This window comes from Chamaea fasciata, unplaced genomic scaffold (genome assembly GCF_029207755.1).
Source record: "Chamaea fasciata isolate MVZ Bird 193981 ecotype frontalis unplaced genomic scaffold, bChaFas1.0.hap1 SCAF_15, whole genome shotgun sequence".
In the NCBI taxonomy this organism is placed as follows: domain Eukaryota; kingdom Metazoa; phylum Chordata; class Aves; order Passeriformes; family Sylviidae; genus Chamaea; species Chamaea fasciata.
This window is the reverse complement of record NW_027094100.1, coordinates 7,521,722-7,652,144: the sequence shown is the minus strand read 5'-3', so window position 1 is coordinate 7,652,144 and position 130,423 is coordinate 7,521,722. Positions and strand designations below refer to the sequence as shown.

At 44.3% G+C, this 130,423-nt stretch overlaps 3 protein-coding genes and 1 long non-coding RNA gene across 12 annotated transcripts; 1 reads left to right on the top strand and 3 right to left on the bottom strand.

Moving 5' to 3' along the window:
- Positions 1 to 3,694: 3,694 nt before the first annotated feature.
- Positions 3,695 to 8,187, bottom strand: LOC136297282 (uncharacterized). Its single transcript, XR_010723123.1, has 4 exons — positions 8,060 to 8,187; positions 5,121 to 7,127; positions 4,417 to 4,612; positions 3,695 to 3,885 (listed from the first exon to the last, which is right to left on the bottom strand). It is a non-coding gene; the product is annotated as an uncharacterized lncRNA (long non-coding RNA).
- A 14,985-nt stretch (positions 8,188 to 23,172) lies between these two features.
- Positions 23,173 to 27,120, top strand: SMIM32 (small integral membrane protein 32). Its single transcript, XM_066197355.1, is given in 5 exon segments — positions 23,173 to 23,303; positions 24,098 to 24,215; positions 24,368 to 24,868; positions 25,040 to 25,061; positions 25,063 to 27,120. Coding segments are annotated over 3 exon segments (438 nt in total). The 5' UTR covers positions 23,173 to 23,303; positions 24,098 to 24,215; positions 24,368 to 24,809; the 3' UTR covers positions 25,420 to 27,120.
- A 1,846-nt stretch (positions 27,121 to 28,966) lies between these two features.
- SMAD5 (SMAD family member 5) lies at positions 28,967 to 86,928 on the bottom strand. 9 transcript variants are annotated; one of them, XM_066197346.1, is made up of 8 exons: positions 59,026 to 59,163; positions 48,133 to 48,228; positions 40,494 to 41,103; positions 39,037 to 39,288; positions 38,074 to 38,193; positions 37,244 to 37,465; positions 34,714 to 34,970; positions 28,967 to 33,799 (listed from the first exon to the last, which is right to left on the bottom strand). In XM_066197346.1, the coding sequence occupies exons 3-8, from the start codon at positions 40,894 to 40,896 to the stop codon at positions 33,656 to 33,658; spliced, it is 1,398 nt and encodes a 465-aa protein (XP_066053443.1). In that variant the 5' UTR covers positions 40,897 to 41,103; positions 48,133 to 48,228; positions 59,026 to 59,163; the 3' UTR covers positions 28,967 to 33,655. The 9 variants fall into 9 exon arrangements, with proteins under 9 accessions (XP_066053443.1, XP_066053442.1, XP_066053450.1 ...); XM_066197345.1 differs by lacking the exon at positions 59,026 to 59,163 and adding an exon at positions 50,637 to 50,816; XM_066197353.1 differs by lacking the exon at positions 59,026 to 59,163 and adding an exon at positions 50,637 to 50,816 and having other exon boundaries at positions 40,494 to 41,021.
- Positions 86,929 to 103,877: 16,949 nt separating this feature from the next.
- On the bottom strand, positions 103,878 to 125,804 carry TGFBI (transforming growth factor beta induced). The gene is made up of 17 exons (XM_066197179.1): positions 125,635 to 125,804; positions 121,331 to 121,429; positions 114,750 to 114,814; positions 113,607 to 113,764; positions 112,507 to 112,671; positions 111,679 to 111,825; positions 110,841 to 110,982; positions 110,074 to 110,286; positions 109,809 to 109,946; positions 109,423 to 109,568; positions 109,120 to 109,256; positions 108,473 to 108,603; positions 106,454 to 106,578; positions 105,458 to 105,560; positions 105,180 to 105,259; positions 104,784 to 104,808; positions 103,878 to 104,611 (listed from the first exon to the last, which is right to left on the bottom strand). The coding sequence occupies exons 1-17, from the start codon at positions 125,742 to 125,744 to the stop codon at positions 104,556 to 104,558; spliced, it is 2,040 nt and encodes a 679-aa protein (XP_066053276.1). The 5' UTR covers positions 125,745 to 125,804; the 3' UTR covers positions 103,878 to 104,555.
- Positions 125,805 to 130,423: the final 4,619 nt, after the last annotated feature.

The window sequence follows — 130,423 nt, the reverse complement described above, 5'->3', positions numbered from 1 at the left end:
GGAGGTGCTGGGGGAACGCTGGTAATGGGGCCAAGCCCTGGGGAAGCGGGGACAGCGCTGTTCCTACAGGGATGGCTGGGACGAGCCCAGGAGACGAGCCGGGTTGCGTCACTAATCCCGTCCCTTGTCACTAAACCTGCCCCGTGTCACTAATCCCGCCCCGTGTCACTAAACCTGCCCCGTGCCACCCCGGTGTCATCCAGGCTGAAACACCTCCCAGTGACACCCCTCCAAACTGTTTTTCCAGACAGTGTTTGCAACACAGCCACCCGTAAAACAGGCGATGCTGCTTTTGGCAGGACTGCTGCAAGCTCACAGCATGCTGCAGCAAACCTGCTCCCAGGCAGAAAAGTTTCTAACTTGTCTAAAAAGTGTTGAAGACAGACTTAAACAAATATCCTTCCCCTATGCCAGGTTTGTTTAAATTACACACTTTCTACATCGAGGTTTAATGTTAATGTTTCTTGCCTTTTAAGACAAGAAGCCTGGATCTGAGACATCAGCCAGCCTTCCGCTGGCTGACACATCCCTACTGAGGCTACAAAAGAACAAAGGTCTTTTGTAGAAAAATTATTTTAAAATGTAAGCAGGTTTTTCACAATGAACTGTTCTCAAAATCAAGTGCCAAATTTCTATTAAAAATTAAACTTTTAAAACCGAACACCAGCCACTTGCTGGGGAAACTATCACTCTCAAGAATGAACAGAGAAAAGTCTGCAGCCACCCTGCCACACGGCCCCAGGGAAGGAGGAGGATTTCCAAGGCTGTGTTTGCAGCTTGCCTTTCCCCCAGCCAGGCACCAGGTAACATTTGGGAGACAGCTGCTGCCAGGCTGAGACCTCTGCTGCTGCCAGGCTGCTGGGAAAAGGTCAGTGCCTTGTTCATGAAGCCATTCCCAGCTCCAGCACCGAGAGAACACAAGGGACAGACAGACAGTGCTGGGGAGCAGCAGCCACTGCTCTGCCCGTGCCACTGCATCTGTCAGCAGCAGCCCTGGATTTTAATTTCCTCCATGCCCCAGTGAAGAGAATCAGAATAAATCAGGGAGTCAGGATGGGAAGTCATCTGTCCATGTTTCTTCTGTTCCACGTCAAACCAGAACCGTATGTGAGGCTCTCTAGGGAAAGGTTCAGACAGAGATCACAGTCTGAAGCCACTGAGCTTCCACCCTGCCCTGGAAAGTGGGACACACACGAGGCTCTGCCTTCCCCTCCCCACACTGGTGTCCCTGATGTCAGATTTCAGTCCTTTCTTGTCCATGGCTTGTCAGGAAGAAAGCATCTCCTCATTTCTTGTGAGCCAGAGGAAATCCTCTTAGCAGCAAATGCTGTGATGACACATTCCTGAAGATGGCACACACTGTCCCACAGGGATAGTGCCACATGCCACCTTGCAGCAGGTACAGCTGTGATGGCTGTTCATGGCTCTGATGGACCTTAGCTGGATCGAGCCTCACACCATGAATTATCTCTCCCCTGATAAACATATCTATGTACACAAATATGTATGTGTGTATATATATAAATACATATATACATAGATTCATGCATTATACAAAAATACAGACATATTGTAAAAACTAACTGATGGCATTGGACATGAGGATGGGTTACTGAATACCTGGAATAATCAAAGAAGGCAACAATTATTTTTTTCCCCTACAGGAGAAGGGTATTTAACAAAATTACAATTGAAACATTATTTATAGGGTAACCTTATCACCAAAGCCTCTTGCAGTGGAAATAAATTAGGGCTCATCCATCAAGAGCAAATGCTGCTGTTCCAGTCTGCTCTGGTGCAGTTTGAAACCAGATTAAGCAATTTCCCAGCATTTCACCCAGCACCTGGAGCTGATCCCATCTCGGCTGCCTTGGGCCATGCTCCTGCTGCCTGGTTAATCACCCTTTCTGCACCAGCACTGCAGATGAAGTCAGCACCACATTAAGGTAATCTGGAGCTGCCTGATTCAGATAATCAAAGTCACATCCCTAGGGCTTGCCTCCACCAAGAAACCAATATGAAACAGCCAGGATGTGAATTATCAGTGCCACAAGTGTTTGCCTTAAGTCCTTTTTCTCCCCACCAAAATTAATATCTCCCTGTTCAGCCTAACCCAGGTACCACAGCGAACTGGACTCAGTGACCCAAAGGTAATTTCAGAGTGGAGGGAAGGTGTGGTGATGGAAATTAGTGTAAAAAAGCTGCAACTTGGCAGCATCAGCTCTGCTGCTCCTTCAGACATTCCAGGTGGGTCTTTGAACATCTTTCCTTTGGAGGTAGCAGAGTCATCTTCTTCATTTCCTGCCCTTACTCTTATTTTAGTAAGGAATCATGTTCTACTTTTCCCTCTTTTCAAGTCCTTCAAAGTTCCAGACTTCTGCAATATCAGCAGCAAATAACCTCTGCTGCTATGAAATGTTATTTTGTCATTGTTAAGTGTCATTTGTCATAGATGAATGACACTTCTGATTTCTTAAAATGTTCCACATGTGAGAGACCTTGGTTTCCCCCTAATTAGCAATTTCTTTTCTGATATTTAGAAATAAAGGACATACTACACTCTGAAATTTCAGGATTAGCTGGAGGTCACATCCAGCATGACTGTAAACCTCCTGAATCATGGAAGAGGTGAGAAAACCGTGGACAGTGTTGAATCATTTTTGTCAGAGAAAGATGATTTTATAGACTTTTATAATAGAACACAAGACCTTGGAAATTATTTCTGTTTGAGAAAATGACAGGGAAAAACAAAGCAGCAAACCAAAGTGCCCCAGAGCTGATGGCTCATCCCCAGAGCAGCATGTACGATGTCCTTCAGCTGACAGCAGTTTCATTATCAGCCAGGCACGCTGCATTTGCTCCAAGGTGCCTAAAACACACCAGACTGACAGCCCTTCACTTGCTTTATTGGGCCTGTTAGCGAGAGGAGCAGGGAATCAATTAGCACACAGGCTAATTAAGTTGTGTGCAACAGTGTGGACAAACATCCCAAAGCGACTCTCAGCCCGCTGTGGATGCTGGACCAGCAGCCCATCACCCCGAGGCTGCAGGAGCTTTAAGGGAGAAGTCAGAGACAAACAAGGACAAATTTGGGCAAATTGTGTGAGATGCTGCTCCGTGGTGCAGATAGATCCATTAAATCCAGCCTATCCCATAGAGGAGGGATTTGCTGTGGGGCAGCTCTACCCATGGCCAGCTGCCAGGACTCATATTCCCTCCCCAACCCATCTTCATGTTTTTTGTGAATCTCTTCTCATCCTCACATTCTTTAAGGGTCTTCCCTGGTGTGAAAAACCTATTTGGACTTGGGGGAGAGAGTTTTCTAGTTGAATCTTATCAGTAAACCTCCTTTTACAGGCAGCAAATTACCGTCCAGCATAAAAAATATGGAAACCCAGGAGGAAACAGAAGGTAGAAAATCCTGGAAAATAACCACCCACTTGGCCAGACTGAAAACAGCAGATTGCTTTGTAAGCTTATCCAGACCATGTGCAAGTATCCAAGATTTTTCCCTTTTAACTACAAAGTAATCAATACCTACCCACTTGTGAACTTTAGTGAAAATAATGAACTGGCACATATTTATAGCAAAAGTCACGGCACATTAGGTATTCCAAAGGACTTATGTAAGCGTCACTTTCTTTAATACAGCTTTAGAGAAAATGCTCTAAGAAGCTTTATCAGCATAAAACATATTTTGAATTTAATGGAAATTAGTAATTGGCATGGCAAAGTCAAAGCCATCTGAGTGGGATGACTTAACCCTGTTGGACAGTATTTTTCACTAACTATAATGGTTAATCTGCCAGTTGAGAGAGGAAAAGTCTCTTCTATTGTCAAATGCAGTGAAACAAAGGAGGAAATTTCTGCAGCTGATGGGGACTTCTGGAAATAAATGGAGTATGGTAAGTTCCATGGAATAAGGTGCATTCTTCAAAATAAATCCAATTAACCTTAAATTGAGGAAACTGAGTCATAGCAATGTCCCTGTGACTAAAGGAAGAACTGGGGTTTAGTTTGGCCTCAGCCTCTGTCTCCAGGGCAGGTATTTAATTCTGACCAGGCTGGAGGATGTTGTGTGAATTTCCCATTGAATTTCCCATGAGAAATATTTCTCTGCTCTGAAATATTTGCACCTTTTTCACACCCATTCAATGGTCTACTCAAAAATACATTTTATATGCAAATGGAAGAGCCTAAGGCTTGGATTTTCTTTCAGGAGTTGATAGCAGAGTCCAAGGTAGTCCTGTGTTGTTACACATTTCTGAATTTGATCAATTAAATGTATGAATTAAACATATATTTACATAGGGAGAAACCTGACAAGGCTTCGTAGAGTTTAACTTATCCCCTGAAATTTGTTGAGCTTTGTCTCTTACCCTGCCATTCTTGCAAAGAACACCCAACCCCACTTACCACAGTAGATGAATTTAGAAGAAAGCCCCTCTCTCTCGGGTCTCAGGATAATTTTGTCATTTGGGGTAGTTAAGGACACCTCAGACTTGGGATGCATCCTTCTGTAGCTATAAGCCATCTGCTGGCAATCATTCCTCCACAAATTCACTTCCCTGCTATCATCAAATATATCCTTATTAACTGGAAATGATGCTCCCTGCAAAACAAACAACCAAACAAAAAAAAACAACCAATTTTTTTTTTTCTTAAAACCAACAACATACCCTCAAACTCTCTCTTACAAAGACAAACCAGTCTTATCTATCCTGAATTCAGCCAACCTGCTGGGCTGGGCTGACTACAGCCTCCTCCTGCCCAATCCTTCTTGCTGACTCCTGTTGCTCCCTTAAACTGCAGTGGTGTTATAAAGCTTTCTTGGAGCTATTTAAAAAGATCATTTTGGATTACAAGACTTTGCCTGAATTCTTCTCTACTCTAGCACTTATCACTTGCTGAATTTTTGGATTCTTCATTAGAAGCAGCAGCCATATCAAAGCAAGAGTGGTTACCAAGGATGGTCGGGTTCCAAATGAAAGCCCAAATCCCACAGGAGTTAGAACAGTGAAGATATGTAGCCTAGTAAAATCTAAGATCTAATGAAATCTCCAGCATCCCTATGCCACTAAAATGAATCACTTCCCTTCAACAAAATGAAACTGCCATACCTCCAAGGTTTTCTTGTAGTGCACTCAGCCAACTGTAATTTCTATTTTACATATATATAATTTGCTTTTGTTACAAAACCCTGAGCAACATATTGTCCACCTGTCACTGTCTTCCAGAACCTCCAGCACTGAACTGATCATGCAACTATTTCATGGAAATAGTCCTTCTACTCCACCATGAACTCCTTGGGGCAAGAAGTGATTTTTTCCCTCTTTTTGTGTGTTGTGCCTGACACAGCAGGGGCCAGATTCACATTAAGCAGCACATAATAGGATCTAAAGTGTAATGAGTGATAACAAGCAGAGTGGTAAATGATGTCATTTAGTAGATACTATCCCCCTGGTTCCCTGTTGGCAGTTTTTTTATTGAACAGGCTTTTCTTCACAGTTTCTTACTGATCTAAAAGTCTGTCTCTATCACTGTGCTTGTCTGGGTCTCTGTTTATTGCTTTCCTGCTGCAGCTCCTCTTTTCCTGTCCCTCGTTCTCAGCCTGCTTCAGGGAACTGGAGACTCTTTTCCTGTGTATCTTTTCCTTTTCCTTTCTTCTCTTTCTTTTCCTTTCTTTTCCAGTTTCACTTCCCAGCTGGTTAAGCAATATGGACAGTGAAGTGCTTCTGAAGACCACGGTGGGACTGCTACCGCAGAGAAGCAGATTTGCCCCTAAACCAGAGAAGATCTTCACAATCAAACACTTCAGAACATGCAGCAGGAGCTAATACAAGGCTGCTCAGTAAATTTCTATTAATCATCTTGCTCTCATCCCATCTGCCACCTCTCTGCTTTGGTCTGGCTCACCCAGCTCCCAGTTTTGTGCAGAAGAGCAAATTGAAACCAATCTCTCGGCACAACCTGTAGCATCTGCTGTTCCACATTGGGATCCCAGCACAGGCTGCTCAGTCCCAGCCTCACCTCTCTTGTTTGTATCACAGCTCCCATTAGACCAAATGAAGAACATGTTAATTAATGTGTACCTGAACTTGGGAGTTTCACATGCATTGTTAGAAATAATCAAAATAGCTCTCCTCTGCGTGGAAACACCTTTTGACTATGTCTTCTCATTGTTTGCAGGGCAGCAAAGCCAGGAGCCCCAGCTCACCCTGGGAACTCATCTTTGCAGGTCAGAAGCACGTGAGAGATGCAGGTGAAGAAATGGAGGGGTGGGAAAGCAAAACAGGGAAAGACGGGCAAAATTCCATGGCTTATACCATGTGTTCCTTTGAATAACACTTATAGGAGTATGGATTTCATTAATAACACTTTTTAAAAGCTAGTGAAATTTAAACAGAAGTAAATAATCCAAGCAGTGTGTTTACCTCCATCAATCTTTCCTGGTTTTTTATAACAGAATTTCTCAACAGTTCATAAGCTTCAAAGAAGATGCTTTTTAAATCATAACCATGATGATTCATGTATCACAGGTACTGAGGCCGAGGTGTTTCCTGCCACAGCAGCCAGTGCAGGAGGCCAGGGCAGGAGGAGGCAGCACTGCAGCCAGGCAGTTCCAATCACAGTCTGATGAAAAGGGTGAAGTCCCAACAGCCCCAAGCTGCCCTTTGATACCTCAGCCAGCTGTTTCCTGAGTTTTGCCCATGTGTTTCCCCCTGAGGAATACCTTGTCCTGCATGGCCTCTCTCTGCATTGGCCATTCATGGATTTCAGCAGGCAGTGGTGCACAGCAGATCTCTAAACAAGACAAGATTGTCCTTCTTGTACCAAAATCAACTCAGTGAAATGATGAGCCCGGGTAAACTAATGGAAAACCTATTATCCACCAGCCCACTTCTGCTTTCTTTTGGAGGATGGTACCTCAGGCACTCACTGATTTGACATTCATTACTTTCTGTGGAGCCCAGCTGCGTTGGCTCTACCCTTCATTTCTTTTCTTCACAGCGCAAATCATCCTGATGCCCGCACAGGTCTGATACAAAGCAGCCATTTCTTCCTGCTCTGCTCAGCCTGGTGCTTCTGCTGAAGATAATTCATGTGCCTACTGTTCTCATCCATGCCTGCAAAGGGGGAAGGCTGGGCTGTGTTTAATAAAAAATGTCTTACAGTGTTTACTGACCAAAGAGTTGTTCGACAGATGCTCCATTCTTAGCCACGCTTAAATTATTCCCTAAGCAAACAATACAAACTGCACACTTCATCTTACCCGACACAAAAGTAAACAGAACACGCAAAATATACGGTTCTGGTTTAAGTTCCCATATAAAGAACACTGATTTCTACTTTGCTTAAATATTTTCTGCATAATGTTTGCTCGGTAGTTTTTTTCTTTTACTGGCTACAACAAATTAAATGTCAAAACCTGTTTATTTTATGAATTTTTAAGACTAATAGTGAGTCTCTTATTTCAGCTTAAATAATGTTGTTGATGAGATACCTCTTGATGGATTGTATAAATAAAGCCAGATACAGAGATTAAAAAAACAAGAGCTATTTTTTTCCCCCCATATTTCTTAGTTTACCAAAGAGGCAAGTGAATAAAGAGAACAGCTCCATTTCCCCTAGAACTTCACAGGTGTTTGGGTCTCCTGTAGAGGTAAGAAAAGACACTACCTGCAAGATCACTGCAGGTGTGCTTTGGGGCCCTTCCCACCACATCCCACTCAGAGGGGATGGAGTGGGATGGGGTGAGGCTGGAGCTGGGATGTCCCAGGGCGCTGGGATGTCCCAGGGCGCTGGGACCAGCCTCCTCCATCTCCCAGTATGGCCCAGGCTCTGAGGGCCCCTGGGAAACCAGGCTGGGAGCCACTGAGGCCAGTCCAGAGCACAGAGCTCCTGCTCCTTGCAGCCTGGGCCATCCCCTGGTGGGCTCTGCCCATGCTCAGACAGTCCAGCCCTCAGCCCAGCCCCACAGGTCATTCCTGCACACACTGCCATGAAGACGGATAAAAATCACCCTGACCTTTGGAATATGGAGCTATTTCAGACGTACCAGACACCACATCTCATCTGGAGTGAAAATGTCCAAGGAAGGATCTGACCCATCATGGCTCTTTATGCTGGGCTCCCTCTGGACTCTCCAGGGCTGCCACATAGCTTGGAATAAGATCCTGGCTGAAGTTTTCAGATGCACTTAGTATAAATATTTCCCACTAATTAAACAATTTGCTCACGAGCTGTAAATGGATTAAGCCTTGCAAAGACCTATTGTATCTCTAAAGCCACCTTATGTTAATTCACAAACTAATTATACCAATTTATTTCACACAAGAAGGCAGAGGGAGTAAGAATCAATTTAGAAACACCCTGGCACTGTCAGCAGCTTGCTATAATTTTCACTGCAAAGGCAGATGTTGGGCTGTTCTTGGCTTTCTTGCAGCTAAAAACCAAAGCAATGTGTAACACAGGTTTCCAAAGCCCCAGAGCTGCCATCCACCTGCTGCCAGCAGCTCCTGCCAATTGCCATGTGCTTGGGGCCCACCTGGGATGAATTTTTGTATTAAGACTTTTGTAACAGGGTCAGAGACCAGCTCCTGCCTTGCTTTCACCACTGATAGACTCAAAAATGTCAGCAGCAAGGAGTGGAGGGGTTGACAGGGCCCAGTGTGTGTGAAAGTCACACTGCAGCAGGGCTTCCCCTGGGGACGTGTCAACACTGACTTTTTGGATCTGTCTCACCATGTCACTTCCCACCAAATACATATAAAGAGAAGTCAAACAAAAGCATACAACATCAGGGAACTAATGGGTCTGATTCATGGGGATGTTTCTCCAGATTCCAGTAATTCTACCCAAAACTCTGCTTCAGAAATGCAGAAAAACTGAACACAGAGAGCAACAGTAGGAGCAGAGCAATTTCTGTGAGTAGAGATGCAGGAGCAGTGATGCAGCCCTTGAGGGAAATGAAGGATGCAGGTGGAAAGACAAGAAAGGAGATTGCCTCAGTTTATCAGTTAGTAATGCAATGAACAGATTAACAAAACGGGGAGGGCCTGGGGGTAAAGAAATGATGTCCTGGCTGCTGCTGAGCTCTGCTGCTCCTGCTGGGATCAAGTGGCAGCCACAGTGGGTCGTGCAGGGGTGCTGGGTGATCAGCAAGGTCACAGCTGGGTGATGGGAGAAGGGACGTTCTCAAGGAGGGATCAAATGTGCAGCTCTTCAGATAACTGGGGTGTTCCTCTGGCTCTTGGTGAGGGCGGACCAGTGACAGACCCTTTTGTTTATGCTTTCAGTCTGAGGATGGAAGAGCGTTTTTGGACACTGAAGGGGCAGGAGGGGTGGCACTGACAGCTTCCCAAGGAAGACAGACACAACACAAAACAACTGTTTCTCACATCAAAGAATTGTTAGACTCCACCATCTTATTGTACCAGTGTGTATTCCCAAAGCAGGTGGAGAAATATTGGTCTGATTTCTCTCCATAGCCGGGGGAGTGCTTGTCCAGCCTTGGCAGCAGGGATGAGCCAGCTGGGCACTGAGGAGTTCCTTCTGTTTGCCCAAGGCTGCTTGGCAAATGCCACCTCTGCAAAGCTTGCAGGGCTGGATCCTGACACTCCCAGGAACAGCCTGCCCAAGTGGCCATCTCCAAATGAGATGTAGGTCAGAGGAGTGTTAAAGAACACAGAAGTGTAGAACGGTTTAGGTTGGAAGGGATCTTATAGATCATCCTGTTCCAAACCCCTGCCATGGGCAGGGACACCTCCCACCAGACCGATTTGAGCAAAAATGGTAACAAAGCTGATGGGATCACTGTAAAATGGCTTCTTCATTTCATCAACTCTTACCAAAGTTTATTACTTATGCAGCAGCAATGCTGAGAGGGAGAGAACATCTCCTGGAGCTTCCTTTCACTAAGAAATTCCAAACTCAAGAGAAAAGACCTGTAACTGAGACAAAGATGTTTTACTTCAGTTCTTTCTGTATGCATGTAGGTTACTGAGTTTTTTTCTCAGTGAAATACAATAGATCACTCAGCTCAGGATCTCTTTACAGTCTTCTGGAATTAGTTGCGATAACAAGTGATGGAAATATTCCATTCAGGCAAAGGATTAGGAGGAGATACACACACTTGGTGTGAAAATTAGCAGCTTATAAGAACAAAATTATTATTTCCTCTCCACCCTGCCACCAAATCTGCAGCCAGTAGTGGGTTCAGCCAGCTGAAATTAAGGGCTGTTCCATGTTTTATCGGAGCTGAAGGAGTCACCCACTGTGCCCATTATCTGTTGGGGGGACAGATCGGGTGCTGAGAATACCTCAAGGCACGTGTAGGAGCTGGGATCCCAGCAGGAGGTGGGTACAGCCCTTGGGAAGGAGCTGAGGTCCATCATCCCCTGTCAGAGCACAGCTCTGCTGTGCCTGCCCCAGCCCCACACACAGCTCATGGTGTGAGGAAAGAGTGGGACCCCACAGCAATGGCTCTGTGCTATTCTCTGTGCTGTGAGCGGGAAGTTGAGCACTCTTCTCTCATTCCTGTGCACTGGTCATGTCATGAAGCACTGCCATGGATCTGCTCTCCACTGAGGGACCGAGCTGTGTGAGTGCAGGGCCAAACTCTGCCTGAGGGTTCAGAGCCATCATCGAGGGAAGCTGCACATTCAGGGCTGGTTCACTGGGACTCAGAGCTGGAAAATGCTTTCAGAATGCACTGAATAGAAATATAGATCAGCAGAAGAAATACATCATAAATTGACTCTTCAAACACCACTGTGAATGGACCCGGTATCACAAATACTTTTATGGCATGTTTGCTTGAGAGAGAGACTGTGAAAGGCATTATTCTGTGAATATTGGTATATTTTCTTCTCCAGGATGATACAGAACAGACCTATCAATGCAGGCCCCAAGGCTGGAGGCAACCCAGATTACCTTGAATATCAAAATGTACAATCATGCATCGCCTGCAGAGGCAAAAAGATCACTTGGCATTGAATAACTACAGCCTCATTATCATTGTAACTTAATTATTATTTTTACTGCAAAGCTTTTCCCAGTTTCAGACCCACAATCATCTCTAAGTAAGAGGCTTATATTCCTCTTCCTGTAAATCAAACTTGGAACAAATAAAATCTTGTGTAATTTGCTGACCTCCTGCTGTTGCCTTCACATTCGCCTGCCCCAGCAAAATCCCTGCGTGTCCTCTCGGACAAACAGTTCAACTCCTTCCACCAAAATTACACACTAAACTTGCAGACCCCTTGTTTTCCACCATCCCATTAGAGAGTAGAAGCAGCATCAGACTTACATAGAAAGTGACCCCAAAACATGAGAAACTTGCAACTCCTGCACAGATCATCTCTGAGCTGGAGAAAGGGCTCAGTTAGTTGGCTAACAGAAATATTTACCCAGCTAGAGGGAAAATACTCAGCCACAGATTTTTATCTAACACTGTCTCTAGTGACAGCTTAACATGGAATTTGTACTCAGAGGGGTAATTTAACTTCAACAAGCTTTTCCTACCGAGAACACTGAAAATTGCACTTTCTCTGGTCGATAGATGCTTTCATTGTTTCTGGTATAATGTTCTCTCAGTGTATAGAAGATTACTCATGTTTTGTTACTCATATTATTTACAGACAGAGGTCTCAACACATACACAGGTATTGTGTGTACCACTGAGGTGTTGGAAAGAAAAAACTGCTGAGATTTCCACCTCTCCGAGAGAGAGAGTCTTGAACCAGTTCCCAGATGTCACATGACAGTTAAAATAGAACTATACTCATGTTTTTATTCAAATAACTACTCTAAAATTACAAAAGATAAGTACTACCTTTCAGCATGAATAAACTTGAATACATGCTAAAAATAATCCTACATTAACTCCTGAAGTCTCTGCCTTCTGGAAGGTGCAAATGGAGAGTTTGCTATTAGATGTTTTATATAACTCTATGTCAAAAAATCCAATAGAATGAAAATTGCATATCTGAAAAGTGAATCTGCAGCATTTTGAGAGGTAGTGTCACTCACTTTTTTTAAACAGCAACTAAAATCTTTTATCTAAGATGAAGATTTTTGATGCAAATTATTTTTTTACTCCGGAGGCATAAAAAATTTAGGCGATGGACAAAGAGGTCTGAAAAAGTCTATCAGTTATGGTACAATTGTCTCACCCTCACTTAGAAGTGTTTGTACTTAAGAATGTGAGTAGCCCTGATGAAATCAATGAACTCTACTGCAGAGAAAGGGACAACTCAAAATGAGGAGGGTAAGCAGTGTCTGGGCCACTTCTAATAAATGTCCTCCAGTGGCAGACTGTGGTTTCAGCTGTAAACCAGAATCCTCTCCCTGTTTTATTTTTGCATATCACTGCAGATTTTTACTTCAGCTAACTGGTAAGAACAGCACAGGACATCACCTTTTGGCTCTGCGGCCATGGAAGATCCTGAGGCTCCTGCAAGCTCAGAGAGTATTTTTTTACTAATTGTCATTGATTTCTAATAAAGTTCTCTCAACACAGTGTGTGGCACTGGGTAGAGGGACAGCAGCTGTCTGGGAGTTTCTTGAGGAAAATTCTGGGCTCTGCGTGTTTCTCATAACTCAGAGGGCAATTCTCATCCTCGATTCAGGCATTGCTTTCAGAAAGTAAGGCTGCTGAGCTCCACCAGGAGAATGTCTGGAACTGTGAATAATAAAAGATGCATTAACCTAAGTACACAAATTACAAGATAAAGCACAAACAGCTTTTTCTGTATGGAAGGGAGAGTTCTGTAAGTCCAAGTAAAGCAATACTATAAGTAAGCAAAATACAATACAGAATAAATTTGTAAGTACTAAGCAAAGGGTTTGAGAACTACTGCAAATGGCACCTTCTGAGCATTTAATGCTTGGAAGATTATGCTTTACTGGAACAGAATTCTTTAAGACTCATCATTTGGGCTGTAGTTTCAAACACAGGATCTCTAAATGCCTTGGACTTCACTCTGCCACTCCTGTACGCATCTTAATTACAAAGGCACGCGTTTTCAAAAATTATGGTATATATTATTATAAAACAGTTCTGCTTCCCAGCAGTGTAGTGGTTTCCAAATTTCAAGCTGATAAATGTGCTGTAAGACTCTCTAATGTTACTCAAAGTTCCAGTATTTGGGAGGAAATGACATACTGGACCAGTCCCCAGAGAGAGTTTGTAAATTCATTTGGGGTCCCTAAACACTGTGCATGTGAGCTGCTTTTCCAATATGTTACCAGGCGCAACAACATTGAATAATTTTGGGGAAAGAAATTGCCTGTAGAAATCCCAGGAGTGGATAGCCTTTCCAACACAGAATTTTCCAACTTTCCCTGTGGTGTCCAACTCAACATCCATAGTTGGTAGGACAGACTGACTTAATTTTTCGTCACTGAGATCTATTCAGCACATAACTTCCCAGTTCTCCCTGCTCCAAATTGGTTCTGCTCTGATGACTTCACCCTCTGGAAGTATAAATGCCTGCCTCATTTGGACATCAAATACCACGCACTGGGGGTGGGAGGGTTTTAAAAGTCCACAGCTCACCCTTCTGTCTTCTGACACACATCAGAAATTTTCCCTGCTCCAACTGGAGCAGAGAAATCCCAGAACAGGCTTTATTTCACAGCCAGTTGCTGCAGTCATACATTTGTAAATCACTCTCAGCTGTGGCTATTTATGATTCAAACATCTCTTCTTTTATCAATAAACATCCTTCAAAAGTCAAGCCTTTGCTCTGCAGCAAACTTGAATTAAACAAGCAAATTTTAGGCATTTATTAAAAGATCCAAACAATATGAATGTACAGTTAAGAATCTTTGTCTTTGCAATCAGTCATTTGCCATCCTTTTCCTTCCCTCTGCTTTCAAGTTTTAGCAGAACTGCGTGATATTATGTCTTACATAATACAGACTGGCTAATTACCAAATGTCCCATATGTTGTAGGTCCTTCCCACAGCTGTTGATGCTTAAACTCTTGCCTCCTGTTTCTCCATGAGCAGGCATCCTACCAAGTTTTGAATGAGCACAATAGACTGGGTAGAGAAAAAGGATTCCTCTCCATTAACAAAAAAGGAAAAGGAAAAGAAAAAAAAAAGAAAAAATTTCGAACTACCAGAGCAAAACATTTTAATTAGGCTGATAAATAAATCAGTCCAAAAAAGTATCAGAATCTTTCATGAGATGGCAAAATTTCCCCTGCTGTGAATTTGAGGATTGGATGCTGAGGGCAGCCTGGAATCTGGAGCAGGGACAGGAAATGATACAAACAGCTGCAGGAGGAGAGGGGTTATTTCCATGAGCCACAATAAGCAGCACAGCCCCTGACACAGGGATTCCCGAGGAAGTCTACATTGCAGGACTGTCAGTGACTGACACTTCTGATCTCAAGGTTCAGAATTCCTGAGGCTCCCACAGCCTCGTGTTTGGGGGAAGGTAATGAGAGCATTTTGTGAGCAAAGTAGGTCATGGCTCAGCAGGAGAGGCACGTTGTTACGTCAAACTATGAAGATGCACAGCTTCTTTTCTCCTGCAGTTGTTTTGTTTAGCCAAGTAAAGTCTGTATTTTAAGGCAAACAAGATGGTGGTGACTTATGGGTCACCTCATTCTCTTGCAAGGGCTTTGTGAAAGGGGAGAGTGATTGCGCTGCCTCACCAGAAACGATGGTGATTTCAGTAAGTAAGCTCAATTGTCTGAACAATATTCTGCAAACGAGTGAAAAAATTTGTATCAGAGAACAAAGGATGAGTCACACTGAATTACTCAATAAGAAACAGCAAGTCAACTTCCATAAGATTTGGGTGATGTGGATATCTCCTGAAATTATGCTTCACTGCAGCATCAGTCATGATGGAAACAAGACACACAGAGCAGTGAAAATACCGTGTTGTTCCATAAGTGGAAAATTTCAGGTGACAAAAACCAAAGCAAAACTCAGTCACACTGCATTTCGGAGAGCTCATGTGAACTCTGCAAAGTGAGACCAGAAATCTCCCAAAGAAGTCTCAGGAGCAGTGATGTTTTACCCTCTACCCCATCAGGAGCAAGAGACTGATGACAGGAATGATTGAGGCTGGATTTTGACACTTGAGCATACATAGAGTAGGTGTAGAGAAGATTACAGTTATGCACACAGATGGAAGAAGTAGATCACTGGAGAACAGAAGTGTGACAGTATTAAGACAGATAAAGTAATTTATTTTATAGGAAACGATTATACAGTTGAGAATCGTGGGGTGCTTTCTTTTCCATCAGAGTGAAAAGGAAAGAATATCTGATTTTATTCCACATGATCCACAAGAGGTGTCATGTGCTTCTGATGGAGTCGGAGACATAAAATGCTTTAGAGAGTGGGTGAACATTTGGATTTCTACCTGATTGACAATGTGCAAGTCAGGGAATTGGCCCAGCATCAATGAATATCTCATTAATTTTGGCATTAAATACTGTCAACACTGAGGGAAGAGATTAATGTAATAGGTTCAGAATCAAGACATTGCCCTATAATTGAGGAATCAGCATTGAAATTAATATAATTTTACTAATTTCCTGTCCCAGGCTTTGCCCTGTGGAAGCTGGAACAATTCTTGCGTTTAGGAGTGGGGATTTTTTAACCAGTGTTTCTCAGTGTCCATTTAATCTAGTGACCAAACATAAACCCCAAAATTCTGGTGGCAGTCACCCACTGGGAGTTACCTTGATGTCGGCAAGAACTTCCACCCAAAGCTGGCAAAATATGGTCTTCTGCTCGGAATTACAGGATTTTTGTATTTTGCAGCAGTGACACCGTGCACAGATCAGAAAATATTCTGCATCCAGGTGCTAATGCTTCTGTCTTCTCTCCCAGGTAAGGTGTGCACAAAGCAGGGCTGATTCCTACCAGCAGAGTGGTTTGTTTTCTTTGTGTTCTGGCATGATGAAGCCAAATTCTCTCTTCTAGACAACCCAGGAGTTCTACAGAAATTAAAATATGAAATCTGAAATTCTGCTGGAACAGGATGGATGAAAATGAGTGTTTAAGGAAGAGAAGCAATTTGAGGTAGCTTAAAATTATTTCAGAAATTAATTGACTTTGAAATAATTGGCAATACTATCTAGGCACCAAGTAGGCAATTATTTATTTTATAAAGGAAGAGTTCTAAGGGATGTTGAAAATGGAGAGCAGAATACTTGTATAAAATACATGGTTTTTCCTGCTCGTTTTCCATAATGTTATCTGTAAAATACATGCAGACAGTACAAAGGTGTCAAAGTCTTTCAAAGCCTTTTGTGTATTCTTTCTCTGCATATTAGAGGGGGAGATATTAGGAGCTGAGAAAATCACCAAAAGAAATGCATGTGCCTAAATTCTCTTTCAGTAGACTACATATTTTCTGAGGATCTTAGTCCAGAGACACCAGATGGTTGTTTTTCTCAGATATTTAGGCACCTACACATGCAAATAGGTGCCCAGCAGTATTTTCAACATGTCCAAACACTTCATTCTCTAAATAACCACTAAAAACGTTGATGCAACATTTTCATTCTATGATTTTTTTCTTTTCTAAAATATCAAAGGAAAAAATTACTTCTGTAGAAATTTGTAACTGAAGAGATATGGGCACTCCCAGGCTACAGAGTGGGGATCACACATATCTGGGATATTTCTGCCAAATGCAAACCTAGACAGTGGAAAGCAATGGCAGCAGCTCTAGGAACAACCTGGCACTGGAGGAGTTAAAAACTGCAGTCAAAGACAGATTCAAAACTACAGCCAAATTTAGTTGTGTTGTGACCATGTAGTTAAACACCTCTGTCCCCCTCTACCTTCCAGGACTCCCCAAAACTGAATGGGGACACAAAAATACACTTGGGAGGGGTGATTTAAAGAAGTTCTGCTGACATTTACCCGATAAAAATTCAGCAAAGAGTCCTGAACCCCAAAAAGAGAAGATGGAAGCAGCTCAGAGAGAAGATGAGGAGTATAAACACTAAACAAAAATACCAAACTGAGTCCTCCTTTTCTAGGAACATAGATCTTGTGTAGCTGAATGCCAGCAGAGCACTCTGAAAACCAAACAGCCTGTGCTGGGTTCTGCTGAAGAGGAATAGGGTGTTACTTCTGTTCTTAAGAAGAATATATGTTAAGAATAATAGATGATGATTTTTCCTAGAGATACTTTTTTTTAGATTCCTGACACTTCAGTAAATTGGTTTATAGTGAAATACAAAGGAAGATGATCTTGGGGAATAATTAGAGAGTTTTAAAAATGCAACAAAAAGTTACAGGGAAAAATCTCTTTGCTGTAATTGATAGCATTGTCTCAAAGGGAATGAATAAAATTTTATGACTTTGATCTTCTAAAGAATGAGGTTCTTGACTTCATTAGCCATTTTGCTTCAGTTGCAGTATGGATGCCACAGGAGAGAAACCCCCAGCCTTTTAAAAGGGGAATTCCTCCTACATTTGTCACAGCTGCCCTACTGAAGTTCTGTTCAAGAGATCAGTTAAAGAGATTTTGTGGCAGAAAATCCATTATAATTAATGAACATTCATAATTAATGGCTGGCCTGATGTAGCCTTTGAGAAGGATCACAGCTTTTCTCCTTATGATCTTGAAGCAACAATTTCACTTCATGATCACAACGTTTCTCCCAACTTAAGAACTTAGCAGTGGGTTAAATGATAGCAGGAGTTAGATAATTCCACTATTAACCAAAGTTAAAAGCTCTTTAGTTTGCTGTTCTCAGAGACTGTACTAACTGTTCTGATTATAAATCATGAATTTTAATAACAATACTGTACTGTACTCCTCACCTGCATAGGTTTAGAACTAATTAAAATACAACGGGAATGGATCTGCTTTTATCTAGGCAACATCTTTCATCAAAAGAACCATCCCTTGCTAACACTGCTTTCCTCTGCAAAGTCAAAAATCGGGTGAAGTTTTTACTTCACTGATGGGGGAAATTAGTAGCAAATATTTCTATTTGCTTTATATTCCATGCAGTTTTATGAGCACTGTTACAGATGGGAAAAAGAAAATATTGTTTTTCTAGCTGATAGTGGAGTTTGAGTTTCTCAAATTTATTTCCATGAAATTATGGCAATGAAATAAAACCAATTTTCTTGCTCTGTGAAAAAGCAGATGTTTTAGAAGCAGTAAGATTTTAGATAATTAAAACAACTCTTGTCACACCGTGGTAGGTTTTATTTCCAAGTGCCTTCCATAACTTGCAGACCAGCTTTGCTGAGGACATTTTCCAGCTTTCCTGGGATGGCCAGTGAGGACTGTGCTGGTGGCCTGGCCGTGGCCCTACCATGGAGCATTTCTCCAATGTTCCCAGAGCACAGGCTGCTCCAGCACGCCGCACTGCCATCCCCTGTGACAGCGTGGGCAGGCACCTTGCCTTGATTACTGATAATTACAGGCTCAAGCAACGAGAGCCAAAGGCACGGGGCTGTCACAGCTGGGGAGAGGACACAGAGGACTCCCAAGGAGAAGCTGTGCCAACCATGGGGATGAGGAAGGGTGGATTCCCTCCTGCAGGCATTGACAGCTGGGCTTCCCACTCACAGAGCTCCTTTTCCATTCCTCCTGGCAGCTGGGTTTTCTTTTCTTCTGCCTCTCCGCTAAGGTCTGCCCAGCAGCCTGTCACAGAGACAAGGAGAGGGTGCTCCAAGGTGTGTGGAGAGATTCAGGAATCTGGATCACCAGAAAAATTTCACCCGATTCGAGGCTGGGTCTGCTCAGGCAGGGGCAATGCATTGTCACTTCTATAATAAAATGTATCTGAAATAGAAAGCGCTGACAAATACGTATGAAATCCTTCTCTGGGATTCAGACTCCACCACAGAACAAGGAATAAACAGACAGAAACCTGATGTACGGGTCTAAGAGCCTTTTGTCTCCCTTTTTGGGTGAGTATCTTCAGTGAACAGCGCAAATCTTTCAGATCAGCTCTTCTGTAGGAATGGAAATGACAAATTTATTCGTTCCTTGTACATCTGCAGGTGTTTTTAGAAGGCAGAAAAATAGGGAAGAGGTTGCTTTTCTGAATTAAGGATTTAATAAAAAGAAATTGAAACAAAGTTTTAATTCTGCCATCCTACAGATCATTTACTTCAGTTTGGAACACAAAAAAGATTTCAGCCAATGGAATGATTGTCTCTGCTGAGGACAGGCCCTGTTTTCCGAGGTGTTCTGTCTGTTTTAGAGCAAGTTTCTATCGTAACACCAAAGAGACCCTGGAGTTAAAAACAAGCAATGTGATTTCTTGAGTCAGACTGTTCTGAATGACAAATTAGAAATCACAAAACTGTTTTTTCTTTATCAAGCAGCACACAAGGAATTAAGCTCCCCAATCCCTGGCCTGCTGGGGAACGCTGTGTTCAATATGTCTTTAATTTTTTCACAGTCATAGATGGAAATATGTCTTTTAGCAGTGGCCAGCCACACTGAGGGACTGGTACTTCAGTGGGATGACAGTTTAACTTTGCAGAGTGTGTCAATACCTTATTAAGATTTCAGCTTCATCACCCCAGGGTTTAGCTCCATCTTCCACCCTGTTTTAGATGGTTCTTTAGTCTTTTTTTTTAACTGTTTTAACCACATCAGAGCACCTTGTCACCTTTACTGATTAATCCCTGGATCCCTGCAGGGTAAGGAAGTATTACCAAGTCTGTTTTTCAAACTAAGGAGAGTTTGAAAACTAAAATACTGCAAAATAGGCATCTTGTTGCACAGAACATGACCAGAGACATCCAGGCTTGGCATCCATGCAGACAGGCAGGAACATCCCTGATCTGTAAAAAAAATTTCCACCTGTGTGTCTAAGGGATCACCCTGGTTTAATAACTCACCTTTATTACTAGGTGTTGACTCCCCTCAGAATCTACAATCAGTATCAACCCTAAGAAAAACAGAGTAAAAAATCAATAAGCAGAGAAGAAAGAAGAAGCCCATCTCCCCAGGCTGTCTCCTGCTGCCTGGCAGACACAGCCACAGCTGCCCACCACTGACAGACCCTGCCCAGGGGATGGAAAGAGAGGAGGAAACATTTCTGACACCAGACAGGTGAGCTGTACCAGCAAGAAGCCATAAATAAAGACAGATTCTGGTCATAAAAGAATGCTGTGATGATCCGTGAAGCTTCGCAAACAATCCTTGGCTCATCCCAAGTACCTGATACTGGCAAAATTAATGTAGGGAGAAGGAGGGTGATGCCAGAGGATTTCTATCTGCGAGTTCAACACTTTTCCGAGAGATGATTGGGACCCGCAGCCACTCCTGATCTGAATTCCCTACAATGAAGTTAACATTACAGTTAAACTGGAAGTTTTGCAGCATACCAGTGGAACAGGCAGGAGGAGGGCTATACACTCAGGTGGGATGCTCCCACCATTCCAATGACAGCCAGAGTCTTTCCCTATATCCGCTGGAGCAGTGGCAAAACTTACAGGGATGGCAGGAGGTGTGTGGTGCTTACTGCCCACCCAATGCCTGGATGAATCACAACACTCCTCCCAGCCTAGAGGAGAACAAAGGATCAGGGTGCAGCACTGACCAAATGCACACAGACTCCTTTTTATAGAATCACAGAATAGTTTGGGTTGGCAGGGACCTCAAGATCATCCAGTTCCAGCCCCACTGCCTCAGACTTCTCTTGAGACTTCGTAAATGCTCCTCCTTTAGCTGGTGCAAATGTCCTGAGAAACCTAATAGTAGAAGTTCATTTGAAATAACACACACAAGCTCTTCTGAAGCAAAGCATTTTCAAGACTTCTCTGCACTTGAGCCGATTTCTTCAGGGCATCCTGCCCCATATTTAAGAACCAAAGGCAAGAGATCCCTCATTAGGTGTCTAGTGTTAAGTTTTATGGCCCTTGAAAATATGTTCCTAAATATCTGAATGTCAGGCACCCGGAAATAAGTATTTGCCTTTGGAGTGAACAGAAAAGGAAATAATCCCTGTATATTATTTTTATTTTCTTTCCTTTATATGGTTTTAAGTTGCTTTTATGCGGCACTGGAAAGTTACAGCCCATGATTTGTTGCATTCTGGTCTGCTAATAGAAACATCCCCCTGACTGCTGCTCACTCTGCAGAGCAGAAGGATCATAACACAGATTGTAAATGGTTGCATTACGGAGAAAGATAATGTTTCTTTCCACTTTCATTTCCCTGGGCTGGTATTTATCGTGGTAGGGGTTGCGAACGAGAGAGAGATCATGCATTATTTACCAGGCTGGAACTGGGGAGAGGCTCCAGCCTTTCAGAGTGTGGATGAACGCCCAGCAATTCCCACCTGCTAAGATTTGTGCTGTCTTTGGTGGGAGTCGGGCTGAAGGGTTGTTAAAGCAAAAGGGATTGTCCTGCCAGCCTGGAGAGTGGCTGTGGATGGGGCTGAGGGTCACAGGCTCTGTCCTCTCCCCTTTCAGCACTGGACAGTTTATGTCATTATTTATTTCACACTTTGGACCAGAACTGCCACCGAGTCACCGCAACCACCAGCCAATTCCTTAAGGTCTGCTGGGGCTCCAACACAGCTGAACAAAATTTCTTGCTCTTGAATGTAGCTGAGGGCAGACAAATCCAGAGATGGGGGTGACACAGGAGGAGGCAGAACCCTTTCCATCCCCAGGATTGTCCCCATGATGCCACCAGGGCCATCGATGCTGATCCAGTTTCTAAATGGGACAGGAAGTTGCAACACTCTGAGGTTTGTTATCATTAAACTCTAGCCAGTGTCAGAGGCTCTGTGTTTGTGTTTGTCCTCGCAGTGCTACTGCCAGTGCACATAAAAACTAACAAAATAAGCCACTAAATGCTGGCAGCCTTGGGAAAGAATGAAAAAAATCTGAAAAACCAAGAAAAAAAACCAGCGAAACTACTAAATAAGGAATAAGTTAATGAGGAAAAATTACAAGAAACTGAAGGCTTTAAATGCTCTTCCAAATTAAGGAGTACAAAGGGAAAGGATCAGCTCTTATTTTTGCAATTAAGGTGTTACTTATAGCAATTTAGCTGTTTTAAGATTAAGCCTGGATACAGTGCCACAGGAAATATATCTGATTAATTGCAAGGCTTCTCATCAGTTTCTATATGAGCACCAGCCAAAAAGCAAGAGGAGTTCTGAACTCCCTGTGTGCTCACAAAGCGCCTGTAAAACGCCCCGAGGATTTATCCCCACGCTGGGCAGCTGCACTGTGACCATTGGGAACAAACCTCAGCCCACAGCGCTGGCACTGGAGCTGAGCTACAGCACCTCCAGGGCAGGGATCTTCCAAGAATGAGACAGAACATCCCGTAGGAGCAGAAGGGAAAAAATAAAGATTCTGGTTCTGTGTCTGCGTGCGAGCTGCATGTGAAGAGGGGTGGGAAGAAGATGCTCAGAGGGGATCCCTGTGTGTGCAGGGAAGGGATGCAGCCCCACAGGACCCTCTGGAGCCTCTCACCGGGCAGAGCAAACGGTGCCTTCTCTGTCCTGCCTGTCCCCTCTGCCCTGTCCGGGCAGCGAGGGAGCCATCCCATCACGGGACTGTGCCATCCACCTCCAGGGACACCTCCGCTGCCTCAGGGGAATGCTCCACACGGGCTCAGGGGAGGGAGGGAGGGATGGAGGCGAAAGAAGCCAAGGACAGTGTCCTTTCTTCTGCACCACACTTCTGTGGAGGGAGGAAACACAACAGTGACCATAACCTCCCTATGCGCCTTTGTGGTATTTCCCCCCATTACAGAGCTGGTAACATCTGCAGAGAACCTGTATGTTAAACATTAAGACTGTGCACACGATTTGTACGATTCGGCCTTCTTGTTTTTCCTATATATTAACAAAAACAATAAAGGAAATAAATAAAAAAGGATATAAAGCTTTGTCAAACTCAAAAACAGTTCAGAGAGGAGAGAGCAGAGGATGGGATGCTGCTGGGAGGGCATTGAGCCTGGCCGTGCTGCTGCTCACAGACTCCCCTCTTTGAAGGAGACATGAAAGGAGACATTGCAACACGACAGTTGCAAACTCTGTGGCTCTGTTGATTTTTCCAGCCCTCTGCCTCGGCGTCCTGTTCTTTGAACCCGCAGAGTAAACAGGTGTGACTCCTGTGACTCCGCGGGCAGGGATGTGTTCCCAGGGGGAGCACTGGGGGCAGGCTGGAAAAGGCCCCGCTACCATCCTGGAGAGCAGCATGAGGCAGTCAGAGCACTGGGGCAGAAAAGGGGGGGAAAGAGAGAGAGCAAGAGGAACAAAAATCAATCAAACCTTCCGTAGAGGAAGATCTCCTTGTAGCTGAAAGGGTTCCCAGGACTTGTAAGTAAGCACAGAGGTAATGGCTTTTCTGAGGATGGGTGCAGGAGGATGTGAACAGGAATGTGACAGAGTTGTGTCAGCTTTCTACCACCCCAGCAGAGCTGCTGGAGGCACAATGGGCTTAACCGGAGCACCTGGAGCTTGGCAGGAGATGAGGAACACGCTGACCAGGGCCTCAGAGAATGTTGATTTGATTTTATTCAAATCTAACTGACCAGAAGATTTCTCTTCACTCACTCTCTCTCGGCAGAAACATTTATTATGCTAAGTGAAATGTTTTACCACTGGCACTGTTGGCTGCAACAGCTCATCATAAGCAGCTTTAGCATTTGCTGGGATCAGCACCCTGGGGCTGGAGATGGTGTTTTCCTCTGCCCAGTTACTCTTCCTGGCTCCTCTCGCCTCCAGCTCTGTCCCCTGCCCGTTTTTCAAGTTGCAATGCGTTAAAATAAAAGTATTAACAGCGCTTATCTGATGCTTGGGTGATTGTGAGAGCAAGCTGGCAAGCAGCCAGGAGCTAATAGCAGCATAAAGCAATTTGCTGAAAAAAAAAAGAATTAACATGCTAATTGTCAGGCTGGAGAGGGTGCTGGGGATCACAGAGAAATAAAGAAAAAAAAAAAGGACATTGATTGCTCTAGATTTAAACAATAAAGGACTGAGGAAGAAAGGAAGGTTTTGAGGCAATTTTCTTCTTTTTTGTCCCATTCTCTGCTACCCTCCCCCTGCTCAAAACCTCCAGCCAGAACCTCAGGCACTCACGGGAATTTATCCGAAGATCTCTTCCTTTTTAGCATCGTGTCACTGCCAGCTGCACCACGGGCTGCGGAGCTGGTCGGCGGCACCACGCAGCTCTGCCCTTCCCACGGAGCGAGTGGCGCTGCCCTGGAGCTGCTGTCGGGGCAAAATCAGGTGCGACAGACCCCGCACAGCCCCAGCCCGCAGCTCGGAGGCTTCCCATTCCCAGGGAAGCTTTTTTGGTGTTTCTTTCTTGAACAAAAGGACATTGCTATTTTTTAATTTTTTTTTAATAATAATTTTTTTTTAATTTCTTTTTCTCAAAGCAATGAAAAGGGTGCCTGGAAACCTCAAGCAGAAAGCTCAGCGTCTTAGCACCGGCTCCGGAGAGCGCCGTTAACTGGGATTAAGAAAGTCAACTAATGCTTCACCAGGATTTCGGCAGCACGGAGCCTCCCGAGGCAGAGAACCGCGACGGCAAATCCGGCCGGATCTCAAGGCAGCAGCTGCCTCTCCATGCAGACGCCGTTTAACGCCGGATTTATGTGCATCCCGCTTCCGAAAACCGGCTGGGAACGCACCGTGCCTCCCCTCCACGGACAGTGAGCGCTGCCAGCCCAAGCCGTGGCTGCTCCCTGCCCGGGGCCGGGGCTGGAAGAGGCTCTCCCTGCCTCCCTCCCTCCCTCCCTCAGCCCATGCAGGTGCAGCGGTGGCACGGGGCTCCCAGCGCATCCCCGGAGCTCCCGGCACATCCCGGCTGAGCAGCAGATGAGCCAGCGCGTTTCCCCAAACGAGGCGTGCTGGGGGAACCAGGGCCAGGACACGAGGTACCTGTATCGCTTTTGATTAATATTTGTGGATAAATGCTGTAAATATGAGCCAAGAAGATTTGAAAGAAAGTCACTGAGCCATGCAAGTGAATTAATTTGCTTTAGACAACATGCGGCTGGGTTGCAGCCTTTTGCAAGCAGGAACATTTTTTCTTTCCTATGCCAAAGGCTGACTGCGTTTGCCCTCCTGTTTTTACTTCTGCTGCGGAGGAAATTTAAGCAAGAACATGTATAGTGAATTGCTCAATTCAACCAGTGCCACCGAAGCTCACCTAATGATTCAGACCAACACGCCCTACCTGAGCAGCACTCCGAGACCCGTGAGCTCCTCCGCTCTTTACATGTCGACAGCCAGGGTGTTAAAAGAAGGGGAAATTAACAAGCCAGACCTGGTGACTTACATCATTCTCTTTTTCTTTCTGTTCTTGACTGTGACATTCATTGTGTTCTTCATAAACTGCCAGCTGAAAAACTCTTTTTTTGCTACACTTCCTTACGACAGATCGCTCAGGGAGGCGAGGAACCCGTGGAGGACACAAGCTGTCTGACACTTCTCGTTCCAGCAGGAGCAGGCACCAGAAACCCTGTGCAATGAGGAGTTAGTGCCACGTATCCGGGCATGGATGGGACCCCCTTTAGAGTAATGGCCAGGAGGAGACTGCTGAAAATTATGCTGTATGCCATTCTGAGTAGCTGTAAATAAAAAGCTCTGTTATGAACTGAAGAGAACGCTTTAGCAAATTTATACAGGTTTTGGAAAAAATTGCCCCTGATTCCAGATGAAGCTCTGTGTGTATGCAAATGTTATCATCCACCCATTTAGTGTCCATACAAGGATAATTGTATTAACAACAATCTCTGATTTGGGCATCTGGTGGAGCTTGTTCTCCCATGCTTATAAAACCAAGCATTAGATGTAAAAAACCCCTAGCCGCTAGTGTATTTACCTAGCAGCTCCACACTGGGATGAGTTTACTTTCCAGACTCGTTTCTCCCAGCTGCTGCTGGAACTGCATGGTGATGCCGTGGGAGGCCTGCCAGGCGGGAGGAGAAAATGAAAAGTGTTTATTTAGGCTTTTGATTGTCATTCTGTTAAGGGTGTTTTTAATGTTTGAATGTGTCATGGATCAAGTCTTATGTTTCTACTTGTGTGAAACACTTATTACCAACGGAATTTATTTTCAACTTTCAGAGCTGCAAAGGAAATTATTTGCCACAGCATGAAACCAAAATGAGCAGGATGGGGAGAAGTGGGGACAGAAAATTAATATATTTAATATTATGCAAACTGATGAAAGGGGTGAGCAGAGTGCTACAAGTTTGCTCCACTAAGTGGGTAAGTTCTGAAAGCCATAAAACACAGCTTCATAAGAACAGTTGCTTTACTGAACAGTATCCTCACTCTTTGTTCTTCATCTAAACCTAGCCCATTTAGAAGCATGAATTATCAATATGGGACAGCTTGATTCAACACTGGTCACTGGCAACCCTCACCATTTCAAATTACTAAATTACTAATTACTTTTTGTTCTAAAATCAGAACATAAAAAACTTCTGCTTAACACTGGTAGTTGATAGGCTATTACGTAGATGCTGGTTTCTTGTAAACTTGCAGTTACAGGTGCATGAACCCAGGAAGAGTGTCCATAATTCCCACAAACAGTGGGCAAAGGGCTGCTTTTTTTTTTTTTTTTTAATCAAATGGCTCAACATTCAGAATCGCAGCTACCCAGAAACACACAGTCCTAAATCCTATTTTTGCTAGAGTTTTGGGTATTGGATCATCTGAAGTGGGGTTCAAAGTGGTGTCAGATGCTGCTCCTAACCCTGTTCCTGACCTGCAGAGTACACCGGAGGAGCTGTGTGTATGTTTGTGTACATAACTTATTTCATCCAAATGAGGAGATTTTACAATGCAATTACACACACAAACAGGCTTGCACTCGAGAACACAGACAAAATGTGTATATATGGAAGTCTTGTTTGCAAGCTTTCTTTTTTAATCCAAAAATTCCACAGTTGTTAGCGCTTCCATGTCATTGTCTTTATTACCATGTTTTATTTTGCTCAAATAAGCTAAACTACTACATAACAGATTTCAGTATTTTATTCCTTGATATGTGGCCAATATTTCCTATGAACCAAATTTAACTGGTGTAATTCCAAGTAGTTACTCTAATGCAGAAAGCAACAATAAATGCAAGTGTATTTCTCTCAGCCCTTTTTGAATAAATCAATGTTTTATCAAATCAGGCATTTCTTATTTATAAGTAATGACAGCTTGTTTTCAGCTACCAGCCATAATGAGTTTGGTTTAAGAACTTCTGCTGGCAAAAGCCTCAGAACCTGACAGAGCACACGTTGTTTTGCACTCTTTATTTAAACATTCAAGTATAGCTGCAGAATAATCCTATTTTTCTCCACAGCCTGGTTGGAGTAATACTACAGAAGAACCTGTCATGCTGAGAGTGTTAACTGATTTTCTGGGAATGCTTTTATCCATGCCCTGTGTTACTCTCATCAATATCCAGGGTCATTTCTATTGCAGAAGAAAGCTCTATTAATGATATTCAGAATTGTAGAATCCCAGAACAGTTTGGGTTGGAAAAGACTTTAAAGATCATCCAGTACCAACAACCCCCCTGCCATGGGCAAGGTCATTTTCCAGTGCCAGGTTGCTCCAAGCAGCTTCCAATCTGGCTTTGAGCACTTCCAGGGATGGGGCACCACCACAATTTTAGCTAATGTGGAAATGTACGTGTAGAAAACATTCTGTTTCACGAGGCTCAGAATTCAGGCTGACCAAAAAATTCACTTTCCAACCACAAGCACACCAGGCAGGGAGTGACAGGCTTTGTTTCACTACCTGGAACTGTTTTATTAGATGTACAACACGTGTGGGGTCCCACATGGATTCTCCATCCCTTTCCCTCACTCTCTGCCAGTCACAGTCCTGCTCCTGACACAAACACACCGTTCCCTGCATCTTTTACCAAATCCAATGTTCTCACTGTGCCTTTTAAAAGGCTCTGAACACAGCCCTGCAGCAGCCTCCCCCCTCCTGACGGCTTTTCCTCAAGGCAGACTGGAGGTCAATACACTGCAAACAAAGGATGGGTTAAACACCAGGGATCTGGGGCACGAGGCTGTGAGAAGCAGAGTGGTCCCCATTCAGAGAAGTTCTTAATTACTGGCTTTGCTTTCAAAGGATCAGCAGCTCCTGTAACACTTTGAGGACCATCTGTACACTTCACATCCATGGCTAAGTGCTCTGCTGAATCAGGAGCTGTGTGTTCCAGGTTCTAACTCTCCCTCTGGGTCAGGGAAACAAGTCCTCACTTCCACCTGGAAGCAGTGAGATCCTTTGGAGCTGATGCCACTCAGAGAGCATCCCATTACTGGGAGCTGGCTCATCCCAGTGCTCTGCCTGAACCCTGGCTTTGTTAACATTTTGGGGACCCAACAGGACCATCTTTCTTCTCGCAGTTGCTCATGTAGATGGGCTTCTCCATGAGCATTTGTCCTCTTTTTACTTCCCTTTCCCCTAACAAAAATCAGGAGCTGAGGGTTTTCTATACCCCACACGGCCACGACAGCTCCTGCCTGGAAAAAGCTCACCTGTAGGACTCACAAGTCAGTCAAACTGCACAGCAAAACAAAAGGCAAAGAAAAAATTTAAGAGCAAAATATTCCATGTCTGTGCAGGATGTCAGCCTGGTAACTAACCCAGTGCTGCATGGCAAGGCTGAGTTGCATGATCACACTCTCCAAACCTGTATCAAACCACTGGAGCCACTGCAATTTGTACCTCACTTGCTTTAAGGAGATTTCTTCTAGCAGGTTCAAGAGAAAAAAACCCCACTCTTTAAAATGAAGTAATGAAATAATTTAAGTCTCTGCTTCTGAGTGCACAGCAGCTTTTACCTTACCAAAAAGCTACAGGAAAGTATTTTTAAAATGACAGGATCACCCTTTAAGAGGAGGAACGTGTACATGAGAGAGGCATCAGCAGGAAGTTACACGTGATAATTTAACCCTTGTGTAAACAAATACTCGAGACACAGAGTTACAGATAAAGGAAATCAGAACAATCTGTGGGGTTTTTGTTTTGTTTATTGAAATATGAGCAGCAGTATGCAAAAAATATCTTTAAAAACATAACATAGCAAAACCTAGTAATCTTAAAATTACAAAATAAAAAGATGTTTAGAGTTAAATGAAAAAAACCTCATTGCTAGAACTGTGTTTCCTACAATGTAAACAAAAGCATAAAGGTTATGCTTGCAACAAACACAGAAGCAGGTTTATGGAGCAGCACAAGAAAGCAACATTATGTTGTAATCTGATGGTTTGGTCTATTGATTTGAATTCAGAATGGGAAACCCTCCTCAACAGAAACTTCCCATCTAAGGAAGAAAGTCACGTTTGTCATTTGAAGCAAAACATTTAGAAAATGGTTTGGTTTCGTTTTTGGTTTAGTTTGTTTGTTTGCTTTCCCAGAAACCATCACCAGCAACACTTTGAGCAGGTAAAACAATATCCTGAAAAAGTTATTATTTCAGACTAGTGAGGAAGCCTGACACATTTTAATGTCCTCTAGAGTTAGTTATACTGCAAGAATCCAAGTTAATCTTATATCCAAGAATCGACAATTTTCACACTGTAATACTGGGGGGGGGATCATTGCTTCAAGCAAAACTAAAAGAATTCCAACATTTTAAACAATTCTATCCTGAATCGTAACACCTGGGCTGCCTCATCATTCTTTTGCCTGTTGGGCTGTTCTGTCAGGTTTGTCTCTCACTGGTCAGTCATGCTAGGTGGTTTTATTTTGGTCCTGTACATTCTGTAACTGAGTGACAGCCCTTCATGGACAACTACTTCATGCCTGATGCAGTTAATGAGTGTGATACACAAGGCACTGCCTGGCTGCCAGCACGGCCCAGGTGTCCAAGGAGCAACAGCCAAGCTGCTGCCTTATCTCAGGGACTGTAAAAGTACTCCCAGGAAAGCCTCCAGGGTAAGTCTGCTCCAGGCTCTGCTGGTATTGCCAAAGCTGTCAGTCAGTGCTGGGGTTGGTGCAAAGCAGAAAGATGCCTAGAAAGAGGAAAACACACTACAAAAGCCAAATCAGTTTTTACTGAGGAGTAACATTCAGTCTAAGCTGGGCTACACTGGAAAGGCTCCATCTGCCACTACACCACTGGCTGAGCCAATTTCCCCCTCCATCTAGAGCAAGGGCTGATTTCTGCACACTGTGCTGTACCAGGAGCAGCACTCCCTGCTCTTGCTACACTTTACACACCGTTGACACCAAACAACTTTTCATCCAATCTATCCAGGCACCCATATATGAGTTTTGTATCAGCAGCACAGATGAACAAAACAGGATTAGCAACACCAGAACCAGTAGCACACAAAATCTGCTAAGCAGAAAGCTCCCAAAAAGCCCTGCTAGGAAGGAACAGAGAAGAATGCAGACAAATGTGACTGGGTTTGCTCCTGCAAGCCTGCCCTGCCAAAACCAGCAGTCACAAGGATGTCCCAGCACTGCAGCTAGTACAGTTCCAGAATAGGTACACAAGCAGAAAAACGCCAGAGCACTTCAGTACTTAATGACAGCATCAGAAGTGGGTTAACTGGATATTATTGCAGAAATTATGGTTCAGTGCATGGGTAGCCAATCTAACCACAATACTAGCACTAAGCACCAGCTCTGGCTCACAACGCCCGCTGCAGCACCCATTCGTGAGTCATTCAGTTGGCCACACATAAGCATACAAGTGAACAGAGATGAAGCCAGGTGACAAACATTTTGGATAAAGAAAGATCTTGTACCTACAACTGCAATCTTTCCTTAATTCAATGTGCCATACTGTTTATTACATAAGCTAGTCAAGAAATATAATATTCTGTAGTGTCAAATATACATATTCAGCAACTTGACAAACGTCAGGCCCCAAGAAGAAAATAGAAGCTGGATCCTGTGGCCAACTGACTTGGCATCTCATTCAATCACAAGAACTGTCTGTGGGTTGCAGCTCCAAGGAATGAAAGGGAAGAAACCAAAGCTAGAGTGGCAAATAATGTTACTCCCCTTCTCCTGAAGATGCACTCATCTGTTTTCAAACATACTTGAGAAACTGTTTAAAAAAACAAAACACAAAAAGCTAAAACAGTAATACAGAAATTCCTGTACAAGAGAACATTAGGGTACTGCAGAAGTGTTACAGTTTATTCCTTTAAGGCAATTCATATAAAACATTTTAATGACACGTAAACAATTTTAATCCTTTAAGATCATTTGTTACTTAGGTACCATAGGATGCATCATTTACACATTTGAGGAGAAACTGGCATTCAACAGAAGACACAAGAACTTGTTTAAAAAATCATTTTCTCAGGATTGCAGTAATTAACTGCAATACATCTTTTAATAAGTATTTGCATATTAGTTTCCAGCCTCTTCCCCAAACACTGAACCCTTTTTTGAAGAGGTGTTCAGGAGAGAAAAAGCAAGGTGAGGTTAAAAAATATAATAGGGTCTTTATGCATGCAAAATTTTGTATATAATTCACTTCTAAATATCTTAACATGTTTCTTTCAGCCTCTTTTTTATGATATAAAGGAGGGAAATATGCATATGTTCTGTGTAATTGATTTTAGTGTTCAGTACAGTGTTTAAATTCTCTACCAAAGTTTGTCAAATGCAAACAAACATCATTCAGTTCAACAGAGCCAAGTGCAAGGTCCTACAGCAGGGTCCCAGCAATCCGAGACACACCTCCAGGGTGGGCAGAGGAGTGACTGAGAGCAGCCCCACAAAGAAGGACTTGGGGGTGACAGCGAAAAGCTCACCATGGACTGGCACTGAGCACTCCCAGCCCAGAAAGCTGAGGGAATCCTGGGCTGCATCCCAAGGAAAGTGGGCAGCAGGGCCAGGGAGGGCACTGCCCCCCCTGCTCTGCTCCTGTGAGACCCCCCCTGCAGTGCTGAGCACAACTCTGGGGCCCCCAGCATCACAAGGACATGGAACTGCAGCAGCAAGTCCAGAGGTCACAATGCTGTAAGAGGACTGGAGCACCTCCCCTACCAAGAGAGGCTGAAAAAGTTGGGGCTGTTCAGCCTGGAGAAGGAAGGTTGAGTGGAGACCTCAAGGGAACCTTCTAGTATCTGAAGGGGTTACAGGGAAGCTGGAGAGGGACTCTTTGTCTGGAACTGTAGTGACAGGATAAGGAGTAACAAGTCCAAATTGAAAGAGGGCAAATTTAGCTTAGACACACAGAAGAAATTCTTTACTGTGAGGCTGGTAAGGCACTGGCACAGGTTGCCTGGAGAGGCTGCGGATGCCCCAACCCTGGTAGTGTTCAAAGCCAGGTTGGGGAAGACCTGGAGCAACATGGTCTGGTGGGAGGTGTCCCTGCCCATGGAAGAGGGGTTGGAACTGGGAGATCTTTAAAGTCCCTTCCAACCCTTAACATTCTGTGATTCTTTAGATGTCAGAGAGAAATTCCATCATCATAATAACACAGTCCTTCAATCCCATAAAGATGCCAACCACAGTTAGAAGTCTTCTGATTGAAGCCCTGCCATCAGGGACAGGATTAAGAGCACTGTTTCATGCAGGCTACAAAGAAGTGACTACTTTTGGTCATTACCAACAGGTCTCAATTAAATTACATGATCTGGAAGTAAAAGCTTCTGCATCCACTTACTCGTTTGCTAAGCCACTCACAGTCCTCAAAGAGACTCAAACTCATACTTGAAAGTGAATTAAATACAGTGTAATCACTAATACTGCATGATGTCTACTGAGAGACTAAAAAGGCCTAACACAGATCAATTCCAGACAGGTAAAATGAACAGCTAGAACACCAAAAAGAAAACAAAACACTTATTCCTTCCAAAAAGTAGTAAGCATTGCCATTTACAAATAGTAGTGTTTATGTTAAAATAGAGGAAGGTACCTAAAAAGAAATAGCCTTGGCAACCAAATCCAAACGGCATGAGTGTAAATCAAAGCAAAACAAGAATCACTACTCCAGAAACGTGCAGGATGTTTACCTTGTATCAATTACTATTTTAAATGGTGGTTAAAAGAGATATTACAAAACCAAAGTGGGAAAAGGCTAAGAACTGCTATTCTGCATTAGTATACAATGTGTTTATGACAGCATTTTCCAATAGAAAATACAAGTGTTTTTACACCACTCCAATGTTTGTAAAAAGTATATTTCATGTGTACACTTAAAAAAAAAATCACATTGTTCAATCTGAGGCAAATTAGCCATAATAAAGTCTAATTTTGCTTATGACAGATGTCAACCTTAAGATATTAAAACACTATGCTAAAAATACAGCTTGCAAGCTGGAGCTGCACATGTTCAAACAGTTTCATAAACATTAAAAAATCCCAAATTATGGTATGTATTTATTTTCTGAAGTCAGTCTTCATTAATTCTTGTCCCTACAGGACAAAAAGGTTTTCCAGTTAAGACATTTGTCTGGTAAAGTTTTAGGAAGGGAAGAAGGTGAAAAGTGTTCTGAATTTTTCAATAGACTATTTTTTCCCTTAGGGCTCAACTGTCACTTAAGCATCACAAGAACAATTTGAAATGTAAAACTGATTAGCTATACACAATGGAATTGGTCACAAAGGGATCTAAAAATAAAAAAAGTTAAATCATACGATCCATTCTCCATATAGCTCACAGTATCCACTGGAAGTTTCTCTAGAATTAGAATAAGTTCTCTAAAAATAAGGCTGAAGATGGAATTTCAGCACTATGAAACAGACGAGATGGGATTAAGAGGAGAACCCATTTGTGTAAGTACTTTATCCAGCCACTGGAGGGGCCCATGAAGATGAATTTCTATCCAGCACGGAGTGCTCGTGACATCCTGCCGGTGATATTCAGCTCCCCAGCCCTAGAAAATGAACAAAATGATACTGATCAGTTAGAGGACATGGCTTGTCTTTTAAAATAACTACAAGCAAGAGGCAGGAAATAATGATCTCAAGACACTTATCTGAAGGTAATACACAATCTAGTAACATTGATCTAAAGGAACAATCCCAAGGCTGGGAAGGAGCAGGAGGGAAGCTGCGTCTGGCAGCCAGAATCAATCCATGTGTGCTACAGCCCCCTGTGGAGCTCACTGCTGGCTTGGGGATGACTCCTGGCCATGGCCACAACTCTCTTCTCTTTCAACGTCCTGCTCCCTCCCCTCCACACTCTCAACTGAGCAGTATTTGTCATAACTGACAAAAACAATGAGATCCCTTTAAGATGCAAACAAAAGGCCTGGAAAAGCCCAAGCTCCACACTAAACGTGAGACAGACAATATCATGATTAAACAATGCTCAGGAAATGCTCCTGTCAGAAGAACAGCACAGCTTGACTTCAGAAACTCAATCATGTCTCTTTTTTTCCATAACCAGGAACTGTTTTAAACTAATAATCAGTTTGAAGAAGCTTCAAATAATAATGCTTCAATAATTATGCTCCTTTCTACTCATATTCTTTTAGTGGACTTGTTATTCACTACACTCCTTGAAATTCAGTGCATGAACTTAAATTCTCCTTTAACAAAATTACAGCAACCATAATGAATGGTTGTCCTGAATACTGAAGTAACTGAATACACAGCCAACATTCAATACAGCAATTTGTGCTTTTCCTTCCTTGCACTGATTTCCTTCTCCCCAATTAATCACTTTAAATATACTTATCATTGAAAGGAACCACATCAGGCCAGAACAGCTTTGCTACAGTGCTAATGGAATTACTGCTAAATACCCAAACCCACAATAAACTTAAATACCCTCAGAATAATTTACCTTTACAAAACTCATGCGAATGGTGCACATTTTGGTTAGCTCATATACTGCTTCAAATCCATGGTTGACAGACTGAGCTAAAAGCTGAGCAAACTCTTGATTGTTAAAAATTTTCAGACTGCATCCACTGGGAATCTTGCATACAGTTGTTGGATGAAAGCCATGGTGGTAGTTGCAGTTCCTGCTCTGTACAAATATGCTGCTATCACTTAAACACTCAGCATAGACTTCTCCACCAACATAGTAGAGATGAACTCCTTAAAAACAAAGATAAAAATATTTCAAATTACTTCGCTGTCTCCGATTTCGAGGTAGTTATCGCAAATTCTATTTTACTGGGAGAAAAAAAAAGTAAATTTCTGCCTGAGGAGGTTTTCAGAAAAGCTTTTGCTCACACTATGATGCACTGTCTCATTTCAACACAGCAGGCTCGTGATACACCAGCCACTAGATGTCCTTCTCTGATCAATTACAGAATAGAATGAAAAAATTACTGCCACATTTCAACTGTTATTTCAAGCTATTTTTCTAGAGAATTTATGTGGATTTTAAAACTCCAGTTCTAAACACCTGGCAGCTTCTGCCTATGCCAAGCAGAACAGAAATAGGTGTGTCCTGGGAAAATAATCAGTGATGGACATGAATGAGAAAGTACATCCACAGTCTGCTCTGATTTTCAGTACATTTTATCAAGTCAAAGGACAGGTAACTAGTTGCTCCACTTAATTACCATCAGGCTTTACAAACCTTAACATCAACAAAGCCCTTAGATTTATCACATCTGTCTGCCTTCAGCTACGCACGTTTTGAAGTCTATACAACATTATTACTGACTAATATATAAAGGGTGCCCATCCCTTCAGCATCCAAACTCAGGTGCTCACTGCTGCTTCACTGAGACACCTGCATTCCTTCCCCTATTCCAGTTTTTACAGGGTTGGGATATAGCTCGACTGAAGTCTTCCCTGCAGTACCCTGAGAATCCACTATGGACTATCCCGTGGCGTGCCAGAGGAGGCTGCAGCAAGTCAACAGATGCAGGTTAATCTTTCAGACAGCAGCAACTGTTGTGAACATTGCTAGATCCACTTGGGACTAAGGTAGGACGGAGGTTACAGAGGAACTGCTGGCTTCAACAACCACAAGCAGCTGCACAGAACCTGGGGTGGGCAAGAATGAATTTTCACAACACAACCCTATTTATTTAAAAAGACAGACCACCACCTGGCAGCTACAGTAAAAAACCCTAGCACATATGATTGGGTGGTTCTAAGGAGGCAAAACCTCAGGACCTTGCAATCAAAAGTCATAAACAAACAGTATTTTATCCCTAAACAACCTTAATTGTTGTCAGAACAGTTACAATAAAGTTTAAGTTCAATAATTACTATTAGAGAGGCAGACATTTTAAAGCTCATTACTATTCTACAACATGATGATGGGTCCTGGTTACACTTCTGACCTTAGGCAGATGCACAAGATTTCTCTGCCAATACCATCAAAAGGGGTGAGCCAAAACAAAAGAGTCTGACAAACCACCCACGCTCCACAAATCACTTGTTCCCCTTCGCAATATTATTTATAATTTTTTTTTGACAACTGCATTGCAGAGCCAGGTTTCCAACAGATACATATAGAACTTCTGGTCTCCAAATTATCTGCAAAATTTTGTCATATTTATAGTAGTTTCTAATTAAAAGACTGTTATGGGACAGGGTGAGTTTTCTTCAATCGAAACTCAAGCCCAACTTTACCAAATGCTCTCAGGTGGTAAAAAGGGTTCTAAACACATGCAAGAGAAACGGGGCTCTCTTCTCAGGACTGAGTTAATCACAAAAAAAATATACGTTCAGACAAAGTGTTCTACAAATTAAGATAATCCAGGCACATTCCATCAAAGATGAAAACTGTGCACCTCTATGTACTATCAGCCAAAACAGTACAGGAAAACTAGAAGATCTTGCAAAACCTGCTGTCTCCAGGAATCCCTCCCACACACATCCACGCCCCATGGATTCACTCAGACAAATGAGCCCTGGCAGTTTTGCATTAGCACTTCAAAGTCCCGCTGCCAACTCACCAAGATATTTGAACATACTGTAGACAGCAGGTAATACCTTACAACAACAAAACAAAAAACTCTGACATACTGTAAAGGTGTATGGAAAATTTGATTTAAGAAGTAGATATAATGTAGAATATCATGGCATATCCTGTAATGTTTCTTGGTGCTGAAACACAGACAACTACACATCATTTACCCTAACAAGCAAGCCCCAATGGCAATCTAGTTTGGTAAGGAAGGGGTAATATTTAGTCTTTTTAATTAGTGACAAAGAAAAATACACGCAATTCCTGACTAATTAGAATCAAACTATGGCTAAGTTGTCTTCTGGTACTGGAGAGACAGATAATGTGCATCTCAGATTACCTCTAGCATTTTCATCTGAGAATAACCATCAGTGCAGTAGAGAGAAGCTGAAATAAAACCAAGGACTTGGTTTGTCATTCCTGAGTAAGACAGTGTTACCTTTGCCAATGTGCCGTCGAGTGTTCTCGATGGTCGAGTTGCGATTAACGTTGGAGAGCAAACCTAAGCAGAACCTGTTCTTGTTATTGGAGGGATCTGTGAACCCATCGACCAAGACACTTGTGGAAGATGCATGGAAAGCCTCCCCAACACGGTTGTTTAACTCATAATACACAATGGAACACCAGTGTTTGGGTTCTTCATAGGCAACGGGCTGAACATCTGAAAAGCAAATGGAAGTCACAGTTTACGTAAGCTACAGCTGTCATGCAGACCTTCCAAAACACCAACAGCTATCTAAAATCTTAGTGAACAAATATGATGGGCAAGAAGTGTCCTGATTATAATCTTAATGATTTTGACCTTCATGCATTTTAGCTGGCGGCTGATTTCACGACTGTTTTCCAATTTTAAGCCCGATATTAAACAAAAAAAACCCTACACACACAAAAGACTATGTGATAGCAGGTAAAACATAACTCTTCTGCCCACTTTCAAAAAAATCTGTTACAACTGGGGATGCAATTTTCAGAGCCTTTGTGCAAATGTTATTCCAGCAACAGGCAAAGGCAGCAGAAAAGAAATGAAAGAAAGTTCAACTCACTGTAAGCCACATTATGCACCTGAGGCTTTAAAAGGAAAAGATGAAAATAAAAATAAGCAAGGCAAGTTTTATGCTCAATTATGTCCCTTTCAGCCTCAGTTTGTCTAGGAGGACTGCTTCTACCTACCAGCAAGATTTACTGGCCCATTTGAAGTTATTCATTCAGTTTGGTCATGAGTTGCAAGAAGCCAAACTATGTAATTTTACACCAGACTATACAACTTACCTCTGGTAGATATATTTGGCATGATTTGAGGGATCATTGTATTGCTTGTGTCCATAGACTGTGAATTATCCTGCCCCATTTGTTCATCAGGGGGCATATATGCAGGAGGTGGAGTATCAGCTACAAATATGAAAAAAATAAGAATAAACTTCAACAATTTAGAGTATTTATTTATACATTCTACAGCTGTAAACACAGAAAAATATTCCCCAACAAGATGTTAAAAAATCTGGCCTCATTTTCAAAGAAATCTGAACACAGCCAGCTGTCTTTACAGCAAACTCCTTAAGCAGCTGAAATTTTATCTATGGGACCAATAACAAGATTGGAAATTTGAAAAAAAAATAAGAGATGCACCTTTTTCTTTTGGCATTTTTTTTTTAATACCTGCACTCCTGCATCAGTGTGGCAACACTACACTATGGCCACAAATGCATCCACGCCAGTGATCCCAGTACTTGGCCAACACAGATACCCACTGACTGGAACACTTCTGGGGAACCAGACAGAATACAGATTAGGCCACTGAGCTAGTGGAAAAATAAAATCTTTACTCCATTAAATCTCTGACTTTATTTTCCAACTCAGTTAAACAGAATCAGTTTAATCCGATCTGTACCCAACAAAAATGTTACTTTTCTTCAGTTAAACACCATATTTTAAGGGTTTTTATTCAGTGAAAGACATCAGTAAACTTCCCGTTCAGCATCCTGCATTTGCTTTCTTTTCATTGCTAAATATTCTTCTAAAGTATGGATTAGTTATTCTATAGGGAAGCTGTGCAAAATAACTCACCATTATTACATCCATGACAAAAAAAAGTTGGAAAAATACAAGTGCAACAATTAACCCCAGTGACAAAACTAGGAAGAAAATCCCATAAAATGCAAAAGAAGAAGCCATTTATGGCAAATATCACGAATTCCTGAGGTCGCAACAACATGCCATTGAGGCAGTACTCACCTGGCAGCTGAAAGGGACTGGATGGCCCCGAGCTGGCTGGGGAGCTGGGGTAAGTGCTGCTGGCTGGAGAAGGGGGGTAGGGGCTGTTGGGGGAGATGGAGAACGGAGTGCTGTTGGGCTGCTGGAAGGAGTCTGGAAACGTCGCGTTGTGCGGCATGTGGGGCTCGTTGTGGCTCAGGTTCCTGAACTGAACTAGCAGGCTGTGCTGGGGGTTGAATTCACTATGTCTAGGCACTAACACTGGAGGTAGAACTGCAAAAAACAAACAGAACCCAGATACGTTTAGATTAAACCTAAGATATAAGAGATACAAATAATGAGCTGTTGTGCTCATCGTGATAATTTCAACTCTAGCTGGGGTGGAAAGAGGAGCAGGGGGTGAATCTGGCATGCCTTTACCCCCCATCCTCTCTCCTTTCTTTCTTTACATCATGCTTGAAGGAAGATTCAAACTTTACTCTTGCAAGAATCACAAAAACACACACATATTTCACACAACTCAAAGATGACCTTTTTGAAAAAATAATAAACCAAACCAGGCTACATGTGGCACATACCGAAATACTGATGCAGAAGTGCAAAACTCACTTCTGCATATGTCAGCAAATCAGAGAAAATGGAAGTACAGTCTCTATTGCTACAGTCAAATTAGATAGTTAGATATTGTCCTTTCCACTGAAGAGAAACAAAATCTGTACTGCCATACATCTGAACTTCAGGACTGTGGAGTCTGGAATTCCAGTGCTGCAGCAGTGCACTTGAACACTACGGTCAATCCAGTAGAGCTGCAACCACTTTGGGGAGCAAAGGAAGCAACTTCTCACCACACTGTCCAGAGCAACATTCTTCATCTCTCCCACAGCAATTCCAATCCCCCTCACCTTTCCCACAGCAGCACACTTTAACAGCAGGCTCTTACCTGACACACATCTGACACAGACCTTCCTCTAACTGATCATCTCTCTTGGTTCTATTCATCTCTGCTGTCTCCTAACTGGAAGTCATGCGGGGAACTCTACCACCCTAGAATTTTATTAATTTTATTTTTCGTCTCCTCAGTTTATGTCACACATTGATTAAACAGCAAGCCTCTGAAAGGCAGCCACCCATCTCCTTGCAAGGACTGAGATTTTGAAACAAGTTTCTCAAAGAAACTGAACCTGAAACAACACATCACTGCTTTCTATTTTATGATAAAGGAGAACTTTGCTACTATCTTAAAGGGCAGCAGGCTTAAGAGGTCTGTGGGAAAATGGCGATTTATCCCAAAGAAAACAGCCAGTACAAAACGGACCACACACCTCCCCAAAACCCCACCAGTAACCACTTTGAACATTCCTCTCCCAAACTGCCTCTTGTAATTGGCTGTACAGTACCGGAGGAGGAGGATGGAGTGAATAGTTCAGTGGTTACTGAAGATTCGGTTCAGTTTTTAGGACAGGAACTTCCCAACATACCTGGGCTCTCCACCCTCTTGTAGTGGTATGGATTGATGCAGACTTCCTTTTGCTTGGATCCAAAAGGAAATTCACAAATATCCAAAGGCTTCAGCTCGTGATGGCTCTGTAGGTCGGGCCAGCGCCACACACGGCAGTAAATGACGTGGGGAAGGCCCTTCCTGTGGGAAACCTGCAGCCGTCCATCCAGGGAGCGCGGGATTGTAACGCACTTGCTGGGCTGCCCTGGACTGCTCAAGGCTTTCTCCAGTTCTTCCATAGCACCCTTTTTCTTTTTCAGCTTTTTTACCAGAGCATCAACAGCTTTCTCTGCCCATTTTTCCTCTTCATCTCCTTGTTTCCAGCCCAACAGACGCTTTACAGCTGGGCTAGTAAAGGAGAACAAACTGGCCATTGACGTCATTTGACACAAGTCTTCAAAAAGTTTGTTGGGTTTTGTCTGTTGGGGTTTTTTTTATTTTTTTTATTTTTTTCCAAATAAATGTCAGTTCCAAAGCAGTTATTGCAACTGATGAGCGGTATTATTTCCTGGAAGATGACAAAGGAACATAGAGATGTCAGTGATGAAGTCTTCACATCAAAAACGATGCTCGAGTCCTCCAATTTAGTACTAATAAAAAGATAATTTAACAAGGAATTAGCAAACAAGTAAAGGTTGTGGCAAAACAAAAAGGCAGATATGAAAAGACTTCTTGTTTCAACCCCACCATTGCACCTGATTTTGTTTCAAAACAAATCCCAGTGTGATACTATGATCACACTCCAAAAAAGTTATCACTGCCCAAAGCTTGACTACTGATTAGTGGGACAAGGGACCATCAAGGGATGACAGGGACAGCACAGTTGCTGTTAATATTCTTTAAATGGATTACTTTCTCTCAGAAGACAGGCTTGAGGAATATCCTTTAAAACCAACAATATACCCCTGTCACAGTGCTGCATTAGAAGACTAAACTTGCTGTGAAGAAACGAGGAAGAGGCAGGGAGGAACCACCAGTCCCCAATGCTGCATGGAAATACTCAGCATCTCAAATGGATCTTTATTGCCAAAAAGGAAAAAAAAATCCTAAAGCATCTGCTTTTTCTAGAGCTCTAATTAGTTACCTTATGTTTCTGAGAGCATTAAAAGAAATTAGGAAGAAACAGTAGATGAAGAAAACAAAGCACAATTAAAAGAAAAACCCAATAAAAAACACAAGCCAAATCTTCTCCAGCCACCCAGAGAGGTGGTCAACCTTTTTTTAGCTGTAGCTAATTTTATGCTGCACTTCCTTATATCTTTTAAGGAGAGTATTTGAAGAGCTAGATATTTTTAGCCTTGGCAAAAAAAATTGTTTTCTTCTCCCCAGAAAAAAGAAGGGGGGAAAAGACATGGTGGAGTAAGCACTAGAAATGTGACCTTTACTACAAAGTGCCTCCGAAGGAGAGCAGCAGAACAACTGGCTCATGAATGGTGTTTTACCACTCACCAGCCCTAATGCAAATCCTCCCCCCAGCAATTTAAGGAGTACCGATGACAAGAGGAAATGATGTGCTGTGGCAACGAACTGATAAGAACTTGTAAAATCCCTTGTGAATACTAAATAAGCAAGTATAGACAATGAGCAGCTGGCAAAAAGCAAGAGCAGAGCTAAGAGAAAGGATGTCAATAACAAAAGATGCTTCCTCTCTTGCTACAGAGACTGCCAAACAACATTGTCTCTCCACTTTTGATAAACCACGGTGAATTAGAACACCTACCTAGCCCGAGACACCAAATCTACACATAAGAGAAAAGGGGGTGGGGGGGAGCAAAATGTTAAATACCTCTGTGCTGTTTCTTTTAGATTGCTACCTTTAATCAAGAAGATCTTTTTTCCTCCCATCTTTGATAAACCAGAAGTCATCTGATAAGGCTTTTTAAGTGTCTGGGCACATTTACAGGCTCACTCAGGCACTCCGACAGATACTTTCATATAACAGAACCGTGTACTAAGCACCATGAGCCAAAGCTACAGCAAACATCCCTAGGCAAGGCATTTATGTCCTGCATGTAACCATCCTGTATTTTTTATTACGGAGTTAGAGGGTGAGGAAAGCAGAGAACAAACCCAAGGACACTTGGTGTTCCTTTACAGGAAAAAAAATCCATTTATTTCATACAGTAGCTTAATCCCATTGGTGCTTTAATTATTCAGCTGTTTCAGTAATATGGAAAAAAAATGGAAGCAAAACAAACAGAAAACTGTTTGAAGGTCTTTCTTCCTAGAGCTCTCTTGAAAAAAACAAAATGGGAAAAAAAGAAACGAAGAGAATAGAAGTCTCCCACTGCTTCAGTAACTATCTAGAAGAAGGTATTGAGGAAAAAACTAAAGGAAAAAACTCAATAATTACCTATCACCTGTTTTCTTCAGAAATATCCCCATGTCTGCACTTTCAGAGTAATTTAGTTCCCTCGGATTGTTACACACGAGAACCTTTGCACCCTTCACAGTAACAGGAAATATATAAAGGGAGATGAACTTGGCCAGGAACTCAGACTGATTTTTTTCTTTTACTGAGGATAAAAGTTCACGGTTTCAAAACGTAAAAGCTGTTTATAGTTACAACTAACTTACTTTCAAGCCTTGCATACATTCAATAGCTGCAAGATCAGCAACTGCTCACACCCCTAGAAAAGGAAATGAACCCACCTAGAATCTCTGACCAGAAGACAATTAAAACGTTCTATTTTTGCTTTCAGCTGTGCTTTCAAAGAACCTTAAGCATCATCAAGGCAGAAGATGCACTGGAAATTCTTCTAGTTAAGTTGAGCTCAAAGGAGATCTTCAACATCCCCTGATCTATCCCATTACAGGATAATGGGATAAAAGAACTAGGATTCAATGCTATGATTATGTAAAATTTTGTTTTGTTTTACAGTATTTTGAACATAATGCATCAACCAGGAAAGATATTTTATTGGTTTTATATAATTTCAACATCACTTACCCACAAGTATGCTCATGGAATAAACAAGCTCACTAAAAGGAAACAAAGTTGGAGCAGTTCTACAGAGATGATATTTTGCAGTAACTAGTATTTGTAGGGCAAGTGTCAAGGGAATTATGATACATGACTGTCCTACAAACTATCATTTTAGAAATAATCTGCCTGCAGTAAGTAACACAATTAACTCTAAAAACTTGACATTTGTATGAGGGCCCATCAACAAAAGCAAAGCCTGATAAAACAAGTATTTCAGAGGCATCAGAACAGATTTTATCAAAATTGCTCCAACTTCTTCAAAAAAAGTTTCCACATACATGCTTGTAGCTCTAACCACTGAAAAATGAGATTGCTGAAGTTTAAAACCTTAATGCCATTCACTGTAACTCCATTCTGGCCACTTATGAGGCTTTCAAGACTTCAGCAGAAGTGTATTTGAACCTGTTCAAGAAAATCAAGGGCAAGAAAGAAAATGCAACAAAATACTAATAGGCTTTGAGAAGTACAAAATGACACTGAATTTATCCCAAAGCACACCTTCCAGAGGATCATTCTGGAAGGCAAAACACTGAAGGTTTACAGCTTTTGCCTTTTCTTAAGAAAACAAGGCAGAATTAAAAAGCCTCATGAATCATGAGCTGGCTTCATGAGCTATTTAAGGCCACAAAGCAGTAGGTTCAGGTATTTATGTAGAAACCAAACATTTCCATGTAGAAACTGCAATTCATGCAGGGTTTTTAGATTTCTGAATGTGTGGCATAAACTACATTTAGAACATTTACTTGCATTTGCTGTAATTTCAGCATCTAATTTGTGAAAGGTTTCTAAGCAATCCTGACATCTGCCAGGAACAGCTTTCCCCAGATCATCTGTACTTACAATCAATTTCTTCTGAGGCTTAAAAGCACAAGTTATGAGCTGCGACTGCTGCACCACAGAGCATCACTGAGCTTTGAACACACAAACAAATGCTTTAAAGAGTCACATTTTCATTCAGTGGTGCACAAATTACTCGTATTGCTGCACCTCTAGACACAGCTGGTAACAACTTTCATAGGGAAAAAAGCTTACTTAAATTTCCTTAAGAAGGAGAGGGTCTATTATGCATTACCTTCTTTTATTAAATAACTTTTCAGCTGAGCTACAAGAGAACATCAACTGAAAACCACACTATTACATTAAAAAAAGAACCCAGTTACAAACACTCTTTAAGGAGTGAGTGCAACGTATTACATGGAGTAGCATGGGGGACTTTTAAAGGGCAAGTATAAAAGGAAGTAATCGCTGTATCAAAATTAGACTTTAGGGCATGCATTATTTATACTTTTAAAGTTCTTGTTAATGACTACAGCAAATGGAAGGAAAGTAGTTGGGTGAACAGGTCCATTGTTTGAACCCCCTCCTTCCTACTTCATCCAGCCAGCCAGCTATAAACAAAGCTGGACAACAAAACTTACATTTCATTGATGCAGATGGGAGAACTCCACCGCCTTCCATCTGCCATCACAAATACTGAGCAACTTGACTTCCTTTTAGCAGTTCTTGCGAACTTTTCTTAGCCTACTACATTGGCAAGTTCAGTGGGTTCATCTGATGTCATACCAAGGAATCTCCTTCTGGCTAAAAGGACCTGAGCTAAAGTCACTGCAGAACAGAAAATCTGACAATACATATGGTGTACCTATTTCCATGAGATGCATTTTGTATGTAACGTGTTCCCTCATTGATCCCAAACTAATTTCCCACCTGCAAAATCTAGGTCTGAAGTACCATTAACCAAGCAAACCATCATCCCAAGCAGCAGGGCAGTGAATGATGCTTTCACAAGCACAAGAAGAAAATGGGTAAAACCATTTTAAAATGGGTAAAACCAATGACCCTCATCCCTTCCTACTGCCAGTACTAAGCCTGAGTTCAAATGTACAAGGACTATTCTCTTCCCCCTAATTTACTTGTTTGCAAATTCAGGGAGCCTCCTGCAGCATCATACCCTGTCTGAAACAAGGAACTTCACTGCTGATGATTAGAAGCTGTTTTGAGACTCAGCTCCATACAATAAACAAAGCACCACTTATAACCAGCAGCACAACTGGGAGTTCATTAGAGCTGCTGCAGATCTGCAGTTAAAGCTGTGCTGCACTCAGCTCTTGTGCTTAACTTTATTGCCCTTCAAACTCAGAAACGCTCAAGTGTTTTGACTCCATACACACATTAACATACAGTTTCACACAGAAAGCTCAGAACTGCAGTACATTACAGTGTGCTATGCTATATACACAGATCAATACTTTCTTTAAAACTACAACCTCACGCATCAGTTTCACCTGGTTTTATTAAAATCCTTCTTTCCTTAGAAATTTCCGGACAGGAACTGTGCAGGATTGTGCCGGGGTTTTATTCTCATTTTCCCAAGTCTACAGCTTACACTGCAGCCCAGCACACAGCCCCATGCAATGGCACATACTGAAGTCTTTTCTTGAGAACAAACACAGGAGTAATGTTTGCTCCACAGTTCTTCCATACACATCAAGCATAGAATAAATCTTAAGATGATACTGTGGTTAAAAAAACTTGTTCAATAAACCTGAAGGGCCTGCATCCTTCAAACCATTGCCAAAGCCTCTCCAGCAAAAAGATTTTTCTTACATTACCCTGTGCAACATCTCAGCCACAAAGAACACCACCAATGAAAAAACTTCTTTTCCCTCTTCTCCCCGTAAGATTAAGTAAAAGAGGAAAGAGATTTTATAAATTATAACAAAAAGGAACTTGTGGTATTTTCACCCCAACTGGGCTTGCAGTACAAATGTACATCCAGCTGACCAAAATCTATGGTAAGGGCTTTTACCCTAGCACTAGATATCTTGCTTCAAACATGCCTTGTAAGGCAATATAATCTAACTGATAATATTTGTAAACAAGAACAGAAAAGAACTGTCTGATGTCCTCAAAACTTTTACTAAGCGTGACTGCCCTCCAAACAGAAAAATCTACTGACAATTGCAGACAGGGCTTTCTCACACAATACTTTTGCTTTTAATTTCCACATCTGTACACCATCTAACATGGCTTAAAAAAAAAGCTGAAGCATTTAGCTCTGTCAGCTGAGTATTTAACCAGCACCCTCTTACAAGAAACCTAACGAACTCTGAGGCCAAGCACAAGCAGCAAGTAATACGATGTACATGGAAGATACAGCTCATCAGTGATGCTTCTGTTTCTTCTTAAAGTTTTCTCAAAAACTACTTTCCAAAAATAATATCAGTGATAATGATTTATACCACAAAAGAGGTCCAGGCAAAGAGATCACTAAGAGAGCACCACTGCACTTCCAAAGCACCCTCACTTCCTTCTGATATCAATAAAAGCTCAGAAAAATTATAATCATAGAACAGTTTTGAATTTGTTCTGCATCATGGCAAAACTTGAGTTTAACTCTCGTACAGGGGAAGGGAGAGGGAGGGAGAAAACACCAAAACATACCATGCCTAAAAAGTACTGTATTTCTTAAAGCATCCACATTTACAACAAAAAAATCCCATGGCCCTGGTCTCTGCAACTGCTCGAATTACTGAGCAAATAGCTTTTGTAGAAATTCTCAAAACTGTAAATTCCATCTTTGAACCAAGACCTGTCTCCCTTAAGTGTTTTGTCAGAATTGTACATTTTCTCACACTCCTGTTTCAGCTAACTGGCACTTCCCAGCAGAAGCTCTGTGCTGGAAAATGCCACCAACAACAGCACACAGCCCTGAAACTGCCTCCTGGTTTTAAGGTTATTTAAGATCTACTCTAACCAAAGCTGATAACTACAACTTAGAATCCATTTCTTAATTAAAATTCCAGAGAAAAGCACTGCTACATTTCACTAAACATGAAAACAAAGGCCTATGCCTCCATTGGTAGGTTGGTAGACATGGACAAGCAAATGGGTGATTAGGAATGACCTCAGTACTACACTTGGAGACAAAAATGGGAAAATAAAGGGCATCTTGTACTTTTCACAAACCCTAAAGCATGCTAAAAAATGAACAAGCTGGACAAAGCCTTCTAAAAAGTTAGATGTTCATGTGCAAGACCATTAAAGACGAAGTTTCTAAATACTTTGAGCTGGCAACAAAAAGTATAACCTGGAAAATGGGATACTCAAAAAGCTTTAAAAGAAGAAGAAAAATAAAGATGTATATGTGTGTGTGCGTACACACTTTCACTCCAACTAAATTGCATTAAGCCTGTGACAAGTTTACAAAAGCTACAGGATTGGAGGGAACACTGACAACAGTAATTCAGCAAGTTGTTTTTTTTTTTTTTTCCTCCCCTTGCACAGAATGAATGAATGGGGAAAGTATTCTAAATTTGTCAGTTTGTGACATGCACTGACCCAGAATTCAGAGACACTACTTCATAGCTGGTGTATCAGTGGCAGGGACTGTGACAAAGCTCCTCTGTCAGGGATGGCAGTGCTGGCAGGCTCAGCCTTGGTGTAGGTCAGTAGGGAGGCAGACTTGGCAGGCAGCGCCTGCCCCTTGCCAACCCAGGCTGGTCAAACACCCCAGTGCCAGCCCAGCTTCTCTACGTGCTCACAGGGCTAAAAAGGCTCCCAGAAAACACAGCAGGGACTTGCACTGTGACTAATGATAACGGCCAAAGTGTTAAATTACTGCTCAACTTGCTTTTAATGAGCTGCTTATCGTTAGCCATGAAGATATCTCAAGTGCACTCAGCTCACACGAGAACAAATCTTCTCATTCTGAACACCAGCTCCTTACCTGTTATTAAAAAAAAAAAAATCAGTAAAGATCTTTAAAGAAACATTAACAGATTAAAATAAAATTTGTTTCACCAAATCTAACGGAGGCATTTGAAGAAACTTGTGCTTTAATTAAAAAAAAAAAAACAAAAAACTCAAACATGAGTATAACAAACAAGGCCTTAACTGGAAGTATGGGAAGACACAGGGACCTGCACAGAATTGCCACAGGAGTATTTCTGCAGGTATGTAATTCCAATAAAAGACTTCCTAGCATTTTCCTTAGACATCTATAAAGAAAACAGAGAGGACAGTTTTCTGCAATTAGAAGTGTCCTCGAAACATTAAATATCACAACATAATTTGCAAAGAACATTCAAATAAACCCAAAAAGTTCTTTAATTGAGAATGAGCACTCCACCTTGGGTGACTTTTTTCCCCAGCTCAAATAATATTCTGTGATCATAAAAACTCTGCACAGATAACCCCCACTCCAGGTGCAAGATTAAAAATCTGACTTCCTAACGAGTACAAAATAGTCCAGGGTCAACAATTACAGTTCCATCAGAGGTTAAAACTACAAACCCCCAAAAAAAAAAAAACTAACAAAACCCACCCACCACAGCTGTACACAGTTGTGATCTTTCGTCATCAAGAGGAAGAAATGGAGAGGAAGCCTTTCTTCCTTCTTTTCCATTTCTCAGCCCCATCATGACTGTCCATCTGGGCTACCACTAGGAAAGCCCTCTTCAGAAAGAGAGAAAGTTCCTCTCTCAAATGTATGTCCTCCACACTTGAAAGGAAAAGAAAGGTTTGAAAAAGGTAGGTATCCCAATAAGCACATGGTTATTGGGGTTTTATTCTGCAGAAACAAGTGGCATTAGGCACTTAGCAGCAATTTCAAGGCCAAGTGAGCAAAATTTTAATATCAGAGGTAAGAGTAAACCACTATCAAACAGTAGGGATTAAGACATTAAATCCAACACAGACAGGGCACTCTCAAAAGTTACAACACACTAATTATGAAACGTCTTCAATTAAGTTATTTGCTGCTTCTATTAACTTCCACTACCACTAGCTGCCAACTTCATAAAGCATTACAGGTTTTGATGAGCACAGGCACATGACTGCAAGTGTCTGCACCTTTTTCTTTACTCCAGTCAAACTGTGACTCCTCAGAATACCAGGAGGATATTCTGTGCAGAATTTCTGTAACTGACACACACAATGAACTCTGCTCATTTCAGTTTTCAAGATTTTAAAGCCACCCATGGAAGGCTAATTATCTGAAATTAACGACGGAATGAAAACAAGCAAGAGATTTCATCTAAAACCATCATACACTGACAATCTAATTTCCCATGACAGACAAAACTTTGCTGATGCAAATTCTGACAGTTATTCCTTGGAGGTTTTGTTAAAGCAGCGAGACCAAGTGATTCACTGCATGGAATTTCCAAATCCCTACCTATTCTACCGAGACACTCAAGAACTACTCCTGAACCTACTGAATAAAACACTCAACACCACTGCTGAATCAGTTCTTCCCCTTCTCATTTTCCCGCGAAATATCACTCGATTACCTTAAGGTCACATAAGAAATCCCACAACTGGAACAGAGCACAGATCACTTGATTTCCAGTCTTGTGCTTTTAACCGCAAGAGCATATTTCCTCTATTAAACTCACAACCCGCAGAAGACAAAAACTGCCATTCTAAATCACCGAAGCTGTGCCAGGAGCTGTGCCATCTGTTGTCCAGCAGCTGTCAGGGCTGGGCGCAGGAGAGAAAGGCCAAGGTGGACAAGTGTGTGTTTCTGAGAGCTGTGTGTGTGAGAGAGCTGTGTGTGTATGAGAGAGCTGTGTGTGTGCGTGAGAGAGCTGTGTGTGTGAACTGCGTGTGTTCGTGTGAGTTTGTGTGTGTCTGTGAGAGTTGTGTGTGTCTGTGTGAGCTCACATCGCCTCCCGCCTCTCCACCAGCGCCTGCAAACGTGTTTGCTGCTCTTCCCTCGCTCGGGCCTGACTCCAGCTAAGAGACTCCTCGTCTCAAAAAAAAAAAGAAAAAACCCAACCAAAAAAACCCCACCTAAACAAAAAACCCGAAAAAACCCAAACAACAAAAAAACAAGAGACAACCCCCCCCAGTCTCTGGCGAGCACTGCGACGTTCGCCCCCGTGCCGGCACCACGCGTGTCCGGGCAGCCCCGCGGGCGGCCCCGCGCTCCCCTCTCCCGGCCGGGGCTGCTCCTTGCCCCGCAGGCCGCCCCCCATCCCCTCCCGCTCCGCCGGACCCCCCACGTCACCGCGGGCCCGCTCCAGGCCTCGGGCCCGTCTCCCCGACCGCCGCCCGGAACCCGACCCGCAGCGCCGCGACCCCGCGGCCCGCAACCCCCCGCCCGCACCATCCCGCCGGCCCGAGCAGACCCACCCGGCGCGGAGCAGGCGGCCTCCCCGGGGACGGGTGTGGGCGAGGCGCCGGCTGGGCCGCGGCCGCCGCTGCTGCTGCTGGCTGCGGCGAAACTTTGCCGGGGAGGCGGCGGGACGGGAGCGGCGGCGGCGGCGGCGGGGCCGGCGGGGCCAGCGCCGGGACCCGGATGTGCGCCAGGGGCGGGGCCGCGCGCGCGCCACGGCGGCGGCGGGAGGAAGCGGGAAAAGGGCCGAGCCCGGGCCGGGTGCCCTGTGGGAAGGGGCCCTGTGGGGAACTGGCCCCCGGTCGGCGAAAGGGAGAGAAAGAAACGCAAATGATAAATCAGGAAATAAAGTGTGCGCGGTTCGGCGCCCAGGAAGGGACGCAGCACGTACCGGAGGAATAGAAAAGGCCCCGGAGGTCCCGCTGCGGGGCCGAGGGCCGGCGCTCTCCCCCAGTACCGTGTGCTGCTGCCGGGCAGCGGCCGGCCCCGGCCCCGGGCACGGCGGCTGGTTGCACAGAGCCACAGCCTCACCTGGAGATCACTGAGCCCAGCCTAGAACCAACACCACCGCGTCAGCCAGACCACGGCACTGAGGGACACGTTCAGTCCTTCTTTAAACACTTTCAGGAACGGTGACTCCGCCGCTTCTCTGGGCAGCCCCTTCCAATGTCTGAGCACCGCGCCTGCGAAGAAATTCCTCCTGATGCCCGACCTGAACCTCGTGCAGCTTAAGAATGTGTCCTCTTCTCTTGCCACCTACTGCCCAGGAGCAGAGCCCTGGCTACAACCTCCTTTCAGAGAGCTGTAAGATTGGGATGGTTTCCCCTGAGCCTCATCTCTTGTGTTATCCACAATTTGTTGGGGCAGGTCTGAGTAAGTCACTAAAATACCCAGTAAAGCTTCAGGAAAACGTGTCAGCGTTGTTAGGAACGGCTCTAGAAAGGATTGCACAGATGAAGATTTGCCTACTGTGTATAAAGGCACTAAGGGACAGACTCTTACTTGTCCTCATCGTGTGACATGGAGGTGAGCACTGTTGCCTCAAAGCTGCTTTTGGACTGCACAGAAGAAAATTTCAGAGAGATACTGGGCCAAAAACACGCCCAGCGTGCCACAGCAATGTCTGACCTTGGTTAAGCACACTGCAGGCACAAGGGTTTCTTGTCATTTTTAACAGAGTGAATTATTAGATATGAGGGTACATTAAAGAAGAATTGGGTTCCATGCCATGACTTGATGTAAGAAGGTTTTCATTTTTTAAATTGCTCTCAATACACAACTGACTTGTGGAACTCCGAGCACCTCAATTTCCACTGAAGCTACAGAATGTGCTTTCTTCCACTGAAATCAGTTATAAAAATAAGTTGTCTCTGCAGAAGCCTCTCATGGCAGGGAAGGCCTGGCCAGGTCTTGTTTGCCTTACAAGAGATGGGGTGCTGTAAACCAATGCTTGCAAGGCTGACCCACACTCAGCGCTGCTCTTCAGGACCAGGTGGAACCACTCACCACAAACTATTGTTGAGGTCTGAACTGCGACGGCTTTGAAAAATTTAACTTTACATGGGCAACAGGAAGATCCACAATTAGAGGAAAGTATTTCACACTTCAGCTCACAAAGTGATTTTAAGAGGAAACTTTTCCTACAGGACAATTACTTCATAACCCAAAGGCTGCTTTCCTTAGAGGAGGCTGATCGTGGCCAGCTTCAGACACACTACTGAACTAAGCTAAATCCTAGTCTGATAACTACAGAAATTCCTACAGAAGAGTTTATTCCTCTGGTCAAAAAAAAATTGTGTAGGAACAGATCTATGGGGCAAACCCATCATTTGTACATAAATTTGTGTCTCTGTTGTAGAACATGTAACTACAGTTAAGAAATCTAGCATGTCAATTATATCTGGCACGCCAATTGTATCTGGCATGGCAACTGAATCTCACTATCGGATTCCTTTTGGAAAAAGCAAAGTATGTAAATGTAATGAAAAGTGATCCCATATACATATAAAAATACATATATAATGAAGCTAAAAATAAGCCACATGAAACTCTGTATTTTATTTGTGTAACTTATAGGCAAAACATCTACCAAACAGAAAAAAAATTCAAGAAAAAAAAAATGTAAAGTTGATAGAAATAGGGAAAAAATATCGAATGAGCAGAGCTGAAATTTCAATTTCAAGTATATTTGAGCTTTAAAGAAATTTTCTTCTGGTTCAAAACTACATGGCTCTTGATTATTTTGGATGTAAACAGAAGTTCTTAAGAAGTCAATTAATAGCCCAACAGGATATCTCTACTAAAGTTCATGGCAGCAGTGAAGGAGCAAGGCTTTGGTGTAATTTAGTCCCAGAACAGAGCTAACCTTTGGGGACTCCTCTGTATCTCTGCACCAGCAATTGTTCTGCTTTGGCCAGGCAGTCCAAAATACGGGACCGAAAAACAAAACCCAACAATAACTGTTGGCCTTTTTCCAAATCTTTTGTGTAACTTAATTAATAAACCGAGTGACAAACAACAAATTGGCAGCAGGCATTTTAGGTGTTGTTCATGTGCCAACCATCGTGTGTCTAGAAAACAAAATGTTCTCCTCTCCGGAGGAGTTACAAAACAGTTGTATACTGCTGGGTGAATCTACATCACAGAGCTCCCATGCGCTTCCTGCTGCGGAGGTTTCAGAGTTCCAGTGATGAGGAAAGCTGAAGGTGTGCATACAAGAGTATGGGAGGACAAGGGAAAACGCCAAGATTTCCAAAATTAGGTTCTCCTAAAAATTCTTGATTTAAAACTACAGGCAATTGAGACATGTCTGCTTGCGGCACACCCTTCTCAGAAAATAGGGATTTTTTAAGCACAGTGCAGAGGCTATTTTGGAGTGTGCCAGCAAGGAATATGATAATTGGTCTGAAAAGTAAGTTTCCTTTTTTTTCCCCCATGTTGGCATAGACTAATGTTGAATGGGCAAACCCCAAATGTCTGAAGTCAAATTATCTCTTTGCAGTCAATGGGACCGATGAAATACAAAATAAATGACATTGGCTATCTGATGATTCAGATGTGTGCCCCTAAGGCCACAGGAAAATTGACATCATTTTCACCACTGCCTTTTCATACATGGTCTCCATCATCTGGATCTCTAGTACCACATTCCAGTGAGTCCACTCTAATAACATGTCAAGTTCAATTAAAGGACAACATGGAGACTCAAAACACCCTGAACACATTTTCCAGAAATCATGTGATTTCACAAATTCCTGAATTTCACAACTCATGGAACCATCGATCCTATTTTGTCACTGTCAAGCCCAGATTTTCCAGCACACATACATGCAACTGTGTTCATCCAAGGAAAAACAACTGGCTACAACATTCCCCCTTGAATGTTTTGATTATTAAATTGTTAGATTCTGCAGAGACAACTTTGGGGTCTGCCTTGTAAAGTCAGCCGAAGTACTAGTACCTGTCTGATTCCTCTGTGCACGGGCTAATGGCAATGAGGGTGGAAAAACACCTTCCCATAAAGCTGAGTTACTGTAGGTGTTTATGTCAGAGTGAGAGATAACCTCAAAATCTGATCAAAGTACAAAACAGCCAACAGAAGAACTACCTACAGCTCTCAGGCCTTCCATGGCTGAGAAGTGTGAAGTTCAAGAACTATCTTTAATTCCATTGTTTTCATTTTACTCTCCAGATTTTGAATACAATTCCTATATTTCTTAATGAAGTTTTTATTTGGTTAGAAGTGAATTAGTATGAAAATCAAATAGATTGCTTGAATTATATATTTGTTTGAATTATATAAGGAAATAGTCTTGAAAAACAGTTGCTTTATTACAAAACTTTGGCCTTCCTGTAACTTCTTAAATGGCTGTATTGTTCAATTTCATTCTCTATCAACTTTCCAAATCGTTGGGGGAAGAAGGTGGAATGTTGTTTAAAGGAGAAAAATAAATATATGTAAACACTTGCCATGTCTCTACCCACATTAAGCATTTGCAACGCCACTTTATGTTAAATAAATCCTCTAGTGTGAAAGATATAGGGTTGGATATTTAAACCACATCTAGCTTAAAAACAGAATTGGGGGAAATGGATAGGATAGCTCAAGAAACTTCCACTCTCACAGCTGTCAGCTGAGAAGAAATGGGGGAAGGGGGAAATGCTGAGAAAGGAATTTATTTTTTTTTTTTTTTTGGCAGTGAAGAGAGGAACATGCCATCCCTGTTTGAAAAGTTTCAGGGTGGGAAAGGCTAAGGAGGGGCTAACATACTACACATACCTTTATGTATATTTTTGAGGCAGAAAACCAGTGTTGTGTTTAAGCAGAGTTCAGCAAGCAGAGAGGGAGGTGACATTCGCTTTGGCCATTTGGTTCTCTTAAATAAGCCCACAACTGACAGCAGGCTGAGAACAGCAGGCACAGGAGGTGCTAAGAGGCTGCCTCCCAAGAAGACAATACAAATGCTTCGTACCTTGCATCACATATGTAAGAAAATGGAAATAACCTTTAGTATCTGGAGGAAAGATACTAAAGTGTTTATCTAGAAGGCTCTCAGAGGTGTAGGCTCCTGCGAAGTTACACTCATTGGCTCACAGCCTTTGAATCCCCAGAGCTGATTCTCAAATTAAGTACCCTGTTATTGTTACAGCCAGGCTTCTGGGTACCTTGCATGGTAACTCACACAGAGAAAGAGAGAGAAGAATTAGTTGTGTTTCCTGAAGCTACAGATAGAAGACATTAACATGAAATTGTAGACCAGGGGAGAGAGGGAAGGCAAGCCAAAATTATTCTTCCCAGCCAGTTTAAATCTGCAAACTTTTCCTAGACAGGAAGAAGAAATGGGATGAGACATGTAGCTGAATAATGCTATGGAACATCTATGGGGATGTTAGAAACAAAGACACAATTATGTAAAAGTTTGGTAAGTTCACCTTCACTCCACAGAATAAAATTGTGAATATACTGGGAAGAGTATATCCAGTTCAACAGATCTGAGAGTCACTTAGGATGCAAAACAGAACACATAATTCAAGAAAAAAAAGTCTGAAAAACATGTTAAAAAGGCAACATCCTAAGAAAGGAAAAAGGACACTGCAGGAAGAGTAGGATGTGTATGAAGGAATGAATAAGAGCATTTGGTTGAGAACTATCACAAAGTCCACATCAGAGTGGGAACCACCATCCATTGACACCTGTGGATACAGTCCAGTCAGGGCAGAGTACTCCTAAATCAAATCTTCTTATCGGAATGGGGTGAAAACCTTCTCAGAGAAATGGAAAAAATGTCCCAACTAATGAACACAATATAGTGCTCTCAGAGCGGAAATTATAAAGAAGATAGTTTTAAACACCTTGATTCCTTTGAATACTCCTCTGGTGTTGTTTTTCTGGACCATCCCCAGCTTGCCCTCACCATCACATCAGCAGTTCAGAAACATGCAGTGCTCTCATTCTTCTTCATCTGTAATTTTCAACTATTCCCAGAATATGACCTCGCATTACAAGAACACTTTCTGCAGTCTGACACCTGCTACTAAGCTCAGAAAAAAGTTGGCCCTTGCTTCCTCAAAGCTGTCTGCAACAACCAGACCAGTTTCCTATGGACAACGGAGAAGATGGACCATGGAATTGGGGTAGAATATATAGTATAGAAACAGGATGAATCTGGCATCACAGTGAACTCCTTGCATGTACCATAACCCTGTGATCACTGTGAGCTTTTTTCTTTGATGAAAACAGCTTCAAATTAGCCACAAACAAAATTGCATCTTCCTTTCCTAAAGGTTTACTCCCTTCCCTCCATTTGTTTTCCATCCCATATGATAAATAAACATGGAGATTTCTGGAGGAATTCTGCCATGTTATCTCCTGCATGCTCCCAGTGTTTCCTAGGGTTTTTCAGTGCCCAGCCCAAGCACTGCCTTCCAAGCATGGCTCCTTTTGGTGGTCCCTGGCATTTGGGTGGGACACACACTCACTTCAGGACAGTGAGGAGATCTGACACGCAGCCTCACACTCAACACAATCACCAGCTGACACAGTCATGAGCTGTGTCATCCATTTCTTGCAGCACCAGAAGGAACCAGCATCCACAATAACTCTGCACTGAAAACTTGCATTTGTGGCTCCATGGCCAAAACCACAGGAGAACTATTTTTAGCACAACAGAGCTCTAAATAGTGGAAGCACTGAAAATTTAGCTCACATCATGGGCCGAATTCTTCTCCTGGTTACACCCACTCTATGGAGAAGCTTGAGTATAGTAAACAGAGACACTCTGAAACAGAAATTATTTTTTTTTTAGAAGTGGAGTTCTGATTATGAGCAAAAAAAGTGTTTAAACTTTAAATGAAGAAGGGTATGCATCCTCCAGCTTTCCTCTGGAAATAAATGAAAGGAGAAAGGAACGGTTTGAAATAGAAGCTCTCCATTCCAGTAACTGTATCTGTTATGATAAAGGTAATTCTTCCCACTGTCTATGTAGGAACCATACCCAGAGCTGACATCTCTCCATTCATTACACAGCCACTTTTGGCCTAGACCAGTGAAAAGAACACTGAGTTTATCTGTATCTGCAGAGAAAGCGACACAGATGAGTGTAACCTATGAGTAACAAATCAGGTTTTAATAGCTAGGCCTACCCTTAATTACTCACAAGCCAACTTTCTAACAGCCGTTTTATCACCTCAGGATTTCCCAACACAGAACAATTAGTGATGGCAGTGCAGAGCACTCAGGCTTTCTCATGTACAAACTGACAGGACCTGACTTTCTCCTTCTGGGTGTAATTCCAACGGAGTCACCAAGTTACAGAGTGCTGAGCCTTTATAACTTGCATTTAAATTTTGTGGCACACTTAGGGACACAATTTTCTTTTGCCAGCCTCATGACCAAATAGTTGGGTTTAATAATTTCCTTTACCATATCAAGATCTGCATATACAAGCATAATAATGTCTATTGTAAATTAAAGTGCTTTTGGGCATAGTGTAGTACAGGTTTTGGACAGTGTGTTGCAAGCTATTTGCTTTCTCTTACCAAAATTTCTACCAGATTTTCTTTACCTATTTCTGGGGGGATTTTTTGTGTGGTATTTTTATTTTGGTTTGGTTTTTTGTTTCGTTTTGGTTTCTTGGGGGTTTTTTTGGGGGGTTTTTTTGTGTGTTTTTTTTTTTTTTTTTTTTTGTGTTTTTGTTTGTTTGTTTGTTTTGGTGTTTTGTTAGGAGAAGAGGGAACTGGATCATCTTCTAAACGCAAAAGTTTTTGGAAAAGCCAGTAAGAGGAGAAAATTATAAAACAGTACTATAGTAATGACAATGTTATTTCTCACTATCTTATTGTTGATGAGTCTTCTTGCACTCTTCAAGCACTGCCCTATGACATATGTTTTAAAAGGAAGTACAGGAAGGAAAATCAAAAAGCAAACAACACATTTTCAATTTGGTTACATTTTTTCCTACTCTGAAACAAATTAGTATTGTTGTCGTCTAAATACCGTCATATGTAACACTGTAAAGGGCAAAAAATAAATTCATAAATGCTCCAGCTGCTTAGCTGGGCTCCGTGTAAGGCACTGCCACTAAAATAGTTCACAACTGTAATTACAATTCGCCACATCTTGGGAATGACATTTAGGATTCTCGAGGTGCTTTTAGATAATTTTTAGACTCTGCGTAAAAGTTCAGCTGTCACAAAGTCAGTTTTATTTTGTAACAGATTTTATCCTTTGGAATGTTATGTTTGGAGTGAGCTAAAGATATGGAAAAATACATGCAATATAGTTTGCTTACCCGACTGAAATTTAACTCCTAAAACAAAGCTGAAACTTTTTTTTTTCCCCCTTGATGTTCATATTCCAGCCTGTGCTTGTCCACAGTTATTTAGATTTGGAAGTGGGGGCGATGGGGGGGCAGAAGAAAAATCCCTCCTGCACTATTCCGACTCCATTAGTGGAGTCAACGAGAATTCCTGCTCTCCCTCCAGTTAATTAAATAAATATTTAACATTGCGGGATGTAATTGGAATCCCAAAAGTTAACAATAGCCTCAGCTATCGGTGTCGCTATCTCAGGGGTTCTGTTTTCACAGGGGTATATTTAGAGCTCGGCCACATCGCCCACTTGCATTACGAATAGTACAATCCCCTCTCGTAAAAAAAAAAAAAAAAAAAAAAAAAAAAAAAAAGCCAATTAAAAAAACCCAAGAAAAACCAGGAAGCTCGGTAAAATCTGGAAACTTTTATAAAGTGACGCCATCTCCGCGGATCTCCTTCCCTGCTGCACAACGTACTTCAAAGCCTAACAAACGCAGCGGGGCCGGCAGGCTCGCGTAAAAAAACCAAACCCAAACAAAAAACCCAACAACAACAACCAAAAAGAGAAGCAGTAAGGAACGAACGGGGCATTACCTTCCAGCAATTAGTGCAGCTCCATTTTGTCACCCTGTATTTTGTCACTGTCTCCCTCCCAAGGGATGCCTGTTCCCCCGTGTCCCGGGGGAGGAGCCCTGCGGAGGGTCCCGGAGCGGGGACGGGGCGGTGACACCCCCGAGCTGCCGGCGGAGGATCCGCATCTCCCCGCTTTAGAAACTTTCTGCAAAACTCGTGTGTCGGGTCTATTTTTGCTTCCTTCTTTCATCCTGTAATATCGCCCTTCGCTCCCATGCAACGCAGCCATGTTTTGTGCTGTGCCTTTCCTGCAATCCCTGGATTTTGCCGGTGTAAATCCTGGCTTTGCCCGGAGCACGCTGATCCCTTTCGGTGATTAATTTATGTAGTTTGCAAAACGGGAACTACAATCACGGCGTATTGATTCTTTGCATTAAGTCTCTCTGCACATAAAGAATAGGCACAATCTGAGTTTTTGACGGATATAAATGTGTATATGCATGTATAATACATATGTATACACATATTTAAGGTGTTCACATGCTGTGTCTATGCTCGCATCAACACACATCTCAAAATTAGGAAGTTTAATTAGGATAATGGTGCTTTTCATGTAAAAATTACAAAGTGTGAATGATCTTTATACCAAGCCTATGTTTGCATTTTACTACTCTCTGTGTGTAACCAAGATGGCAGAAACGGAGAGTAACATTTATAAATGAAAATACAGGTCTGCAAAAAATTGTTCTCTGTGTATCTACTGAGATAAACACAATAAAAACTGATAAGTCTTGTTGACAACGGAGCTCACAGAGGTTCCAAAGTCCAGTTAACAGGAACAATTTAACAGCTGCACCCCTTAGAATAACCACTTAAAACAGAAAATCAAATTTATGTAATTAGATGCTTGCAGAATCAAAACATTTATTATTAAAATAATGAAATTATTATGATTATAGCTAATCATTAACCCTTGCTCTCCGCAAAGATGACTAGAGCTGTGCATGAATGACCAGCTCAACCCTCTCAGACCTCAATTTGGGAGAAACTTAGTGTCTCCCTCACACTGCAAGCTTGAGTTCCCTTGCCAGAACATCAGTGTTCTGACAAGATTTGAGCCAGCAGTGGAAGGGAAGGTTAAGACCCTCTGTGAGGTGTTGGCTTGTCAAAGGAAACTCAGACTTTGCAGATTACTGCTGGTTTTCTTTGAAGCACTCAGCCAGAGTATGAGGAAGATCATATTCTTCTTGATGTATTCAACCTGGATTTCTAAAAGGCTCTTGGCAAGGTCTCCCACTTGTTTTAGGGAAGATTATCTGTCAGGGAAGAGGAGGTAATGGTCTCCTGAGAGTTATAACCACTCAAAAGAAAGGCAGCAAAGACTGGCAGCTTCTGGTTCCTTTTCACAGCCAAGGAAGTGGAATTTCGCAGGGAAAGTGCCCATTGGTGCTGCTCAGTGTGCCACTGGGTGAGCTGGAAAAGGCACTTAGATGAACTGTGGATAACACAGTCATGTACCAAAGTGAAGATGAGGGCCTGGTGTGAAGAACTGAAGGACGAGTTTCCCATACTGAGTGGGAAATGAAAGGCAGATGAAATCCAGTCTAGATATAAATGCAAAACAGCACACACGGGGGTGAAGTAACATTCAAGATTACATGATCTAACATCATCCAATAGCTGTGTTTTGTAATAGTTCAGTGCAGATATTGGATGAATTTTTGATCACCAAGGAGTGCACTGAACATCGGGAATTGCTACAAAGGCAATAGCAAACAAAGCACAGATGGATTCCATGCTGGGAATTCCTGGTGCACCTGCATCACAGATTCCAGACAGAGGGCCAGTTCTCCATCTCAAGGAAGGAACACTACATCTGGTAGAGGTACAGACCAGCCAAAAGGAGTGATGTGAAGATCAGATGGGTCCCATGCAGAGCATGCCTAAATACTCTCTTCCATCTGGAAAAGAAACAGCTGTAAATGGATATTAAAGACATCTTCACAAAACCCAAATTGAAAAGGTGAAAGAAAAGCCTTTGTCTTCAAGTTCTGGAGGAAGAAAGCTGAGCTGCAGGCTTTTGAGGACAAAAAGGTAGTACACTCAAAGTACAATAACAAGTTCAAATTTCTGCCACCAAACATTGTGGATACTAAAAGTTTACAAAAATGAAAACTGGTGACAGAGCAAATTCACAAAAGAAAAGCCCATTAAAGGTCAATATATATACAAGACACTGGTCTCTGCCTCTGGAAGTCCTGTGGTTGTAAATTGGTGGGTGAGGATTCCATGCCATCATGTTTTCTCAGCACTTGCATTTTTCCTCTGGGCATCCCTGTTGTGGCTGTTGGACAGGACACTGAGCTAGCCAGGCCTTTGATCCTGCCTGCAAGGGTCATACTCCTGCTCTTCACAAGCCGTCAGAACTGTATTTCATTCTGGAGCTCATGTCTCACTGCAGTCATATTTTATTGTCTATAATATCACAAATTCTGGTCTGAATTTTTCTAAATTGTGTGATACCCCAGTCCTACCTCTCCACGGTTCTACAAATATTTTATTTCTACATAAATTACACGTATAAAGACATCCGTAAATAGGAATAAAAGTCTTCTATTCAAATACTGTGAAACTGTTTTTGTTGATGTACCACTCTGGCTTTCTCAATAGCCTCAGAAGCAAAGATTCCAGAAAGTCAGTAATAAGTTTACACTCTGAGTTTTGAGTTTACAACTCAAAAATGCATCAATTATTCTAATCTATATTAAGAAACTATTATTAAGAATTCCACATTAAAGGAAATTTAAATAGAAGCCTCAAATTAGTGAAGCTTCAGCATGGTAGAGCATGACTATGTGAGCTCATGGCCCAGTGCAGATACCAAGTGAGCGAACCCTGTTGCATCTTTTCATCCACATTTTTGTATCACTATGTACAACAATGAAAGTTATGTTTTGAAACAGGCATCTGGTCTCTTCCAGTGATACCAAGGCTGTGTAATAATGGGAAACTTCCCTTCATGCCAAACAAAGAAAAAAAAAAAAGGCTTTTTTGCATTTTCTGTGAAGAGAAAATGGTACCAGGCAGAACAGTCATTTGGCATTTGAAAAGTTTTGTTTGATGGAAAAAAAAATTCTTTTGAAACAGTAATGCTAGTGAGGAACATCTAATGGAAAAGCAGCTTCCAAACTTGAGTTTTGACAATGATGAGATGGGATTGCAGCTGAACTACTCCACTTGTCCATTCTCCTCCTTCTCTAAAGTAAATACAATGTATTTCATGAGGTACTTTAACAAATTTATATAGAGCAGTGGAAGAGATGTAGGCGAGAGATTATTTGGTCCAACTCAAAAGGATGGCAACACACTTGAGGAATATTTGATTATTGCACTTTCTAAGAGGAAAGCATTTACATTGCTGTTGGAAATTTGAAGAAAATTAGGTTCAGCTAGAAAATGCCAAATGTCCAAAATCAGTCAGATATATCAGTGGCAATTTCAGGGCTCCAGCTTTTAGTTCAACCCTCACTTTTGATTTCAAAGACTGCTCTGACGCAGAGGATCTTGGGTGTATAAACACAGAGCAGTTATAGTTGGTCTGCAGTTCCCACTACCCCTAAATTCTGACATTCTGGGGTCTTGTAGAGCAAGGAGGTTTTTCCATTCTAGATTGCCAAAGAGCTGTTTCTGCAAAAGCCACACAATTCAACTTGAATTAAGCTCTTTCCTGCCTTTCTTATACATAACCCATCACACCCAGATTTTAATATATGTGTTCTTGTTTCAAACCTACTCTTCTAATTTATTGTACGAGCGATGTCTTGATTTTCATGCTGTTGAACAGATTTCTTGGAAAATTCTGGTTTTAGTGCCAAGTATTATTAGTGGGATAGTTGGTACTGCTGATAGAAGGCTATAAACTTTAGTCTTAGGAAAATACTGATTAGTGCTTACATTTAAGCATAAGAATAATCTCCCATTTATTCAGTGAAGTATTTATGGCTGTGCTTTACTTTAAGCACATGTTTAAATTCAATTAACTTCATTTTAATAATGGACTTAAGTGCTTTGCTCTCTCAGGATAATAAGACCATTGGCATTTCATTTGGCTGGCTGAGCTTGTTTTTAAGTAAATTTTGTACTCTCAAGCACAAACTGACAAACATGCAAATAAGAGTTACCTTTTTGCCTCAAGACCAAAAATGATAAACCAAGTAGTTTTCCAGTCCATGAGGGGAAACACCTAGGCAAGGAATAGATTTTCATTTCCCTGATACTATCATATTAATTGTCTGGAAGTGAAACACTGCCTTGCAAGGAGGCTTTGTGCCATCTTTGATCTCCTTCTGTACTTGGGCAAGGAGAGACATAGGTGTTGTTTTCCATTGAAATGAAAAACGTTTGTTTGCTTGTTTTCTAGACAAAAGCAAATGTCTTTGAGACACTATGGGCCATAGCTCTACTTGATATAAATTGGCACGTCTCTTTCATTCCAGGGGAATTACACTAATTTTACACCTCAGAGTACATCTCAGAGACTTTCCACGTCATGTATAAACTTGAATAGAGAGATTCTGTATCATGAGGTGAGATCATAATATGCAAGTGTTTCACAGACATAAAACTTCGAGGTCTGGGAATGCTTGACAGTAGCTAGTAAATACAGTATGGTCTAGTCATTAAGTGGGACCAATTGTTTATAAGCAGAATAAACCAGTTGGTAGGCAGAGCCAAAAAGCAGTTTTCTTTACCATGGCACTCCTAATTAACAGCTTTTCCCCACTGAAGCAATAAAATGAAAAATTATGGTTTTATTAAGTCTTATGTGGCTCAAAAAAAGCTCTTTCAAATGTCATTAACACTTGATTTGTTCACCAGAGAAGTAACCATTTTAAAAAGAAGTAAAAGAATAATTGAAAAATTTGGGCATAAACCAGCTTACAGAACTGGCAAAGCTCTTTCTGATGCAAATTGTGAACTGGCCTGAAACAATGCCAATTTTACCACCATTCGATGTTAAAGGAAATAAATTGTGTTATGTTGTCATAGTTACTTCAATTAATGTGAAATAAAAGACTTTCAGTATTTTCGAATGCTGCTAGTATTTATGGAACCAGACCAAAAGCAACCCCAGCAAAATTGGAATTTCTGGTTTTCATACAATTACTTCTATGAAAAATATCAGCAAAGGCTTCAGTATGAAAAAATACCTTGAACACACGTAGCACACCTCCATTTTTATATTGTGAACATTACTGCGATTATTTTCACGTACAGAAAAACGTATTCCTGGCTGAAGAACAACAATACTGCACAGGTATTGGGAGAACATCAGACAGGAAACTTGGTACCTTCAAAACCAAAAGTTTTGAGTGATTCACAGCCGGTTCAGAGCAGCTCACCTCTGCAAGAACTGGCAGGTGGCTGTGGGTGCTACCAGCACCTGAGCTGCCACACACACTTGGGCATATCCATCGTGCAGCCCAGTGAGATGGTTCAGCCCGGAGAGGTGGAAGGAGAGTGGGCTTTCCCTCCTCCAGACCCGTATTGCTGCAGGAAGTTCATATGCATGAGAATGGAGTGAGACTTTGAGAAGTTGGCATGAGCACTTAGGGGTTTTCTCTCAAATTACACTATTGGTGCTGCTGGTGGCTCAAAAGTTTACAGACAGCATAATGCTAAGTAGGATGGCTTTCCCATGTCCTGCCCTTCATCTGACTGATAAACATCTTTTTCTAAGTTGAAGAAATACTGGGTTTGGTTTGAAGGGGTCCCTCTGGCTGACTGCTCCCCATTGCCTGCCTTTTGTCCTTTCCACTTACTTTCACAGGCTTTGCAAAATTTGCATATAAGCCCTGAGGATATTGTTTAGTCCTTTCTTCTAAAAGGTAAAAAGTTGGAGGACAGAATGATTTCAGGCTGTTCAGATTCCTGACATGGAAAACCCCATGGTTAGCCAAAAGTAATCCTGTTATTTCCACCAGTTTTACAACACTATAACCATCACTTCCTATTGGGTGGTTTTGAAGCTACATCAATGCGAAGGGAGAACAAAGTTAAACCATCCCATCTTCTGAGTACAGAAGGGCTTTGGAACCTCCATAAAACTTCACTTCCTTGTTGTAAATGATAATAATTCAGGACAATTCTTCATGGGTTCTTTGCATTTAAACATCAAATGACACACAAGGCTTCAGAAGCACTCACAATCTGTGCTGCGAATCAGAGGAAAAGAAAGCAGTAAGAGTTAATAACTTCTTTGGAGCAAATCATAATTTACAGCTGGTTCACCATTAATGTGTACCTGAGCAACCACTCTGAGTTCATAAAGTTCAGTGGATTCAGTAAATTTAAATGAATTATTGTATATTAAAGGCCAAGTCATATGTGTTTTTATGCAGGCAAAAGCTTCGCTGTTTCTTCCTGAATAGGGCCTGATTAACAACAGCAGAATTCAGCTCTATGTTAATGCACCATTTAGTGCCCCACTTTTACACACTGCAATGCTGCATCTGTGCCCATTTCATGTTCTCATCTAAGTTAAAAGCCAAAAAGAATAGATTGAAAAGGTGCATTACTAGTATTTCACACATAGTCTTGCTCATAAGCTGAATGGCTTTTTTAGTAACAAAAAAATGGCCTCCTTTCCTGACTGGAGGCCTTTTCTAAATCTGAATCTGGCTTTTAAAATTCTTTATGGTAGCAGAGAGAAAAACCCCATAGTCTACATTGATGTTGTGCTTACAGATTGTCCTCCTTGCATGGGGCACAAAGAGCTGCCTGGTCCATGCGTGGTTCTGCGGGGAATCATCCATTTTTATCACTTTCAGTTATTGTTTCCTTCCCTTGCCACAAATATTTCCCACAGTGCCACTGTTTTCCCTTGGCCTCCTTACTCACCCAAGCTAATACTTAGGGGCACACTGGGCATTTTGTTATGCTTTTTTTTGCCTTTTTTTTTTTTTTAAATGTTCTGGTAAGCATGAAAACACTCAGTAGGGTTTCCATTATGTTTTAGCACTTGTGTTGAAGGGTGAAATAACTTCACGGCCTGTCAGAGGAGTGATGCATCATGAATAGTTCCTTCCTTTATTCTACATATTTTTATTTAAACATTCTTAGCCATGTTTTGTAACAAGCTGCTTTCACTGTAATAGACTGTCCAGAGGAGGAGGATCTGTTTTAACTTTCAAATGACCATGAAAGATTAGAGAGAAGCAATAAACAAGAACATCTCTGTTAAGTTATCAAACTTTTTGCAGGGATCTGAGGCTGGAGATCCAAATGTTAGCAAAGAATTTTTACCTTTGTTCAAGGTTTTGCTACCCTTGTTTTCAAAAATTTTCATTGTTTTCACCTGGGCATTGATTTCTTCTCAAACTGTGACAATTGTTATCTCTTTTGTAATTTCTTTGAAGGCTGAATGTGTCAAAATTTAGATGGAGAGAACAATGGGCAAACCAGTGTCAAAACCTCATTGGGTACCCTTTTACTGAAAATCTTCAAATTTTTGTCACGAAATTCTGTTTCCAACACAAGAAAATGTCAGCTTTGACATTTTTACTCTGTTGCAAGAATTCCATCTCATTACCACATCAAGCTAAACAACTGCACCAAGCCTTTTATTAATGGACATCTCTGATGAGTGAAATACCCAAACCTCCTTTTAGGATATCAATCGTGTGAAGGTCATTTAGCCTTTGCGGGTGGCCCTGCCTGGAAGAGATTGTGACACAGTCAAGAATGGATCATCAGGGAGAAGAGGAAAGGGCATTTTCCTCCCCTCAGAGCTTTTCACAGTGCAGTTCAAGCTTGAAGTCACTGAGTATTTCTGACTCTATCTCACCTCTTTAAAACAAGTATATCATCCACAGAAGGGTTTTGTATATGCACAAGTTAAAGTCAAGTCACAAAAAGTTTGCGAAGTCTTCTCTGTCTCATAGTTTCCTTCTGGCTTACCCAGCTCCCTTTTACTTTTGTTTTTGGAAATCCTCAGGGGCTGGCCAAAGCCACCAACTGTGATGGTGCACCAAACCAGGACAGCACATGATCAGCACTACGGCCTTCATTATCTTCCCTTATGCACTGACCTGTGCTTGCTGTTAACATCGCTTTATTAAGCCACAACATTATATGTTCCTCCAGATGTTCACCTTTAAAAACAGTCTAGATATCAATTATTGAATGCTAAATTGAAAACCTAAGAGCAATATCTTCACAATACTTGAGTCGGGAACATCTGTTGTCACTTTGCCTTAAATCCCATTCATGGTCAGTATGACACATGCTGCCCAGAGGCAGGCTGAGACTTAGGTCATGACTCAGAGTGCTGTTCATCTTCCTTCCTTAGGCTTTCCTTCCTCCCTGTGTGCAGGAAGTGGGTCCTACACCAGCTTTCTGCCTGGAACAAAGTGTGGCCCCACGGGCAGCATCTCAAGCTAACCTCTGGCAAAGGAAAGGAGTTCACTGCACTCACAGCCCCATCAGTTCCTGTGACATCCAGGGGAGGGACAGAGCTGCCCTGCTGAGACTGCTCACTTTGGTGCTGCCCCTGGTGTTAGCATCACGAGCATCAAGAGCATGGAGCTTGTCCAGGGATGTGTTTAGCAAATCCAGACCTGGCCAGGTTTGAGCACTCTGTGTGAGTTCTTTCATTTCACTCAGCATCCACAGGCCCGGGATGCTGGTAGCCAGCAGCTGTGAAAAGCAGGGTCATGGCATGCAGAGACTGCAGACTGTGCTGACTGTGCCTTGCCCAAAGTCACAGGGACGTTGTGATGGACCTCCAGAAATCAGTGGTCTCATATAATCCCCCACACTGAAACCAGAGCTCTGCTTTCCAGCTGATGCATGACAGTCTGGCTGGGACAGTGGACCCCCAGGTACTACATGCAATGGCAAGCTTCCCATCTCACGTTCTGCTCCCAAAGTAAAAAACTAGGGGGAAGGGGGGGATGACACAGCAGTTTTTAAATCAGTCCATTGCTCTTTGGAAAAGATGGCAGTGAACTGAACTTGGGCATCCTGCACAGAAACAGGAGACTGAGAACCCTCTTCCTAAATCTCTGTAGTTCTGTGCTGATTTACAAGTCCTAAAGACAAAGTTCATTAACGGTATTCCCCTTATGACCTGAACTGGGAAAATTCTTTTTCACCCTTGGCTAGGAATATAACCTAAGAATGGTAACACACTATTATCCTATTGACAGAGTAGGGAAAGATTCAGAACTGATTAAAATAGATGGCTATGTGGATTCAGTGGCACAGATGTGCAAACTTAAGGGTAGCACCAAAATAATACCAGAAAGCTTTAGAAAAGCAGTGAAACATTTTGGATCTGTCCTCAGGCTGCATTGCCATTGATTTACTATAATGGGAAGAGTTGAAAGGAAGCTTTAGCCTCAAAACCCGAAGCAAGAAATAACGAGGTCTCTAAAATGTAATGACAAATTTACATAAAATAAGGAGAAATGTTGGGGACGTTCTTCATCATGTAACTGAGCTGCTCTTTTAAGAAGTCCACATAGTGGCTGAGGTTTGCAAAAGCTATTCAGTAAATTTAGCAGCATGAAGGTAAGAGTGACTTGGGGACTTTTTTCAGTTCCGCAATGTTGATAACAAATCCCTTCCCTTTTTTTGCAGTTTTTCTGCAAATTTTGAGAAAAACCTTTCTTCCATTTTGTCAAAATAAAATCAGCATTTCTTTTCTGATCCATTTGTTATGGATGTAGCTGTGAACAGCAGGATAAAATTGCTGGCTGCATGCAGTGTGTGCTTAAAGGACACAGACCAGACTTCAGGCTCCCTCCTGCCTCACAGACGTTTTATCAGTTGGAAGAATATTAATAAAAACCCAAAACTGATTTGCATTTACAAGCTCAATAAGAGAGAGGGAATGCAGAAAAAGTAATCACACAGGAATGTACAGAACATTAAAACCAGCAGCAAAAGATAGTGTACAGTCAAAACACAGGTGCTTCATCACCATATTTTCACTCAAGTACCCCTATCCTCAAAAAACCTGCACAAACATCCCTGGAAGAGGTGGTGGGAAGACTCTGGAGGATGAAGGAAACAGTCTGAGGAGACCGTGGAGCTGGCACTGTAGGATCACAGGCAGCAAAAACTTTTTGGGTTAAACTTCTTCACAAAGCTGCCCAGTCACAGGCCAGGTTCTCTGCTGGGTGACCTGCTTTTATCTTCCCAGAAGAACTGATAGGGCCTAATAAAGAAAATGGACCTTTAAGGTTTTCTTGGTTCTAAATTTTACAGTTAAGTCAACATCAGGTTGAGAAGCACTCTCTTGTTGAAGAAGGGGAGAGTCGAGGGCAGGGCTGAACACCACAGAGCTCTGCAGTCATAGTGAGTGGCATTCTTCATGCTGAGTGTGCTGAAACTAAATCACAATGAAGCAGATGCTGTAAATCTAGAAGTGTCTGTGTCGTGTTACTCTGGTCGCACACAGGAGTGTGTGAAGAGGAAGAAAGGTGCTTGGACAGCCAGAGCCATTAAAGAGATGTCTGCTGCACACTTCTACCATCTCTGGTCAGAAGAAGCAAGAAGAACCATGTATGCCCACAATTTTGAGCCAGGGGCCTGATCCACAGTCTATTGAAGTCCATTGAAAGGTTTCCCCTGATGTCAGCAAGCGCTGGATGGGCCACTGGAGCTTCACTGCATGCTCACAGCGTCATGACTGATGTCAGCTGGAGCTCGCTGGGTGAATTTCAGGACTGGCTCAGATGCCCAGTTTCCTCTCCTGTCAGGATGGATAAAAGGGCAGCCTGCAAGGACAGGGCTGCAGATTTTTAGGTTGGTTCTAAACAAGGGCCAAGCTTCTGCATATTGTGCTTCAGCCTTGGGCTGTGCTAAATTAATGCCATCTGCTCCTGGCCTTTCTCTCCGGCCTCCTCCCACCTCCTCCCTCAAGGGGCATCTGACAGTAGAGAATAGCTGGAGTACGGTCACAAGCATCACGCCTCTTCCTGTCCCTAACACACCCTTTACACCCTTTGTTTCTCTCTAAGTGTCATGGGTGGAGTAGGATCCCAGTACGCTGGCTCCAAACCAGCTGGCAGCATCTGGCCAAGCTCAGCCCCATTTCTCCCAGACTTGGAGGACCTGAAGCAGGCAGAGCCTCGGCTCTACAGTCTCCAGGGGTTAATGAGGGGTTTTTTTCGCCCAGGAGAGGAGTTATTTCCAGTGACGTCACTCCCAGCTGAAAGCTTATGAACTTTCCAAATTCAGAGGAGAATTGCAAATACCGTGTGAAACCTTTCCTCACCCGAGGCTGAAACCTTTGCCAAGAGCCCTCTCAGGGCAAGGATCCCACCGCTAGTCTGAAAGTTCAAAAGGTAGGAGGCATTTCTCACTATCAGTGCTTGTGAAACCCAACCGAAAGATCCTAATTGCATTTGGCATTTCTAATAGTCAGTCTCCCGCTAAACAAATGACATCATTTGTGGCATTGGCAGTAAAAGAGCCCACTGTAAGGGACTGTAAACAACAGTCCATCCAGCCTCATTCGACTCTAACAAAGGAAAGGGAAAGGGGGGGAATCTCGCTAAATGACCGTGATGTCCACTTTTTTTTTTTTTTTTTTTTGGAGGATTAGACATGTCCTGATACCTCTGCAAAATGCTTTTGAAGCGGTGGATGAAGCACACCCAGAAACTGGGACTTTTGGCAGCCCCGGGGAAATCTCTGCACCCTGCAAAGTGAAGCAGCTCAGTCGGGGGCTTTCTGGACCTGAATTTTGTGGGTCTTAAAGATCTGTGAGGTTGGTTTGAACCTACCTCTGACCATGGAATGCTTGGTATTTCCGTGGGATGCATTTTCCAAAACTTATATTCCAGTACTTTTATTCTCAGTTCCTCTTGGAAAAATGTGTTCTCCTTCCTCTTCAACTGTGGTGGTCACAGCTCAGCTTCGCCCTCTGTTCAGGGGGGAAGGGATGGTTGTAAGCCTAGAAGGAGCTCCCTCTAGAGAGGAGCTAATCAGCTCTTTCAGGGATGAACTCTGCCGGATTTTGGTGCAGGAATGGATCAGCCTGGCCTGACCAAGGAAATACCATGATGCAGAAGCTGTGCATCAATCATAATTTAGGGAACAGACAAAAATATCTCTATATAATATGTTAGAGTAATGAATTTCAGTCTCAGGTTGTGTATTTTCTGTTTTTTCTGTGCGGCAGACTGTCACAGGGCTGTGCTGGGAATCAGGACAACGCCAGCTCAGTGACCCGTGCTGCCAACACAGGAGGATTCTTCAGAGCTCTTCTTTCCTTGTAATGATCCTGCTTGACTCTGCTTAGTTTGTGATATTTGAGGGCATTGCAGCATGAGGTGGTAGGAACACAGCCCATTAATTGTAACAGGATGCGGGTAGGGGAGGTTTGATATCTACATGCCCGTAACTGTAACCTCCATACAGCTATTTTCAGCCCTTCATGCAAATAAAAGCAACATTTGCATTCAGTTTGCCCTTAGTGCATAGATGTGATGGATGATAAATTAAAAGTACAGTGCAAGGACATTACTCATTTGTTCCATGGCAAAGAGACGCTTTATTTTTTTCCTTGCCAGGTTCTGTAGATGGATGCCTTTTGCCAGATTTCTTCTTAGCCCATTGCACTCACCACTGAGAAACGACTGTTCATTTGGGCTGGGAGATGGAGTATTATCTTAATACTTCCCCACTACTCAGTTTTTGAAACCTTCTTCCTAGCTGCACTTCAGATGGCTTCCTTATCCTAAGGAAATGGCTTCGCTTCAGTCTTTTTTTTTTTTTTTCCATTTGCAAAAGTATGGGATACATTCTTGATCCAGGCCTATGGGAAAATCCCCTCACTTATGAAAGGGGATGTGTTCATAACGTTCCTTTCTCTTATTAATTTAGTTACAAGGCACTCTCTGAATCCTGCCCAGGATCACCATGCAAACCCTTTCACGCTAGTTAGGCTTCATTCATAGGAGCACTCGCCTTGCCGAGTGTGAAAGAGGCCATTTATGCCTAATAATGATAATAACCAGCAGTTGGAGGCTGGGAAAAGAAAGGAAAATAAAACCCTGCAGAACTTTACAGGAAAGGACATTTAGTGTTGCCAGGAGGGTGAGGAGGTCAGACATCTGGTGGTTAGTCTCGCCCTGGATTACAGGCAGGAATGCTTGGCCAGGGAGGTGGGGCTGAGTTGGCCACCCTGGCAAAGGCATTCCTGGCTGATGGGACATGGGGGTGCCCCAGTGTGCCCCCCATGTGCACCAGGCCTCTTTTGTCTGGGGGTGCAGAGCACACAGTGAGCGCGTTCTGCATAGCCAAACTCCTAATTATCAGCAAGGAGAAGTTAATGCCCTGGAAAAATTTAGGAGATTAGGTTGGGGTAAAGACTACCAAGGAAATATTTAGGAAATCCCTTAGAAATCAAGGCATATTCATCCTTATTAGCCATGAAAACGCCCAAGACACAGGATCACAGAGGCCTGTGTGCCCTCACTGGGTGGTCCCAGGCTTTCTGGGCACAGAAACCAGTGAGAAACCATCCTGCCACTTGTAGCTCTTTCCATAAGGGGCCCCAGGCATTGCTGCTTCATTCCCCTCCTGTAAGGAAGGAACATTGTGAGAGTGCTGCACCTGAAAGTTTCAAATCCCTACAGAGCACTCCTGAGGGGGCAGTGGGATGGAAAACTCCTAGGGTCAGCTCTCATTTGGCCAAGGTCACTGAAATACAGAGAGTAAAGCCTAGAATAATGTTGAGCCCACAAGTTTTGCCTTAGTATCAAAGTGATATTAAGATATACAGTGATACAAAGTGATACAGAGATCTTATTATGTTTTTCCTTTGGTGCTGCAATTTCAACTCCCCCCCCCAGCATTTCATTGTAAGTTATTTCAGACATTCACTGTGTTCAGTTTATGTTCATCTCCATCTATTTTTAACAGAAAATAAACTCAAATGCACATTGAAGCAAGACACTATTTCTCTGGAGTATCATGAGACTGCTTGATCACATCTTTTCCTGGCACTTAGTCCATCAGTTTATGAATTATTTTGTTACACTGAGTACATAGTTGATAGTTTAATGGCTGGGAGTGATTGTTCTCAAAATATGGATGGAGCTGTCATGAAAATACATAGCTAGGGTTGCTAAGGCATGGTTAAATTAAGGCATGCATTGAATTCTCTGTTGTTTTAGCTGTTCTTTCCTTGCCATGTTTGGAGAACATCCTATCTAGTGCAATCTTCCAGGACATCTCACTGGATTCCCCATCAGGCTGTGACTAACCCAACACTTTGAGTCACCAATCTGCCATCCCAGGGCTCCGACCAAGCCCGTGCAGCAATGGAGGGGCAGCGACTGGCCTCCAGCACTGCCTGTTTTACAAAACCAAGAATTTCTTCCAGCCCCTTTGAACTAAATCCAGAACAGACCTGCACTTCAACAGAGCATTTGGCTCCATGATACACAGGAAGGTTTTCAAGAGCACAGAAAAGTTCAGACAACAGTAAATTCTAGAATCTGATTTTTAAGGATTTGAAAAGCACTGATAGCAACAGATGGAGTCCAAGGAGATTTTCAGAAACACAGATTGAAAGTGTCACCCTGGCCCATGCAGCAGTTTGTTCAGAGAAGGGCACTGCAGCAATTCCAATTAGTAACTCAGATAAAGAAGATTTTCTTTGAGTATCTCTGTACTTCTGATAGACCACAGCATTTCTGCCTTCTCTCGAGAGAGCTCAGCTGACACCAGTTACATCTCTGGTCATGTGCGACCTGTCACTGGGAATATTTTTCATGCAGCCTTACTGACAAACATCATGTGCATGGGTGGGGTGTGGGAAGCATAATTACCCTAAAAGTGGTTCCCCATAACCAGCCCACTTCAATATTCTTAGTAGGTTTAGTCTGTGCCTCCCCATCTATGCACAATGAAAAAGAATATGTACCAAATACTTATTTTTGAGTAAATATCTTTGGGAAAAGAGCATTATTGGCAATTCCATGCAAGGTCTCAAATCCATGCAGGTATTTGAAGCACGAGTAAAGGGAAACCTTCAGACTGAAACTCAAGGAGAAAAAAACAACAACGAAAAACCAACAAAAAACACAACTCAAAAGAAGATAAAAGGCCAGTCTATGAACATATGGAAATAAAGTTTTCAGACTTGCTAAGTGAAAGAGAAGGCTTATATTTATCTTGGAACATCCTATTGCTCTGGACAAAGGAAATTCACAGCAATAAGAGCTAGCAAAGAAAATAGTTTATCATCAAATCCAGTGACATAGACTAGTAACTACTCATTGCAACTGCAGTCAACACCTTTCTTGTAAATCCAGCAAACAAATATTCACTGCCCTGTATGTGATCTTCAGCCTGCAGTGAGGATGACCCCAAGTACATCCCAAGCACATGGGAAAAGGATCAAAACAAAAAGCACATGATGCTTCTTAGCAGAAATGACATTATCCGAGGAAGGGACAAACACACATGGCCTTCAGATTCATGTAAAACAATACCAGGGCTGCAGCAGGGCTGGGAAAAGCAGATGCTGCCCAAAGTGGGATCTGCTTGCAGAGTTTAATGTGCACAACACACATCAGGAAATCAGAGCCCTTTCATGAGTCAGAAGAGCTCACGGAAAGTGCATTTCCAGCAAGCATCAATGAACCAAACGACAGAGCCGAGAGGCAGGATTCAGCACAGGAGCCCTAAGTTCACTTGATCTGGTTGAGTTTGCCTGTGTGTTCAGCTTCTTGGTAAGAAAGGAGCCAGCTACAGAAATATGGCCTGGCTTAAGGTCAGAGCTACTGAAAAATGTAGGAACAATTTTGCAGTATTTCTTCTTAGAGATGCTGTTATCCACAGTAAGGAGCAGATCATTTCAGCTGGTGGTCGTTCACGTAAAATTAAAAACTCACACAAAGCACAAAGGTCCCTGAGACACATGGGGAGGGGGAAATCCCCCTCAAGCCACATGTTTTTTACTCCTCCAAAGACAAATTCAGTTTAACCCTCAAACCCAGAGCTGTTTATGCAAATGTAAGAAAACCTCTAGATTTTAATATGTACCAAATCCATTGCTTTGGCTAGAGACTCAGATTAGCTTTGGGCCAGTGTAACAGACTAAGTGATTTACTGAAGTCACCTTCACAGTGCCTGCCATAATTTTATAAACCAAATACAAGATGCAAAGAATTTTAGAAGCATCCAAAGGCAATATTGGCCTCCTTGTATAGTGCAAAGCTGTGCAGACTGAATGGAAGTTACCAGCATTGTTTCTGACAACTAAATCATCTTAATTCTTCTAGCATTAAAGGGAGTTTGCAAAAACATCTTCATTCTTCCGCATTCAGAGTAACAGATGTGGAAAATTTAAGCCATGTTTACAACTGAGTTAGAGCTAGGACATGGTTCAACCATGAAAAAAAGACAGATAAATCTCACTAGATAAAATAGACAAATATTGGTGGTGTTTATGTTCGTGGTGTTCATGAGTATCTCCAGAGGAATTATCTCCATGAATGGTCCTGGTAGAAGGCATGGAACTTCTTCTGTGTGTGCATTTGGGAATTCATGGTTTTCTGTGCACCCAGCTTACAGAGGGGAGAGAAAGAAACCTCTACACTCAGCTACAGCTGCCTGTAGGAATAGGAAAGGTCAGCTCACCACATTTCAGGTCTTCCATTCTTCTCCCACACCAAAGTATTTGCAGTGAAATCTTGGAGCTCTAAGGAGGCAGCAAAGACTAAAGCTTTTCCTCATCTGTCATTACCAGGCATAAAGAGGTGATGGTCAGAGTCCCTGTGAGGAGCTGCAGGCATCTGTATCCTCTGTCCTCACCACTGCAGCACTCCCAGCCTCCATGGATCTCTTGTGGGATCTTGTGGGGCCGCTGCTGTGCCTTGTGAGCGGGGTCAGGTGAACAGCAAAGCTCTGGCCAGAAGTGACCTGGGAAACAGCTGGGTCCTGTGCAGGGAGGTGGCCACAGCACCGGTGTTGCTGTTGGCTGCCTGCCCTGCCTGGGGCATCCAAAGGGCTGGGGCATCCAAAGGGCGTGCAGAGAGTGCAGGGGCTGCAGATGCCCAAGGTTTAGGATGTGAACGAGCCTGTCAGGGCTAAGGAAAAGCAGCTCGTGCCTAAAGCTGTTCTTCCCCTTCCTTTCTAAACAAAAACCTTATTCCAAGGCCGAAAAGATTATTAAGAGCACAGCGGTGACACCTTCTCTAAAAGGATTTTTAAAAGAATCCTGTGATTTTAGGGAGTTTTTTCCCATGAACATCACATGAGGGTAAAACTCCCCTCCGCACCCGGAGCGACAACCCTGGCTTTCAGTGAACCCAGCCCTGGCACTGGCACACGAGCTGCCAGCCAGGGAAACATGCAAAGCAGCCACTTGAAAAACAAAATTCCCCACTTTCTCGTGCATGTGGAATGAGCATGATTTATCTGGGAAGGAATTTGCCCTCAGTGTTGATCTCCTTAAAAGAGACTGTAACTAAAATAGCTACGGGCCGCTTGAAAATTAACCAGTTGTCATATTCAGTGGCCTCCCGTTATTTCTCCTCATGTTAACCCAAAATCTCATCCTAGTACCTATGTCACTATGTCCTTAGCCCCTCTCCCCAGCAGGCAGAGCAGAGATGGGCATCCCTGCAGGGTGATTGCTCATTCCACAGAGGAGCTGGAGTACCACTGGCAGCTGGAGCAGAAGAGCTGTTCCCAGCCTGCCTGGGCAGAGGGCTTCCCAACAGTGGGAGAGTTATTTGGGAGGCAGGGAAGAAGCCAACTGACACAAATTGCTCACCCAGACAAACAGTCAGGATTGCAAGTATCAGGAAGCAGGATTAGAATCACAATTTGTTGGCACAGACATTATTGGCTTAATATTGTTTGTGAAACCTAAAATGAATTGATTGGGGGAAGGAGGGGAATCAACCACCCACCAAAAAAACCTCGCAAACAAAACAGTCTGTCCTTTGTAGGTTCGTATACAAACTCTCCCACACAGCCTGGGACCAAGTTTTGGATCAAGGCCTCAGCTCGGCTTTCATTTACTGGCCAAAAACAACGGAGTGGATTTACAGGGGGGCAGGGCTGGGCGATGCGAGGGAGGTTGTCATCTTGTGTTGGCTGGGCTGGTTCATGTTTCCCTGTCTGCATCCCAGCTGTAGCAGCCTTTGCAAGGAGGAGAGAGAGGAATCTAATGCACTTTAAAAAGGTCCTCATTCCTGATGAGTGCTCAGAGCTGGGTAGGATTTAACCCCTCACACCTATAGCTGCCAGCAAGAGGTGATATCAAATATGAAGTGCCTGGGGTGATGTGGCACACCTTGGGCAGGAGTGCTGCTGAGGTCAGTGAATGCCTGGGGAAGCTCCAGACAATTAGGTGCTGTCCCACACTGAGGCATCATCAGGATGTTTGTTCCAGCATCATAAGGATGATGAGGTACCACCTGATGCAACATCAGGCTCACCTAGTCTTTTAACTCAGGTCATTATTCACAAAAACCTTTGGTTCAGTCTTTTGTTTAGAAAAAAACAAGAGGTTTTCATGACCCTTTAAAGACATCCCTACAAAGACTGCCAGATTAACTTGCCAAAACGGCATTATTGAGCTCCTGGAAATTCATGGCAAGGAAAGGTGGCTTTAATGTAGCTCATTTAACTTCTCTTATTCAGAGGAGTCAGCAGGTGTGTTTCTGTGAAGCACTCTGGATGCTAATGGAGACAGCATGCAGTCAACAGCCTGTGCCTTGCTAGAACTGGAGTTACACAGCTGGAATGAAAAATACTCTTTTTCTCTTCTCTCCAGAGGTCTCCCAAGGCAAAGGGATTTTTTTCAGTCTCTCACGATGCAGGCTTTTTATCTGCACTGCTTCAGCCAGAATTTATCCCCACCTCACTGTGCACTTCACTCAGTTCAGAAACCCCATTCCAGCAAACTTCCCTTGATGGACTAATGCCTAAATATAGAGGCACTTATTTATGTGCTACTCTTGCAGTGTCAAAGTAAATACTAAGTGATTTTTTGGAACACAGATTGAATATCTGCCCTAAACAGCTGATTATTGCTCTTGGAACAAAGCAGCACAACCTGGCTCAAGTGAATCAATGTCCACATGAACAAAATCAGGTGTCACAGGTGAGACGGGACAGATCTGTGTTTGAGGCACAGAAAACCCTCGCTGTCCTGCTCACTCACCTGGGGAACTGCTTTAACACCTCACCTGAAACACCACCCTGCAGTTTCTGTACTGGCCCCAAGCTGGTGCAGTTCCCATGGCCCAGCACAGCCTCTCCGATTTTCCTTCCTGCAGACCCAGCTCCCCACGAGGTGCAGCCACTGCCAGCCCCACACTCACGCAGCACTCACTGCTTCAGGCTGAATGCCTATTTTTTTCGCAAGAAGAAACTGAAAGCTGCCTCTTGCACTTCCCAAGAGAGTGACTATTGACAGTGACTTGTGATCCCACTGTTTTACCCCACAGATAAAGGCTCTCAAATAATTGAAGATTTACTGGTCTGAAAGCAGGATGCTATAGTACTGCTTATCTCAGGCAGAGTGGAAGTGGAACAATTCTGGTCTTTGCTTCTAAAACTGCTCCATCTGATGGTGAACTGATGTAAAACATATGCATAACCCTAGAAGTGCCCTTTGCTCTAATCTTCCACCCCAAACACCAGCTCCTTTGGCAGCCTCGCAGCAGGATGCCAATGCCTGCACCGAGCTATTCAAACACCTCTTAACACAGAGGCTCAAGTGCTTAGGAGGGGGATGTTATGAAAGTGCCAAGCACAGCTACCTGTGGAAGGGACCCTGCAGACCACCAACTGTAATCCAACATCCCCAGGGCAGCAGCCTGGCACCGGTGTGAGAGTTTAAAGTGAGGTGATGTCTACCCCTCCTCCCCAAGCCTGGCAGCGCTCCCAGAGGCAGCCTGGCCCCACCAGAGGTGCTCTTGGTGAGTGTGCAGAGAGCAGTACCTCCCCAGATTTTGCCAAAGGGACATCCTCTACTCCTGGGAACATAACAGCAAGGGAAGGAGACAGGAGAGGAAGAGACAGATCTTCACTGCTTGACTTTGTGCTCCTTAGGGAGAGCAGTGCTGGGGACCTCTCCCATCTGGCCAGTGCTCACTCTCCCACTTGCTGCTGGTGCCAAGTGTGTTGCAGCTAAGATCAGGATTGCAAACAATTGCCACTGGGCTGGGTGCATCCTAACACGAGACAGGAGACAGTTGGAGCAGATAAAAAGGGAATTATTCTGCTGTTTCCCACAGCGGAACTCTAGATTGTGCTAATGAGAGATGAGGACACCTTCTGCAAGCAGAGCAGTTTGAAGCAATTATGCTGTTTCCCTTGTTTCATTAGATCTTCCTGTGTCGCTCTGAAGAACACAATCCTTCCTGATGTCCTGCATCTGCTTTGCTCCATATCCATGTTCCTTTTTCTCCACTTATTTTTCTTCCCATGCAGATATTTGTGGAGCAGTGCAGCCGGCAGCTGATGGGCACAAACTCCCCAGCCCCTCTGCCCTCTGTTTCCCTCTGTGCAATGGGTTTCTGGAAACAATGTTGGATTGCTCCTGCTTACTAAATCAGTCCTGGTTTTTACAGCACCATTTAAACTACTTCCTCAGGAAATTTCACAGGCACACTGGCAGGCATTGATTTCAAGCAGAAAATATCCCAGCAGGAAACTTAAAAAGGAAAGATGTGCTGTAATTATATTTGTTCTGGGCTCGCAAGACAGAGGAAGATGAGATATAAACTAACACATGCACTGGAGCTATAAGGTGCAGTAATGCTGTCATTAATACAATCAAAGCACTCCAGAGCACAATTCAGAGCACTTTTCTTGCAAACAGAGTTTTGAAACTGAAGTGCAGAGCTTTCCATTTGGTCATACACGTGATCCCAGCAGCATCAATGCTAAATGGCACAGACCATTTTGTCTCTCATTCCACAATCCAGTCAGATAGGCACAAACAGTTAAATAACCGTGACAACTTCTGGTTCACCAAAAGAATGGACATGCAAGTCCAGCCTTTCAGTCAATTTCTAGAAACAATAAATTCTTTAATAGAAGAAAGAAAGCTGTTCAATGAAAGGGGATAAAGACTCTGAGACGTATGAAAGTACTTCACACTGTCACAACAGACATTAATTTTATACAGCTTCCCTAATCTGCCTTTTTCTCAGCCAGTTTAGGACCTGCACCTACAGTCTGCCCTTTACCTTAATGAGAATGTATCTGTGGTGCCTTTTTCCTTCAATGCACACATGATTTACAAAGCATGGATGGATTTTTGGGTGATATTCAACTTCAAGTGAAATTCCCAAATTAAGAAATGAGGGTTGGGGTAGGGGATGACTAGATTTACAACTCCTTTTGTTTCAATTAAACTGATTTCAGGTCTGTTCTCTGAAAGGAGAACCTCACTAATGAAAAGGTATATCCTGCTCTGCTATCCTGACCCAAAGCCCCCTCCTCATGTTGGGCAACATGGACAGTCCAGAGCCAGACAGTATCACAAAAAGGTTTAGAGAGGGATTAAATCTGTTACACAAGATCACTGGGGATGAGACTGAAACCACAGACCTCATTGAACAGGCTGTGAGTGGGCAGCAGGAGCCAATGAACAAGAATGTTTTCACTTTTGATGCCCTTGAACCTGCACTGGTGAAGACAGTTACCCTGCAGAGCCAGTCCTTCTCCAAAGCAGCAAAACCAATTACTTCACTCAAGGGATGAATACGGTGAGGATTTTGCTGAGGTTTAGCCATGCTATTGAAAAAAAATTAAACCACTGTGTAATTCTTATATCTAAATATTTGTCAAATGGAAACTTGATTTTTTTTTCTGAACCTGATTTTGAAGTAACATTGTCATTTGCATTTGTGACATACCAGTATCACATTAATTTATAACAGGGGAAAGCACACTAATTATTTTACATCTCTGCTCAGAGCAGATTTACCTCTTGTAGTTTGCAGAGGGAAAAAAAAATCTTGTAACTGGTACTAACAGAAAATTTGGGCATAACTTTTTAACAATGTTTTATAGATCTGCTTTGTGGACAGGGCATTCCTGGAGACACTCCTTTCTCTCCGGGTGACTCGTTCCACTTTCCTCAGTACGGAGCTGAAGAAGAAATCAAGTTTTGATTTCCAGGCTGGGGTTTGCGTTGTTACAGCACGGCTATTTATACTCGCGGGAACAATGAGTGACCTTGGCCCGGCGGGAGCACTTGCTCAGCCCGTGCCTGCATTGTCCCGCAGCATTCCCACCCCGCTCCTGCGCTCCCTGCCCTCCCCGAACCTGCCAAGCCCTTGGGCGCGGGGTGGGGACATCACAGAAATCATAAACAAAGCCAGGCAAGCCGCAACCCTCAAGGCTCCACCGACTGCGTGTCCAAAGGCGGGGAGAGGTGATTCCTCCCTCCCACGGCCAGCAGGGATAAACTTCCCTGCTGACCTCTGTCATGGGATTGTTTCTTTGCTACCCACAGCTGCTTCTTGCAGTGCGAGCAAACCTCTCCCTGGTGGGTTTCTTCCTTTCTTCCCGGCAAACGAGCCAGGTGTCCCGGTTTTCCTCCCGGGTTGTTTTTGCACTAAGGAAACTGCAATTGCAGAGGGGCAGGGCGTACCCCGCCGCCTTCACCCTGCCCTGTGTGCCCTGCTCCCGGGGCAGCCCCTGTGCAGCCAGGGAGGGGGATGCTGCCGGCCCCCACCGCCCTCCGACACAGCCTGGGAGAACCTCGGAATGTCCCTGCGAGATCCCGGGAGAGCCTGGCAGGGCTCTTGGGCAGATCCCCGGCGCGTCTGCGAAAGCAGAGCCGCGATGTGCCATCCAGCCACGGCCAGCGAGCGGCTCAAGGACCCGGGAAGAAGGAAGGGGTGTCAGGAATCCTTCCCGGAGCAGCGTTTCCCCTCGCTTGCCGCGGGGTCAGATGGACGAACCCGCTGTGTCCAGCCCCGCCCGAGGGGAGCCCAGGGCCGCAGAGGCGTGGGCGCTGCTCCGGGCCGGCTGTGCAGCGCAGATCCCAGCAGAGGGACCTCTTGCTCAGGGCTGGGAGAACGGGCTCCGGCCGTCCCAGCGCCGGGAGAGACGGGACCCGGCCATCCCAGCGCCGGGAGCGCAGCCCTCACTTTGAGCCCAAGCTCAGATGAATATCTCTGGATACAACTGCCGAGACCCAGGACTGCAAAGCCCTGTTCTCACTTTCAAAGAAAAGACACGCGCTCCTTGTTCCAGCATCAGCTGCCACCAGTGCATGTGAGGTGGGAGGTGCAGGAGTGACAAGGTGCTTTTGGCCTCACAGCTTGGCAAAGCTGCTGAGGAGCCACCAGGTACCCACTGCAAGAGCACGGGGACTGAAACATGTCAGCAACTTCCACCCTTCCACACCCCTTCCAAATCAAACCTTGGTGAACAGGAGAAAGTTCTTTTTCAGGTGCCCATGAGACAAACCAAGATCCAATAACCAATCACTGGGAATCACATTCCTTTTCTGCCTCATGTAGAGCAGGACCTTGTATTCGCAGTTTAAATCCAAGGAGAGAGAGAGAACATTTCATCCCTCACCATAATGTTTGTGTAGGGATTTAATTCTGATTTTCAGATTTCCCAAGCAGAATGGAATTGAATCAGTACATTTTCATACAAGGGTTTAAGTAAATGGATTCCTCATCTCCCATAAATTCCTCATCTCCCTTTCTTGTGAGATCTTCCCATCTGCACCTTGGAGGAGAGATGGAACACCCAGTAATGCCCAAAACCAAGAAGCCAGATGCAATTAACCCCGCCTTGGGTAAACTGGAGGTTGAGTGGACCAAGGGGACATTATCAGAGTGTCTGTTTAAGGCTGCACAATTTCCTCCTCCCTCTCCTAACAGGACCCTCAGCTGGCAGGGTGCCCAGGGGCAGCAGGAGCCTCCTCCCATGGAAGCAGTCCTGAATCACAGCTGCTCTGGTGGGAGACTTTTTTTCTCTCTAGCAAGAATCTGAGCATAATTAAGCTCCCACAACAATTGGATTAGAGGTTAGATTGCCTCCCCAAATCCCCAGGAGAGCCTCAAGAACAAGGAGAGAATATGGAGCTGCAGTTTGTGCCAGCACACACCTGCAGCAAACCCCAGGCAGCCTCACCAACAGCACCCAGCAGGTCACATCACAGGGAATAACAGCAGCACCCACAGAAGCCACTGTCCCCCCTCTCCCCAGAGCCTGGGTTAGCTAAGGCAGCCTCAGAGCAGGAAGGCTGGGATGGGGTTTAATTGCAGACGGTATTTGCAGAAGAGGTCCAGGGGTGAGTAAACACACACAAACATTTATGAGCAGAAGTCTGGGATTAGGCCCAGTTTCCAGATGGCTTCCTTGGAAAGGCTCTGGCATTGCTGCTGTGTCACAGCGCAAGTGGTGCTATCAGGAATACCACTTCAAAACCTTTCTCTGGAAATGCTCGAAGCACAGAGGTTTCCTTCCAGACCCACATTCCCAGCACCACCTGGTGCCTCCATCCAAGCTGTATCTCCCAATCACATAACTAAATTTTACAGAATTTGGCTTTAAAAGCCTCTTCTGCCTCACATCATCACTGAAGAGATGGCTGGAAGTTTCAAATGTCCTTTCTGCTGTTGGAACATCCACCAGATGAGATTTTTTCTCACATCTGATGGCACCACAGTACAAACATGCTCTGAATGTACCCCAAATCAGATCAAAAAATTTTAACTATAAAAATAATTTTGCTGTGGAACAATTTTCAGTGGTGATAGGAATGGTAGTTCTAAATGGTACTTAAAAAAAGTTCTAATCACCCATATGCATGACTCCACCTGTTTAATAATAAACTTTGTACTGTTTAATAGTTGAGATGGCAAAACTCCAATCTCAAAATTGCCCCCAGCCTTCACAAACATCTTGTGATTGAATGATAAGGTCGAAAACAAGCAGCCTTTCCATGAGTGAGAAATAATGACTGCAAGCAAGAATCACCAGGGCCCTGCATTATGCTCAGATTAATTCTTGTATTGATGTTAAGGGGGTTTCCTTTCCTGATAGGATAATTTCCTTTAACTGCTGACCTTGGAAGGGAGCCATCCCTGTGCAGCTGGGCAGGGCTGCACTGTAGTGGTCATGGAGATGATATTTTTGGAGTGGGGGGGGGGCTGCTCCCAGCTCTCTGCTCCCCTAGTTTCATAGTGTGGTGTCAGGGGGAGTCATCCCACGAATTTCAGCAGTGGGAGCACAAACTGCTGCCTGGCAGAGGAGGAAAGCCCCCAAGCTCTCCCTTGGTTTGCTGCCCACACAGGGGGCTCTCTGAGGGGGCTGCTGCTCTGTGAACATAGCAGCCCCACGACAAATCCCGAATGTTCCACTAAAAAGCTTAGGTGCTCTTTAGTCTTAGTTTTCCCTTTTTGGGCAAAGAGTGTCTCCTCACCAATAGTGCCTGGTGTCCTCAAAACACCCTATCCTTTCCTGGCCCTTTGGTAGTTTAAAACCATTACCCTTTGTCCTAAAAAGGTCAATTTAATTAGATGTAAGGAAGATTTTTACAATGAGGGTGGTAAAACACTGGCATAGGTTCTCCAGACAGGTGGATGCCCCATCCCTGGAAACATTCCAGGTGAGATTGGATGAGGCTCGGAGCAGTTTGGTCTAAAAGGTGTCCAGGGTCATTATAGGGATGTTGGGCAAGATGACTTTTACAAGGTCCCTTCCAAGCCAAACCATCCTATGATTCTGTGACCCATCACTTGTTGCCTGTTCCACCCTTTTACCTTTCCTCCTTGGCACCCTCCAGGTCCCTTTCCAGCCCCACAGCTTTCACTCAATGGCACAGATGCTGTTTTGATGGGTGATTGAGCAAGATCTCCCTGAAGCAATCTCCAGGCAGCACCGCACCAACATCTGCTCCAAACCCTGTTTCCTCAGTGCCCCAGATGTGATTTCAGCACAAAGTCATGTTTCATCAGTAGCTGAGGCAGCGATGCTCTAAGAATTATGTGTCTGCCTCATCAGGCTGAGTGCTGCCCATTAGCACTCCACAGACTTGAAAGAAACAATTCAACAAAAACCGAAGAGCCGCAAAGGCGAAAATATTCCCTATGGCCAAGTTGAACTCCCACTGAATTGCCCGTAAGTGTTTCCACTGACTCCAGGGTGAATTCGCTCCAGGGCCAGTCCAGGAGGCAACCTATAAATCGATGATGTTTCTGTGTGAGTCAGCTATATGTAGAGGCAAATTTAGCTCCTTTCTCCACTACGTCTTTTGTCTTGTCCTTGCTGTTTATGTAAGGAGCTCTGTCCTCCTGTCACCTCAGCACTTTAATGACCAGACACTTGGCATCACACACAGGGTGGTGACCGTAGGCTGCAGAACATGAAGCATCACCTCCCAACTTTCTGCTTGAACCTGAATTTATTTCTTCCTTCATAGAATTGTAGAATTATTTTGGTTGGAAAATACATTTCAATTAATCAAGTCTAACCCAACACTGCCAAGTTCACCACTAAACCACATCCCCAAATGCCACATGTCTTTTAAATCTCTGCAGGGATGATGACTCTACCACTGCCCTGGCCAGGCTGTTCCAATGCTTGACAACACTTTCAGCCAAGATTTTCTCCCTAATATCCAATCTAATCCTCCCCTAGCACAACTTGACACCATTTCCTCTCATCCTGCCCCTTGTTACCTGGGAGAAGAGACCAACTCCCACCTGGCTACAACTTCCTTTCAGGGAGTTGTAAAGAGCAATAGGGTTCACCCTGATGTCATAATTTCCTTATGAGCATCACCTTCTACAATAAAAATGTGTTTCCTCCATTTTGAGGTAGCCCGTTGCCATGAAGAAGAAAGAGTTTCAGAAGACCACACTGGTTTGTACAGGTGTTTTGTTAGATGGCACCAGAACAAATGCTTGCCCAGGCTCAGGTACCAGGGAGCACACTCAGGAGCAGTGGGGCTCCCTGGCATCTCCAGCAGTGCTGTGGTTGTACCAGCTGCACTAGCTGCCAGCTAGCTATTGCATCCTCCCTCACTGATAACGTTGTCTAACCAACAATGTAAGAGCATGGAGTCTGGAAAAAGGTGTCTGGAAATCATGCTGGGAAATGGCTTTCAAAGTCACAACACAGCACTCAGGCATTACCTGAAATCTGATGAGCAGCAAGGGAACAGGGAAGGAGCTGCACCCCCAGCTTTGTAGATCCAGACACCAGAAATTACCCGATAAATTCTGTGGCTGGGGAGCTTCAAAATGTTTGAAAGAAATAAGCAGCCTTATCTGTTGAAAAGGTTTAAGCAAAGTGAGACCAAGACAGCTCTTCAAGAACACCCAGAAAAACAATCAAACATAGGCAGTTAATCCTTGTCTGCTTCCCCAAACTACCATTCAAGTCAATTTGAAGGAATTTAGAAGCACCTGATGTGTTTTGAGAGGGGATTGCTGAAGACACTGGCAGGGAGAAGTAATGTAGTAGAGAGAGAAGCCCTTGAGAAGTGATGAGACCTCCCTCAGACCATGTGTTCGAGGCAGAGGAAGAAAGAAAAGCTGTAATTACTCAAAGGAAACATTTCCAGAGCCAAGAATTATCCAATTAAAATAAAGGCAGATAAATACAGGATGAGCCTGAGGACAAGCAGCAACTCCATATTCCCAAACCGGCCCCCTATAAACAACATTTTGTGCCAGAAACTGGGCTTTCTGGAAAGACACAGACAACCCCCACTTTGAGGGATTCTTCTGGGCAAACAATCTGTGCCCTGAAAACACGATCATCTCATTTACCAACCTACATACTGCTGGCCTGTACCTCAAGCACATAACACCAAAGCCAAGGCTTTCACCAGCCACATCCCTCCCTCCACGAGGACTCATGACCTCAAAGACTCACAGATCCAATGAAGAATGGGATGTTGTCAGGGAATGGCCAGTGACACCTCTGGACAATGTGACAGGATCACATTCAAAGAGCAGAAGAAATGAAAAAGCTCCATCTCCTCAGCGGGTGTTTTTCCTGCAGGAGCCAGGATAGATGTGCTTGGCTGAAACATATCCCCTGTCCATTTGGACCTGCCCAAACTTCACTGACTGCATTGCATTTCTGCATTACTTGGCCTAGAATCCTGGAATTGTAAATGTTGGAAAAGACTTCCAAGATCACCAAGTCCAATCTTTGCCCTGATTGCCCTCTGCCCTCTAAACCATGTCACAAAGTGCCACGTCCTTTTGTTTCTTGAACTCTTCTAGGGATGGTGACTCTGCCATTCCACTTAACAGCATGATTGGCCAAGTGTAATCCCAGAAGGTGTTGAACTCCCACATTTTTCATAGGCTACAGCCAGGGGCTCAAGAGTAATGTCAGAGATAGTCAAAGCAACTTTTTCCAAGCTATGGAAACTGGGTGTGTAATGGCTGCTTCCTGTCACCTTCCTGGATCAGCTTCCCTACACACCTCAGTGTTTTTGTTCCACACCTCATTTCTTGGGGTTAGGAGTTAAATTGTCCTCACCTTGAAAGACGAGAGCTCAGATTTTCTCTGAGGAAGGAAAACATATTAAAACATAAATATTAATGTAATATTACCTCTAAAAGAATAGCTGAATGACAGTTCATTTTTTCACCTTAAATGTAATTTTCAGCTTTGAAAAAATCCATTAAATTAAATTAAATTAATTTATAGCAACAAAATTAGAATCTAGATAGCTAGAGAGATTTCCTTTCATTTACAATTCTTCCGCTTTTTTAATTGCTTGGCTCAAAAGCAAGCAGAGCTTTTCTTATCAGTCTTACATGCTTATTGTTAATTTTCTTCTATAAACGAAACTCCAGACATCTTCCTTGTAAAAGCATGCCAGAATTTACAGTGGCACCAAACTAAAGCAGTAATTCCTACAGAAACTAAGCAGATTTCATTATTGTCAACATGTTTTTCACATCATAGGAAAAAGTTGGACAATTCAAAGTCATATAAAAGGTGGGATCATTTTACTAGAGGAGAAGACTGGAGGATCCCAGTCCCTTGATATTTTAACAGTTCTAATTCCTCCCACAAGGCAGGGAACAGAACTATAGAAATACATAGAAACAAAATACTGGAACATTGTAAAATACTTTTAATTTCAGCAGAATTTGGACCAGCTGAGGTATGCAGAAATAACCTTATTTTGCATTTCTTTCAGCTCTTGGAGAAGATTTTGGCATCACTTTTAGCTGGAGAGACTATTGCTGGATGAAGCAGGTCTGCAAGGAGGTTTGCTAAACTGAAAAAAGCCAGAAGACCTTCAAGAGAGAAATCCATCCTGGAGGCCTATGTCTGAACTCATCTTTAATTCTCTATTCACCTTGTGCAACCCCAGGAATTCCAGGAGTGCTGGGAGATGTGGCATTTATCTTTACATCCTCTCAGCATCCAATTAATTTTATTTTTATTTTTAAGGAGGCCTCATTTGTCTCTCTCCCCTCACTTTCTCCTGCTATAACCTCTTGTTTGAAAGTTTAGGGACCATAAGGCAAATGGACAGTTCCTCAGTCTGTGTGGAAGATTACAGCAAAGACACAGCAAATGTCAAGAGTCCTTCTTTCTTTAACCCTGAAACACATTTGGAGAATCTGCAGGACAAAAAGCCCAAGAGATTATAGGAGACACTGAGTACACAGAGGAGAACACAGAAATAAGTCTTTTACCCTCACACAAGAACAGAAGCATTTTTAATCTGTGATCACTAATGGCAAGACAGACGAGTTCAAGAACAGCCTTTAAAGCTAAGAGCCCATTGTTAAAATGTGGAAGGATCCAGAGGAGAAACAGAAGCCCAAAATAAACCCCCCAAAACCTGAGGAGCCTCATACCTTTGGGCTGTTTTCCACAAGAAGAGACAGAGAGGGTGATGCCCAGAGACCTACATCTGTCCACACTGGAGCTCGGTTTCTCCCCCACAGTTTATGTACATGGTGCTGCTGAACTGGTGGCAGAGGAAGGATTTAAAGGATTTAAAAGAATACTTTTTCCATTTACTAGCCCACACCCAGGTTGTTCCACTTTTCAGTGGAGTAACAGAAAGTCCACCAAGCCCTGACACTGTTAAATAAATTGAAATAATCTTAATTACATGGTAACAGACACATATTTGTGCTGATGTTTAACAGATGATAAAGGAATTGAAACTTGAGATTTGCAGTTGATTTTTGAAGGATTTCTTGATGAGACTGTCAGTACTGACTCCAGAACAGTTCAGTCCCAGAGAGACTAAGGCTCCAATGTGCCTTAACATCACTACCAGTGATTGTTAGAAATGTTAAATCAGGAGCCAGCTGGTGGGTGCATGGCCCATGCCTGGCTCTCCATCTGCATCAGCATTCCAGATTGCATAGTGGAATAACACAACCACACAGAGAGCCACAGTCTTTGAAAACCACAGGGCCCAGCCAAAGACCTGAGCTCTTTGGTTGCAATAGAAACAAAATATTTTGTGAACAAAATCAGAGTTGAATGCTTTCTTCAAGACCTTGGGGTCACACTTAGAATTTAACATGTTGACTACAACCAAGGAAAAAAATGGTACATTGTAGAGCAATAGCCAGGAATCCTAGAGGGTTTGGAACCTCATGGCACTATCCTGGTTTTGACCGTGAATTACTATTCAAGTAGTGTGCCATCAATTTATTTTTTTAATTAAAAACTAGCCACATCTGAAGGGAGAGAACTGACAGCTCTTGGGTTGAGGCTCAGTGAAATCAGTCCTGATTTTAGCGGGCAAAGCAAAGGCACTTGTACTTACCATGAAACATTGGTTAATAATTGGTTCAAGTGAATCACAGCACAGTAGCATATCTAAAACAACTTTGTGGATGGTGAGTTGGCTGCAGAGGAAAACCTTGGATACAAAATATTGTAGACAGAATGAAAGACTAAAGCAGCAATAAATTTAAGGAAATGATTTCTGAAATCCCGAGACTGTCAATGTACGGTCTGAATATATTTAAATTGCTGTGCTTTTTCCACAACTGAAATACTTGACACGCTTGAAGGAACCCTATGTAAACAGGCAAATAACTTGCTTTTATTTTCTTCAACAAAACTGCCATTTTTCATGGCACTGGGCTGTGAGCATTGACACAGCAAGTTGTTTTCATTTTCAAAATGGAACAGAAAAGAGGAACAGGTAGTGTGAGAGACCATCCCAGGAAAACAACACAAAAATGTCCAAAACATCTGCCAAACAACCTTCTGCAACAGCTGCCTCCCCTGCCCTGCTTCTGTAGAAGAAACTTCAATGTCTGGAAAGATCAGCCAATGCAAAGGAATAGGCATTTCCAGTGAGAAATTCTGATTTCTTCACCTGTCTTTAAAATTTTCACTTTTGTGTGCAGCACCTCCCTGACCTCTTTTTCCAAGTGCTTCAAAAGAACGTTCATTCTCTTTCCATTAGCTGCTTACCCTTTGCCGGAGAGGGTTGCTTTGGAGAAACCAGCCAGAAGCTTATCCAAAAGGCTACAGTTTGGATGTGAATGCAAGAAGGGAATAGCTTTCAGTATTATTAAGACATTTTCCATTAAAATTTAGATGTCAAGTGAGTAATTCAGCATGTGGAAGGCTACTGCTGGGAAGAGATGTTCATGTGGTAGTTAATGAGCAAAGGTCGTCCAGCCCTTACAGCCTCTGGAACAGCCTGGCTTTTGGAGATGGGACAAGAGGAGCTTGCTCAAAATCTTATGGCCTCAGCCCAGGCTCTGCTAATGAGTCATTCTGATCTGGGAACGTTCCTTCAGCACAGCTGCCTTCAGATCTGAGCGCTGGCATGCATGGTTGAAGTCTTCAGAGACATGGGAGAGTCAGACACTGCTTCCAACATCCCCTCCAAAAACAGGGAGTTCAGATGCTCCAGGCTCCACTTACTGACCCTTCCTACTCAAGCAGTACAAGTGCTGAAAATGGACAAATCTTCTCTGTAAGTTCTTTTCTGCTGGAAAACACCCAGAGATGCAGAGCAGCAGATCAGCTTGAAGGAATCCACAGAACCCCAGAGGAGCCACCTGGGCAAGCCTGTTTGTGGCTCTCTTGAGGGAGAGGAATCCCAGACACTTTACTAGAGCCAGTTCTTTGCACCAGCAACAGAAGGGAGGCTGAGGACCTGCTCCTAAGCAGCAAGAGACACCTGGAGATCAGCATGACCTGTTTTAAGAAAGTTTTGCAGCTACAGAGCAGTTCTCAGCTGCCCTATGGCAGACCAAGGCGTATTCTACTAAGTGTGACTTAAATAGCTTTACCTTTATTCCCATGATTTGATGAATTCAGGAGTAGCAGGAAAAACTCCAAGTAGCTCCTCTATTCATCCAAACCTTCCATTTACTTCTGAAATTCCTTCTTTCCCTTCTCCCTTGGCCTCCCAGGGCCAATAACATTTTCATGCCATAAGCTGGAAACAATTAAGGCAGAGACAACAAAAAAACATCCTTTACAGATTAGTTCACGTACGTAATTGCATTAGCCTTTTCAGCAAACTGTGTTAAAGCCAAAAGGCTCCTGGCTTCAGTGGCTGCAGGAGGTTCCAATTATAGTCACCCTTGAACAAATAAAAACACAGGCTTGCTGCAAGTGACAGCAATTCTGCTCCTACAGTAATGGTGTGACACTGTTAGGCCGTATCTGACTGCCAGAGACAGGGATATCTATTCTCCAGAAACAAATTACTAGAACCAGAAGAATGTGGATGGAGTTTATAGTAAACATCAGTACACTACGACTTTAAACTAGTGGTAGGTTTTCTACATAAGGCTCATAAAATGCAAGGCATCTGTCTGTACAAAATGGTGATTGAGAAAAAAATCCTCATTAAAATCCGACAGATGAAACACAGAACAAATTCCAGAGTCTTTGCCAGACTGAGCCAGCAGCAATTGCAGCCACTGGAGAACAAGCCTTTGGAGATGTCTGCATCCCATCAGCACATGGTTACAGAAGGATGGGTGTTCATTCCCAAATCCATCTTGTGCCATGCTTTGAAAGGCCACACCGATGTGAACACGCACTTTCTACATCGATGGAGCTGCTGTAGGTAGCAGTGATATTACTGCATTATATACCGAAGTACACAGATTATGTGTCTATTTTCTTAAAGTTTATTGAAGTGGAGAAGCAGATTACCCAGGGAAGCTGTGGATGCCCCATCCCTGGAGGCATTCAAGGACAGGTTGGACAGGGCTGTGAGCAACCTGCTGTAGTGGAAGATGCCCAGGGGGATTGCAACCAGGTGATCTTTAAGATCTCTCCCAACACAAACCATTCTGTGGTTTACTGGTCTGACAGCAGCAGCCAAAACACTTTTAGGGCTCACCTGCAGCAGCATGGGGCTTGCACTGGGTGATCTTCAGAGGTCCCTTCCAACCCAAACTCTTCTGTCATCCTCCCAGCACCATGGGAGTAGGGAGAAGCCGAACCAGGAGCTGTCTCACACCCACACAAGGCAGGCAGGTGTCCAGGGCCATCACAGAAAGGGCTGTGAGCTGGTGCTGCACCATCGCACATTTAAATTCTGGACATGGCTGAAAACAGCAAGGGAAACAGAAGGTTTCCAGAAAGGTGTGGGCTGAAGGAGAGAACTCAAGGGTACATCTATGAATAGATCCCTGGTGGGTGAAGCTCTTTTAGAACATTAATACAAGTCTTTGCTTTTGGATCAGTGTGTGGCACATACAAGCCACCAAAGGGTGGGACTGTAAGGGGTGAGTCAGCCCAGCGAGACATATGTGCTCCAATCCATGGGGTGAACAAGCCCAGAATTGCTCAGAGGGTGGATGCCCAGGCTGCTGGTCACTGTGCTCTTGTCTCTGAGGCTGACATCGTGCTACAGCCTGAGCTGTGTGTTGTTGCATGCATGTGAGTAGGTTCAACCACAGGTCCCAATACAGCAGAGCCTCAGCCCTTCTGAAAGATCCAGTTTTAAGGGTCTAATGGAAATTTTAAAGTTATAGTCATTGCTTTTGTGGTGAAGAACCAGAAGCAGGCTGTAAAGGTAAATTTTAATGCATGGGAGGATTTAATCGAGCTATTCCACTGTTGCAGCCAGGAAGAGTCAAAACCTGCTTAAACCTGATGAGTTAATTCCCTGCATTGTGGAGCCAAGAACAGATGTGAACTTCCTCTACAGCAATTTCTGAGTGCTCAAGGGATGCCTCATGATGGCCCATAGAGCACTGGGTGACAGCTTAGGGCACATCCTCTCCTCCAAACTCCAGAAACCACCTGGAGCTCTGTGAGGAGCCAGCCAGATCAAGAACTGCCCGACATTAGTTCACTGCACTGCCTGAGTCCCCCCAGAGCCTTGTATGATCTCCTGGGTCTCTCAGTTGGGGGAAGGCACCAAGCTGCACCTGAGGGATGGGAGAGTTTCCTCTTGCCTAAATCCAGCCCAAAATACCAACCTCAGTTTCTCCAGTCCAAGTGTGAGCTATGCTGTGGTTGCCTCTATCTCTTACCAAAAGTCCCACCCAGGTTAGAACAAGAAAGCTTTCATTGTGCTGAAGTTTTACATTCAGTGAATCAACAATTCCCAGCAAAGAAGGATTTCACTGGAAAATTCCTAAACCAGATCTAATTTGCTCCTAAATGTAATAAAAATTCCAGAGCAGATCCTCAAGTGCTGAAGCTCCAGTGCCCGAGGCAAGGAGGAATGATGCCACCTCAGCAGTGACCTGGCACACAGTACTTTGGCCAGCTGTTTTCCTTTTGCTCTTTAGGGACTTCCCAGCTTACCTTAAATAACCCAATTTGCAGTGGGCAGCTGCAGTTAGATCTGTAACTCGCTCCTTTTTCCCCAGTCTTGCTGTTGCAGCTGTTGTGGTGATCTCTTGCTCTGAGCTGTCTGTAATCCTCTGTTTGGCTGTGGCTGGTGCAGACCAACGTGCTCATGATTCAGTGTTTGCCTTGGTCTGCAGTGAGTCAGCTTTGCCTTCCAGGACATGGCATTCTCCCATGTGGTGTCCTCCACAAAACCCCACAAAAGAGACTCCTGGCATTGCTCTGTTCCTGCCATTCCCTATGAATCCCATGGAGTCTGGGAGAAGAATGTCAGAATAGGACTTTTTATGTTAATGTATGTTAATGTTTATGTACTTATTTATGTTAAAACAGAATTACAAAAAATGGGTAGGAATCAGGTAATGCCCATCCAAAGTAATGGGCACAGACTGAGAAGTAACTACAGCCCAAAGCCATAGAGCACCTTGTTCTGGGAAGAGTAAAGTTCTTTCTAAACCAGGTTCTTATTTAGAACCTAGTGGTAGGTAGCCAGAGTTTTCCCATCAGTTATGCAGAAAATGGATTTAATTGCTGGCCTTTCCAAACTGGAATCGTAAATAGAGGTCCTTGTCACAGCCATGGCATCCGACCACAGCTCAGTTGCTTTGTCTTGCATCTGCATGTTTGGGATGCTGCTGAATCCCTGTGGCCACAGGAAGACACTGAGCATGGAGAATCTAAACAGGAGTCACAGGACAGCAGACAGAGGAGAGCTGAGGCTGTTCCAACAGCGCTGATGCACAGTGGCACAGAGCCAGCCTCAGGTCTCTGTTTCCGTTTTCGTAGGCAAGATCCTCATCAAGGCTTTGACCAAGCCTTGGGTAAAGCCATTAGGAAGGGTTATGAAAAGCCATACCTGGAGGGAAGGCACGTGGGGAAGAGCAGCCAGCTGAGTACCCCAGACTGACGCTCTTGGATCTGTAGGAGTGCAGCAAAGACCTCAGGGATGTACAACTCATCCGAGGGCAGGGAAATGCCTTGACTGCTTTTTCAAGCCTCACTTGGTGACACTTGGGGCTCCTGGTTTCTTTGGGGGCTCCTAATGCTTAACTCCCAGTTAACTACTGCTTTACTCCCAGTTAAGTATTAACTGGGAATGAGACAAAACATTTCCCTTTGTGAAGAGATGCTCCTCCTGACTGCCTACACATCTGCAGAGGCTCAAAGTCACATTTCTTCTGCACTGTCTGGTTTGAATTAGACTCAGGAACTTGTTCCAAATGCCAAAACATAGAGAACTCGTGACTCATGCTCTGTCATGCCTATCCTGGCCTTGAGGAGCCTGGTCCCTCCTGTCAGGGAGGGAAAGGAAAACCCAGTGATACTTTAAAAGGTATGGCAGGAGGGTGCTGCAGATACTGGGAGCTGCTGAGGAATCTGTACATCATGTGTGTACTCAGCCAAGGTTTGCGAGCAGAAATCAAGTCCCTGCTGCAGGTGATTTAAGGTCTAAGATGGATACATTCCACAACAGGACAAACACTCTTCTGAACAATTCCTGAGGGAAAAGTCACTCAGGCATGACAGACTTGGAAAACCTGTGCACTGAGAGAGATGCAGCATTCAAGGGAGCTTGGGGATTGACTCTGTGGTGACAAAGAACTAGCAGGGTATCCTGTTAAAAAATCTTTATGGTGGTAAGATCCAAAGGTCCCCACTTTTCCAGCTGATGAAAAATTCCACTTTGTTTTCTACATATCTGAAGTGACAGCATGAAAAAGTAATGGCAATGGGCTGTTTTCTGTCACACATAAGCAAAGAACAAACAGGATTTCTGCCAGTACTACTTGCCTTCAAAGATGGAGACTGAGCCCTTCCTTTGGCCCCATGTGCATTCTCCCAGGGTGATTGGGTACCAAGAGACAAAGACCAAACCTAAAAGCTGAAAGGAAAGTGGGATTTTCGAGATGAAACTCCTGCAGTTTTCCCATGTCCTGAATTTCTGGATAGTGAGCTGGCAATGTAGCACACCACAATCCCAAGGAAGCTGGCATGGGCCTCTGAGCACCTTCAGTGTCTCTGACTGCTCAGCCAGTGATGCTCCCTTGCACCCCACAGCAGGCTGAGACCCTCCTTTATCTCAGTTTCACAGTAAACTCAACTACTGCCCACCTGGGTGCTTTATTTCCCACCCAGAATTAAAACAGATCCATTCAAGTAGAAAAGCTATGAATAAATTTGCTGCTCCTACTCCACACTTTAAACTGCAATAAAGGCTTCCTGAGATCTTACTACTAGCAGTCTCTAAAATTTACAAGAATTCTCAAAACTTCATTTTATTGAACAACCTTTTTGCCTCTTAAGATGGATTCTGCTCATCAGAACCCACCCAGAGGGTGCAATGCCATTCAATCTATGCACTCTACAGCTCACCATGCACCACTGACCTGCTTCAAAGGAAATTAACTCACAAAGAGAAAGTGGATAAGGATTTGCTACCAACAGCCAGAAGTTAAAACCAAACAAATTCTCAGCATCAGAGAGCTCTTCTCTTTCCACTAAGGTACTATAGTGAACAGAATTTAATTGAAAAACAGAGAGATGAAAAACATCTGTATATGGAGGTAATAGTGGGGATGGTAGCAACTGAGTTATTTTGATAATTTATTCTTCAAAAGACTCAAAGTTTTTGATCTGCACCTCATTTTGAAGGTGCTTGAAGAATACAGTTTCAGATTTTATACGCACACTGAGGACCTTTGCTTTATTCTATCTCCATTTCAATATAATTGACAAGGAAATGAGATGAATCAGTTTCTAAAAGCCCAATGATGCTTTTTGCCTGAAGTTGTGTTTAATGAAATCATGAATGTCAGAAGTTGTTTAAAACAGCTAATTCCACAAAGATTTATTGCTACATTTTTTCCATGTTTTAGTGCTCAAAAAAAATCTTTCAATACCAAGTACTGAATGAGCAGGAATAAGAAAGTCCTAGAAAATAACTTGAGGGGAGAGGGAGGGGGGAAAGAGGAGCAAGTCCAAAACATGAAGTGCACGATAAAACAGGGCTCTATTCCCTCAGGTGGCCGCTGCCCCCACCAGCCTGATCCCTGGCCCATTGGTTTTAAGTTGTGTATTCTTTTTTTTTTTTTCCCCTTGAAATTACATTAACCATGTCTGTGTTGAGATATAACCTAATTTTCTTCTTTAAAGCCACCTCCTATATCACTGTGCAGGCACACTGCTTATATGCAGATAAAAAAAAATGGCCTGGCTGAAAGAACCAAGACTTCAAGAAATCATGAACTTCCCTCAGGATATGGAACACTGGAAGCCTGTTGCTATTTAGATTTTTTTTTTTTTTTTTTTAAATACTGATCTTAGCTACAGTTTACTTTCCCCACTTAGAAACGTGGAAAAGTTTGTTCAGCTTAAAATTTCCTGTTTGGCATCAGCAGCCGCTGGCTATAATATTTATAAATATTTCAGCAGACATTTCTAGGGAAATCTGGTTACAATTAAGCAGTGAGTGATGGGGCTGTGCAGTCCCTCACTCCCAGGCAGGATGGAGGTGACCCCTGGGAGGAGAGGGGCTGCTGCTGGGTGAGCTGTGTGTGCTGCAAGGAGAGTGTTAGCAGCCAGCAGCACAACTTCAGGGGGTCTGTTTTCAAACAGCAAAGCGAAATCACCTGCCTGTGGCATCCAAATATAGTAGCTGGAGAGGAACATTTGGTCAGCAGGCCTGGGACCACCTACTCTGAGAATTGCTCTCTGTGCTTCCCCCACCCCCCAGTGCCCTCAGGCATCCCCAGGCTGTGCAGTGCAGAAACTTCTCCAAGCAAAGCAACCCTCCCAGGCTGTCAGCTCCTTACACCCCAGTGTGTGCCATCCCCTCCCTGGGTACACCAACCTCAGCTTGCCCCCGATTTTCATTAATACGAGCTAAAGATCAGCAAGAGTGAAGGGCAGAAGGAAGAGCCCAGATGAAGACAAGCCTTTGATTTCCCAGGCGGGTCTGCCCACAGCTTTCTGAGGCATCCACCTCTGCAGACCCAAAGGCAGGTCACCGCCCCTCAGGCAGCCACCACCTCACTTCAGGGCTTCCCAGGGCAAATTTCTCCTCATCCTTTTTAAATAGCCTCCAGTATGATCTGGTCTGGTCCTTAACGAAATAAAGCCTCCAAACATCTCAACATCTCCGTGGACTCAAAGATTTTTGTGCAATGGATGCAGGTCATGCTGCATGGACATACTTTCCACCCTGAGTGGCCCATCGCTCTGTGCGGGGCAGAGGAGAGGGAGAACGTGGCTCCCCAGTGAGCCAGCTCACTCTGGGCAGTCAGGAAACACAATAAACAGTCAGGCAGTGGTGCTGCCTCAGAAAACACTACCCTGAAAGAGCAGCTGCCCTTTTTACTGCTAAGGTGCTGAGCAAGGGAGAGATGACTCAGAGGAGTGGCCGGTGGGGAGGACACGTGTGCCAGTGAGTTGCTTTCCCCTCTGCTCTGGTTGTTGCCTCCCTGATGCTGCACCTGCACTGTGTAAAGCCAGGGCACCCAGAGTCTGTCCACTGTGCCCCAGGGACACCAGTCATATAGCCAGGGGCAGCTGCAGCCTCATGGCAAGCAGGTTTCCCATGTCCAAGCCCAGGCATTTAGGTATGAATGAGCTTCATTCCTGCCCTGTCTGCACTCCTGGCAGAGGGCACCTCCCAAATCTGCACCAGGAGCTCTACAGCACAGGAAATGGTCCAAGCCATCCTACTGTAGCTCACAGTTCAGTGCTGGTCCTGCTCAGTGTCCCATCTTTTGGGTCCTTAACTCGAAGCCTCTGTAGCTTCAGAAAACTTTAGAGCACAGGTCATTTTATTCCCGTTTACCTAGTTTATTTCAGAGGTAACACCAGCAGGAATGTAAGGTAGAGGCAGCCCAGAAGAAGAAAGTCCATAAAATAATTCTGCAGTAAAAAAACTTTTATGGGAGAAGTGACTTTCAGTTCCTCATTTGCTGGTTTTACGTAAAAAGAGGCAAAATATGCTGAGCAAATACAAGGCAGAGTGGCACAGCCTCACCCCCAGCCTGTTTCCGCTGCTACGCAACAGCACCACCAACTCCTTAAAGAGCAGCATTTCCTGAGCCTCAAGTGCTCGCAGATGGTGCTGTCCTGGAGCACTTTCTGCTGATGTTCCTCAGTTCCCCTTGCCTTGCGTGACTACTCTGCAGCCTGGCTTTGTTTACTCCACTTTTTCCTGCTCTTTAGTTACGAGCCACGGAGGGGAACCGGCCACTTGTGTGGCTGTGATCCCTCACTGGTGCCAGCGCACGTCCGCGGGGCAGGGGTGGGGTGTGTCACTGCCACTCACAGGAGCCACCATTGCAAAATCGGACCCCTTCAGCTTCGAGAATCACAGAATAGCACAGTGGTTTGGGTTGGAAAGGACCTTAAAGATCATCTAGTTCCAAACCCCCTGCTATGGGCAGGAACTCAGTAGGCCACGATGGATCTGGGACAAGGCTGTCAGTATTTCTGTCCGAGAACTCTGTGTTCTGGATGATGAGAAGGGTGATGATCTGTTGCCTGGTTGTGAGTAGGCCCAGGTTTAGCAAGGCTTGGTCCAGTCACACATCCTGAACTTTGAGATGCCAGCTCCCAGCTGGAAGCCACATCACCACGAGTGTGTGTGGTGCTCAAACACATTGGTAGGGGAACACACACTTGTGCTGAGCACGGGATTAGGATGCCTACAGTTTACAGCAAATGGATGTATCTTCAGGTCACTGTTATAAAACCAGCCTTAATTATAATTTCATGACTGTTGTCATGGTCATCATGATACTTGATCTTCCTTCAGAGCAATCCTCTGGCTCCTCCCTTGTGGAGGTTGGTAACTTCCCAAGTGCTACGTGTACAAAGGTAATATTGTACTACTTGGGGGTTACCTGGGATTTCCACCAAAAGGTTCCTAACAAAGGTCAGTTATCTCAATTGAAAACTTAAAAACAAAGGTAGAAAGCTAGAAGACTACACAGCAACACTGGTAGAAATCCTGAAATCCAGGAATTTATACTGCTGCCTCTGCACAATTTAACAAATGCCCTGAGACGGCCTCTGGCTTCTGCACAATTATTTTCCAAACAGGAGATCTTGATTCTTCTCCCAGAAGTAGCAATTAAAATAGAATGAGTTTTGCATTTGCCAGCTAATAGGGCTTGATGCACAAGCTGCATGTAAAAGAAATGTGTGACTTCCAAAGTCAGATGACGTCCCCCTGGAAATGCTGAACAGAGAAAGAACAGACAAGTCAAAAGCCAGAGGCAGCCAAGCCCTCTGAAAAGCTGCAGAAAAGTCAAGGGTAAGTGTAGCAGGACAGATGTGCATGGGTCAGCCCATGGCAATTCTGTCAAGAGCCTTTCAGTATCATAAATGGCATCATCCAGCAAACCAAGCCTTCCTGTCACCTTCCTTTCCAGGAGGTGAAAACAAACCCTTAGAATCTTCTCCCTTAGCAGGGGATGCCTTCACCTGGCAGAGTACATGGCTCACCAGACACTGCTACCCTCTGCTCCTGCACCGTCTTCTAAGAAAACTGCCAAGCTTTTGCAAAGGGGTAATAAAAACCTTACAGAACAGTAAGGGATAATCTGTTGTTGGAAAGATAGTCCCCCCAAATATTTTTCTTAGGAGAATTTACAGGTTTCTGAAAAATCTCTCAAATGTGTCTCCAAAAACGACTCAAAAGAAAAACAAAATAATGCATGAGTTGCCTGAGCCACAGCTGAATGCCTCTGATCCCAGCTGCTCCTTTGAGCCTGTCTTTCATCAGCACTGCTATTACCATTGGTTTTTCTCTTTGCTCCTCCTGGGACACCAGCTAACAGTGCAGCAACTTTCCAATAAATCACATGTAGAAGCAGGAATTTCCCTACAGCAGAAGAGCAGGAGTACAGTTTTCCAGGGACGGCCTGTGGGTGGCTTCCCCCGTGGGGTCGTGCTCCTGCAGCACATCTGGCTCTGCTGCCTTGGCTTCCCTCAAGCCTCTGCCTGGCCTTTGACACAGGGGAATTTAGCCTTCCCACTGCCCCCACACCGAGGCACAGGGAGCTGTCTCTGCCCACCCTGCAGCCCTCCCAGCCTGGCTCCCCCACCTTGGGGTAAGGCAGCTCCAAACCTCCCTCACTAGCCAAGCCCAGGATCCCCGTGGCACTGGAGGAACACGTGTTTTCCACTACAGCCCTGCATGTGAGATCTCCCCCGGGACAAAACTCAGCGCTGCTTTTCCTCTTGCCTTAAATATTTTTTGCAGAAGGCTGCCAGATAGTAAAAGAATTTTCTAGAAGAAAAGCACCTCTTGTTCATATCTCAAGATGTAAATGAGCGAAAACCACAACATGAAGCTTCCCAAAACACAGCATTTTGCAGTCAACATTTGCTTTTCCAGCCCTTCAGAGGCACCACTTTCTGTTCACTGCTCCAACCCTGGAGAGCACTGGGGCTCTGCTGGCACAGGAGTGACCCGCGAGCAGCAGCCCAGCCTTGATGGCATCATTTCGGGACACAGAGCACACACTTAAAAGCTGGATTTTTCCTAAATGGTTTTCTGCATGCATTTCATTACATTGCTTAACTGGAACTGCTGCAAATGAAGGAATCATTATTCTAAAAAAAAAAACCAAGAGAGGCTGCACATCCCTGCATATTTTCAATAGAAAAACACTCTTGACTTGTAAGGAGGGAAAAGCAAGATTCTCCTCCAGGAGACTCTCTTTGGTCTCACTTTACTGTTTTTGCCCTAGTCCTGAAGGGAGTTCCCGTGGAGCACAGACAGGGTCCAAGGTCAGGGTGACGTTCAACCACACACTGGGTTTGATGTGGAAATACTCTGACAACACTGAGAAACCAAAACCCCCTGGTGCAATGTGGCTCTGTGCTGAACACCCCAGTGCTGTTTGTCACTGGAGGCCAATCCTAAATGCTGCTCATCCCAAGGCCGCCCCGACCCTCACTCAGCAGTTTCTGAACTGGGCTTTGCTTCTTCCCTTCCCTGGTGGTGTTGTCTGAAGACTCCTGCAGCTCTGGGGTGGGATGGGTACACAGGGGGCTTCCAACCCCTCCATCCCACCGCAGCCCTTGGCTGGGACATCCCTCAGGCTCCCACACCCAGCTGGGCCCATGGGAGCTCTCTGCCCCTTGGCCAGCACTTCCCCAGGGAAGTTATGTTTTGCCTCAGCACCAGCAACTTCCTTCTTCCTTTCACTTCCACCTTTTATCATATTTAAAAAAATATTAAAAATATTTCTTTAGAAAATGACAGATAAGTTTTTATTCCCATCATCTCAGCACTCCTTATTTCCCCATCTTTCAGCTGCTCTCCTCTTGCTTCATCCCCAGGCACCCCTTGAAGGCTGAAGCTTTAAGACCTCGCTCCCCTAGGTGGAATGATTGGCAGCACTCACCCTCATATCACGGGACAAGGCACAGTGACAAATCCATGAGGAAAAATATCCCCAAAGGGTCACTAAATCAAAGCAAGGGATACAGTCCATCCTGATCACTCAGACAGCTCAGCCACTGATCAAACCCATCTGCGTGTCCCTCCCTGAACAGAGGGGTGAGAAATCAATTTGGAGCAGGGAAAGGGAGGGCATGAAGAACTCTCAAGAGTTTCCACCATGAGCTGTAATCTGGAGCCACCAAAATCCTGGGGAGCTGCCAAGCAGACAGCCTGTGGGAAGGCACCCTGTGATGGCTTCCCAGGCTGTAGGATCCCAGAAATGACAGAGTCAACACAACAGGGAGAGCAGCCCCCCGGCCACAGCACTGTGGGGCTGCTGCTGGCACCCCACAGCAGCTCAGATGATGGAACAGACAGCAGGAGGGAGGGAGGGAGCACTGCCAAAGGACCAGGGAGAATAAGCAACAGGACAGAGCAAAAAGGGAAATGGATTGAAAGGACAATGCACCTCTATCTACTGGAAACTTCCAGGACTCATAAACCTGGTGAGCCCCCGAAAGCAAGCCTAGCAAAGCCAGGCCACACAAAAGGCACAAAGGAGACCATCACCCCATCACCACACACCCTAATACCTGCTCAGGAACCATGGAATGAAAAGCCAGGGCTGTATTCCCAGGAAATGAAAACTATTGTCTTAGCAGATGGGACTGCTCATGGTTATTAAGCTCATCCAGGCAGTTTCCCCTACTCCTGTCTATTCAGGTGGCTTCATTTTACAATGAAACAATTAATTAGTCACCATACCAGATGCCAAGAAGGTTTAAGCAAAGGGCACTCACCTAGATGAGCAGACCTACTTTCCACCCTTCCAAATTGTGAAGACTTTAGATCTCTTAATTATGAAGCATCAAGGAAGAAGAAAAAAAAACCCCCAAAAAACCAAAAACCAAAGCAGATTTGATGTGGCTTTCCCTCTCTCTCAGGCTTTGGAAGGAATAGTAAGTAATTAGTTTAACATCAAGAAGCTGAGCCTCCCCCAGAATCCAATCCCCTGATAAAACTATTCTGCCTTGGGCTGCTGGGATTAGGCTGAAAGTGTTCCCCTTCACCTCCTCTCCTTACATACCAGGACTGTAGAATGCCAGAAAAACAACAAAGAAAAATGAGAGGGGGTGGGGGACAGTGGAGAAGAGAAATAAAAGAAGAGATAAAAGAAGAGCTGGATATTTTTTACACATTTGAGTTATGCAGACGACTCCGAGCATGTGGGATTTCAGTTTGGGCTTTTCATAGAAGAACCACCAGGGCACTTCTCTGCCAGAGCAACCAAAACAATCTGAGTCTTTTGTGCTCTGCACTTGACACCCTCTTTCCCTTTTCTGCCTCATACTCTAGGGTTTCACCAAGGTAATAACTACCAGGGAGTGAATCCAAAGCCGTGATGGTGAGTAAATGCTGTTGGCAGCACGGAGTGTGCACTGAGCTCCAGCTGCCAGCAAAGGTGGCTGAGCATCCAGCAGGAAGGATGTGCACGGCTGCCCTGTGCTCCTTGGGGAGTGACAGTGACGTTGATCCAACCAAATCTGATTCCCCTCCTTCCCAGTGCTCAGGTTTGACCACCTGGTGCCATCAGGCAATCCAAACCAAACAAAAACCCAACTAAGCACCGTCATCAGTTTTCATATTTATATTTTTGATTTTATTTTTAATTTTTATTAAAAAAACCAACCATTATTAAAAATGAATCATTTACTGGAAGGCTTCAGCCAGGGAGAACTCTCATTTCAAATCTCATGAACAAAATGCAGCACAGTTATAACCCATAGGCATTAAAAAAGACCCCAGTTAAAAAAAAAAAGAGGATACTTCAAACCACAGCTTATAACTATGCAATTTTCTCAATGTCAATAGAGAGAATTTTGTTAAAAGCCTGGAATTCAGAATTTCATGGAAGACCTTTAAAATCCAAGGGAAGAAGGAAGGACATGCTTGTTTAAAAAAATAGAAGGCCCTTGGATGTACTTATCAAGCCCAAAACAGGGTTTGTTTAAAATTGAAGGTTGGTGAATAATTTTATTAAAGAAAGAAACAAAACAAAAAAGAAACAAAACAAACAAAAAAACCTCAAAACATTTCCTTGGTCTGGGAACTTTAAAGTCAAAACCAAATAAAAACGGTCTTAAAATATATACATATATATGGCTTTCCATTTTGCCTATCCATTTCGTTACAAACAAAAATAAATTTAAGGGTGGTATTTGGTTTTTTAAAAACGGTTCTGTCCTTCTCTTCAGCTGTCAGCTGGAGTGGATGGGATGGAGGCACTGACTTGTGGCTGCTCACGGTGGGCTCAGAGTCCCCCTGAGTTCTCCTTCATCCTCGCCAGTATCCGGGAGTAGACGGGTGCTGCCAAGGAGAGGAGCAGGGTGGGTGGGGCAGGCACAAACCATCCCCCTGCCCCTCTCATCCCAGTCCTGCAACGTCTTGCTTAGAGCAAGAGAACAGGAGAAACCTCTCTCTAAGGGATGGGGGAGGGGGCACCACGGGAATTAGGAATGATCTGGAGAAGTTGTTTTACCTAGTCGAGGATTCCTCTGAGAAACCTGCATGGAAAGAAAGCAAAGGGTTTGCATCAATGCAACAAATCTCCAACAGCCACAAGAACAGTTTGTATGTCAATGTATTTATCCTTAGTGTCCAAAAACTAGGGATGAGTGACTCTTCATTATTGGAAGCTGATATATAATAGTACCATGCCAAGGTTACATTCACAGTGTGCTGCAAACTGAAGCTTTGTGTTGCAAAATGTATTATTATTTCTTATATTATTAAATCATGCAAGAAGAGAGGATGAATCATGCCACATACACTCACTTTCCTTGGAAGTCAGCACATGAATGTGACATGATCTTCCAATCATTATTACCAAAATGTGATTTTGGCAGTTTTACGGTGAGAGATTTTCCCCTTTTACCTTGGATAATGCAGATGCCTGTTTGAAGATTTCTAATGCTGGATCTGCAGGCTCGTCACCCCTTTCTTGTGGCCTTGAAGCTAAGGGTGAGACGTGGAGAGCATTGAAATACTTGTCAGAGCATGCAGGCTGCTTCCTTCCACTATTTTCTGCTGAAAATCCCACAACAGACTAATCTCTCCTCACCAAACTGAAGCAATTGCCCCGTGTCCCCAGTCCTTCCCAAAGCAGTTTTGCTCTAACAAGGTTCCTCTGGACATTTCTCACCATGGACCTACCTTGTGGCTGTAAGACAGAATTCACAGCATAAATGACACCATTTGTGGCCATGATATCACTTTCAGCAACAGGTTCCTTGTTGATATGTATTACACTGTTTTTCTGTTCAGTAAAAGAAAAAAAATGTAGAAGATGAGAATCTTCTGTAATTTCCAATGTTACTAAAAAAACCCCCGACTTTGCATTCATTCATTTACTGGATGGCTGAAGGCATTTTCATTCCTCCTGCCAATGAAGAAGAATATAAAGACAAATTATAGCCTGAGCAGTTTGTCCTGGGATGGCTGGCAGGCTTTGGACTTCCTCAGTGCAGCTGGCTGGGAATGCTGTCCCATGGCAGCAGAGCATTTCCACCAGCACCCTGCCAGGGGGATGGCTGTGGAGATGGGATCAGGAGAGGGCAGAGCAGGACTGGACATGAGAAGGGTCCAGCATGCACATTGGCCAATTCAATGCAGCTGGAAACACAGACCTTTCCATTTCTGTCCTGTGTTTTCTTATGCATAGAGTGGGCCATGATTGCTTATTTTCTGGAATGATTTTTTTTTTTTTCCTCAACAGAGGATCCTACATTCCCTTAATGCAGTGCAGAGTTTGTGAAAGGAAATTATATATCTAAATAAACTCTGCTGTGCTAAGGGAGCCCATGCAGAGATTGTTTTCATTACACAAAAAGATATGTTAGCTGAACAAGCTATTCATTTCATTTATTTATGTTTTTCCCCCCATGACTCAGGGTTAAATTTATAGCAGCCCCTGGAAATCATTTACAACTGGTCGTCCGGGGAGAAAGCTGAAGCAAACCACATTTCATTCTTCCAGCTTGTTGAACTGAACACATGGCGAAAGTCCCTCCAGTACAGCCCAGAAAACGCTGGTGGGACTGTGCACACGTTCAGGAGATGTTGCCACACCATCCAAATGAGCACAGACGTGCTTTGGTCCATGACATGGACAGCCCTGCTGCCCACAGCAGCCCATCTGAGGTGACTCACCATGCTGACTTCCAGTTTGTCTCCCTGCATGGATTTCAGCCTCACCAGGGCGTTGACCGCACCGCTCACCAGGATCTCGTCAGCCACGTGGAACTTGAGGATGTTGGCAAGCTCCTTGGCATTACCTGGGGGGAAGAAAACCTTTCATCTGCAAACCAGCATTAGCACTTGCTTCCCATATTGTACGTGCTGGAATGGAATTACTTGGAAAACACCGTAATTTCCTGAAAACACCGTAATTTCCTGAAAGTGCAAAGAAACAAGGTAAAACTGGAAAAACAAACCCAAACCAAAAACCAGGCAGAAGGACCTGGCTAGGGTATTGAGGCCATTCCTCCCTGGATAGGTCAGGTTCCCAAGTCCAGAAGGACACTCCCCCAATGTCCCACCTTGGCACCTACCAAGCCTACATGAATTCTCTCTTTCTTGGGTTTTCATCCCTCACTCTCTCACTGTGCCAAGTGAGAACCTGCTTTTCAGAATGAACCGGCTTCTCTTGCTGCTTTCACTTCCCAAGAAGTCTGGGATGGGGTGGGGAAAGACCCATGTGAAATAAGGAAGCAGACAGGGCATTCTGGTATTTTCAAATGTCACCAAGGCCAGTGTCACTTGGCAACAATCCTCACAGCTGGGTAGGAAGGGGAAAAGTGCAGGAGAAGTGACACTGTCTCATGGACTGATGCCCTGATACCAGCCCAGAGAGTCTCTACCCATACAGCTCTGCTTTGAAACAGATTTTAGGAAGGTGCTTTCCCTGCACCATCTGTTTTCCAGAAGAGGTGGTGATATGCACAGCACGGGCCAGTAGCACTTCTTCATCTCCTTCAGAGGACACAGGGCCACTGACAAAGCCCCACAGACGGACAGGGTCACTGGCAAGCCCTGCAGACAGCTAGTGCAGAGGTGGCCTCCATCCACAGAGCAGCTCCCTCAGCAAGGGGGACTTTTTCTTTTTATGCTTTCAAAGGCTGTATGCAAGATTTTTTCCACTATGGTTTTCCTGGGGTAGCCACAGTTCACTCTGCACATCCTCACCAGCACAATCCGCTTCTTCATCAGAGGCATAAGCTAAACATTTGTGTGAGAAGAGAACATCTGAAGTGTCTGCATCTGGGAATCTTCATTCCTGCAGCCATTTACAAATGGCTGCAAAACATTTCTGAAATATTTATACATTAAGCGTGAGACTGGACTGATATTACTGGTTCCTCATCCCTGCACTTAAAAGGATAACCAGCTACCATGGGCAGATGCTTCCCAAATTATGATGTCAATGTTTGGCAGGGTTTTAATGACATGAAGACATTACATTCAAATACCTGACATTGTTTCCAACCAATTTTCAGCATGAACAAAATAAAAGATCATGCTGCTTATCCAGAAGGGAGTTATTAAACATTCCCATGCTTTTTTCCACACCCAGCCTGCCTGCCTTTGCTCTTCAGGATACTGGTCTTCATCTGAGCTAGAATGGGACATTGTTGGCTTCCCAGGATTAGACTGGACCTCCTGCTTTGTCCATGTACATGGAGAAGGAGAAACAGCCCCAACCTTTTATTACTTAAATTTTATACGGTGTAACTTGAGGCTGCATGTGGATCATGTCTTCTCTTTGCAAAGCTTACTGCAAACACCCTGATCCTGTGTGGTCAAGAGTCACATTCTCACTTCTCTCATCCTTGAAAAAGGCAGAGGCCTCACTGGTTCTTTTAGAAATATCTCGGAGGTATCTTGCTTATACCACCAGCACAGCCAAATTAAAAGTCACAGTGAGTTTATGACACACACTACAAACATATCTTCCAAGAACACAGGCAGTATAAACCCCACTTGGGAAATTTCAGTGCCACTCTGTGCATCCTCAGCTTTCTGCTCATACAACCCCGCTGGGTAGGAAGCTCATGCTTCCAACAGACAGAGCCAAAGAATGAGACAGAGCAGAGAAACCTGGCCATTCCTCCCAGCATCACAGCAGTCACACCCAGCAGCTCACCACCTCAGTGTCCTGGAGATGCTCACCATGCAGTTTGCTGAACTCCCCCTGGGGCATGGCTTGGAAAGCTTCGTTTGTCGGGGCGAACACCGTGAAGGTTCCCGGCCTGTTCAGGATCTCCGTCAGACCTGCAGACTGGATTGCAGCCACCAACGTGCTGCAAGGCAAACATGCATCAAATGCTTCACTGCAAACCACTCCACTGGCCAGCTGTGTGCTGGGCTCAAGAGAGAGCTGGGAAGTTACAATTGTGAAATCCTGCTGGGGTCCAGCAAATCAAATAACCAAAATGGTGATTAGGGAGAAAATGAGCCTGAGAGGTCCAACCAGAACATCTGAGAAATGGCAAAGCAACCTGGGAGTGCTGCTGACTCCATGGGGAACAGATGGTATGGGGAGTCAGAGAGGTCTGGCTACAGTGGATCCGATGGGTAGAGATGGCTTCAGAGCCAGATTCTTATGGTATTAAGGGAACCACTTACTCTTGGCTCACAGTTGACTGAGGGTTATTTGAACTTTCACTCCCTGTAATTTAGAGAGATCATGGTTTTGGATGATCTTTCTATGCTAAAAGAACCCATATACATTGTCATGACTACGGCCCATAATACATAGAAACTGCTTTGGCAGCTCTTCTGCTCTAACTGGTACTTGGGAAGAGCAGAAAGGTCACCTGAAGCGATGGTCTGCCTTGAGAACATCCATCACTGAGCCAGTCGGGGGAGTCAACATTTTGTCCACGCTAAAGAGGGTCCCAAACCTTCCCCTCTTGTCATGGGCAGCAATGCAGGCATTTTCAATGCAAAGGTTCTGCAAACATAATGGCAGAAAAGAAGATTTCATTAGAATATGTTCTTCAGAAGAGAGATGTTGGTACTTTCCATAATGCTCATTTCCACTTTTCACACAGTATCTGTAACTCTGGAACACTGAGCTCACCCAGCCCCAGGGAGCACAGCACACAGGAAGGACTCACATTGCGGTACACAAAAACTCTCAGCTCCTTGTCCCCCAGAGTTTGCAGCTTCTGTCCATGATACAGATATTTAGAGGAGAGCTGGTCTTTAACAATGTGGTTCAGAAGCAAGTTTCTCATGTTGCTGTCAATAACAGGGAGTCCATCTGCAGCACAAAGTATGGAAAAAAACCAGTGATTCACTTAAAATGGCTATTGAGACGTTAAAAACCATTCAAATACAGGACATTACCCACATTGGTTTTAAAATGTAAACCTAGATGCCACTGCCTCGAGGCATTCGAGAGAGGATTTGTATACTTGTGCACTGAAACTGGGTTGAAGCCTGTTTGAAGTAGACCTGTGGCCCAAACTGATGGAAGAAGGGGATTTAATCTCTGATTTACCTTTGAACACATTATTCACTGGAGCAAGGAGGGTCACTCGCTCACTGCCAGTTAGATGAGAACTGAGACCAGCTTGTCTGAAAAGGTCTGTAGACTTGGAAACTTCAGATTCTTGTGCCAACTCAAACACGGTCTTAGCTGAAAAGAAAAGCAACACATAGTAACCTTGCATTAAAGGTTATCCACTCATCACTGTGCCCTCCAAATCCAGGATTTCCTTGGCCAAATAGACAAAAGAAAGGCAACACCAGAGAGGCACCAGTACCTGAGTCTGGGATCAGCAGCTCATTAACAAAATGCACAACACCATTGGTTGCCAGGACATCCTTGTTGGCAATGATGGGCTTCCCGTTGAGGGTCAGCTCCTCCCCACTGCAGCCCACGTCCAGGGTGGTTCCTTCCAGAGTCTCCATGGTCAGGCCAGCAATGATGGCCTCAGCACACATGGCTGACTTCAGGATGTGATGGTTCAGCAGGTCTGTGAGAGAGGAGAGTGTCTTAGTGAGCTGCAGAAACCAGCTGTGAAAGTATTGCAGCTTTCAGGGATCCTGTCCACTGGCCAGGTGAACCCCATAAAATGCAGTCATTTTAAATTGAGCTGATTTTAGTTCCACAGCCTGTCAAATAAAATGCCTAAAAAGAGTTACTTTTTGTACACTTCTGCCAACATCAAAAGGCTTCATGTGGGTACTTCACTCACTTGTCAGGGGAAGTTACATTGATTAGGTATTACTTATCTTGCATCTTGCTGGATCAATAGAAATCACTGCTGCATAAAGTGCTAAAAGAAAACGCAGAAAAGGGACTGCTTCAGCTCCCTCATCCATATCTGGATGCCACTCCTGCCATGTCTACACAGCTACAACCGAAGGGAGCTGGGCTGCCCAGTTAGAAGAGATGGACTCTGTCACATCTGTTTACTGCAGCTGCTGTCAGAGTGCATCGAGGAGCTGTTGACTTGTGCTTGAGAAAAAATTTAGAACTGAAAAATGCTCTTCAGTCTCTCAAAGGCCTCAGTAAACAAGCACTTACCCCTCAGGGCTTCTGGGTCCCCCAGGATCCTGTTCAGTGTTTCTCGTGGGATCTTCTCAAAGGCTTCGTTGGTCGGAGCCAGGAGCGTGTACTGCCCTTCGCTTTCCAGCAAGCTGCTGAGGTCAGATGCAGCCACAGCAGTCTTCAAAGAAATGAGGAGACAGGGAAAAGCACATTCAGTGAGAATACAAAGGTCAGAAACTTTGTCCAAGGACACACTAAGGGCCAGACTTATTAAGGCTTTTATAATTTCACAGGACTTACAAAAAATCCTGAATAGCTTCATTCAGCACTTCGGTCCATTTATAAATTTGACCCAGCCCCATGGTTCTCTGCTGTTCCAGAAATTTGAGCACAAGAGCCCTTTTTTTTTTTGGCAAGACTGAGAGCTAGTTCAAATACCTAGATATGCCTGGAAAGGCTCACAGTACTTTCAGTGAATAATTCAGATCAGAACCCACAGCTGGCTAACTGCAAATCCCCTGTGCATTTTCCTTAATTTGGCAAATATCAAGGCAAATAAATGAGGACACATCAAATTGGAACAGTTAATGTCTCCTAAGGCTAAGGCTCCCCTACATGAGAGAGGAGACAGACTCAGTCTCTCTCTTTTCTGAGCAGCCATAGAAGGGTGACAATTATTGTCATAAAACCCTACTTGCACTGAAAACAAACACTTCTCTTCCTAAATCAAAAGGAGCTACATTGGTACAAAGATTTCATCAGCAGCTCCAGGGTCACAGCCCAAGACACAGGCAAAGCTCTTCAGGACAATTCACCGGGAGTGGGATGCCTGAGCATCTTTAAGGAGACCTGGAGCAGTCCTGTGTGGACTCACCCGAAGGGTTTCCAGGCTGTCCTCAGTCTCAATGACCTGCTGGATGGTGTTGGTGGTGGTGGCAATGACTTTGTCAATGACATGAACCACTCCATTGGTGGCGTGGTGGTCAGCTTTCAACAGCCTGGCACAGTTCACAGTCACAATCTGCAGGGGGAAAGACCCATGGGGTGTTACGTGCACTAAAACCAGAAGATAAAGCAGCCTCTGCTGCATTTCTATTCCTATTTCAAATGCAGCACGCACTTTATTGAATTAGCAAGAGCTCAAATTTGATTTCCTTAAAAGACACACCAAAAGTGAGAATCAAGAATGTTTGAAATATTTCATGTTTAAAGAGCTTTGAAAATCATCAGTGGTTTTGTCTATCAAGACTAAGAAAATAAGCCAGAATCAATACTTAGGCAAGCAGAGTTATACGGAAGTGTGGGCAACTGCCCTCCAACAGCATTGAGGAAATCATCTTCTTAAAAATATTCTTATCAAACTCCTTCGTAACATGTATCTTAAATCAAGAGCTGTCAACCCAAGCATTACAGAGTCATGGAGGTCCCAGGACAGTGCAGGAACTGCAAGGCAGCTGAAAAGCAAACCTGCTGTGGGTAGGTTTAATATGAGGAAGAACTTCTTTACCGTGGGTGACCACGCAGTGGAACAAGTTGCCCTGAGGAGGTGAGGGGTCTCCCTCACTGGAAATATCCAGAACCATGTGGACACAGTCCTGTTCCATGTCCTCTGGAATGACCCTGCTTGAGCAGGGAGGTTGGACCAGGTGACCCACTGTGGTCCCTTCCAGCCTGAGGCACTGTGACTCTGTGCATGCCTTACCCCGTTGGGATAGTGGTGGATCTGGATGGGCAGGTTCTGGTACATGGAGTTCAGTGTGGTGCCGTGTTTCAGATCATCTGTGAGGACCCTTTTGTCCACCATGTGGTAGCGGAGGGCATTGAGCAGCTCAATGTTAACGTTACTCACTAAGGAATCCAGAGTTTCCTGAAAATCAGAAAAATCAATTTTTCAGTACTGAGTGCAATTAGGCATCTGTTAGAGAGTACCAGGAGGTCTGGCTGCACCCAGGGTGCTCCCAAGGTGGGGGTGTGGGCATGAATATTAAGTGATTCATTCAGCTTTATCCCATTTGCATAAATTAAGAGCTCAATTTTCTCAAATCTTTCTCTTTTACCTTAAAAATCAGCCAAAAGCTCTGACACCCCGTCCTTGGCACACAAAGGGATGATTGCAGCTCCAGAGTGGGATCATTGCATTGAAATGAGCAGGAAGACAAAAGGGCCACTGACAAATACACTAAAAGACCTTTCCCAATAGCAGCATCCCTGCCCAAGGGGCTCTGCTGGGGCATTTGGGGCAGAGGCTTGGCAGTGGGGAGACCCAGAAATATCCCCCCTCCCTGCCCTACTAATTGTTCTTGTTCAAAAGGATGCTCGACTGGGATGGGGGCACCAGCAGGACAGCAGTGACCACTTCAAGACATGGAAAGAGAAAATCAAAATGAGTGTGAGAAGGAAATGTGTATCTAATGAGCATGGGACACACGCATGTGGGAATTACTGAGTCTCCAGCTGAGAGTGGCTATTTTTACAAATTAAGAACAACCAGAATGGCGATGTGAGGGTCAACAAAAAAACTGGTAAGGGATGGGAGCCTTCTTGCTGCAGGTCTCAATTCAATCTCTAATGCTAACAGGCAGGGAAAGCTGAATGAGGGGATTTCTACATCCACATCTCTCTGGGGATGGGATCCTTCAGAAGCAAAGCTCTGGAGCTGATGGACCAATACAGTGATAACCATCCTGGAAATCCACAGTCCTTGCTCTATCAGCACTATGTCTATCCTGCCAGACTCCTGCAGAACTGGATCTCCACCAGGGAAAATCAGAGGAAGAGGAGAAAGCAGAGGAATTATCTTACAGCAGACAAGGCTGCCCAGGCCTCATTACTGGGAGCAAAAATTGTAAAACTTCCAGGTCCTTCGATTTCTGGCCTTAGGTTGGAGCGGTCAGAGTAGAGCTGTGTGGTGGAAGACCCAACCACTCCCAGGGTTTCATAGATGTTGGAAAGTGGCAGAGCTGAAAGAAGAGAAGGTTAAGTTCCCATAAACATCATTCCTCCATCTGGCTGAATTAAAGCATAGCTGGTGAGAACGCCTGGGGAAATGAAGCACATCAGGAGATTGGTGTGTGTTCAATAATTAGATAATAAATAATCACAGCCTAACAGCTTCATTCTCAGTTACAGCAGTGTAATCCAGGATCTACTGCATTCTTCCAAGTTTGAATGGACTTATTCTGGATTTATACAGAAGTGATTTAGGCAAGCAAAGATATTGATTGCTTTCACCCAATCCTGCTTGTATTCAGGCTTTTGGAATTTGGTGTTGGACACTGCTGGTCTCAGTGTCCACTGACCACATGCACCAGCCCATGTGGTTAACTTGGAGGCATCAGACTTCTGTGGAAGGAAGTGTTTTGAAAGCAAAACCAGAAAATTCAATAAACCCAGCTCATTCCCCCCCAATATCAACTGTATTTTCTCCTAAATAAAACTTTGCTAACTCCATGCTTGCAAAAATATTCAAGGCCAGGTTGGACAGGGCTTGCAGTAGCCTGGTCTAGTGGAAGGTGTCCCTGCCCATGGCGTGGAGTTGGAAATAGATGATCTTTAAGGTTCCTACCAATCCAAACCATTCTATGGATCTATGAAAATAAAAATGAGCAGAGATTGGCGGAGCTGTCTATTACTCTATCATTCCTCTGCATTGAATTTCCAATATAAGATATATTACTTGCTGGAATAAGAAGTTCCTTATGGCCTTCCCATGCTTGTCTAAGTCCAATTACATCCATGGTTCTAAGCTGTCTGGAACATTTAGCATGCTTTGGAGCTGATCTGACCTTTGGCTGCTGCTCCACCGAGTCCATTTTGACTTGTTCATGGCAATATTGTGCATAAATTGCAAAAATGAAATCCACTTTGAGCAATTTTCTAACATTTCCCTTTACTAGGCAGCTGTATAATTTTAAGAAGTCTAAGAAATGTCAAACATATTTTTACCAGCTGGGCAGCCTTTCTCTCCAGGAACTTTTTCATATCCAGGACAGCACTCGTAACTGATTACTCTGGAATAAGAGATGGATACGGCAGATTAACCAACAGTGTCTCACAGCTTTTTCTCTATTTTCTACAGTTCTGGGTCCATCAATATTTGGGGGTGTTTCCAAGCAGACTCTCCATTAGAAATACAGATTCAACAAAAGACTAACCACACTTTTATCTCCTTCAGGGCTGCATGTTGCCAATTTCTCCACAGAACAAAAGCAGACACAATTTCTTTTCAAAACCACACTTTCCAGGAGACTTTATATGAACAGTGGATGGAAAGCGGTTCCACAGTCCCAACAAGACTGCCAGTGCTGGTTCATCCGGGCATGTTTCCCATGGGATTTGGGGATCTCCCCGGCTGACTGCTGCTGTCCCACCTCATCACTGTTCAGGCAACACCCACAACTCCACCACGGCTGTTGGACCACACCAACGAGGCATTTCCCCCTCGTTCCACCTTGTTTTTGTCCACCACCAGAAATGATTTGCTTACCTCCAGCAAAACCCACAAGACAGACCTGGAGGGAAAGGAGAGCCAAGGAGAACCCTGTTCTCAGGTTTGTGCATTGGCACAAGGACCTGGGAAAAGCCCTGCAAGGAGAAACTTCACCAGTGGTGGGATGTGCATCCCCAGGCAGCCCGGGCAGGAGCACAGCACAGCTGTGTCCATGTGAGCACCCTCGGAGCAGCACTCTCCCCTGGTAAAACCAAAGGGGTCAGAGGCACCACCCCGGGCTGTCCTGCCGATTTGCAGACTCTACATAAGCAAGAGCTGCCTGAAAACTGCATCCATCATCTGCAGCCTAATGGGAAACAATCATCTGATTCTCAAAGGTGGCCATTTGAGGGAACATGGCTTGATATTAAGAGGGAGAAGAAAAAAAGAAAAAAAAGGAAGGAGAAAAAAAATCAACCCAGAAGTTGCCTGTTTATTTTTCCCAGGGGATTATTTCACCTATTGCTCTGTGCTTGGTGTGAAAGTAACAAGGCCACCTGATTGATGGGCTGAGAGAGCCAGGGAATAGGTGCTCCTCCCAAGGACAAGCATTTCCTCTGTGGTCCTAGTTGTATTTGAGACAAGTAGGGTGCTGTATTGCCGAGGGTAAGCACACTCACTCAAAGAGAGAGGAAAATCCTCCAGCTTCAGATATTTGTCATCATTTAAAAACTGTTAACAAACAGTGGAAATGCCTGGGGTTTAATAGGGAATTCTTCAGCGCAATTAAGAGCCAGAAAGTGAAACAAATACCTGCTTTTCTGTGACAGAAGCAAATAAATTCTGTGTCACGGTTTCCTAAGAGAATTACAAAGCAAACCCAGACTGATTGTCTAGACATTATATATTCCATGTGGGAAAGAGTTTGCCTAAAGCAATCCCTTCCTTTGACTACTGGAGATCTTAACACCCTGCTGCTCCGCTTTCCCAGCCCCCCTGTCTCGTGTTCATTGGAAACATACACTTTCTTCCCCCACCACTTCCCTCCCCTACCTCCAATTTTTCTTTTTTTCACCCTAGAAACTAAATCCAGTCTAGACAGTTCCCTTGGTTCGGACCTGTAATCAAAGATGAAGAGCTGATTAAGGAGAAATCATTCCAAAGTGCTGATGAAGGCTTTAAAAGCCTTACTGATAGATCAGTTGGAGATTAATGAGCTGCTCCAAAGGGGCAGGACGTGGATGCACACAGCCTGTGGCACACTGCTTCAGAGCTGCCCCTGCACTTCCCCCAGGTGCCTGCCAGGAGGGGCGGGCACTGGGAAGGGATGCAGATCCCTGGTTAAGTGGAAGGTGTCCCTGCCCATGGCAGGGGGGTGGAACTGGATGGTGCTTCAAGTCCCTTCCCAGCCAAACCATTCTGTGATTCCATGACTGCACCTCCTGCTTTTCACTGTGTGTGTGAGCATCTCCAGCAGGAAGGGAAGCTCATGGCAGGAAGCACCAAGGCAGAAACAGGGCCAGCTCCACTTGGGCAGGGACTCCCTGAAGTCCCCTGTCTCGCTCTCCCGCTGAAGGTGGCCTTCAGCATCACCTGGTACGTGCCTGGCACATCACCATTCTGAGCACTGCCAAACTGCTGCAGAGGGCCAGGTGAACACAGAGGTGCTCAGCCGAGGGTTGGCACCTACAGAGAGCCAGAGATGAGCGTTATAAAACACAGCTTCAGCTTCAGGCCTTTGGCTCCCATGGCTGGTGGACCAGGTGGAAACAAAGACCATCCCGCCCACCCAAAGGCACCATTCAAGGGGTTGCTCAGGGGTGGCCCTAGGGCATGTCCCCAAGGGTCCTGCAGCACCTCCAGCCCTCAGAGAGGAGCAGCAGAGGATGATCTGAAGGATGCTCTGCATCTCAGTGGTGCTTTGCCCTACACATCCATGGGGGAGGGAGGCTGCTCTTGGCACCTCCTGCTCCTGTGCTGGAGGCACAGCCTGCTGCCCAGGGAGGAGTACTGCCCTTTAACACCCACCAGCCACTGCTCCACACTGTGGGCTCTGCACAAAAGCCTTTGGAACTGCCCAGTCCATCCCTACTCCTGCTGTCTGCTCAGTGGCCACAGCCCATCCACCGGGACGCAGCGGATGCCAGAGATGTGGGTTAGTTCAGCACTGCCCTCACACAAAGAGCATTTGTCAGCCACTCTGTAACGCCTCAGCCACAATTTCCTGACCTCCTCATTGAGTAATTTCAAGTCAAATCTATGGTTTTTTTAGTGTCTGGTTTTGAAACACTATTTCTTTAATGTCTATCTGTGTCTGCTTGCAGAAGCAAGCTCCTTTAGGCTTTTATTAGTCATTGTTCCACTGCTGTTGCATTCTTAGGAGCTGAAATTAAATTTTAAGTGCATTTTTCAAGGTAATAAATATAAGCTTAGGCATATATTAGTGAAAAAAGATCCATTTGTAATAATTTCCTGTAATAAAGCCCATATGTTTTGTTTTAGTAAAATAAGTGCCAGTAATTTTTTTCTAAACTGAGGAGAGTACATCACACATGAAAAAAAGGAAAGTTAATTTAAAAAGGGGGAAAAAAAGAATCTATTAATGGGTTATTCCTCAAAAAATAATCAAACCCAAAATTTATGAGTTGTCTTTTCATTCTCAAGTCAAAACAGTATGTGAGGATGTGTCCCATTGCAATCCCAGTTCTGGAAGAATGAGTCCAGGGCACAAGGAAAGGAGAAAAATATAAAATACACAGGCAAAATGATGGAAATATACTATGAATAAACTATTTCTTTGACTTTGGAATAACCAACAGTGGAAAGTTACCTAATTACCAAAACACTTTTGTCTCAGCGCTCCTTGAAATCAAAGCAGTGTCAGACTTCTTGCCAACTGTCTTATCTCACTTCATCAGCAATGATAAAAACTCTACATAAATCCTCTACCTAATTTCTCTGTAACTGTGTGAGCCAATACTTCAGCAGAGAAAAACAAATTAAAAATAAAAAAAAAGCAGATAAAGAGGTAGGAATCTTCTTGTGCTGCATGAGTTAAAATTTCCATTGTGCACGAACAGCCCCAGTGGAGTAACTCCACCGCTGTGGGCCAGGAGATGCCTCCCAAGCATCAAATCTACAAAGCCCCCAGAGTCACCCCGCCGAGGTGTGACCTCTTTGTTTGTGCCAACAGCCACGGAGGAGCTCAGCCTGGCACCTGCTGCTCCCCAGGGGCTGAGCCCTCCCAGCCTGGAGCAGCCACCCAACAGAGGCGCTCGGAGCCAAGACTACAGACCAAGCACATCTGTGTTTTTCAGGCTGGCTGTCCTTGCTGCTCCAGTCACTCTAAGCCTCCCCATGCAGGATGCGATCATTCCACAAGGAGTGAAGTTATGCTCCAGGCTTGCAGCAACTTTTCTGCCTTCCTTGCTGAGGGATGAATTTCTCTGCTCTGAGCCAGCTCTGCAGGAGCTCAGCTTTGCTCCTCGGCAGTTCCTGCTCCCTCGCTGACCTCCCTCCTCACTACCTGTTTGAAACAGTGCTCAGAGCAGGAAAAGGAAAGAAACCAAAGCACTCAAAGCTATCCAAGAGCCAGGCATTTTCACCTGCAACACACATACAGCTTGTGGCACCACTGACCCTTTAAGCAAATAGAGAGGAAAACAGCCAGGTCAAATGTGGAGCAGATGAGATGGGTCAAATGTCTCCTGCCCGGGACTGCTGTTCTCAGGTGGGAAAAACCTTTCATGAGGAGGAGAAAATGACCATACTTATGCACCTCCACCATATCCCCCAGGGCTGATGGTGGGGATCCCCCTGCATGTGAGAGGACCAGGCACACAGCTTTAGACTGCTGATTACAGATCCCAAGCAAAGGCTGGATCCACCCAGTTGTGATAAACGTGCCAAATCCCGATTTTTTCTCGGATTTAAGGATATTCTCAAAAGCTCTCATGGATCAGCTCAGTCCAACAGGAGGGGCCGCTTTGGAGGTTCTTGCTGAGCACCATCGGCTGTGCTCACCTGATCTCCTGGGCTCTGACACCCGAGCATGGAGCAGCATCAGACTCCTGACACTGCTGTAAGAATTTGACTGCTACAGCATAATGCATCATGTCCTTTATAGCCCAAATGACTCCTGATTACTTCCATATGCCAGGCACACCATGTCCTGTGGGAGCCATCACGAGCAAACATTTGTAATCAGAGATGTCCCAGGGTCCCCCGGAAAATCTGAGTCAAGGCACGTGTCTTTTGTTCTGCACCAGCACTGCTAAAGGGGAAGCAGGGCTCAGGCTCAGGAATGACTGGGAGGAGAAAAGACAATAACACCCATTGAGGAGATGATGTAAAGCAAAGAATAGTGAGTGAATTCTGTGGATAATGGAAAGATTACCTCATAGGTTAACAGGCAGGTTAATGGTCTGTGTGCTTTTCTCTCAGTGATGCATCACTGGGTGAAACACTTGGGTAAAAGCAGAGAAAATGAGGCAGAAGAGATCAACCCATCTCCTCAAATGAAATAATGAAATACTGCCAGATGCCAGTTATTCCACCTCCTCCTCGGGATAAGTGGATGAGTTGTCTGTGCCAAATACAGCTGCACACTTGGTTTACATAAGGTTAGTTTCTCACTTGCTTCAGAGCTAAAGAAATGCATGGCTGGACTGCTTTGCGTTTCAGTGACCACAGCAGCAAAACTCTCCCACATCCACAGCTGAGTCGTGTTTTCTTTGGAGACATACTAAGCTACTCTGTTATCAGAAAAGGCAATCATAAGACCATATTGCCCTGCCATAAACTTGTCCACTTTATGTCAAGAAGCGCCATTATTCAGCCAAGAAGACAGCCTGAACTCTAATCACCCAAGTTAAGCCTTCCCAAAATTTTGTTTGTAGAATTAAGGGGAGGGGGTCTGATTGATTGTTTTTACAATATTGCCTCTCCTTTTTTTCTGTAAAGACAACTGGACATAAGGAAAACAATGGTACACGCACACTACATGGTACAGCCAGCAATACATCCTCCTGAAGCACAGAATTTTCCTCCTTAGGGCAAATTCATGTGAAGTACAATGAAAGGCCAAAAGCTATGCACAGCCATGATTCCTGGTTTTCTTCACACCAACACCAACACATGAATCCTGGCAGCCAGGTGTCACAGCTAAACCAATGATGGCAACCGAAATGTGCAGTGAAGAACAGCGTGCTGCTATAGATCTAATTACAATTTACACTGAGCCATAAGGGAAACAAACGAGATAATTTTTTTCTCTCCATTCTTGACCCTGGAGATCCAGGATGAGACCTGGCCCACATCTCTGACTGCTCAGGGAATCTTTGCACTGACCCTGGATATTGTGATGGTCCATGCTGTGGGCCAGCAAGGGTGTCCAAAAGCCCAGTCTGGACTACAGCAAGGAAAAAGAATCTCTGCTCCTGCTCTCCAGCCTGGCAGATAGTCAAGCATGCATAGCCTTAATTATCTGCTGACTGCATCTTTCAAAAGAATGTCCCGAGGCTGCTCACACAGATTCTTCATGCAACAGCTACTTGAATATTATTGTTTGCAATTTTAGACGTGGAATTGGCCTGCAAGTCCGATTAACTTTCCTGGTGGAGTCAGAGAGTGTTGGCTAAAGCTGACACCTCTTTCCTTTTATTTGTTTTCCCTTCCAAAGCAAACAGATGGAGATGAATTTTACATTCTCTCCAATATCCATCAGCTCTGGGCTGCCTTTTCTTTCCCCTTTTTTATTTCTTAAATCCAGGCAGCATTGAGCCTATCATGGAGACAGACCGTACTAGAAAACATCTGGCACACACTTCATTACAGCACAGAGAGCTATATAAGTATATATAGAAATGCAATTAGAATAAACCATCAGGGTTTATTCCATCAGGGTCATGGCACTTTTCATTCCTAACATCAAAGTGTTTTAGAAAAACGAGTATTTCTTAGAGGGTAAAAAGCTAAAACAGTTCTTAACACAGACACACACCATGGGCTCTGACATCTCACATCTGCTTCTGCCACCCAGCACCCACCTCCACCACGGGGTCTTTGGAGACACCCTGTCTGGCACTTGGGGACTTACGTGGACTTCCCGCAGATCTTCCTCTGGTACCACTGCTTGCAGTTGGTGAAATATTTCCTGTTGGTGCCAATCAACTTCTGCACCGCGCACACGTTGGGGCTGCAGGAACGACAGAGCACAAGGGGGTCCTGTAAGCCTCCCTCCTTCCAGAGCTGACCCCCAACACAGAGCCAGACCCCACCTGACAGTGCCTGAAGAGCCCTGCTGGGATGGCAAGGGAGGAAACCTTGAGAGCTGGCAAGTCAACTTGTTCAATTTAGGCCTACAATGACTATCATGGAGGAAAGAGATCCCTCTTGACTCTGCCAAAGCATCTCTTTCTTCACTGAGTGCAAATTCTTGACTTTTTTCCATGTTCCACCTCTCACCGAAATATAAAGTAAAAAGTCAAGTAAAAATACTTCGGTCAGAATTTCCATGGTGAACAGCTACTTAAAATTCAAAACTCAGCTAAAACCTGAGAAAGTTATGCAATAATATAAATCCTTGCAAAAGAAACTATTATTCTGTTGTCTAGGACATTAAGAAGATAAGACAGATATTTATCAGCCTACAGACTTGCACCAAACCCACAACTCTGGCTGTATGATAGACTCAGCAATTTCTGGACATGAATGCTGAGCTGAATGAGGGGAAAAGGAGCAGTGGCACTGTCCTTCTCTATTTCAACATTAGATATGACAACATAGATCAAGAGGGGTTCTTTCAGCCCAAGAGCTCTTGCTCAGCCAAAAAACCTGGTGGTTGGTGTTCCATGTGTGAGTAACCCTGCTGAGAGCTGACTGCAGCCCTGCAGCTTTCTAAGAAGTGGTATCACCATGAGCAGAGATGTGGTCAAGCTGGAGCTGGGAGTTTCCTTGCTGCTGGTTTGGCCAGCACAGCATTTCCCTGCTCTGCCTGGCTCACCCTCTCTGTGGTTTGTGGCCAGCAGCCCTGGCCACATGTGTAGGCAAAACATGGTCAGCACAAAAGAAATGATTTATGGATCTGGGTTGCAAGGTCATCAGCTACCTCTGGGCTTGACCAGAGGTGCAGCAAAGGCTCCAGCAAGCTGAGGATGCTTAGTCCAGCTGAGGGCGGATTCCCAACAACACCACCACGTCCCAGTTGCAGCAGCATCACCAAAAGCATGCACAGTATTGGCTGCCAATACTTGAAGGGAAAACAAATAATTAAGCAAAACACATAAATCATCACTTCAGCCTGTCAGAAGTGCTGTGTGCTGTCCAAGGCAGATTTTTCATTTGCACAAACAAAACTCCAAATGGGGCCCGGAGATGCTCCTGTGAAGGTCTTGTTGATGTGCTCAGGAGAACAGGCAGCAGCCTGTGTCCCGCTGCGTCTGACCGAGGCGCTGCCCGCTCGCCCCCCGGAATGAACAAAAGCAGAGTCTGCAGCCCAGCCACCAAGTCCTCCTGCGGCCGAGCTTGCTTTTCAGCGGCATCCCAGAGCGGGCCAGCCTGCCATCATTAGCATGAATTAACCTGAGGGTCTCCTATACGCTGGCTGGCTCCAGTGCCAGCCTCCGCGGGAGCCTGGCGTGCCTTCAATGAGCCTTTGTTGGTGCGGCTGCTGCAGGGCCCTGCGGAGGCAGCATCCCACCCTGCGTGTCCCGGGCACCTTCGTCCTGCCCCGAGGGGAAAGAGAGGACCTGTGGGACCTGGGGACACTCAGCTCATCGTTTCCCTCATTACTGCCACATCCAGTAATGGTGGTTTGTTTCTTCATGAAAGGAAGTGTCTGTATGTAAGGCAGGGAACAAGAAGCAAGAACCTACTGACAAAAAAGTTAGAAATCACCAAACCAAACTTTCAGCTGGTGCAAACTGGCCCAGACTCAGCAACTTCCAAGCCAAATCATCACTTAGAGAGACGTCTGTGCTCTCTGACTCAGCCCACCTTGGCCACCCGGCCCCGCTGTGCCAAAATGCGGTTCCAATTACATGGAAATTCCAAACCTTGCCTCAATTTTAGCATCTGGCTGACGGCAGTGGACAATCCCTCTAATATTCATCTTGACAAGCCTGGCTACTGAAGGACTTGTTTGATCACTTCCCCCGCATCCCCAGGAGCAGCCTGCCAAGAAAACCCTTGTGCCTCCTGGACAGTATTGAACTGCCTTGCTCCCTCCTCCCTGCCTGGGACTGCAGCTCCGTGGGGCTGCTCCTCCCTCCCTGACTTATGGGGAAAAACTTCTTTCCAGTTTTTCCTGAGTGTGGAAAAATCCCTGCTCAGGCCTGTGTTATCAATGATCCCCGCAGGCACGCTGTAGTAGCGGCTCCCTGCATTGCATGTTCTGGTTTCTTGCCCAGTCTGGCTTAAAATGAATTTGTCAACACTCTTCCCTCTCCTCGTTGGAGTTCATCACCTCTGCCATGCCGTTCCCAGCCAGCCGCGCTGACTCCAGGATAAAACTGCCTATTGTTCCCCTCCAGCCAAAGCCTTTTGCTTGGCAGCAGCAGCTGGGAGCTGCTGGGACAGGGGCTGCCCTTGGGAAGAGGCTGAGAAAAGCAGGACTGAATGTACAGCCCCAGATACCTGCACTGGCTGTGGCCATGGCACTCCCCAGCATCATGTTGCGCCCATAAAGCTGGGTGGGTTTGGGAAGGGCACTCCTATATTTTCATCTTCAAATGTTAATGTTCCTTATGCACTTTTCAGCTCCTCTCACTGACTTGAGCTGGTTCATTTTTTAAAAAGTTAATTAAGACGTACAAATTTTGCTGTAGAGCCAAGCTCTGCCTCCCAGCTCACCCTTGGCTCAATAGGGGCATTGATGGTGTGGGGGATGCTCACAGCAAAGGGTGGCAGTCCTGGTTGCACATCCCTGTAGAGCTGGCTCCTGCAATCAACACAACATGCCCAGCATCCAGGATGTTTTTGGCTGGTTTTGTGTTGCTGTATCTCTTTGGCACATCGTTAATCACTGCTCAAAATTCCGTGTATGTTCAAAAGTTAGCTTGGTATAAATCACTCTTTCCATCAGAATGGGAGCAGTGAGCAAAGAGCTGTGGTCAGTTACACTGGGTTTATCTCAACTCAGATGGAAGTTCTGGCATTCCAGTTCCTTGTGTGTTCCAAGGATCTCAGGCACCGGAGTGGGCTGCAGTCAAATCTCATCCAGAGCCTCTGCTAATTGTGCAGGGAGAAATGTAACAAACGTCTCTCTGCAGAGATGAGTGCTTTACACCAGGACTGCTCTAACTTATTCAGCCTGAGCAAACTTCAATCTCAGGGCTATCAGCAGAACTATTTAGTTAGTTTCACATCACACAGATATGGTGAACAACATTCACTGTATTTCTACATAAATCATTGCAATTCTGGCATTATTGACTTATTACAAATAGATATCAGCTCAGAATTTGCCTCTTGGATTGTGACCCTGATCAGACACACAAACAGAACATCCCTTGTCATAAATTCTGACCTGGATCCCTGCCAGAGAATGTGTCAAATTGCAATATTTAAATCTTGGGAGTTTGTTTTTTTTTATTTATTTAAAGCATTTTATGACCCTGCTTCCAGCAACACACTTAAACAGAAGCTTCAACTCAATCACTGTCACCATCCTGAGAGATGGAAGCCAGCTGAAAGGTCTGTCATCCTTTCACCATTCCTAATTTTTACTACATTTTAAAAACAATGGGAGCAACTATTGGGTTAGTTTTTTGCCCATTAATGAAGACTCAAAGTACTCTATAACAGGCTGTGTATCAAGCAAGAGAGGTCTACATTCATTTTTCCATAGGCCTTATCTTGGAAGGTTTATGAGTAAATAAGTGATTATTTTTGCCAAGAAAACTTCCAAGACTAACTGGGGTTTCCAGTCAAAGAGTAAGTTGATGCTGACTCCACAGGGACATGGTAGGACTTTTTTCCCCTATAAATTTATGAGTATGAGAATTCTTTACACAAAATCTTCAATGGCTCAAAATCTTGGGATTCTTATCCCCTTTTCCCTTGACAGGGGTATTGAAGCATTGAAGGGTCTGAACTGACATCTGCAATACTAAGTTTCGTGATGGAAAGGCAGAAAAGTTATCGAAAGAGACAAGTTGCCAGGGGATGAAAGGGAAAGAAACGAAGCAGTGGTTACCGAGAGAGCTCCCGTCGGTGGCCGCCCGGCCCCGGCTCGGCGCCGCCTCCGCGCCCGCACAAAGAGCCCGCGGGGCTGCGCGGGACGGGCGGCACCGCGCCGGGAGCATCCCGGCGGGACTCGGGAACGCGGAGGGGGAAAAAAGGCTTTGAAAGAGGTTCCCCTACCCGCCCCCTGCCTCCCGGTCCCCGCGGGGCAGCGCTTACCCGTGCTGCCGGCCGCGGAGCCGGCTGTGCTGCAGGACCTGCTGGTACGGGGACTTGGCGGCGGCGGCCAGCCCGAGCGCCAGCAGCAGCAGCGGCAGCGGGCGCGACATGGCCGGGCGGCGGGACGGGACGGGACCGGCGGGACGGGACGGGATGGGACGGGCCGGGACGGAGGCAGCGAGCCCCGTTAAATGCGGCGGAGGAACGGGGCGGGGGCGGGAGCGGCCCCGCGGGGGGAGCGGAGCAGCCCGGGCCGGGCCGGGCCGGCGGGAGGGGAGGGGAGGGAGGAGGGGAGGAGAGGAGGGGAGAGGGGCCACCTCCCGCGAAGGGCATCCATCTACCCATCCATCCGTCTGTCCCTTCGTCCGCTCACCCGCCCTTCCATCCCTCCGTCTTCCCACACTTCGCTCCGTCCGTGCTTCCCGGGGGGTGGGAAGCACACAGGGATGTTCTGTATCCCCCTTCCCAGACCAGCGTTTCATCTTCAATTTCTTCTCCATCCGGACTTTTTCCCTCCATCCTCCCCCCGGCCGGGACTCAGAGCGGGTGGTCGCACTGCCACGCTCCGGGTGTCCCACCGACCCCAGCCCCTTCGTGATCCCCCTGCCCGGGGGCTCTCCTGGGGTCAGCCCAGCGCTGCCCACGCCGCGGGAATGTCGCCACGGGAATGTCACCCGTGCCGCCCCCCGGGTCCCTTCAGTGTCTCCTGGTGTCGACCTACTCCCAGCCACTTCCAGCACTGGCAGGGGTCTCCCTTGACAAGAGGTTTCTTGTTGCTTTTATGCCAAACCAGATGACAGCAGGAGATCTTAGGCCGACAAAGTTCGGGGGTGTTCAGTTTGGAGAAGAGGAGCTTCAGGGAGATCTTAGAGACCCTGACAGTACCTAAATCGGGCATACAAAAACGAAAGGGAGCAACTTCTTATGTGGGTAGATAATGTTAGGACAAAGAAGAATGGTTTTAAACTAAAAGGTGAGAGATTTAGATTTGATACTAGGAAGAAATTCTTCCCCTGTGAGGGTGGTGAGGCCCTGGCACAGGTTGCCCAGAGAAGCTGTGGCTGCCCCATCCCTGGAAGTGTTCAAGGCCAGGCTGGACAGGGCTTGGAGCAACCTGGGATAGTGGAAGATGTCCCTGCCCATGGCAGGGGGCTGGAACAAGATCAGTTTGTAAGTTGCTTCCAAACCAAACTTTTGTGTGATTCTATGATTCACTGCAGCATCCCAGTGTTTGTAAAGGATTTGCTCTGATTGGACTGACATCAAAGTTGAAGGGCTCTTTCCTCCCTAAATCTGCCTGGGAAGCAAAAGGGGTCCTTTGGGGCCACTTGCCCTAAGGGACAGATCTGTGGAAAATCCTCCTGTGGCTTTGCAGACTGGGCAGTGGCCAGCAAGGGCAGCTGTTCAGCAAAGGATGGGAATTGAAATATGTCCAGCGAGCAGCCACTAATCCAAAGAGAAAAAGTCTTTAGCAATATTAAGCACTTTAAATTTACAAAGATTTTTTTCCCCCACAGTAAATAAATCTGATCTGCATAAAACCCATTAATGCTTATTGGATAAAATACATTAAACCATTCCTCAGTCAGGTTTCCTCTCCCCAGGGAGTGTTTCATTACTTCCTCCATCTGAGTAGGTAAATCATGAAATCTTACCTGCAAAGGCTCATGAGTCCAGCGTAAACGATAAGAAACAGAGGTCTCACGTCTTTCTGAGGAAAAGGTGATGTTTTAAACCCTCTCAAGTATTGCCTGAAAGCCTCAGCTGCACCTCTGTAAAATGGAGGCAATTTTACGAGCCTCCAGTCCTCTGTTTAAAAGAGAGGAGTGATCTATGCTCTGCCCAGAAAAGGGTGACTTGGTTCCCTGTCTCTGGGCAAAGATTTTCAGCTGTGAAGCCTGATCTGATGGTTGTGCATTTTCCAGGCCAGAGTTAGACCCCTTGGTCTAACTCCTCCTCTACCAGCTATTGCTTTTTTTTTTCTTTTTTTTTTTTTTTCCAGGGGAAGGCTTAAAACTCTTAAAAAATAGAATGAAAAGCAGAGGGAAATCAAGCAAAGGCATTGCCAACTGCTGAGTCCTCTGAAAACAGCAGCCAATTGCAATTTCTCTGTGAAAAAGAACATCAAAGATCCCACATGGTGGCAGAGCCAAGCCCCTGGGTGTAGGCTCTTGCTAGACTGCTGTTTTGGGAATCACAAGTTCCCTTTCACTCACAAAGCTGGTTTATAGATATATGAGCTTCTCTCCTGGACACCCCAAGGAGCAGGAACCCCAGATCCTCAGCAGAGCATCTTTCCCCAGGAGCACAGGGCTGCCTGTCCTGGGATGAGCTCACCAGGAGCACTGTGTTCCTATCACAGCCTTCCAGAATGAGGGTTGATGTCCTTGAGACACCAAACCCTGCACTGGATCCAGCAGAAGTTTGTTGAACCCAAAATGCTGGGAATTATCTTGACAAAGATTTTTCGCAGTGCAACGTTTCCATGGAGATTAAGCCAACAGGGAGTGAGGAGGGACAGCCAGCTGTGAGGGGTCAGGGTGAGTGTTGGGAGGGATGGGACAGCCCCACTGCCATGCTGTGCCCAGCACTGACACGTCCTGGGTCCCCTGGGTCACATACAGGCAAATTCACTGGTTTTATCTACCACTGCTGGTTTACTTCCTCCCCATCCCTCCCTCCCGGCCCAGCTGCCTCCTCGTTCTTCTTCAGTGCGTCTTTATTCATTATTCCTCTCCAACAGGACTTTCTGTACTGACTAAAGCTTTCAATTAGCTTCTAGAATCTGTTTGAGAGCAGTTCAAGTGTTGCAGAGAAATATTTAAATATACTTGGCTATCAGACTGTGACAAACCTATTTGTGAACAACCAGTGCTTTGATTTGCACTTGTTTTAACCTCTGCTTCCAGACGGATGTTTAGTTTGAAATGAAATCCACGGGCAGTGGACTCTCTGCACACTCATACAAATACTCTAAAATCAGTCACGTAGAAAATTGCACTTACACAAATAGACCCTTCTGTACACATTTCAGACATAACAGCTGCTCCACTGAAATGGAGGAACCGAAAGACATGCCCTAAGCCAAACGAAGAAATCTTCAGCAATAATAAACATCTATTATTTAAAAAGCTCTTCCTGTATAAACAAAACCGAAAGTTGAAATTACTGAATCATTAAGGCCATAAATATTTTTCACTTTGTTCTGTGAGCTGCACAGAAAGGCCAGAAGGAGAGCTTTTGGAGAAAAACCACCTTTCCACCTTTCTAGTAATAGTTCCAAGGCAAGTAATCAACAACACAGAACTACAAGTGGTTTCTTTATATTTGTCTGCCATATCAAATTTCTGCTATCCTCATAATAGTACAATCTCTAATTCCCAAAATAAAAAGTCATAGTGATGTTTGGTAAACCTCACATTCCTACACCAGGCTGAAACTCCATTTCATTCACTCTACTTAATGGTGATTTCAGGTTGAATTTCTTTTCCGCCAGAGCAGCCTCTACTCTTGTTTTCACAGACACTGAGAAAAAGCACTGAAAATAGCTCTGAGCATCTTTGTTGTGCTTTTGTATGAAACTCAGCAGAATGTGTTTGGAAGAATAAAAAGGTGATGCTTCATTTTATTCACTCCTGTATGTTTCTGGATTGCCAGGTGGAGAGATTGCTGCTACAGCTGGAGGCCCTGTGCTACAGGGGACACAGCAGGATCAGAGCAGCTCCAGCACAAACGGGGCTGAAGCAAACAACAAATGGTCCAGAGAGGTGGATTCAGAATATCCCAGAGCAGTCTCCCCTGGTGACTGCAGCACTGACAGCCAGCAGCCCGTGCCTGGCTTGGGCTGGGAGTTCAGAGCAGTCAGTTACTGGTGGGAAATGACAGTAACCACAATCCTGTCCATACACTGATGTGAAATATATCCCATCTCATCCCACCCTCCCACTTTGTTCCCTGTTTTCACTATCCATACTAACATCAGGGGAATATATTTCCCTTCTGTGTCTTTCTAGTTCTTTTTGGAACAACTTCTTTACCCCAAATGCTCCTGCATTTGCCTTTTGGGTCTGCTTTCCATGTCCAATGTGTTAACGATGTGGCAGATGCTCCTTCACACCATGCTCTTGCTTTCACACATCAGCCTTGTAAAAAGATCCCGATAAAGATCACATAATCCTCTTCGTTTCCCTTTGCAGACAGCTCCATTTGATGTGTCCAGAGCATGCTGGAAAAGGAAGGGAGCTAATCCCACTTGCCTCTACCACACACAGCAGGGAATTCATGGGATTTATGTTCCAGCTCCACTCCAAACTGTATCCAAAAGGCCCTCTATATGTTTGAAGTGTTATTATTATGTACCGTAACATACTAATAAAATAGTAAAATATATTTATGTACAGTAACGTGCAGTAACATATGTAACAGGCTAGGTTGGAGGGGGCCCTGAGCAGCCTGGTCTAGTGGAAGGTGTCCCTGCCCATGGCAGGTTGGTTGGAACAAGAAGATCCCAGACCATGTGTTACAAACCAGTTTAAACACAGAAGAGCAAAGAAAACCAAGTGTCCGAATAAAACAGATCAAACACTTCGAAATATACTCCAAAACTTGATTAAAACCAAACGAGGCTCGATGTTGGTTCCAAAGAAAGTGATGTATTTTATTTAACAGTAAAAGAGGCAATGAGAAAGAAAGAGAAAATAAAAAAAGAAAGAAATAGAAAAAGAAGTGTGCCGGGGTGGGGAGGGCAGAAAGAAAGTGATGGGGGTTAGGTAGAGGTAGAAACATATCC

Bases quoted from the DNA above. Each gene is read 5' to 3' on its own strand.
- SMAD5 (XM_066197354.1), bottom strand. From the start codon at position 40,896: ATGACGTCAATGGCCAGTTTGTTCTCCTTTACTAGCCCAGCTGTAAAG. The intron at 39,289-40,493 runs GTATGTTGGGAA...TGTTTTTTGCAG, and splicing joins CAAGAGGGTGGAGAGCCCAG to TTCTACCTCCAGTGTTAGTG. The intron at 37,466-38,073 runs GTAAGTTGTATA...TTTGCTTTTCAG, and splicing joins GCCAAATATATCTACCAGAG to ATGTTCAGCCCGTTGCCTAT.
- TGFBI (XM_066197179.1), bottom strand. From the start codon at position 125,744: ATGTCGCGCCCGCTGCCGCTGCTGCTGCTGGCGCTCGGGCTGGCCGCC. The intron at 105,561-106,453 runs GTGAGTCACCTC...TTTACTGAACAG, and splicing joins ACAAACTGGAAGTCAGCATG to AAAAACAGTGTAATACATAT. The intron at 104,612-104,783 runs GTAAAACAACTT...TCTCCTTGGCAG, and splicing joins TCAGAGGAATCCTCGACTAG to CACCCGTCTACTCCCGGATA.